The 123,219-nt window shown below is 41.7% G+C and overlaps 1 protein-coding gene across 1 annotated transcript; it reads left to right on the top strand.

Annotated features, from left to right (window-relative positions):
• The first annotated feature begins 9,918 nt into the window (after positions 1 to 9,918).
• akap1b (A kinase (PRKA) anchor protein 1b) lies at positions 9,919 to 75,542 on the top strand. Its single transcript, XM_038692388.1, has 11 exons — positions 9,919 to 10,073; positions 20,751 to 22,348; positions 38,204 to 38,328; positions 54,967 to 55,093; positions 55,251 to 55,378; positions 56,466 to 56,643; positions 57,516 to 57,666; positions 58,869 to 58,936; positions 59,454 to 59,527; positions 59,626 to 59,691; positions 71,131 to 75,542. Exons 2-11 carry the CDS (start codon positions 20,776 to 20,778, stop codon positions 71,191 to 71,193), a joined length of 2,553 nt encoding a protein of 850 aa, XP_038548316.1. The 5' UTR covers positions 9,919 to 10,073; positions 20,751 to 20,775; the 3' UTR covers positions 71,194 to 75,542.
• The last annotated feature ends 47,677 nt before the right edge of the window (positions 75,543 to 123,219 follow it).

Raw genomic sequence — 123,219 nt, 5'->3', positions numbered from 1 at the left:
TAAAAGTAATCAATAGAATTTTAAAGCCAATTCTAAAACATACTGGGAGCCAGTGTAATGAAGCTAAAATAGGAGTAATGTGGTCATATTTCTTTGTTCTGGTTAAAAGCCTGGCAGCTGAGTTCTGGACAGTCTGGAGTCAATCAATAGATTTTTGGGTTAAACAGGTGAAAAGGCTGTTGCAATAATCCAGGCGTGATGAGATGAAGGCGTGTAAAATGGTCTCGGTGTCCTTAAAAGTTAACATAGATTGAATTTTTGCTATATTTCTAAGTTGATAAAAACATGATTGAATAAGCTTTGTGGTGTGCTGCTCGAAATTTAAATTACTATCAAACCAAACACCAAGGTTCTTTGCCACAGGCTTAATGTGATTTACTAGCAAACCAGCAGATGGCAGTATTTCTGTTTTGTCTGAGTTCAGTTGGAGGAAATTATTTGACATCCATTTTTTTACTTCACAAAGGCAGTTGTTAAGTGAACTCAGCATTCCAGGGTCTGTGGATCTGACGGGCAATTACACTCACCTAAAGGATTATTAGGAACACCTGTTCAATATCTCATTAATGCAATTATCTAATCAACCAATCACATGGCAGTATTGAGTATTTCACAATCTGCTTAGTTACTGGATTTTCACGCACAACCATTTCTAAGGTTTACAAAGAATGGTGTGAAAAGGGAAAAACATCCAGTATGCGGCAGTCCTGTGGGTGAAAATGCCTTGTTGATGCTAGAGGTCAGAGGAGAATGGGCCTGACTGATTCAAGCTGATAGAAGATCAACTTTGACTGAAATAACCACTCGTTACAACCGAGGTATGCGGCAAAGCATTTGTGAAGCCACAACATGCACAGCCTTGAGGCGGATGGGCTACAACAACAGAAGACCCCATCGGGTACCACTCATCTCCACTACAAATAGGAAAAAGAGGCTACAATTTGCAAGAGCTCACCAAAATTGGACAGTTGAAGACTGGGAAAATGTTGCCTGGTCTGATGAGTCTCGATTTCTGTTGAGACATTCAGATGGTAGAGTCAGAATTTGGCCTAAACAGAATGAGAACATGGATTCATCATGCCTTGTTACCACTGTGCAGGCTGGTGGTGGTGGTGTAATGGTGTGGGGGATTTAAATGCCACGGCCTACCTGAGCATTGTTTCTGACCATGTCCATCCCTTTATGGCCACCATGTACCCATCCTCTGATGGCTACTTCCAGCAGGATAATGCACCATGTCACAAAGCTCGAATCATTTCAAATTGGTTTCTTGAACATGACAATGAGTTCCCTGTACTAAATGGATGTGGTGGAACGGGAGCTTCGTGCCCTGGATGTGCATCCCACAAATCTCCATCAACTGCAAGATGCTATCCTATCAATACGGGCCAACATTTCTAAAGAATGCTTTCAGCACCTTGTTGAATCAATGCCACGTAGAATTAAGGTAGTTCTGAAGGTGAAAGGGGGTCAAACACAGTATTAGTATGGTGTTCCTAATAATCCTTTAGGTGAGTGTATATTTGTGTGTCATCTGCATAAATATGAAAAGAAATGCCATGTTTATGGATAATATGTCTAAGGGGAAGCAGATACAAGGAAAACAAAATGGGTCTTAAGACCGACCCCTGAGGCACACCGTATTTAACTGGACAGAACGAAGAGACATAGTTGTTGAGATGATGTGTCGACCCTTCCACACATTGATTTAGGCCAAAAGATTTTAAAAGATTATTAAAATCATGAGCAAGTGGGTTTGAAGGACATACATGGATATTGAAGTCCACGCAAACCAAAAGCTTGTCATATTTAGGAACAACATCAGCTAAAAACTCTGAACATGACACGTATTTTGCCTCTCCTGCGGCTATTTCTCCGGAGTGGCAGGCAAGGTTGACGCCATAGATAGGCAGGTATGGACGTAAGGAAAGGCGGTGGCGTACCTGTCGACTGACCGACAGAGTTGTAGATCGGCACTTTCTCCACAGAATTACGTATACTTAACAAAGTCAGGCGGTCATACACCAGTAGCGGCGACACATTTCGAGTGACAAACAGTAGAAACAGGCAAGTCAACAATAATCCCAGCAAAGATAAGCGGCGAGCCAAACACAGAGGCGCCATCTTAATCTCTAATAATCTTTGAGTGAATATTGGCATATAGATGTGTTCAGGGCAAGACTCTTATTATATGTAAAATTTGGTTCAGATGTGAGCATGTATGCTGAAGTTATAACAACTTCCTGTCTCATGAAAATTTGAGGTCGATTAGATTAATTCCCTAGGAGGAGTTCGTGTGATTAAATCCAAAATGGCCGACTTCCTGTTGGGTTTAGGCAATGGCTCCAAGAAGCTTTTTTTGTGCATCTGGACATGATACACATACCACAGAAATTTCGTACGTGTGGGTGAAACTTAGTCCGGGGGCTGCTCTGTAGGGGGCGCTTGCGAGCCATTTGCCACACCCATGTGCAAAACCCATAAAATACGAAATTCTTCGCCACTCCTGAATTTTGTGGAAAGTTTGGTGAGTTTTCGAGTATGTTTAGGCCCCCAGAATTGAGGTTACTTTGCATAAGAAAGAAAGAAAGAGAGAGAAAGAAAATCCCTTCAGTTTCAATAGGGACCTCACATGTTACGTGCTCGGGCCCTAATAGTCCCTTCAGTTTCAATAGGGACCTCACACGTTACGTGCTCGGGCCCTAATAGTCCCTTCAGTTTCAATATGTTACGTGCTCGGGCCCTAAATAAAAAAATTCCTTCACTTTCAATGGACGGGTTTCTGTGCAACGTCATCAGATACGCGCACAACTAGAGGGCAGAAAGCAACACTCTGTCTTCGTGGCACATCAGTTTATATGGTACATCTAGCGGCAGTGTTGGGCAAATTTCTCAGAAATGACTTACTTTTTACTTATTACTCATTTAAAAAGTATTAATATTACTTTATTTATTACTAGGTATTAAAAGTAAATGGTCACGTTACTCGTTCTGTTACAATTACTTTCAACCACCGCACCCCATCCTTAAAAGTGACGGGAAACCTGTTCAGCAGCACATTTTAGAAATTAATACATTTTACTGGAACAATAATTAACCTGAGAAGTCAACAACCAGCCGAACTGAAAACACTGCAGCCTCTCAGACCAGAGGAAGCTGTATCCTACAGGCTATGGATATAGGCTATTTAAAAATAATAAAAAACAAAGCAGGTCCATCCCAAAATTTGTACTGATCGCGTATTCATAACAATAAAATTTTATTTATATAGCGCCAAATCACAACAACAGTTGCTTTTCATAAAAGAGCAGGTGTAGACTGTATTCTGTGATGATTTACAGAAACCCAACAGTTCCCACCAGGAGCAAGCACTAGGCGACAGAGGCAAGGAAAACTTCCTTTTAAGAGGCAGAAACCTCGAGCGGTGTCTGGTGGGGTAGTAAGGAACAATGAGCTCTTTATGATAAGATGGTGCCTGACCATTAAAGAGGTGGTATTATGGTTTTTGGCTTTTTCTCTCTCCTTTTATTGAGTTACATATCTTTTTTGTGCATGTACTAGTCCACCCCGAAGGGAGTTCAGCTCGTTTGTAGACCAGCCTTTACTTCCCTTTCTTGTGATGTCACAATGAAAATATGTGTCATAATGCTGGCTGAGCAGCTACTCCGACACTCCCTCAAAAACACCGGTGGAAAAACACTGAGCTGCAGCACACCTCTCCTCTCCCTTCCAAACACTAGCTACCCTCCAGGCAGTCAGTGGACATAAAGTTCCTGTGATGTAGAGACAGCGCTCAGTTAAAACTTTATGGATGAAAGATACTTTTGTTACAGATTAATAACTCACCACTCTGAAACTCTTGCTTCTGATTGGCTAGTAGTCCTTAACTAGAAACTGCGCATGTGCACCTCCCAACAAACATCATTTAGAGGCAAGATGTATCACTCCATAGCTAAAACGAAGCCTTCAACACAGGGTGAAAAGAAGAGCTGCAGCAATGTGCAGTATCACAAAAAAATATGGTGTTTTTTGAAAATTAAACCATGTAAACCTGTTCTGGTACAACCCCTAAATAGAATTTTGAACCTGAAAATACCACCTCTTTAAGAGCTTTGTATGTGAGAAGAAGGATTTTAGAAGAAGAAAGAAAGAAAGAAGAAAGAAGAATTCTATTCTGGATTTTACTGGAAGCCAATGCATAGAAGCTAAGACAGGAGAAATATGATCTCTTTTCCTGGTTCCTGTCAGAACACATCCTGCAGCATTCTGAATCAGCTGAAGAGTCTTAATAGACTTTATCGAGCATAATAATATAATAATAATAAGGAATTGCAGTAATCCAGCCTAGAAGTAACAAATGCATGGACTAGTTTTTCTGCATCATTTTTAGACAGGATGTTTCTGATTTTCGCAATATTACGTAGGTGAAAAAAGGCAGTCCTTGAAATTTGCTTAATGTGAGTCTTAAACGACATATCCTATATCCTCCACATTAGACAATTACAGGTCATCCAGGTTTTAACATCCTGAAGGCACATTTGAAGTTTAGCTAACTGATTAGTTTCATCTGGCTTGATCAATAGATATAACTGTGTATCATCTGCATAACAATGAAAGTTTATGGAATATTTCCTGATAATATTGCCTAAAGGAAGCATATATAAAGTGAACAGGATTGGTCCGAGCACAGATCCTTGTGGAACATGACTACCTTTGGCGTGCATGGAGGACTCATCGTTAACATGTACAAACTGAAATCGATCTGATAAATAGGACATAAACCAGCTTAGAGCGGTTCCTTTAATGCCAATGAAATGTTCCAGTCTCTGCAATAGGATCTGATGGTCAATGGTATCAAATGCAGCACTAAGATCTAATAAAACCAGTACAGAGACAAGTCCTTTGTCTGATGCAATTAGGAGGTCATTAGGAGGCGACCACTTTCTCCAGGACCTTAGAGAGAAATGGAAGGTTAGATATAGGTCTATAGTTAGCTAAAACATCTGGATCAAGTTTGGGCTTTTTCAGAAGAGGTTTAATTACAGCTACTTTAAAGTACTGTGGTACATAGCCTGTTGATAGAGAAAGATTGATCATATCTAGTATAGAAGTGCTGACTAAGTTAAAAACATCTTTAAGCAGCCTAGTTGGGATGGGGTCTAAGAGGCAGGTTGATGGTTTAGATGAAGAAATTATTGAAGTTAGTTAGTCGGTGCCAGTTGAGGGCAGGTCTTGGTGAATTTTGTTTCTAATAGTTAGAATTTTATCATTAAAGAAGCTCATGAAATCGTAACTACTGAGAGCTATGGGAATACTTGGCTCAATAGAGCTGTGACTCTCTGTCAGCCTGGCTACAGTGCTGAAAAGAAACCTGGGGTTGTTCCTATTTTCCTCTATTAATGATGAGTAGTACGCTGCTCTGGCATTACGGAGGGCCTTCCTATAAGTTTTAAGACTATCTTGCCAAATTGAGTATTTTCCTGTTTGGTGGAACGCCAATTCCTCTCAAGTTTCCACGATATTTGCTTTAATTTGCGAGTTTCAGTATTATACCATGGAGCTAACCGTCTTTGTTTTATTATTTTCTTTTTTAGAGGGGCTACAGAGTCGAGTGTCATTTGCAGCGAGCCTGCTACACTATCAACAAGATGATCGATTTGGGAGGGACTGAAATTAGCATAGGAGTCCTCCGTTACTTTGTGACTAGATAATGTATTTAGAGCTGATGGAATCGCATCCTTAAATTTAGCTACAGGACTATCAGACAGACATCTTGTATAGAAATGTTTGCCCAATGGCGTGTAGTTCAGCAATACAAACTCAAAAGTTATCAAACAGTGGTCAGATAAAGAGGGATTCTGTGGGAACACTATTAGAGATAAACGCAGTACTAAAGCTGTCATTCTCAACGTCCACATGAATATTAAAATCCCCTACAATAATAACTTTGTCCGTTTTAAGGACTAAAGTTGACAAAAACTCTGCAAATTCAAATAAGAATTCAGAGTACGGACCAGGTGCTCGGTACACTATAACAAAAAGAGTTGGTTGCAGTGATTTCCAACTTGTGTGTGAAAGACTAAGAACAAGGCTTTCTAATGAGTTATAGTTTAGTTTAGGTTTAGAGCTGATTAGTAGGCTAGAGTTGAAGATAGCTGCAACTCCACCTCCTCGGCCTGTGCCTCGAGGAATGTGAGTATTAATATGACTGGGAGGGGTGGATTCATTTAGGCTAACATTCTTTTTTTTTTTATGCACAGCTCCACTTCTCTTTGCCTTTGATTTAAATAATTTCGATGGTCGGGGGACAGACACCGTCACTATGGGGTTTTCACTAAGTAACTCCTGAAATGGAGGAGCAGAGAAGTGTGTTAGACTGCGACTCTGCGTAGGGTTTTGGGTGGGTAACTGCTGAAAAAGAAGGGCAGAGAAGTGTGTTAGACTGCGACTCTGCCTCCTGGTCTCAACTCTGGGTTGTCATGGATTTGGTCCACTAATAAACGTGGCCAGATTTCTAGAAATGAGAGCTGCTCCTTCCCAAGTGGGATGGATGCCGTCTCTCCAAATCAGACCAGGTCTTCCCCAGAAAGTCTGCCATTGATCTACAAAGCCCACATCGTTTGCTGGACACCACCTCGACAAAACTGTCATCACAAGACTCTACTGTTGGAATGACGTGCAGACTACATGGGCACTATTATTAAAACATAGATCAGTGCTGAATGCTCTGCTTGATATTACAGCCTAATAATTTGACTTCAGCAGCTGTTCTGTCACGATTATTGCAGCTGAATTGGTGTGACTCGAGTATCGGCTCAGACATTAACAGAATACTCATAGGCCTATACGCATAAATCATTCACCTGCCCCCCACCAACTAATTATTTTATCAGATTTAGAGACCAGCATCTGCATGGACGTTTTACCCCCACCTCCACCGGTCCCTGTAGCTTTCCAGGTGATTTCTTTCTTGTGTGTTATATTGATGTATGAGTGTTTTCTTTAATGATTTATTTGATGATTAAAACAGCCGCTGTCAGTCATTTAAACGTTTCCATCCGTGCAGTAATGTCACAGCAAATATCATAGGACAAAACAGAGAGAGGAAACAGAATTAAACTTCTATAATCCACATTTAGACTCTGATGGAGCTCAGGGTTGATCAGGAGGACGGCTGCTTTACTCCAAACACTTTTACTGTATGAACCTGGACTCTGTGTGAGACCTTTTGGATGTGTAGAAGAACACAGAACATGAATTAACATAAAGATCCTGACCTATCTAGTCGGCGTGTCAGGAGATTTATTATTATTAATTTGTGGCTAGTGCGTAAATGTGCACAGTGTCACTGAGGAGTCGCTTCATCCAGACGCTATTTAATGTTCATTTTTACAATCCTGCTGCCCATCCACACATCACATTGAACAATAACATCAGTGATATCAAAGTGAAATGACATTAAGGAACAAACGGTGAAGGGCAGAAAGTTTGATCGCGCATTTGATTCTTTTTAATAGGCTTAACTGATACAACTTATGAAAACAACAGGAACACTGCAGCGTCCTGCTCCGGCTATGGATTGGTCCAGCTGCTTGTCACGCCTCTTGTAAACATCACAGCGGCTGAAAAGACTTCCGCAAAGAATACACCGATGTATACATACATCGCTTATAGCTCCTCCAGCAAGCCTCCTCGATCCTCACTCCTCGATACGCATTTTAAGAATTGCGATGTCCTTTAAGATGGCGAGCTGAGATCGATTTCTGGGTCACACGCTTGAGGATCGAGGAGGCAAAAATTGGGGATATGAGAAAGGCCCATAGTGTCTGAAGGGGAGGGGTTGTCACAGATGAGGTCATCAGGTGAAAGGTCTGCGAAATTATTATTCATATCTTACTAATAGTTTCATTGTCTTTTCATTGACTTTTAACTTTCTTTTTCGGCGAGCACTGTGAGGGTCATGTTTTTTGACGTCTCCAGTGCCCTCAACACCATCCGGCCTGCCCTGCTGGGTGAGAAGCTGACAGTGATGCAGGTGGATACCCCCCTCGTGTCCTTGATCGTTGACTACCTGACAGGCAGACCACAGTATGTGCGACTGCAACACTGTGTGTCAGACAGCCTGGTCAGAAACACCGGGCCCTGCGGGGGACTGTCCTCTCTCTCTCTCTCTTCACCATCTACACCACAGACTTCAACTACCACACAGAGCAGAACCTCTGCTGTGGTTAGATGTATCAACAGGGTGACGAGGCTGAGTACAGAGCTATGATGGGGTACTGGTGCGAGCAGAACCATATACAGCTCAATGTGACAAAGACTAAGGAGCTGGTTGTGGATCTAAGGAGAGCCAAGGCACCAGTGAGCCCTGTTCCCATCCAGGGGGTCAGTGTGGACATTGTGGAGGATTACAAATACCTGGGAGTGCACTTGGACAATAAACTGGACTGGAGAACACTCAAGCCCTCTACAGGAAGGGCCAAAGCCGTCTCTATTTAATGAGGAGGCTGAGGTCCTTCAACATCTGCAGGACGATGCTGAGGATGTTTTATGAGTCTGTGGTGGCCAGTGCTATCCTGTTTGCTGTTGCATGCTGGGCCAGCAGGCTGAGGGTAGTGGACGCCAACAGGCTCAACAAACTGATCCGCAAGGCCAGTGACGTTGGAGCTGGACTCTCTGATGGTGGTGTCAGAGAGGAGGATGCTGTCTAAGCTACATGTCATCTTGGACAATGTCTCCCACCCACTTCATGACATGCTGCTCAAACACAGGAGCACTTTCAGTGCAAGACTCATTCCCCCAAAATGCACCACAGAGCGACACAGGAAGTCATCAAACTTTATAACTCCTCCCTCTAAGTGTCTGACACTTAGTCAGTTATCAAACTAGACCTTATTATCTTTTTTCTGTGCAATATTACCTGTCTAATAATTAATGTGCAATATTCTCTGCTGCTATTTATTCACTAGTACTTTTTGGTTCACCATAATAATTCTTAATAATGTAAATATTGTACATACCCACACACCTTTAGATTTGTCTTTATTTTTTATATTTATATACTCTTTAGCTATCTACCTTTGACAAGTGCAATTGTGACAAAAGAATTTCTCTCGGGGATCAATAAAGTATTTCTGATTCTGATTGTGCAGGCCTTCACAAATGGGCCTTTACAAATTAAAAAAAATTAAATAGTAATTAATCATTAAATACTGATCGTTGTATAGTTCTCTTGCTCCATGGGTTGCAGATTATCTGTACATTATGTCAACAGTCTTGTTATAGCCACAAAGTACCAATCGTGCTCTTTTCCCCTTTTTGTGGTTAGTGAAAGTTATAGTCGCGAGGATAGGGAAAGTGTAGCTTCAGGCAGCCATGGCGGAGAGATCTGACAGATGTGACAGACACCGCACTGATGAAATGAATAAAATAAAATAAAAATTAGGGAAAAGATCATGATCTACCTACTGTTGTGTTTTTCCTAATGACAGGCAGGTGACTTCAACAAAAATAATTAATAAATGGTCGTTGAGACGGAATGTGGTCACCCTCAGTCATACATGTTCAGTTTTATCACAACTTGAATGTTCAGATTTTTTACCTCAGTTTTACAGATCTGATCAGATCATCTCTTGTAATTATTTACAGCAAATATGACCTGATCTGTGCATATCAGGCATTCTGTGCACGTGTACATTTACCAATATGTAAATAAATACAAAAGAATGCCAATAATAGTTTTAGACACAAGTCGTTGTACACATTTGTAAATCTTATTTTTCATTTGGACATCATGTAATACACATTTGTTTGTGACCAGTTCCAGTCTAATTTCACTCCGTACTCGTGTGGAATAGGTGCTTTGACTGCATTCTCAGATGACGCGAGACTACACACGACTTGACCGTCTGAGTATCGCGAGATTTGACCAGCTGTTTAGTCTGTTTCTTTAGGCTGGTGTTACTCGGTCAACACGTGGGGAGGAGAGACTGACTTTCTACAAGGACACGTTTGAAAAACCTTACTTGTCATTATTGTTCTCATCGTGGCGGCACCGAGAACCCTACAGTACTGTAAGTAAACTAAAACGCTGGAGAGGAAAGAGAACATTTAGCAACTAAGGGGAAATACCATCTGCATCATGTTCACACAGCGTGACTTGGTTCACTTTCACTCATAGGGTTTCAACACACGCGGTGTATAAAAACCAATTCATTGACATTTCCATAGGTCTCTGCAAGCCGTCTACAGTTTATTGTGTCACCGACTGAGTGCAGTAATCCCTTGTCATTGAACAACTAGCGTTAGCCTGTTCATCTCTCTCTAACACAATCAGCACACTGCAGCTAGTCTCTTTCCCTTTTCTGTAATTTACATTACCCAAATTCCTTCTCTCGTGCGGTGCCTATGCACGTACTAATAACAGGGACATGTGTTTTAAATGGTAACAAATGCGGTTGTCAGCAGTAGAAGAATGCAGTCTATAATTTTCGACAGGCTGGCTAGCAAGCTAACGTAAAGGTCTGAGGCCCACGCAAGTCATAAGCACTCTTTGGCTTAAAATGTCCTTTAACCCTGCGTCAGTCTGGCACAAGCCCTCATTGGTGCATTTGGTAGCATTTAAAGCGGTGTGATGTGTTGCCTTATGTTTTGGTATAAAGCGACAATCAGTGGGTTTAATGAAATTCTAAAGTGACCTTAGACATGAGGCTTTAATGATGTAACCAAGCCGTGGTCTTGGGTCAAAGAGAACGCTGTAACGTTAGAGGGAATGTGCGATTAGCTGCCTTGACTTTTTAATTCGTGTTTATGTTCATATAGGTGTATGCATTATAACCAATGATCTGGGCTAGCCTGCTAACTTCATACTTTACATCCTGCACTGAGGCCTCCTAACCAGCCATGCTTTATTCCTAATAGAATAGTATAACGTTAGCGTTAGGTCACTACCACCTCTGATTCAATTCCAGACAATGTTTTTCCAAACTCCCCCTATCTGTCAGTTAACACTGAAGTCTTACTGGCTGCACTTTGTGCATTTTAGTAATGTTAGTTGACTTAAGTAATTTTGTGGATATTCAGTCTGATAAATTCAACATTCAAATAAGGCGCCTAGCGAATCCGTGTATGGTTATTTTTATTATTTAGTTTCAAAACCGATTGGCTTTTCTGTTTTAAAACCAAAACGAGAAAATATTGATTTTGATAGGCTATGTAATGAGTCGATTTGTGTAGCTTTGTGTAAACTTGATAAACCTGCAGCAGAGATACTTGGGTGATGGCGGTGCCTGATTAAATGTAATGAAGATGAGCCTGAACATCAACATGAGAGGGTTTTTAGAAAAACAGGACAATGTTATATAGCTGCAGTACTGGAGGCTGCAGCTATATAACATTGGCTCAACGTTCAGTTTGAAACTCACTAGCAACTGGAACAGGAATGTTTTCCTGAGAATCCTGTTTTTTAAGATTTCTTCAGTATCAAATCAATTCAGTGGTAGTTGCCAGTACATCCAATGGTACATCAAACATGAATTGTTATTAGTTAATTTGGCGAACTGTATATTAACGAATCGTACACGGATTAAAATGTTCAAGTAATTTCCCTTCAGCCTCTCTACACTGTTTCGACCTGACCTTTATTTTCTTTGTGAGATGGAAGAATTTAGATCACTCAGGTAACCAGCTGCTTCAGATCAGCCCAAAACAAAATGCGTCCTTGTTGCTGATGAACTTAATCTAGAAACTGGATAATTTTGAGTGTTTGACTGGCTCCTAGGCAAAGCAATGTGCCGCAACAAGGAGTTTTTTTTTGCTCTAGTGAGTTTGAACCCAGCTTGACCCAATCTTACAAAACAAGTAGCCTACATTTTCTTTAATTTCTTTTTTCATATATGACTGTAATATAGTGCGCACTTCTACAATCATATTCACCACAGCTGATGTGAGATGCGATGCGACCTGAAAAGAAATGGCCTTATATAAAATTAAATATAAAAATATGTAGCATAATATTGACTTTTTGTTTCACACGGGACGCAAACACAACTGTCTCCTGATTCAAAGGTTCTGGCCCTCCTTTCACCCCAACCATGGTCTTACTAAATTTTTTTTCTGTTAAAAACTGATGTCTGTTTTTTTTGTTTACTGTTTTATCATTTTTCCATTTTGGTTTTTAAACAGGAAAAAAACAAAACCTCCCACCAGTTTTGTTGTACTATGTTAGCTATTGGAGATATTGGTGTACTGAATGCATGGACAAATAAAAAGCCTCCAACCAGGTTCTACAGCATCTAGTCTTCCAGTCTGCCTTGCTCTTCCCCAGCTCAATCTTCAATCCTTTCCACTTCACAATAAATGTTCCTCTTTTATCTAACTCTTCCCTCTCTGTCCTGCACCTTGGTCTACTAGGTTAGCTGTAACAAATTTAAAAGTATTGGTAATAACAACTTGCTGATTTAGCTAGCCTACACTATGATAATAAAATAAGGGAGTGCTCTTTTTCTTTTTCCCCCACACACACAGACTTACACACCCATTCCTGCCGTTATTCCCCCCCCCACACATCTGATTCTCTCACTCATGTCATTGCCAGAACTTCATTAGCATTCCTCCGTCTTCTGCTGTTCCTCTACTATCTATTAAATACACAGCTGTAGCTCGTGAAATGACAGCCTGCTTATCAGACGTATAAACAATCAGTGTAACGCAACTGCGACCCCTCCCCTCTCACATGCACCGATGAGGCTTCGATTATTCGCTGTTAGTTACTATTTGAAGCTTAGAAGCTCAAAAAATGACATTCGGGCCAGCCCTAGTGATGACATGATTGGACACAGCGCTTATTGTAGTTGATACTTAACTTCACACAGCAAAAGACAAGCAGGATATTTTATTGTGAGCCACACAGATATGTTATGGTCTGGCATTAGCTACTAAGTCGTTGACTTACAGAGTACCTTCAAGCTGAATTGAATGATTAGCCCGTTGTTGTGACACTAGATAAGTTAAACTTGACTGCTGTAGTAACGTACGTTAGCCCCTGTACTTTACGTGTAGAGCCCAACTGATTTTTTTTGTTTTGCAGATATAAGCTACTTGCAGATAAATCTGCAACGGCATTTCTAACAGCCAATAAGACTATTTAAAAAAGAAACTGAGTCGGATCCTTCCCTGATGTCATTAGTGTTGCATAGTTTGCCCACCAGAGGGTCTGCTCTGCAGCTTCCCTTTTAACAACACTGCAGCACCACAGAGCAAAACATTAGCTGATCGGAGTCTACCAGAGCTATGGAGAGTAGTTCCTGGTAGCTGTTCACGGTGAGTTGGTTATTTAAAGAGATGTTCACAAGTCTTTGAGCTGGAGTCCAAGTCAAGTCTCTCGTGGTTATTACGAATGTTGTATCAGCTGCTGCGTTCAATCCAAGCTGCTTATAAAACTTCATAGCTATAAGGAATTAGCTATGGATTCTGTAACCTGCTTTTCATTTACAGAGCTCAACCATGTAATGTGCAATGCAATTGACAGCTTATTAAATACTGTAAGTCAACTTACTCCCCAGACTCATAAACCCAGTGTAACGTTAACTAAATAAAACTGTGACGTTGCATAATCAACAATAAACCTGTCTGTTTTTAACTTAACAGAGCACAACAATGCAGCCTAATGTACAAAGCGCATACAATTAATGGCAACTTATAAACTACTGTAAGTCAACAAACCTATCTAAAGTTAACTGATTAAAACTGTAAAGTCAAATGGTCAACAATAAAGCTGTAACTTTTTGTTTTTAACTTGCAGAGCACAATGTGCAATGCAATCACTGACAGCTTAAACTACTGTAAGTCAACACACCCTGCAGACTCTCAAACCAGTGTAATGTTATAACTAAATAAAAATGTAAGGCTACATGATCAACAATAAACCTGTAACCTCTTTCCAGCCAACGGCAATAATTAATTAACGTGATGGCAGCCAGCGGGACGTGAATGATTACGTCAATCGACTACCACAAGTTTGGCAAGCAAACAAACGCTCATTCATCTTTTCATAACGAACGACAGTCGGAGTTAACCTCCCGTAGGTCGTAGCTAAAACAAGAAGCAAGCTAACGTTAGATGGCCAATGCTGAGCTAAACATGTTTACTAACCACAGGTTACTAACCTGTTTTGGGCCTTGTTGTATGAAGTTTTAAAGCCAAAGTTTATGATGAATGGCTCAGCAGCTGCCGGTGTTTGTTGTCCTCTGGCACTTGTGGCCGCGCGCAGCTGATACTATGTGTTATGTAGGCAGGTTATAAGTAACAGAGTGAAGGAATAACAGCACACTCAGTTTCCTAAAAAATAAACATTGTTCATGAGTCCCGCACCTCGAGACAGAGTTGAGTCTGAAGTCTTTTGAGGACGAGTCTCAAGTCGAGTCTGAAGTCACTGTGTGTGCTTAAGTCGCACTCGAGTCCGAGTTTCTAACTCGAGTCCCCATCTCTGGTCATTTGTCATGTCAATTACATGACTTAAATAATAATAAAAACAGCCTAATCACTTCTCCTCCTAACATACCAGACTTCATAACCCTCCCGTTTTTTACTGCCCTCTCTCGGGTCACAGGTGTGTGTGTGTGTGTGTGTGTGTGTGCGCGCGCACGCATGCAGAGTTCGACAGCGTAACCTTCTGGTGCATTGTCGTCAGACGCAGACCGCATAAAGTCTCTAATGAAGGGCAGCTCTACAATTCGGCGTACACGTAATCCCCACCCACATAAAATCACCCTTAAATTGGGCTTCTGATGAATCGTGTGAATCAGTGACAACAAACTAGAATTTCCCATGTACAGTCAACTGGATTGTTTAGATCTCAAATGTAACTAACCAATTATTCCACTTATAGTTGGTGACGTTAAATCATATCTCTGTGTTTTGTATGATTTGACCAGCCATTGGGGGACGGAGTCGTTGTCAGCTCACATAGTGTGAACACCACAACAACTTCAAGACTCTCGTCACAAGACAGAAAGTTGTGTAGTCTGAACAGCACGGCAATCTGCTGAAACTGAAAGTCTTGTAGTCTGCACAAGCCTTAAGTGACTGTATCCTCTGTCACCTTAGTATAGAGTGAGTTAGTCAGTTTGACGAGTGTACTTGGGCTGCTCTGTACTTGGGCTGCTCTGTAGCCATTGTGCATGCTGATTAAGTTGCCTTTGCTCATTATATGGTCTGACCAGTCCCTTATCTGAACGCCAAGGTCAGTCCTAAATCTTGACTCTAAGGCCAGGAAAAGCACCGATCAACACTGTATGTCTGGCTGCTTCTAACCTCTACTGCAACCTTGTTCAAGGTGAATATAGTGTGGGCCACCATTTCATAGACCTGTGTACATACAGACTCATCAGTACCTTTTTTCTGTTTTAGTTTTGAGGTTTTAGCGAGCACCAAAGGAAAATCACCAGTGCCAAAATAAGGATTGAAATATTCTCTGAATGTGTTTTAATAGCACTGTTAGAACTGTTGAGCAGGCACAACATAAACTTAAATACGAGGTCTCTCCTAAATACGTCTCCTCCCGTTCAGTCACTGTATTTTACACATGCAGCTGACACTACATTTAGAAACCAACTGCTGCGTTGGTTTGACTACGCCTGAACGCTCCCCGGTGAAGCTAGCGCTAGTGGGAAAGAGGGCTTCCTGCGATTTCTCACAATATAAAAGCCTTGGGGAGGGGGGTCATTCATGCAACAATTGTGATTCTTCTAAGATTCTGAATTGATTATTAGGGCCCGAGTATGAAACATATGAGGTCCCTATTGAAACTGCAAAGTAATCTTGTTTTTGGGGGCCTAAACATGCTTAAAAACTCACCAAACCTTGTCAAGTGGCGAATAATTACATATTTTATGGGTCCTGCACATGGGCATGACAAAATGGCTCGCTAGCGCCACCCGCCACCTGCACCTCAAGGACCCATAACCCAAATTTAATTTTTCACCATTTACAAGGTGCGTACTTTAACAAACTCCTCCTAGAGAATTAATCTGATAGTGTTGTGTTGTTCAAAGAATGTTTCGTTCATTTGATTGACTTAATCTTGTATATGACTCAGGTGGAACGAGTAGTCTCAGTGAGTAATGCGTTCATTTTCACGCATGCAAACTCATCAAACTATTACATTAACTTTACGGTTTTTCACAGATGAGAAGGGCAGAACTATGGTAAAACAACAGATCTGGCATTTGATAAAACAAACTGCTGTACACAGCCTTGCAGAGGGCACACATCCAACTAATGACGGATGTTTTATTACCTGGAAAAATGCAGACGTATATTGTAGCTACTCATTCATTACCGACACTCACACAAAAGACATAGGCCTAGCCTACCAGTTTTTCTCCTTGAAGCACAAACGTCCCATTGTTCATGAAAATTGCCTTTCTTCTCGTCTTGGACATTTTGGGAATTTGTATACATTTCTCATTTCCACTTGTTAAAAAAACAGTAAAACGGAGGTGTGGAAACACAGCAGTCTAGTGGCGGGATGCCGTCACAAAATCGACATGCATTGTGGGAGATGTAGTTTATTGTTCATGTACGCTTTAAAGCAGCATAAACTTTTATTTTAGGACAATCATGAATCTTTTAAGCTTTTGCGGGCCACATAAAATGAAGTGGCAGGCCAGATTTGGCCTTGTTAGACACGTGTCCTAGAGAATTAGTCCGTGCAACTTGGAGTTTTTGCTGTACAGTCTGAGGTCTCCCCCGTCAGTAATTCTTTAACTTGCTACATTTTCCTCCTTGTTTGGAGTTTGGACACATGATGTATATGTTTGTACCGCTACTCAGGCACCAACGGCGGCGTCGGGTCATTTTTTTGACTGTAGCCCTCAATGTAACTCAACAACAGCAACAAAAATATTTTCCATGTTAATATGCAACGGATAAGAGCAACGGATAAGAGCTAAGGGAAAGGGCGGAGACTACTCGCAATAATATTGCTACATTTTCTTTGAAGTTCATGTAACATGACCCCCTGCCATTACTCAGCCTGCCTGCGGGTAAGCACCAGAGGAGAGAGAGAGAGAAAGGGAGAGCGCAATGCTCACAGCTTCAGGGCTTGTCCGCAACTTCTGAATTGTCTCTAGCAAAATTGTAATCAATACATTTAAATATAAATGTTGTCGTTCAGTGTCTAGTCAATGTATTAATACAAATGGTTGACAGTCGCTGCAAAGTAGTGAGACAGTATCATGACACCTGACCGTGACACAGACACCTGACTCTGTGTGCTGCTGTCTCTGTCCCCCTCGCTGTGATACACTAGTGTTTCACTGTCTCCAGGATGCTTCATTCCCTATAATGCGGCTGTGAGCTGCACTTTAAAAGTGAACATTTGTGTGGAATCGTAGTGATATTTCTGTCTGATCACAAGTGTTTTCAGTTTAAGATGGTGCTACCCACATTTGAAGTCAATCGGGTTAAAGCTCTAGGAGGAGTTAGTTGAAGTATGGAGCTTGTAAACGGGGAAAGGTCTTGTAAACATTTAAAAATGGCCGACTTCCTGTTGGGTTTAGGGTATGGCTCTTTTTTTTTTAGGTCTAGAGATGATACATCGGCCCCCCCACGTTTTATACAGCTAGGCATATGGCAGTTGAAATCTTGCAGGGGGCGCTATTGAGCAAAATTTCCACAACCACGCCCCCAAGCCGTATCAGACAATAAAAAACAATACTTTTGACATGCATGCCAAGTTTGAGGTTTTGAACATTCCTAGCCATGGTGAAGGGTAAAAAGCCTTTAGGGGGCGCTATACAGACAACGTGCAATCCAAAGTCCCACAAATGACATCAAATACAAATATTACCAATTCGAGTGTAAAGTTTTGTGGCTCTTTGAGCATCGTAAAGGCCTCAAACACCTGTTGTAAATATTGAAAATGATGCAGGAAGTGCAAAATGGCTGACTTCCTGTTAAGCAAAATCTCATAAAAAAAAAAAAAAAGCTGATATGCGGTCTTTGTAATAAGAGCAATAATCCCCACCGAATGTCATGACGATCAAAGAAACTTTTTCCAAAACACATTATTTGTTTAGGGGTGCTGTAGAGCCCCCTGGCCTCACCCCAACCCAGTCACTGCAGAACATTGGATCTCCCACCAGTCCTGAGGTGTGTGGAAATTTTCGTGAGGATTTTTTATTTATGGTGAAACATCAAAATTCAACGCCATGCTGTTTGAGCAATCAAAAAACCATATCAGCCAATATAAAACAACCGTTTTGATGAGCATGCAAGTCTTGTGAGGGTTTGACTATCCCTGGCCATGTGACTGCTAAAAAGGCTTTAGGGGTGCGCTATAGAGCAAATGTACAAACCTCAGCCTTAAAAATGACATCAAATCGAAATATTACCAGTTTGAGTCAGGCTGCAAAATTTTGTGTCTCTTTGAGCATTTTTAAAGGCCTCAAATATCTGTTTTTATCTGTTGAAACAAGGTAGTGTGATCCAAATCAAAGCCGCTTCAGACTGCGACCGTAATCTAGCAGATGGTATGAGTTACTCTCGAGTCCACAACATCATTGTTCCACATCTTACCATCAGGACTGAACGCTGAACTGTTGCCGGTGTTCTGACGATCTATGCTGCCTTGCCGAAAAATGCTACCATAGCGCAAATCGATAGACTGGACGCTACTCGGCCCTGCTCCGTTTTCCATTGCAGACAGTACCCAGAGATAGTACGTAGCTGGTCGTCATAGCGACGCCACACACAGGCTTCCCCCTCCGCGCTCTTCAACTCCGAAAATATTCAAGCACATTTTGTTCCGCCATCACTTCTCGTAAAACTGTCTATATTATAATAAACTGTACATATAATATAGAAATATTGAAATCTACACAGCTGATTTCTCACCTCAAAACTTCTCAGAAGTGGATTTAGTGATGAAATTCCATACGAAAACTGTAAAATATAAAACTTTCTGTTACTCGCCTCTGTCTGGTGCAGCAATGATGATGCAGTGAATAGTGAATATTCTCTCTGACCAATCAGCAGTCTGTCTGTTTTCACGTTACATTTTAGTTTCCCTCAGCTCGCTTGGAACCTCGACGGAGGTGAGGTGATATGAAAAAAAGTACCTGGAAGCAGGTACAGGTGCAACATTTCGCTCCCGTTTCAGCTCATGTTCAAAACTTTGCACATTTAGAATGTCTACAACATATCTGTTTTCTGAAATGTCGAGAAAAAAAGTCATTATCAGACTAATGTCGTCATTTAATGAGATGTCTAACTGCCCTTTACTCTGCTGTGCATTACATTATTGATCCGCTGGTCGGAACAAACAAATCCACACGTTAACTTCAGCAGCTCTGATAAAGTTCAGCTCATAGTTCCAAACAGAGCACAGTTGCCCTTCAGTTTTTAGATGTTTATGTTGCAAAACTCTACCAGCGACGTTACCATTCGTCACATCTGTCTGGACTCACAGCTTGAGCGGGTCCAGCTGATTACCACCACAGCGTACGCCGGTATGTCAATCAGCTTGGCGGAGCTTTGGAGTCAATCTTATCAGTTGGTATTTCACTGCGTGAGAAAATTAATGTGTGCCTTGACAGCGTGCGAGATCTCGTCACACCCCTACTGATCACTCATCACAAAAAACTTGGTGGTTGTGTAGTTTTTGAAGCAGGGACGGATTCATGGTACACTAGCACTCCAGCAGCCCCCACACAATCCACGCCACAAGTAATGTAAACAAGACTATTGAAAATTATTACAATAACTTTAGTAAAACAGAACACGTCACTGGCAGCGCTCCCTCCGCACCGCCACGGGTCTCCACGTCTTTGCATAGACACCGCGCCCAGTTCGCTTTTGGTCTAAAAGCACCTTTAGAGGAGTGTCCCTGCTGGGCATAGAATTCATGGAGGAGTTTTCAGAAATGTATTTCAGACCGCTAAGCAATGAAAGTAATAGGAGTCTTCTAAACAGAGTCACTTTATATGAATGTAGGTCAGTGTGAGCTCTTATTAACACATTAACTGTGTTATTGTTATAACTAACTCTTACTATAAGACCGCTCTTTCGGTTACTGTTTAAAGTGGATGCCAGGACTCTGCCGCTGATTATGTATAGCAGGTGGGAGTGCCAGCACTCATAGGTCAAAAGTCCCCCCCCCCCCCCCCCCCCAACACACACACACACACACACACACACACACACAGACCTAAGAGCAGCTGCCAATGAAAGACGTATCTGGAAGCATGGCAGGATGTGATTGAGTCAATCCAGCCCATGTGATGCATTCCTCTTGGTGGTCTGGCCAGTCTGTTAAGGAAAGGCATGTGCAAATGGCCTTTTATTAAACTTGGACAGGGAGCCACCTTGTGTTAGGCAGTAGACCAGGAATTGAGTATGCAGAGGGCTGTTCCAGTGTCTGTAACATTCTTTGAGGTGTATATTTGACTTTGAGATGAAAGGGGTTGTCTTACTGATTTTCAGCAATGAATTATGATTTTATAATTAATAGTATATAGTTTGTGGCGGTCAGTGCTGATATTGTGTTGTTGCCACAAATAAATCAATGAATGGGGAAAAACTGCAGTGGAGTGCAGATTCTAGAGACTGTTTTTACGTCATCTTAGTTCTTATAGTGAGTTAGTTAAAATCACCTTAATATCATCTAGATCAGTTTTACTATGAATTGTATTCAATGTGAAACATCCCTCAACTAATACAAATCTATGTGTGTCTCTTGTAATGTTCAGGTGTAGCTGTTAGTGTCCTGAGGAAATGCCACTGAGGTTTCGCTCTGTTGTGCCCTACACTCTGCCCGGAGTTCTCGCACTGATCGGCTGGTGGTGGTACATCTCACGGAAGAAAGAGCGACTCATCAGTCATGACGGCCCAGAAGGGGCTACAACCGCTATGGCCCTAAGAACATCTCCCGCAGAGGGTAGCAACGGTTTAGTTGAGAAAGGCACTGTTTCCCCCACAAATGACACAGAAAGCCCCACCCACAGACCTCCAAAGGTCACAAACCAGAGAACAGAACATGAAAATATTTCCCAGGTCCATGTCCAGGACACGGAGTGTCCAGCGGTACCTTCACTGGAACACAGTTCTGATGAAGCTGCCCATCATATTGGCAGAATAATACTAGAGGAAGTCCATAAGTCCTCAGTCTTGAGTCTAACATCCCCTGGCAAAGAAGACAGCCTGCAGGTATCCTCAAATGACCATAAAGACCCTGCAGTGGTGACAGAGCTGGAGAAATGCCAAGTCAAAGATCTATCCTCTGCTTTAGAAGCCATAGTAGAAGGGGTCGTCTTGCCCTGCCAGTCTGGCAAAGTCACCTGCTCCCCCACAACTACACACCTTGCTGAGGAAGAGAGGCCTGAACCAGAGGGCGAAGTTGCAAAGCACCACAGTGTTGTTAATACACAAGATGAGATGGTTATGTGTGCAGTCACCCCAGCCAAAGTGCAGAGGGTGATGCCACCAGAGGCTGATTCTCTAGAGACACCCCCTTCAGCACAGGATTTCCACCAAGACATTCTAACCAGCACACCTACCTCCCCGGCCTCCACAGCCCTGACAAAGATCCAAGACTCCACCAACAGATCAGTGAGTCCAGAGGTTATCCAGATACACGGTGGCAGTGGAGAGGAGCAGGATCTTGAGCTTCTGGCAGCTGGACTCATTACTGAGGTCATCTCGGCAGCCACCCAGGAGGTCCTTGGTGTCACCAGCTGGCAGGTCACAGACAGCAGCCGGCCTAGCTGTAGTAGCAGCACACCACTGGGTAGTGGCAGACTATGCTCCCAACAGAAGCCAATCCCAGCAGCACAGCAGCACCACCATCTACTGATAAGCCCCTCTCAGATAGGCTGTGATTCTAGAGAGGCAACAGAGAAAGAAGAACAAGGGATGCCTAATGGATGCTCGTCTGTTTCAGTATGGGAGCCTGTTGAAATCAGTCCCAGTGTTCATCAGGCAAACAATGCACAGAGAGGCCATTGGCCAACACCATCACACCAAGCAGCACAAAGTACTCCTTTGATAAACATGAAATTGAAAGGTGATGAAGCTACCATGCTGGCAGAGGACTCCGCTTGCAGCACATGCCACTCTGAGGATGACATCGGCAGCCATGACCTCCAGAACAGCGTGTTTGACAACCTGGATGTGATCCAGGTGACAGACTTGTCAGCAAGAGAAGACACACAGGCACTGGTTGAGACCCCCACAGAGGCAACGGTTTTGGCTGTAATCGAACCCATGTGTGAGATAAAGAGGCTCAACGGAATGGGTCTGAGGAATGGAGCTCATGGGACATGTGAGGTGGAGACGGACCAGTCTGGAGGTGAGGTCAATATGTTTAAAACCCTTTAGGAGTTTTAATTTTTTTTATTTGCTGTACCGATACATCTAACAAAGATAAACTGAAAACAGCAATACTACACACCATACACTATGTGTGTACCTTTGTGTTTTTAGCAATTGCTAATTTGCAACACCTTTCCCTAGAAGGGCTTTTAAAGAAATAAAACAAATGGGGGGAAAAAAAAGAAAATACAATATGATGACATTACAATATAACACAAGATAAAATGCATAAATCAAAATACAATAAAAACATATAATGCTAACTACAGTAAACTAGATGTGAGTACACATTTGTTGCTGAACTAACCAGGACTTGGCCTCTCTTTTAAGTGTTTAGGTAGCAAGTTCCAAGACTTTGCTCCTTTCACAGAAAAGGACGAGCAAAAGAAGTTTTGCAAAATGAAACTTTACAATTGCCATTTGTAGCTGCTCTGGTGGATCTGCTGCTACTCTGTAGTCTCTTAATGTACTTACATAGAGGCTGAGGAGCAAGTCCATTTATAGATTTAAATACAAGCTTTACATAATGAAAATCAATAAAGTTTGCAAAACTTAAAATCATGTATTTGCTTAAAATGCGACAGTGATGGTACCTGACTTGCTTTTTGACCAGAGTTTTCTTATCATCTTGAGCTATTTTAGCCTTTTTTAAAAATACTTTTGTTTTTGCCTTTTATATAGCCTATCACATTAAACCATGTTTTCTCAATCAAGCATATTAAAGGGTGCAAATGTAAACTTGCATATATGAATATAAAAAGGTAAATTTGAGATAAAACACTGTGATCTGATCAAACCGGTGTGCTCGGTGGCTCCTGGGGGTTAATCTGGTTATTAGTGGAAGTTGTAATTAGGAAGTGTTATTTAATATAGCCAGACTGATCTTTAAGGCCTATATTGATAATTAAGATTAAAATCTTCCAATAGTTATTTAGTAAACATTATCACCTCAGCAGGGCTTGCACTTTATCAGTACATCCAGTATTTCTTAGAAAACAGTATTGTGTTGGAAATGTTCATTAGGGTGCTTAACTTGAATTAGCTACCCCTGTATGTGGCCAATGTGTAATTCTTGGCCCAGGACAGCATTTCACCTCCTCCTGTCCTCCCCTAGGCTGGCTGTTCACACCAGAAGCGCCTTTCTCTGTCTGTTAACAAGCATTTGTGCTCCTCTGCTCTTTCTAATCACACAAAGCTGATCTTTATTATAACCCCATGTGACACAAGATCTTGTCACGCCCCTAGTTGGTAACGCAATGAAAAGGAGGTAAAAAGAGGATATACAGAGTAACTCGTCCGGCAGGCTAAATCTGTTTTCAGGAAAGAAAGTTGTCACAGTGTGGAAAACAAGAGTTCGTCTATTGGTCCAACCCTAAATCAAATGGACATCTTTTAATGAACTTTTCTGCTGCAGCAACAGGGTGTTTATTGAAATCAAGTCTTGTCAAGGACCAACCAGGTATATACAGGAAGAAATAACGCCGTTTCATTTTATTTATATAGTGCCAATTCATAAATAGCCGCAAGCGGCGATTTGCGGGTTCAAACCTTTTTTCGCAGTAGCGACTTCAAAATAATATCATACATGTGGTTTAACATTGTACTGAAACATATCCTGCAAGTTTTATAATGATTGGACAAGCATTTTCTGATCTATAGCTTCATTTGTGTAATTCCACATCCAGTTATTATGCATTTATAGCGCCTCCTAGTGGTCAATTTGAATGAGAGTGCAGTGTATGTGTGAGGTCCTTATGTAGACATATCCTTGAAGTTTTTTGTGTTGATTGGACAAACAATTTGTATTTTGTAGCCTGATTTGCGTTTTATCACCTGCAGTTTGTTTGCATTTATAGCGTCCCCAGGTGTTCAATTTAAATGGAACTTTCAGGGCATGTTTCATTTACTTATGAGGACACATCCTGAGAGATTTGTGTTGACTGGAGAATGAATATGGGATTTATAGTGTAATTTGTGTAATGCTAAGCACCTTTCTTGCGCTTATAGTGGCCCCTAGGGACATCAAACTGTCCAGGTATATCTGGGGCACCTATCTGAACATATCCTGTGAGTTTTGTGATGATCGGCCCTATGGTTGCTGATTTGTGTTCATTTATGTCCAGAGCCACGCCCCTTTGGACGTTTATTGGTCCATATCTTGAAAAGTAATTGAGATATCGACATGCTTTATACAACTTTTAATAGGCTTGATCCAGTGATGATCCACTGAAAATTTGGTGGCAATCAGAGCTACGGTCTAGGAGGAGATGTCATTGTAGCAAAGTGTCATTTCTTCAGTGTTGTAACATGAAAAGATATATACAATCAAATATTTACAAAAATATAAAGGATGTACTCACTTTTGATAGATACTGTAAGTGGCATCAATTTGAGAGAGGTCCAACAGCAGACATCCACTGTCAGGCTGGTCAGGACAGGAAATAACCATAAATAAACTGTTTTATTACGTCCCCCACAGGACATAACATGATGCATTCTCTCCGTCAAAATATCTACCGCTGTCAATATTGTACATCTAAATCACACAAATTACAGAATGTTACACGTGTGTAAGTTAGGTTATTTGTCGTTCTACATAGGTAACGTTAATAGTGGCTAGCGTTAGCTCCTGAAGTATTAGGGGCGGATATAGGGCCCGATTTACATCGGGCGGCTGTGGCTCAGGAGGTAGAGCGGGTTGGCCGTTAATCGGAAGGTCGGCGGTTCAATCCCTGGCTCCCCCTGGTTGCGTGTCGAAGTGTCCTTGGGCAAGATACTGAACCCCGATTTGCAGTGTATGAATGAATGTTAGTTTCCGTTTGAGCACTTAGGCTCAGTGTATGAATGTGTGTGACTGGTGAATGCAGATGTAGTGTAAAAGCGCTTAGAGTGGTCGAAAACACTAGAAAGGCGCTATACAAGTACGGAGCATTTCATTTTCATTACATACCGAATAAAGAGTACTAAATTGCATGTGCATTCTAAAATACTGCGAGCATTTACATTACATATTAGGATTTAGGATTTATTTCCTTTGGATTGCATAAACTGCTCATAGACTGTTATCTGTTATGGAAGATTTAATTGGACTTGGTCTTTTTATTTCACATACAAAGTGTTATTTACACATATTTGTGGATCCATTTCTACACACAAAAATGTTTTTACACATTTGCGGATCGCTTCCTGTCAATTTGCAGGTCACGTGACATTTGTAACTTGGTTTTTATACATTTGTGGAATTTTGTCCACTCTGTCCTGCTGAGATGTGTAAACAGAGATCTGTAAATTTGAGAGCAATTTACCAGCTACACCAGCAGGTGGGAACAGCAACATTCTCTCCCATGAATTGACAGGATATTCACGGCACTAGTTAGCATCATCCTCATCTGTAGAGACAACAAGGAAAAGGACTGTAGCCTTGTTTCAACCAACAGTGGAAAAATAAAGTGGAGAATCTTCTTTTAACTCAACACTCGTGATTCAGGATCGGGTTCATCCTTGTCACCTCCAAGGTAAGTCTGCTGTGCAGTTTCCTAACTTTGTGTCTCCTGTGGTGAGTTAGCTGTGTAACGTAAGCCTGCGTTACATAACAAGCTCATATTAAATCATTTAGTTCACCTGGAGAGATTTTATGATTTTCACAATAATTGGTTATTCCCACTACAACTGGAGCTAGCATACCAATCTCTTTATATAGCCTCCATTTACCGCTGTCTGATGGATCAGGTTACGTTTAGGTATATATGATAAAATCAGTAGGCTAGGACAGTTTGACTGATCAGTGCAGGATGATCATTATTTTAGTGACAAACACAGTGCAGCGACATCATGGTTTGCTGTCATATGATTATGGATTGGCGTGAAGAGGATTTCCTACAATAAATCGCTGAGCCTTTCTCTGTTTCCCCATTTTCTCAGCAGCACCTTGGCCTCCTCCTGTCTGAGCTGCTACTGGACTCCCAGCCTGCAGCACTGCTTTCTGAGCTACTTCTGCTGGCCCACTGGACTCTACTACATCTAAACCTTTCTGTACAAGTGTACATAGTTTACTATTGAATGCTTTTTCCCTGAAATAGTGTCTGTAGTATGCAGTCTTGTATTAGGCTACTACTGAAGTTTGAAGCAAAGAAAGCTTTGTAAAAGCATATGAAAAGCAGAAATATTCTGTGTTCTATAAAATCCCTTTTAGGAATACTACATTTCAATAAAGTTATAGCATATTTTGATGTGAAATGATAGCATACTTCGTTCTGAAATTATTAAAGCGTTGAATATTTATTGAGATTGTACTTTTTCACCACAAATAAAGGTGAAATGAAATCAGTACAACCAGTTTTTCTTTCTCCTCACTTTAATGTCCAAAACAATGGGAGATGAAACTTGGTGCAGCATATAGACATACTAACAGGACAAAGTATATTTATTCTGTTTCCTAAGTTGCATGGCAGTCAGTCTTTTTTTGTGGTTTACCCAGATCTTTAGTTGTTCACAGCAGTGGTTCTTTTTATCACATCAAGACCCCCTTAACTGACACAAATTAGACCACAGATCTCATTTGATAGGATTTTGTCCCAGACTTTTTGCTTTTTGATGTTTTGTGACAAATATATGAAACCCATGACCAAAACGGTCATACATTCTGTCATTGTGTTACTTATGGATGGAATTTTAGTGAAGCAAATGGCTATACAAAAGCTGCCGAGGCAGATGGCACCAAATTTTGCTTGCCCGCCGAGAGTGGCATTCCCCTACAAATAGTGCTTTTAAACGCTATAATATTCTTTGTGGGGTTAATCAATGGTGATAACTAGCATTTCTTGAGATTCAGCAAAAATATGTGGTGATGATTTGATTTGATCAGTGTTTGAAAAGGACCTTAAGAGGTGGATGTATTATTCGTCAGAACAGATGATGTAGGCTACCTGCCAAGATTTGCATCCATGTTTTTCACGTATTTTTTTCCTAACCCTCCCACGAAGCACTCAGATGTTATTTACAGAAACCCAACAGGATTTGTAACAATACAGTAATTGTAGCAGAGGGTGTTGAGCAGGAACATGAGAGCAGCAGGTGACCCGCAACCACAGATCCAGACTCCACAGCTCCAGAGCTAGAAACGCCTGCAGAAAGTCACCGAAGGAGAGAGAAGTGTACTGTCTAGACCAGCTCTATATGAAAAATGCAATGAGATAACTATGGCGTTTTTTGGTCATCCTCTGCTGGGCCTTCTTGATGATGGTGTCTGTGTTGGGCTCCCACTTCACGTCCTGGGATATAGTGGAACCCAGAAACCTGAAGGATTCCACAGCAGACACAGGACTGTTGAGTATGGTGATGGGGCTCCTCCTGAAGTCCACGATCATCTCCACAGTTTTAAGCTTGTTAAGCTCCAGGTTGTTCTGACCGCACCAGAGAGCCAGCTGATCAACCTCCCGTCTGTAGGCCGCCTCGTCACCGTCCCGGATGAGGCCGATGACCGTTGTGTCGTCAGCGAACTTCAGGAGTTTGACAGATGGGCCCCCTGAGGTGCAGTCGTTGGTGTAGAGGGAGAAGAGCAGTGGGGAGAGCACACACCCCTGGGGGCGCCAGTGCTGATAGTCTGGGTGCTGGATGTGATGTTCCCCAGCCTCACCTGCTGACTCCTGTCAGTCAGGAAGTTTGTGATCCACTGACAGGTGGAGGCTGGCACAGTGAGCTGGGTGAGTTTGGTGCTGAGGATGTCCAGGATGATGGTGTCAAACGCCGAGGTGAAGTCCACGAACAGGATCCTTGCATATGTCCCTGGAGAGTCGAGGTGTTGTAGGATGTGATGCAGACCCAAGTTCACAGCATCATCCACTGACCTGTTAGCCCTGTAGGCAAACTGCAGGGGGTCCAACAGGGGGCCTGTAACGTCCTTCAGGTGGGCCAACCAGTCTTTCAAAGGACTTCATGACTACAGATGTCAGGGCGACGGGCCTGTAGTCATTTAGTCCAGAGATGGAGGGTTTTTTTGGGACCGGGATGACTGTGGAGCGTTTGAAGCAGGAGGGAACTTAACACAACTACAGTGATCTGTTGAAGATCTGAGTGAAGATGGGGGCCAGCTGGTCTGCACAGATTTTCAGGCACGATGGTGAGACACCGTCGGGGCCAGGAGCCTTCCTGATCTTCTGCCTTTGGAAGAAGTGGCTCACGTCCTCTTCACAGATCTTGAGTGCAGGTGAGAAGTCAGAGGGGGAAGGTGACTGTTTGAAGATGGTGTTGGAGTGGGGGAGAGGTGTGACTCTGGGCTTTTCAAACCTACAGTAGAAACCATTCAGCTTGTCTGCCAGTTGTTGAGTACCAGCAGTGTTGGGGGATGGTCTCTTGTAGTTTGTGAGTGTCCGTAGGCTTCTCCACACTGACGCAGGGTCGTTGGCTGCAAAGCTGTTATTTAGCTTTAGTCGGCGTGTTCCTGGCCTGGTTGTACAAGACTCTGTCCCCACTTCTGAAGGCCTCCTCCTTGGTCTGACAAAGCTGCCTGAGTTTTGCTGTGAACCAGGGTTTTTGGTTGTTGTATGTGTGGAAGGCTTTAGTCTGCACACATGTCCTCACAAAAACTGATGTAAGATGTCACAGTGTCAGTTTGTCCAGGTCAGTGGCTGCAGCTTCAAAAACACTCCAGTCAGTGCAGTCAAAGCAGGCCTGTAACACCAGCTTTGACTCGTTGGTCCATCTTTTCACAGACTTTACAACAGGTGTGTCAGGATAACATGAACCAGACAGTGATCAGAGAGTCCTAAGGCAGCACGGGGAACTGAGCGATAGGCGTCCTTTAATGTTGTGCAGCAGTGGTCCAGTGTGTTTGTGTCCCTGGTGGGACACTTAATATGCTGTCTGTACTTTGGGAGTTCATGGCTGAGGTTTGCTTTGTTAAAGTCCCCAAGAACAATGAGCAGGGAGTCTGGATGTTTTTTCTCCACGTTGGTTATCTGGTCAGCCAGGTGTAGTAACGCCTCACTAACACAGGCCTGAGGTGGAATGTAAACAGCGACCAGAACAAACGAGGAAAACTCCTGCGGTGAATAAAACGGTTTACAGTTTATAAATAATGTCTCTAAGTGAGGCCTGCATGATTTCTTCAACACTGTGACATCTGTGCACCAACCTTCGTTTATATAGAAACAGAGTCCGTCTCCCGGTGTTTTTCCCCGTGAGCTCCCTTTCACGATCCGCGCGGATGAGATTAAATCCCGATAGGTGAAGTGCGCTGTCCGGGATGCGCTCGGTGAGCCAGGATTCAGTGAAACAGAGGGCAGCAGATCTGCAGAAGTCCGAGTTGGTTCTGTTGAGGCATCAGTTCGTCCATTTTGTTGGCCACAGAGCACACATTCGGCAGGTGGATTGAAGGGAGCGCAGTGCGAAATCCCCGCTGTCTCAGTTTAACCAGCGCGCGCTTTACCCTGCAACGTTTCCGAAGGATCCCAAACAGAGCTGCTGCTCCTCCTACTAATAACTCCAGGAAAGTTCCAGGGTCAATGAAGAGCGGTGGAATAGTATGAGCAGTAGAAAGTCCAATGTTTATGAGCTCTTCTCTGGTAAAAGTTACCAGAGAGGGACGGCAGCAAACAGCGTTAATTAACAAAAACACAAAAAACACTACAGAGCGTAATCCCGAGGCGGCCGTCTGCGGCGCCATCTTGGATGATAAGATGTACAAATATTGATAGTGGTAGATATTTTGTTGGAACGTGCCAAGACCCATGCATTCAGACTTTTAAAAATTGTTTTGCATAATGCAAATCAGTCACTGCTGCCGACTCCTTTTCTGTGTAATTTGTGTGTGAAAGTATTATTACAGTAGGCTACTAACTTTTGTCTCCATTAATTTGTAAAAAGTGGATATTTACAAAATTATCGATACAGGTATAGGCTACATGTTGTATTACATATGTGTTAATTTTTACAGATTTTACAGTTTGATATTCCACAAGCTGTAGTCCATATAGTCCTGCAGGTTTCTAGTTACAGAGGGTTAAGAGGGGTCTGCGTTCCTATGGAAGCAGTAAAATCATGCATCTGTGGGGGTCACTAATACATTTACCTACAACCATTATTTTTAATCATATATGTATTTTCATTGAAATTATTTACATTAATAAGATGAACAGGCTAAAATAAAAGCATTTTCCAAATGAACTATGCTGTGCACCCATGAATGTCATTATGACATGATTAATAATTAATATAATACCATAAAGGGCAGGATTGCGGTCTCTCCTTGAGCAGTAGTCTGCTAGTTTCCAGTTACAATGTTGTAATTAAATCTAAACCAATGACAAAATCCCTTCCCCTATAAGTGTCTACATGATTAAACTTTATAATTTTTAAATGCGTTTCCTGTCAGGTCGCACGCTTTTATTTTGTATTTTTTGCATGTATTTCCTGGCCCGACAGGAGGTCTGCCGCAGAAGTGGCCTGAAAGTGGAGGTCTGTAGTTGAATCCTCTTGGTCAATTTTGATTATAGGCAGTGCTTGGGGTGGGCCAGCAGTACTTCTACAGTTTTAGTCTTTAGCGTACCGGGACTTTTCTTGAGTACTGGGACTTCTCAGAATCTGCTGGTACTCTTCGTTGCCCTCTCCATATCAGGGTTTATGGCACTCTGTGCCGCTCACCTGTTCTCGCCTGCCTGCTAATCGCTATCGGGGGAGGCAGAGCAGGGAGAAGATTATAATAATAGAACAAATATTTCATAAATGTTCTCAATAAAAGTTTGACTGAATACCTTTGAATCACGAACAAATTAGCACTTTATTTAAAAAACACATTTATATTGTTGAGAAAAGAAAATAGATTTTACTTAATTTTATGTTAATTAATATTTGTTGGAATCTTTTTTTATCATAATAGTTTTGAATATTCAACCTCAGATTTGGGAAGTTATCCACTGTTTGGCATGAAGTGTTTGTTTTGACCATAAAGAAAAGTTTAAAACCACAATTAACCATCTGACCAACTTTCACACAGGAGCAAAAATCAGCGTTTAAACTTGAAAGAAATAATGGTTTGACTTTTATCCTGATAATTGATATCCATGATGGGAATTTTTTAGCCCTAAGTTCCAGCACCTCTTTTTACACTTCAAGCACTGATTATAGGTGGTGGCAGAAAATTTCATCAGAATACTTGAAATGTGTTTAATAGGGTACTCAAAATTTTCTGGGGGAAGGCCAAAAGACAGACCCTCCCATCATTCCACATTGAATGTTTCTTCAACAGTGTACAGCGCACAATCATCTTCTGTTTTTTTTCTTATGAAACCAGTATCGTGTTTCTTTATGTCTCGTGAGCTAAGTGTATATCGCACCCCTTATCTCAGTCCCTGTGTCCCCACCACTTTTCAACACAAAGTTACACGCTTATCCTCCATCTTTGTTAACCCCCGAACACAATTATCTTGCTTTAAACCCTGAACAGTAGTCCCACAGAGCTCTGGGTGCCCACTGATGCTAACAACAACAGTGGAACTGGAAATACACGGAAACTTGGTGCTGAGAAGCACCAGTGAAGATAAATCAACGTTATTCATTATATTTTATAAAAGCAGTTCATTCTGAGCTCCTCCTGCGGGTAAACGGCGTAGTTATGAGAGACCTAGACGTAATCCAGACAGACTACAGGTCTTTATATGTCCAAAAGCTGCTGTGCTGCTTCCGGCTCAGCTGTCTGTTGGCCGGCAGACATTCGTTCCCTCTGCTCTGCCTGTTCCTCTCCAAACAATGCTCTGAAGCTGCTGGTTCACGTCACCTAAGGACACATTCATACAAATTAGGGTTATAGTCACTGCGCCATCTACTGGCAACAGGAAATAAGCCTTGTGTGACAATCACCATTTGATATACATTTTCATGATGTGGTCCACGCTTGATATACTGGATTGCAGGGGCGTTGCCAGGCTCTTGAAACATTGAGGACTTCTTTAATGTTTTCAAACCCCCCTCGCCTCCTGTTGATAAACTTTTCTCATTTAATTTCATCCCTGCTGAATCAACACACATGTAGGCATGACTGAAGTAAAGTCTTTAAATGTGCATGTGGCACCTTTTCACCTCAATGATTAATTTCAATTCAATTATAAACCCTGCACTTTATTAGCTCCTGTTTCAGCAGGTCTTCTGCTCATGTTGAAAACTTTCTGCACATTCAAAATCCCTCTCACATATCTGTGTTCTCTGACATTTGCAGAATAACTTGGTAAGTCGTAATATTACGAGAATAAATTTGAAATATAGACACAGAGCCCGTCTGGGACTGTACTCGATGAGACAAGTGTTCTTCATCAGAGGTAGAAAACTGAAAAAACGCTCCACAAATTCACACAAATGTTAACAGTAGCACCTCTGATAGTGCAGCTCACAGCCACTTCAGAGGGAAGCATCCTGTAGCAGAGAGACAGAGCAAAGCTGTCTCTAAGGCCCCATCCACACTACTGTGTTTTCAAATTAATGCGTTGCCGTTTACTTTGCAACAACTCCCAGTCTGTTTTCTGACACCACACTCCCGTGTTACAGTCAGTAACAGTCCCAGCTCGTTATTGATCTATGCAACAAAAAAAACCTGGTCTGATGCTTAGTCTGTATTTATTTATTCTTTTGCCAAATCTTCTGTAACTACGGAATAGACCATCTGGTTCATGTTTACACTGGCACGCGCATGCCCAGTGCACCTGAACGGGTCCTAGCTGTGTGTTTTCAGTCGTTTTAATGTAGACGGAGATCAACTCGGAAATGCTGGTGTGGAGCGACAGGAGTTGCCCCAAGTTGCCGTGAGGTGTCATGTCATTATCTCCCCAATTTGTGGCAGACTGTTAAACGTTTGAATAGCAAATGCATTGACTAGACACTGATGACAATATTTATATTTAAATGTTTACATTAATATTTTGCTAGGGGCAATTCAGTAGTCACTGACAAGCTCTGAATTTCTAACCAATGGGCCCTCTCACTCGCACGCTCTTTGTAAAGTTGCTTTACACTGAAACAAAAGATCAGGGGCAGGGGAGAAACAGTAGCTGAGAGTCCAGAGTGTGGGAGGCTGAGCCGAACAGGAGCAAGAGCAGAATCCAGGAATAGTTTAGCCGGGCTGGGCCTGGGAGAGCGGACGGGATTAGTACTATTTTCAGGAGCGTAACTAAAATTCCCTTTTAGTTTACTTTTAGGATATCCTACTGCAATCTTCTACAGTAGGCCTAATCATTATTTAAATGCATTCATTGTTTGATCTAGCCTACAGTTTACTGATTAACTTTAAAATGTAGGCTATTTGATTGTTTAGATCTGTAATGAAATAAAGCAATTGACTGTGCTGGCCCTCACACGTGAAGCGCTTTGGACACTGCACGGAGGACATTTACATTTACTCATTTGGCAGATGCTTTTATCCAAAGCGACTTACATTTGAGGAACAACATACAAGCATCAACAGAGAATCAACTACAGATCTACAACTGACAATACATACTAGTAAGAGCAGCAATGAATACTAGAAAGAGCTCACAGTACATATCACATCAATGTGGTAGATACCTAGGGAAGGAACTAAGAGTTAACAGAAAGTGCAATCAAAACAAAAAGTGCAATCACTACAAGATCATTGTAGGGGATAGAAGAAGAAGAGCACAGGAAGTGCATGTTAGAGGTGAGGAGTTAGAGGTGTTATAAGAGGAAGTGTTCTCGGAAGAGATGAGTTTTCAAGAGCTTCTTGAAGTTAGAGAGGGACGCGTAGTGGCCGAGAAGGAACGTAAGTTTGTATTATGGATATTAGGTAGATGGGTACAGACCCAGTAGTCACTCTGTATTCAAGCATTAGTGACTTGAATTTGATTCTGGAGGCCACGGGGAGCCAGTGGAGGTCACTGAGTAATGGAGTGACATGAGTCCTTTTGGGCTGATCAAAAACCAGACGCGCTGCTGCGTTCTGAACCATTTGTAGGGGTTTCACCGCACAAGCTGGAAGACCTGCTAGGAGGGCATTGCAATAGTCGAGGCGAGAGATAACCATGGCCTGTGCCAGAAGCTGGGTGGCGTACTGAGTGAGGTAGGGCCTGATTTTCATTATGTTGTATAGAGCAAAGCGGCACGACCGAGATACACCAGCAACATGGTCTGAAAAGGACAGCTGGTCATCAATCATGACACCCGAGTTTCTCACCACCTTGGTTGGAGTGATGGTTGAGGAGTCAATTTGTAGTTTGATGTTATGGTGGACAGATTGCTTGGCTGGAATGACCAAGAGTTCAGTCTTAGAGAGGTTTAGTTGAAGTTGGCAAGCCTTCATCCATGCAGATATGTCTGATAGACAGTCCGTGATCCGCGCCGAGACAGTGGGATCGCCTGGCGTCACTTCCTGTGTCCCCTAAGTGGCGCTAGACATCACCTGCTAATATGTTGTGTAGCAGTAGGTGAAGTGTCAACCACACTATGAGAATACCATGTAAATCAAATGATTTTTGTCACACAGGGCTTACTTCCTGCTGCCAGCAGGTGGCGCTATGAGTGATGCTATGCCATGAGTGAATTTTGGCCTATAGGTGTCACAACAACTTCCTGTTTGATGGTGAAGTATAGAGCTTTGACCTCACGGACACTGCGTCACCTGAAAACTTACAACCTTCATAACATGGCATCATCAATGTCATCAAGGTTGTTCTGAGACGGTATTGAGTTAATAATAAATGCTCTGAATTGTCTTACTTGAAAGTCACTTCCTGTATCCTCTATGTGATGCAAAGGAGCACCCAGTAACTGTTATGTCCCAGTACAACAAGTGTGGAACAAACTGAGAAAATTTCTTTTCATTTCATGAGTGTCACACAGGGCTAATTTCCTGTTGCCAGTCGGTGGCACTATCACTATAACTGAATTTTGGCATGTAGATGTGTTGGGGATGGGACCATTATCAATCACATAAAGTTTGGTACAGATGTGAGCATGTACACTTAATGATTTGCAACAAAACAGGAAGTTGTTATAACTTGATACTCCATGCCACGGGCACCCCCGGTGGACCAAAACTCACCGTTTGTACAATGTGTAATCATCGATAGGATAAGACTGCACAGCAAAAAAAAAAATTTTGAAGTCAATCCGACTAAATCTCTAGAAGGAGTTCATTAAAGTGTGGAGTTTGTAAATCGCCAAATATGATAAATCCAAAATGGCCGACTTCCTATTGGTTGTTGACCCGCCTGGCGTGTGTGCAAAATTTTGTAAGGTTTCGAGAACATTTAGGCCATCAAAAACTAGATGCATTTGAAGAAATAATTTGTCAGTTCTGTTTTGGATCAACATGCCATGACCACGATTTGAACCACCAATCTTGGGATCTGCAGGACAAGCACTTAACCACTGCACTGCTGAGATACACTACTTAAGTACTGATGTTAACTTTCTCAATAGCTTTCGTTTCATGGACATAAAAAGCCTCCAAAGCACCAACAGAGGGTGCTGAATGACCAAACATTCCTTGCACACCACTGTTTAGCTTATATGTTTTTTAAGCCAGTGTCAGTATGAACCCCAGCATCTATGAAATGATGACTGTGAATTGTTTTTATCTTATTTTACCAATAAGGTGGTGTCAATCAGAGCCTCTATTACCCCCGTGGCCTCTTACTCAGAGGTTCCTCACCAGCAACAACAGAGTTTTAACCAGTTTTATCCCATCAACTTGTCTGAGCTTTTAAAAACAATATCACAAATGAGAGTGTCCTCCAGCCCACTTGATATAATACCTACAAAATTTTTACTAAAAGTAATAGATTCTGTTGGGCCCCATTTGATCTCTGTTTTCAACAGCTCCCTATCTACTGGTTGTGTCCCTGATTATTTTAAAACAGCTTGCGTGAACCCACTTTTAAAGAAACCTGGTTTAGATCCCTCCCTCCCACAAAATTTTAGACCAATTTCAAAACTGCCTTTTATTGCAAAGATTCTAGAAAGAATTGTGTCCAAACAGCTGCTCACTGTGCTGGAAAATAACAAAATATTTGAAAAGTTTCAGTCTGGTTTTAGGAAGTACCACAGCACTGAGACTGCCCTGCTTAAAGTCACCAATGACCTTTTAATGTCTGCTGATGAAGGTATGTGCTCAGTCCTTGTACTCCTGGACCTTAGCGCTGCTTTTGACACCATTGATCACAACATCATGTTAGACAGACTGAGGCACTGGGTGGGGATCTCTGGTACTGCTCTAGAATGGTTTTCATCCTACCTGTCAAATAGGAAGTTTTGCGTGTCTGTAAACAACTATGTCTCTTCATTCTGTCCAGTTAAATATGGTGTGCCTCAGGGGTCGGTCTTAGGACCCATTTTGTTTTCCTTGTATCTGCTTCCCCTTGGACATATTATCCATAAACATGGCATTTCTTTTCATATTTATGCTGATGACACACAAATATACTTGCCCGTCAGATCCACAGATCCTGGAATGCTGAGTTCACTTAACAACTGCCTTTGTGAAGTTAAAAAATGGATGTCAAATAATTTCCTCCAGCTGAACTCAGACAAAACAGAAATCCTGGTCATCGGGTCCCAGCAGATGGCAAATCAAATACTGCCATCTGCTGGTTCCCTAGTAAATCACATTAAGCCTGTGGCAAAGAACCTTGGTGTTTGGTTTGATAGTAATTTAAATTTCGAGCAGCACACCACAAAGCTTGTTCAATCATGTTTTTATCAACTTAGAAATATAGCTAAAATTCGATCTATGTTAACTTTTAAGGACACCGAGACCATTTTACACGCCTTCATCTCATCACGCCTGGATTATTGCAACAGCCTTTTCACCTGTTTAACCCAAAAATCTATTGATCGACTCCAGACTGTCCAGAACTCAGCTGCCAGGCTTTTAACCAGAACAAAGAAATATGACCACATTACTCTTATTTTAGCTTCATTACACTGGCTCCCAGTATGTTTTAGAATTGACTTTAAAATTCTATTGATCACTTTTAAAGCTCTTCATGGCCTCTCGCCTTGTTATATTTCTGACCTTTTAGTCCCATACGCACCAGCACGTACCTTGAGATCCTCGGGCAGAGGTCTGTTGTCTGTTCCAGAATCTCGACTGAAAACTAAAGGGGACAGAGCGTTTGCTGTCAGGGCCCCGAGGCTCTGGAACAGCCTGCCCGAGGAAATCAGGTCGGCTGAGTCAGTGAACTCTTTTAAGTCCCTTCTTAAAACATACTTTTATAGGAGAGCTTTTCCCGATCTTATTTGACTTTATTTTATCCCTTTTATTTTATTGTATTTTACTAATTTTATATTAAATTTTCATGCTCTTATCTTTTTTTGTATTATTCTTTACACTTGTTAAAGCACTTTGTAACTTGTTTTTGAAAAGTGCTCTACAAATAAGGATTATTATTATTATTATGAAACGAACCTCTTTTTATTATAGAATGTAATAGGTTTAAATTCTGAATGTCCAAGTCATTTAAGTAATTGTTTACTAAGTGAAAAGCTTTTGTTGTGAAGCAGATAAAACGGGTGCTTGTTTGTATTAACTAAAACTTAACTGTAACTCAGACTGGAGTGTGTATTATCAGTAATTTGAAATACTTGAAATTGGAATGTAAATGAGTAAATTTTAAAGATTTTCTGCCACTGTAACTCACTGCATGTGATGTAAAATACAGTGTAGATGCTGTTCGTCGTCGTGTTGATGTCTCACAACTAAAATGATTTCGGGTATGTGTCAACAAATTGCTCAGAATGAGCAGTGGACCTCAAAACATCTGTTTTGCTGTAAATGTTGCTGGTAAAAGTGATGATGATTTTGTGTGTGCGTGCGTGTGTTTTTGTCCAGGCTCTGATGTGAACAGTATGGACTCAGTGGACAGCGGCTGTACTATGGGTGCTGGGGAAAGCCAGAGCAACCACACTGCCTCCCCGAGCTCTGAGCTCATCATCTGGGAAATTGAGGTGCCAAAGGTGAGTCAGGACAACTAATAAAAGAAAGAAAACCATATCAGTGTGACTTGATATATGACTGATGATGTGTGCCTTACATGAGGGTATGTGTGTGCCAAAAATGGCATCATGTCTCTTGTATCAAGCGCAAAGTTGCGGTGTGTGATCATGCACTTCTGAATATCTGTCACTAGGTGCCCGCTGTGAGCCCTGCCCTTTTCATTTTATCATTTACAACGAGGACACTTGGTGTGGAGCAGTAGTTGCGGATATTCTGGCTCAAGTAAACCCGGAGCAAACGGAGGTTCAATTTAAAATACACCAGGTGCTATTAAGAAATAAGACACAGCTGCTCTGTTGTACATAGTTTTATGTATTGTTTTAGATTTACAACCTGTGCATCAACAATATTCAAAATAATGTAAATCAGTGGTTCTCAACCTTTTTCTGTCATGCCCCCTAATCAGAAGCCAACCGCATGTAAACGGATTCAATTCTTATCAGTCAATAACAATATTTAGGGAATAACAAATTAAAAAAGGAGCCAAGTTGAATTTGATAGAAATAAATGATTCAGGTCAGCACAATAGCATCTGAACTCATTATTTATTTCGCCATATAAATGATGTTCATTCAACTTAGTTCCACTTGATACTGCATCAGACAAAGGCCAGCAACAGAAAGTTCAAACACAGAATTGTGACTAGTTGCAGTCCAAAAATGTCAATAGTGGTATTAGTTTTTAATTTCAGGATAGGAATGCACATGTAGGGTTTTGGCTTCTTTTTTCTTATACTGTGTTGATCCCCAAGGGGAAATTTGTTGTTCTCTGCATGTAACCCATCCTAATTAGCCATTGTGTGCAGCGCCTGGGGAGCAGTTAGGGGTTCAGGTGCACTTTCAGGAATTGTCTTAGCTGGACTCAAACTAGTGACCCGGAGGTTTCCCAGCAAAGTCTGACTGAGCTAATGTCACTCCAGTTTCTGACATTGGCTACTCCTGGTGGTAGTATCAGAGTACACACTGGCAGACAGCAGTGCACACTGCCTAGGGTAATTTTGTCAGGTTTTCCCTCTTTTTAATGGTCATACAGTCAACCGGTTAATAATTTACATAATATGGTTTAACAGGTCTAAGTTCAAGGGCTGAGAGCTAAGATTGACACCTTGACAAAGTTCAGACTCCATGTTCAGTTTATTAGTTGTGATTATTAGTATGTAATGTTGCATTATTGATTTTTATTTACTGTGCCTGATGTGCAATCACCAGTGGCAAAGTGGTTTGTGTATGTTTTGATTAGTTTGTTTTTTCGTAAAAAAACCCCGAAGAAACGGGGGAAAAAAAGAGCCGTTTTTCCGTTTTTGGTTTCTGAATCAGAAAACGAAAAACAACTAAACCAAATTCAAATTAAAGCTGTAAGCAGCGTTGGGCGGGGCCTTGCACTTGAAGCACTGCGGGGTGTGAGGCAGCCGCATTGCAGATGAATTGGCTACACGCTTCGGATGCTGCATGAAGGTGTTATACGTCGCTACCTGTGTCCCCTTTGTGGCGCTCTAGAGCACACGACTATAAATACATGATGGCGTGTAGATGTGTTCGGGGCGGGACAGTTATGAAGCATGTAAAGTTTTGTGCAGATGTGAGCATGTACACTGAAGTTACATCAACTTCCTGTGTCATGGCGAAGAGTTTAAAGAGGTGGTATGCTTTTTGGCTTTTTCCCTCTCCTTTGTTGAGTTATTTCTCTTTTTTGTGCATGTAACAGGTTTGCAAAGTGAAAAAGCCCAAAGTCCAGCCCAAAGGGAGTTCCCATCTCCCACAGAAAGCTCTGCTCTGAACCGCTTGAAAACAGCTCGTTTGTAGTCCAGCCCTTCACTTCCTTAACACAATGAAAACGCGTCATAAAGCTTGCCAAGCGGCTAGCGGGGTCAGGCACGCCCTCAAACCAAGCTAGTCTGAGCGGAGGCCCTTTGGCTCGACTCGCCTTTGTTTGGTTTTCCATTGTAGAAATGTTGCACCTGTACCCCTGCTTCCAGGTACTTTTTTTCGTATCACCTCACCTCCGTCGAGGTTCCAAGCGAGCTGAGGGATACTAAAATGTAACGTGAAAACAGACAGACTGCTGATTGGTCAGAGAGAATATTCACTATTCACTGCATCATCATTGCTGCACCAGACAGAGGCGAGTAACAGAAAGTTTTATATTTTACAGTTTTCGTATGGAATTTCATCACTAAATCCACTTCTGAGAAGTTTTGAGGTGAGAAATCAGCTGTGTAGATTTCAATATTTCTATATTATATGTACAGTTTATTATAATATAGACAGTTTTACGAGAAGTGATGGCGGAACAAAATGTGCTTGAATATTTTCGGAGTTGAAGAGCGCGGAGGGGGAAGCCTGTGTGTGGCGTCGCTATGACGACCAGCTACGTACTATCTCTGGGTACTGTCTGCAATGGAAAACGGAGCAGGGCGGAGTAGCGTCCAGTCTATCGATTTGCGCTATGGTAGCATTTTTCGGCAAGGCAGCATAGATCGTCAGAACACCGGCAACAGTTCAGCGTTCAGTCCTGATGGTAAGATGTGGAACAATGATGTTGTGGACTCGAGAGTAACTCATACCATCTGCTAGGTTACGGTCGCAGTCTGAAGCGGCTTTGATTTGGATCACACTACCTTGTTTCTTACGACCCGCCCTTCTCTGCTTCTGATTGGCTAGTAGTCCTTACCTGGGAACTGCACATGTGCAACTCCCAACAAAGATTTTGTACTGCAGCAATGTGCTTTTGGTGTTTTTTGAAAATTAAATTAAAATTAAATTAATTACATGCAGCGGAGGTGGCGCTATGACTGTGGGTGAATGTCAGCATGTACATGTGTTCAGGGCGCGACTCTCATCCTACATGTACAGTTGGGTGCAGATCTGAGCATGCACACTAAAATTATAACAACTTCATGTTTCACGGCGAATCATCAATTTTCGATGCCACGGACACGCCGATTGACGAAAACTCATATACATAGCACAACTTTTCATCATGAATGATGGCACAGCAGAAATTTGAAGTCGATCGGACTAAAGTCGTAGGACGAGTTTGTTAAAGTACGGAGTGTGTAAATCCAAAAATTGCCGTAAAATTCAAACTGGTCGACTTCCTGTTGGATTTAGGACATCGCTCCAAGAGGCTTTTTGGTACGTCTGGACATGATACATGTGCCACAGAAATTTTAAAAAAGTTTACGTAGGTGAAACTTTATCTGGGGGCTGCTCTATAGGGGGCGCTAGCGAGCAATTTTGCCACGACCATGAGCGAAACCCATAAAATAAGAAATTTTTCGCTGCGTCTGAATTATGTGCAAAGTTTTGGTGAGTTTGAATATGTTTAGGCACCCAAAATTGAGGTTACTTTGCAGAAAAATTTAAAATTAAAGCTGCAAGAACGCTGCTTGCAGACCAGAGCTTGAAGATCACGTCCTGTTGTCAGCAAATTTGGTGACATGTACACTAAAGTTACAATGCTTTCCTGTTTGATGGCAAATCACCAATTTTGCACGCCACGGGCAAGCCGTTCCACGAAAACTGACTGTTTGCACGACTTTTAATTGTTAGTCAATTTAGTCAGTGGGTTTAGACTGCACAGCACAAATCTGAAGTCAGTCGGACTAAATCCCTAGGAGGAGTTCGTTACGGAGTGTGTAAATCGCAAAAAATGACCATTAAATCCAAAATGGCCGACTTCCTGTTAGGTTTAAGCAATGGTGAAACATGGGCTGTATTCAAAACCGCCTACTATATATATATATATTACTATACTACTATATATTACTTTTTAAGGAGTATATGCTGAGTAACTAGTAAGTAGCTGTATTATTTCTTGCCCAACACTGAGTTGACAATAAGGATTGGATAAATTGGGTATGTTTTGATTATTGCTTGTTAGAGACTATGTCTAATGTTTACTTTGACGTTGTTGTGGATTGATCACTCATGTAGCCTATATAGGCTACACTTTGCTGTATAAATGGTTGCTTTTTAAGTTGTCCTTATGTTAAAGTTTTTGTCACGTTATAAATTAATTTCTTGTGAATGGTTGTGACAGGGTTTATATGAGGCCTTTTAATAAAGCTTTGATCCGCGGGGGTTGCTCTGCGCCCCTCATCAACGGGCAGGCAAACAGCCCTTCGCGAGGTAACCATGGCAACGGCCTCTCCCGTGAAACTGTCATGGTGGTTCTCGTCTCACGCACACGCCCGCTGCCAGAGTTGAAATGTCAAACTTTTTCCTACAGTTTATCAACAGACAGAGACTGATCAGCTGTTTGTTTCCTGACTAATATAACTGTATCTTTAGGCCGCCAGGTTTTAAACAGGCGACAACCTTTGCTGCTGTCAAAGTGAAAGTTATTAGTTATATTATTTAGTTATAGAATCAATTATGTTGCATGTTGCACACTTAGCTGTTGAAGTTTGGCAAAAATGGATACAAAATAATAATTATTAGAGAGAGGTTGCAATGGCGCAGTGGATTAGACACTTATCTAGAGCTGCCACCAGCTTGATCGGGGTGGTGATGCCCTTTGCCAGTCACATGCCTGTGTACTACTCCTAGCAGGTTGGACATATCAACACATTGATGAGGCTATGTTGTAAAACTGGTAAGTTTATAATTAACGGTGTGCCGGTGGCGTGACTGCGAAGTTCCACGTTTCGCCATGATACAGGAAGTTATTGTAACTTGACTGTACATGCTCAGGGATCTCATTTATAAATGGTGTGTACGTACAAAACAGGGCTGGAAACGTGCGTGTACACGCCACTTCCCAAACGAAGGTTGTGATCTATAAAAAACAGACTTGACAAGAGACTGTGCGATCCTGTAAGTAAACTCTGAACCATGCGTACGCACATAAGAGAAATGATAAACGGCGACTCACATGGCAGAAGGATGAAACTGTTTGAAATTAATATTCCTACTATTGTGGAAAATAAATTTAAATGTTACCTCTGAGTATTGTAGGCTTAAAACCTTTCTGAATAAACACCCGTTTTATTGACTTTCCCTGAAGTGCGCAAAAAAACATCATTAGATTATTTGCAGCACACAAAAAGAACCAGATTCAGGATAAAAAACACAAACAGAGATATGGGTACAGTTCAATTGGGAATCATATTAATTAATACTTGCATGCAGTGCAATTTATTCTGATTAATAATGTGAACAGGAGGACAAATTACATTTAAATTGATGGCGTTTTCAGTTCGTCAGTAGGAGTGCATAGTTTCATATATTATCACATGTTCATTGCCTTATTGAGCTAAATGCTGTGTGCCAGCATGTGGATGTGATGCGCTGTAAAAATGCGTTATGGAAAATATAACACTATTTTATTAAAGAAGTATGAGTGTGTGTCACATAAAACAAGTCATATTTCTTTTAACTCATTAGCAGCCTTGTTAAGTCAGTGGATTGTTTGTGTAGCCTAAATAAATGTTTAAACACAAGCGGAATGCATTTGGTTTAATCTCTTTTCAAACAGGGGAATCCAAATTAGTACCTGGGTCATCCCGTCTTGCGTGTGTGTCACCCTCCGGTCAGTGACGTCACTACTCAGGAGGGATGCCCCCTCCTGCAGATCGGTATTAAAGGGGTGGAGCTCTGGTTCCCCCTTTCCTTACAAGTGTTGCATGAAACTGTGTTATTTACCCACCAAACAACATGCTTCAGCTTCACCAAAAGGAACGTCAGTGTCACACTGAGTTAAATATCCTTTTGTAGCTTTTCTGTCAGAATTTGCCTCCTTTTCTTCCTGCAGTCAGGACGTATTAACATTAATGAGGGGCGTTTCTTTCTCTTGTTCTCCTGTGCATTTTTTCCACACTGCTCGGCCACGCTCACTCACGCACTGATTGAACGCTGTGTTGATGTGTGTGTGCATGCAAACAGTTGCGTGTGATGACAGATCATACCATCAGGTTAAAAGCAGGCGGGAAGCTGACGCTCTACATGTCTAATGGACTGTGGCTGCCTGTGGCAGATTCAACTTTTGTATTCTCATTTGACAAAAGTCTGGATGGCACATTTGGCGCACGCCCCCTCGCGCGGCGGCACTGCAGGAGAGAGTATGACGTGCCTGTTGTTTGAATTCTCCTGCTATTAAAAAAGCTTGCTATGTCATGTTGATGATTAACAGCAGGATAAAACCGCCCTCAGTCAGTCTGCTAGTTTCTCCACAGCGTCTTCTTGTTTACAGTGTTGTCGGTCGAGACAGTAGGCTTCACGAATGGACCAATGAACAAAAACTATGTGCAGGTATTACTCATGGGAGTTGTAGTGTCAAATTGCAGTTCTTTATTTCAGATGCCTTTTGAAAAGACTACAATTTTTCAACAAGCCAAAGTGGCTAGTGGGAGTGACAGTGTTACCCACCACTTTATCTCTTTATTTATTTATTTATAGAGCACTTTTAAAACCAACGTTACAAAGTGCTTTACATAAAGCAGTTATGACATAAAAACATATATAAAACAATACAAGAAACTAAAGTCACTTCAAAATATACTTCAAATAACATCAGGTAAAATCAGGGAATGCTCTACGATAAAAGTATGTTTTAACAAGGGAACAAGAGTTTACTGATTCAGCCAACCTAATTTCTTCGGGTAGATTGTTCCAGAGCCTCGGTGCCCTAACTGCAAAGGCTCTGTCCCCTCTCAGTTTCTCTGGGACCACTAAAAGCCCCTTACTTGAGGATCTCAAGTTACGAGCTGGTATATAAGGTACTAGTAGGTCAGCAATATAGCAAGGGGTGAGACCATGTAAAGCCTTAAATGTAATCAGTAAAATCTTAAAATCAATTCTAAAACCTACTGGGAGCCAGTGTAACGAAGCCAAAACAGTAGTGATATGATCACGTTTCTTGGTTCTAGATAAAAGTCTGGCAGCTGAATTCTGGACATACTGTAGCCGAACAATAGGTTTTTGATTCAGGCAGGAAAAGAGGCTGTTACAATAGTCCAAACATGAAGAAATAAGAGTGTAAAATGGTCTCAGTATCTTTAAAAGTTAAAAAAGGTAGGATTTTAGAAATGTTTCCTGTGTGAAATGTTGTGCCCTAAAGGCAGCATATATAATGAAAATAAAATTGGTCCCAAGACTGACCCCTGCGGCACCCCATACTTAACAGGTAGTGTATGAGGACGTGTAATTATTCAAAGACACACAGAAACTCCTATCCGAGAAGTAAGATATAAACCAGTCTAAAACAGTGCCAGATATCCCCATCCAGCACCTCATTCTCTCCAAGAGGATACTATGGTCAACTGTCAAACGCAGCACTAAGATCTAAGAGTACAAGCACAGAGCACATTCCAGCCTGCAGCCATCAAAAGATCATTTGAGCAATGTCGTTTCAGTGCTATGGTATTTCCTGAAGCCCGATTGAAACAAAAAAGATGTTATTTGTTTCTAATGTATGTAGAAGCTGCTGCTGACACAATTTTTTTCTAAAATTTTAGCAATGAAGGGCAACTTGGAGATTGGTCTATGATTTTCGGGCAGGGAGATGTCCAGTCCATTTTTTTTTTTTTTAACAGTGGGTTCACACATGCAGTTTTAAAATAATCTGGGACACGGCCGCTGGATAAGGAACTATTAAAAATTGAGAGCAAGCAAGGCCCTACAGAATCCATGACTCTCGGAATCACATCAAGAGGCCTGGAAAATACTCTCATATGTGATACCGTTTCTACAAGTTCCGTAAATGTAATTGGATAAAACCTGTTAAAACTGTCATGCTGTGGGTGAGGAAAATCTGAGGAAGTGGCACTGGGTGTGATAGAGGCTCGAATTAACTCCACCTTTTCAATAAAATACAATAAAAACACCTCACAGTCAGCGTTACTTTCAGTAGGGGCACAAGGTGGGGCTGGATTTAACAGCAGATCAGCAGTCCTAAATAAAAACCTTGGGTTATGGTGATGCAAAGAGATGAGTTCTGAAAGATATTTTGTTCTAGCCTCCTTAACCATTCTATTATACTGTGACAGCAGCTCCTTCATGCTAGCGTAGTGTATTTGGAGTCCAGATTTCTTCCACCTACGTTCTGCTTTCCTATGTTCTCTTTTTAAGCTGCGGATACTGTCATTGAGCCAAGGCTGCTTTTTTTTCTCTAGCCTTTGACTTATATAGTTTGACTTATAGTATTTAATAAGGACAAGCAGATTCTCACAGCCTTGAGTTAACTGGGTGTCGGGGGCTGCACCTTTTTACTCCCCTCCAGCTCTCTCTGTAGCTCAGATAATCCCTGCTACCTGCGTGTGCTAAGCTGCCGCCGCAAAGTAAAAGTGCTTCTTAAATGACGCATCAATGAATCGTTGAAATAATCTATAGAAGCTTCAAATACTAAAATCGTTATCTGCATCCCTAAAACTAATCGTTATGTACAACCCTAGCACATGCCTTTAGTACTCTTCCTGAGGCCCCATCCACACTACTCCATTTTAGTTTACAAACAGAGAATTAATACGAATACAATCTCCGTCCACACCAGCATTTCAGAGTTGATCTCCGTCTACATTTAAACGACTGAAAACGCACAGCTAGGACCCGTACAGGTGCACTGGGCATGCGCGTGCCAGTGTAAACATGAACCAGATGGTCTATTCCGCAAAAGAATAAATAAATACAGACTAAGCATCAGACCATTTTTTCTTTTTTTTTTCTTTGTTGCATAGATCAATAATGAGTGTTATTTGCACAGAATATTTTAATAAAAATATGATGTCAAAAACCCAGTCAGCAGCATCGTGTTTCTGCTTTGCAAGACCCAATCGGAGAGCCGAGCGTGAGCAGCTGCATCATCGTTTCTGAAGTCCTCCATTTTGGCCCGTCTTCACTAAAATGCCCTCCGGAGTTTTGAAACGCAAAATGGGGTCGGTAGCGTTTCTAAACTTCTCCGTTTCAGGTCTTCGTTTTCATTGTTGTAGTCTGGACGGGAGGTGCAAACGTAGCAAAAGGTTGTTTTAATTTGAAAACACAGTAGTGTGGACGGGGCCTAAGACTCCATCTGGCCCAGTTGCCTTATTACAGTTGAGAGTGAGTGGCTGGTCGCTTTCTGGAAAGCTGGTGTCTGGGCCTGGATCTGGTCCCCTACTAGGGACGGAGCTGTCCTCAAAGCAGACGAAGAATGTATTTAGCTGATCAGGGAGGGAGGGATCTGTGGAGGTGGGCTGACTGTTGAATGCGTTGCTTGTAATCCCGCTTTGCTGAGGTGATGCCTCTGTCTAGATTGGCCCTAGCCCTCCTGTACTCCTCCCTGTCTCCTGATCTCAGCGCAGTGTCCCGAGCTGTGAGCAGCCCCTACACTCTGTTGGTGATAATGATTAGTTTTTTCAGGCTTACAATATCTGTGCAGAAGTTGACTGTGGTGGTGTAGAGCTCTTTTTCTAACTGTTCAAACAACTCCAACTTGGTGTCCTCGAGGTGCAGGGCTGGGGAATCCTCCTCAGTCCAGATCTGCACACCTCCTGATTTGTGGTTTTGTTCTACCGATGAGGGGTGTGTAGGCTGGACAGTCTTTCCGCTAGGATTTTTTTCAGCTGCGGGGGGGAGGACAAACAGCAGAAAATTGTATGTTTTCCAATGACAAATATGTAATTTCACATCATATTGGGCCATTATTTTCACAATATCTCTGAACAAATAGTTGGAACAACAACCTTTAGATCTGGAGAAAGTACTTTTGGTTGGTTCGATCGTGATGCATATAGAGGAAACACTGCTGGAGTCAGGAACAGGGTCAGGTGATCTGACTGTCCAAGATGAGGTGAGCAGTGAAATCTACCCTGCTCAAAAAATAAAGGGAACACTAAAATAACATATCCTAGATCTGAATGAATGAAATAATCTCATTAAATACTCCTTTCTTTACATAGTTGAATGTGCTGACAACAAAATCACACAAAAATGATCAATGGAAATCAAATTTATCAACCCATGGAGGTCTGGATTTGGAGTCACACTCAAAATCAAAGTGGCAAACTACACTACAGGCCCATCCAACTTTGATGTAATGTCCTTAAAACAAGTCAAAATGAGGCTCAGTAGTGTGTGTGGCCTCCACGTGCCTGTATGACCTCCCTACAACACCTGGGCATGCTCCTGATGAGGTGGCGGATGGTCTCCTGAGGGATCTCCTCCCAGACCTAGACTAAAGCATCCAACTTGGATGTTGGTGGATGGAGCGAGACATGATGTCCCGGATGTCCTCAGTTGGATTCAGGTCTGGGGAACGGGCGGGTCAGTCCATAGCATCAATGCCTTCCTCTTGCTGACACACTCCAGCCACATGAGGTCTAGCATTGTCTCGCATTAGGAGGAACCCAGGGCCAACCGCACCAGCATATGGTCTCACAAGGGGTCTGAGGATCTCATCTCGGTACCTAATGGCAGTCAGGCTACCTCTGGCTGGCACATGGAGGGCTGTGCGGCCCCCCAAAGAAATGCCACCCCACACCATTACTGACCCACCGCCAAACCGGTCATGCTGGAGGATGTTGCAGGCAGCAGAACGTTCTCCACGGCGTCTCCAGACTGTCATGTCTGTCACATGTGCTCAGTGTGAACCTGCTTTCATCTGTGAAGAGCACAGGGTGCCAGTGGCGAATTTGCCAATCTTGGTGTTCTCTGGCAAATGCCAAACGTCCTGCACGGTGTTGGGCTGTAAGCACAACCCCCACCTGTGGACGTCGGGCCCTCATACCACCCTCATGGAGTCTGTTTCTGACCGTTTGAGCAGACACATGCACGTTTGTGGCCTGCTGGAGGTCATTTTGCAGGGCTCTGGCAGTGCTCCTCCTGCTCCTCCTTGCACAAAGGCGGAGGTAGCGGTCCTGCTGCTGGGTTGTTGCCCTCCTACGGCCTCCTCCACGTCTCCTGATGTACTGGCCTGTCTCCTGGTAGCGCCTCCGTGCTCTGGACACTACGCTGACAGACACAGCAAACCTTCTTGCCACAGCTGGCATTGATGTGCCATCCTGGATGAGCTGCACTACCTGAGCCACTTGTGTGGGTTGTAGACTCTGTCTCATGCTACCACTAGAGTGAAAGCACCGCCAGCAGAGAATGAATTTCGCAACATGTATGTGTATGTGACAATAAAAGTATCTTCTTCTTATAAAGGTTAATAATACAGGATGAGAGCAGGTGAGAACAGAAAAATATGGGAGAAACCCGGGGAAACTGGGAGGGTTGACATGAGAGGAGTAATGTTAGAGAGAGGAATGGGGTAATGTGAGGCTACACACTACTATGGATATTGTAAATCGTTTAACGAATACGATCTTCTTCGTCCACAGCAGCGTTTTAGCTGTGTATCAGAGTTGATATCCGTCTATATTAAAATGAATGAAAATGCACACATAGTAGCCGTTCACGTACACTGAGCGTGCACTTGGTGGTGTAATCATGAAGCAGATGGTCTACTCCGCAGTTGCAGAAGATTTGGTGAATGAAGAAAGTAATACAGACGTATAACCACACCAGGTATCTTTTTGCATGGACTGACAACGGGCTGGAAATGTTACTGAAAGTAACACGGGAGTACAGAGAGATGTGCCGGTGGAAAACAGAGTCGTCACCTAAATATGGCATCATACACAGTACATTTACAGTTATTTATAGGCCAAAATATTTTAACAAAACACCAACACAGTCACCATCACCATCTGACAGTAGCGTTGTGTTTTTGCTTTGCATGACTGAAAAGACTGAATCAGAAAGCCAAATGTGCGTCTTCGTAGCGCAGTGGTTAAGTGCTTACCATTCAGATCCCGGTCGTGGTATGTTGACTCCAATACTGAAATGAAGAAATATTTCTGCAAATTCATCTCATTTTTGATGACCTAAATGTTCTCAAAAACTTACAAAACTTTGCATACATTCCAGGCGGGTCAACAACCAACAGGAAGTCGGCAGTTTAGATTTAATTGTCATATTTGGCGATTTACACACTCCACCTTGAATACCTCCATATGCCATTATTCACCCAAAGTCATAGCGCCATGCTTCATGCTGTGATGTGTTGGCAATAAAAAACTGTCCCAGAAAAGCCTTAACACAGTGATGATGCTGTGTTTTGAAGCTTATTAATAACTACATGACATGCATATTGTTGTGTCCAAGTGAATTCTTTTCTGTTGAAGTAATTTTAATCAATGCATGACACATCACTTTATTCTACAAAACCCATTCTGGTTTAATACATTTACATTGTAATGATGTATATTATTTATTACAAACTCCCAAAATGTCAGGTGGTACAACCATCTGTGCAAATAAACAGTTTTAAGAAAAGATTTTTTTGGGATAGTAATTGTATTTTAAGGATAGTAATCCAAAATAAAATACTGTGGTATGATGTTATGTTTTAAACTTTTAATATAAACCAAATTGTACAAAGTTGCTGAGATAATTGAAAAAATTCTGTTCAGCAGTTTGCATGTTTTCAGTTGTCAGGGTAGTACAACCGTTATTCCGAAGTAAAAATTTATTAACAGGTTATTATATCATCCAGAGGGCCCCACGTGACCTTTATGTCTGAGTGAAAATCCCTTTCAAATAATGATAAAAATACCTATGTTCAACTTATAGACTGGTTCACTTTCCATGTCAGTGGTACAACCAATGTAATACTTGGAAATTATTAATTAGGGCCTGAGCACAAACTGTGCAAGGTCCTTATTGAAACTGAAGGTATTCTTTTTTTTCTTTCTGGAAAGTAACCTCAATTTTGGGGGCCTAAACATACTTGAAAACTCACCGAACTTTGCACAAAATTCAGGAGTGGCGGAAATTTCGTATTTGATGGGTTTTGTGCTTGGGCGTGGCAAAATGGCTCGGTTGTGCCCCCCTACAGAGCAGCCCCCGGACTAAGTTTTACCTATGTGTATGAAATGTCTGTGGTAGGTGTATCATGTCCAGACGTACAAAAAAGCCTCTTGGAGCCATTGCCTAAACCCAACAGGAAGTCGGCCATTTTGGATTTAATGGTTATTTTTGGTGATTTACACACTTTGTACTTAATAATATTTCTCAGGATGTATTGACAGAAATGCAATATAAGATCCATAACTATGTTTTCAGTGGTGTACGAAGACCTTACATAATGAACCATTATGTTTTTATTACCTTAGAATGAGCCATTTTTATCTACATAACCACGGGCACCCCTTCTATGGAGGTCTCAGTATTGTGTCGTCATGTTTCTACAATAGCCGACAACGGACAAACAGTGCTACAGAGCGCGTTTCGTCATCACAGTGTTCTTTTGCTTGTATAATTTCGGCAGTGTAGATGCCCGTCACTACATTAAGGGCCAGATTTACTAAAGGTTTGCGCAAGTAAAAACATGTGCAAACTTGATATCACCAGCAAATTAGCATGTAAGCTGATCTACTGACGGTGTGCACACTGAGTGACGTCTTTCAAAAGCACAAGATAGCACCTGTTGTTCATTTAGTACTTTTACCTTAATGAATATGCAATTTGGGGCGTAACATGCAAATACATTTATTTACTACACGCAATGTGATCTACCAAGCCTAAACACAATTTCATGTGAGTGCAACAGCCTCTGTATTTAATACGTTTGAAAGGAAGGTGCAAACCGTTGAGCAGAGATGGCTGCTGTTATTGTTACCAGAAGGAGACACAGCCGTAATGAAAGAAAATGTAGAGAAATTAACATTAGATAATGTTATTCTATAACCAATGTATTGAAATACAATTATTTTATTTATTCGATTAACTATATGAATAGAATTTTTTTTGTATTTTCATTTAGCAAAAATTTAGCAAAATTGCTTTGGCAATACTGTTGTATTAACATTCATGCCAATAAAGCAAATTTCGTTTCAACCTGATTTATTTTCTCCGTGTAAGGGAAGAATTTAGAAAGTTGTGTGGCGTTGCGGAGAGCCCCCAGCTGCAGTGCATGGATCATGCATAAAATTCATCCAGCCAGAGGGAACAATCACCAACTGTTCACAGCGCGCCGGTCGTAATAGCAACACAACTCATTGTAGGAATCGAAGAGGGAATGAGGCGTACAGGGACAGATCGCGGCGCGACCGAGCACGGTGCAGACGGTCAGTGATTGTTCCCTCTGGCTGGATGAAGCACGATCTGCTGGCATTTCCTTGCGTCTGGGTCATTCCAGCATACTGTATCTATTTTTGCTGGGGTTTTCCAAAGCAGTTTTTCCAGGTGTGCTGTCCCAAGTACTTAACGCAATCTTAGGCAGGATGGGCGGGTACGATTTCCACATAATTGGGATGCACTGAATGAAACGAACCAAAGGCTTTCATGCAGTAGCTGCTTTCTCTCCCGACTCTCCATGGCGGAAACCATAAAAACACGCAAAACCCTCATTTAAATACTCCCACCTCCATTGTGTTTGCTGCTGTTGTCATCTACGCAATAATTCTTAGTAAATCACCCATAACGTCACCATGGGCTGGTGATGGCGCAATGGATAAAACACATGCGTTTAACGGCCAACCCGCTCTACCTCCTGAGCCACAGCCGCCCGATGTAAATCCACGGAGAAACCTATATGCGTCCGTAGAAGAAGAGGAAATGATAATAATATACAGTCTCTGAGTAGTCTTCTGGTTTATTAGAAGTAAGAGGAGAAGTGATATTTGGACAAATGAACGAGCACATGCGTTATTTAGCACGAGAGCCAACAGCCTGTGGATCTTTATACCATTAAGCCAGATGGAGTAGGGACAGATGCAGACAGCTGACAACAGAAATCACGGATGTTGTGGATTTTCCCAGATTGAAGGCTATAATGTGGGACAGATGTTTTCAAAGCGCTGCTGAATTAAGTTTGTCAGACTTTAGCAATGAAAATGAAAGCTGTTGTTTGATAGCTTTAGCTTGAAGCCGGCCATAATCACGAGAGACGTGAGGTGTTTCCCCTGTCAGTGGTGTGAAATATGTAGTTGCATTAATTTCATGTCGCCTACTTATTCTCCAGCCTGTAGGTTGGCTTTGCTGGTTATGTTAGTGAGACAATCAGCTGATCAGTAACGTTAATTGGCAATAAAGCCGTAACCTTAGCTTAGAGCATGGAAGCATCAGCCAGCTAAACTTTTACTGCCCTGGTAGAAAAATCATGTAAGGTTAGTTGGATTGGTTTATTCTCCAGCGCTGGCTTTGGCTTGTGGTGTAAAATATGTAGTTGGGATTAATTTCATGTAGTTACTCTCTCTCCAGAGCTCTGTTTTGGCTTTGTAGGTTAAGTTAGTGAGACAATCAGCTGATCAGTAATTGGCAATAAAACGGTAGCTAACAGCTGGAAGCTCAGATCAGCCAGCTAAACATTTACTGTCCTGGTAGAAAAAATATGTAGTTGGTTGATTGTAATTTCATGTAGTTATTCTCCAGCGCTCTGTTATGGCTTTGCAACGTGGACAGAAATGTGCCCTTACTTTGAGTGAATGAGTTAAACATTATTATTGGCAATAAAACAGCAGGGAAGCTCAGATCAGCAGCTAAACTTCACATTTTACTGCCCTGGTGGAAAACATGTATTTCTTTTTACTGCTAATGGTGATATAAAACAAGACCGTGTGTCTATCAAGTTACCAATAATGAATACTTTCAGAATTTGCATTAAAAAAATATGTTGTTTATGATATTGTTCTGCCACTGTGCACACAATGTGTAATTTGTACTTTCACATGCTAAATGCCCATTAAAAACGTCTGCCCATCCAAAATCGATGATGCGCCATGACACAGGAAGTTGTTATAACTTCAATATACATGCTCACATCTGCACCAAATTTTACATGTTTAATAAGAGTTGTGCCCTGAACACATCCATATGCCAATAATCACTCAGTCATACCGCCACCTGCTGGCAACAGGAAATTACATATTTTACGCTGTAATGTACTACTCCTAGCAGTTGGACATTTCAACTTCAGAACTGTCCCAGAAAGCCCTTAACACATTGATGAAGCCATGTTGTAAAAGTTGTTGTGAGTTTGCAGTTAATGACATGGCGGCAAAGGTCCACGCTTCGCCTTGACGCAGGAAATTGTTGTAACTTGACTGTACATGCTCAGATCTTTACCAAATTTTACACGTTTATTAAGAGTCCCGCCCTGAACACATGTACATGCCGACACCCACAGTCATAGCGCCACCTGCTGACAACAGGAAATGATCTTTAACGAAGCAGCCCTCGCGGCACAAAAAACTGAAAAAAAACGCTTGTATTTAGGCCGTCATGTTTTATGATTTTCTAAAACGGGGTGAGCTTGTGGCTGTCTTTAAACCCAAGATTTGGATTTCAGTCGTAATATTAATGATATACAGTATCCTTTCACACGATACCCACAATGACAAACTTCACTGACAAGATGAGGCTAGGGAAATATTTAATATTTAAAGAACACTTATTTGTAAGACACAACTTCCTAGATGCTACGATTTATAGGGAATTGGTGAGAATTCAGGGATTCTTTTTCTCATTAGAAAAGTCTGAATTGGTATTAGGCTCTTAAGGTTTGGTTCACATTCTTATAAAATGTTAAAAACTACAGTTTAGTGTACATTGTTTCTTCTGCCTGTCTTCCTGTACCAGCATCTTGTAGGACGGTTAATAGGGAAACAAGGGAGATACGTGAGTTTCCTGAAGCAGAACTCGGGCGCAAAGATCTACATCTCCACCCTGCCTTATACACAGGAGTTCCAGATCTGTCACATAGAGGGTGAGTCAGGGGAACCAGATCCCTGTGTCTTCTGAAGGTGCTGGTGGGAGGGAATTCATTCACATTAAGAGTTTTTCAAATGAAATGTTGAACATTTTACATCAGTGTCGTTTTGGACCACACCTAAAACTTTGACTTGTATTTGATATTTTTCCAGGTACAAAGCAGCAGGTTGATAAAGCCCTGTCCTTGATTGGGAAGAAATTCAAAGATCTGGACTTAACCAACCTATATGCACCTCCACCGCCCCCCCTCACGTTGCCATCACTTCCTATGACCTCCTGGGTAAGGATGTGCTCTTGGGCTGCGCTGTGCAAATATTTATTTTGAGAGTTGCTTTTTAGCTGCTACAGTATATTGGTAGACTACCAAGGCCAGGATACCTTGAAAATGCCTACATTTTTATACTTTCCAGCATATGTCAACCCAAAGGCGAGGGTCAGGCTTCATGATAAGAGATTATAGCTGCATTTTTGCTTTATGGTTAGTTGTTATTTTGCAATTTATTGCTACCCTTATCAGATCATTCATTCACATTTCTGCTCTACCTCCTGGATGCAGTCTCTATAAGGCGCCCCTGCCCGAAAAGCCCATTTTCTTCTGATTGGCTAACTTCCAGGAAGCCTGCCGAGGAGCTTGTGAGCTGCTGTGTCTGAGTCTAAGTTCTGTTTATAGACGCAGTTGCTAGTCACCATTGTTAGTCTAACACACAGAGCTCCGTTGGCAGCTCATCCTTCCACCCAACAGTCAACACTATGTTGATGTTATCCTCTTACACTAGTAAGATACTATTTAAAGTTAATAATGTTGGATTAGTCTTCATTTCATGGGGCTATTTGGAATTTCTGGGGTAATGCATACTGTGGGGGGACAAGTCCTTAAATACCTATCTACCAACTTCAAGCTTTAGTAAGAACTTGCTGCATTTTTGATAACTTGAAGGATTGGTAGTCCATCTAAGCCTGCTGCTAGTGTTAGACTATATTCTGTGACCCATCAGATTCTGTGACCTGTAGCAGTGCAGTTGACAGTTGAGGGAAACATGCTGTTTAAGCCCATCTCTAGTCACAGCAGAAGTATGGAAAACACACCTCATAGGTTTGTTCTTATTTTAGGCAGCACTGTACCTAGAAAATATATACAGCAGCAGTAATGTTCATCTACCTCAACAGTAAAATTACAGTAAAATGACCATAATACAAGCTACAAGGTGTTCTACCTTGTTTGTTTTATTGGCCAGTGCATTACATCATGAGTTACAAGGGAGGATGCTGCTTTTTTTGTGAATAAAGTGTGGTTTTAGCTATATGGAAGACTGTACCATGGAAGCCATTTACCAGAAGAGTAACTCATGTGTCATTTGTCTTCTCAGCTTCTGCTCCCCAGTGGAGTGACAGTTGAAGTGATAGTGGTAAACATCGTGTCAGCCGGTCACGTCTTTGTCCAGCAGCACACCCATCCCACCTATCACGCTCTGCGAAGCCTTGACCAGCAGATGTTCCTCTGCTACTCCCAGCCAGGCACCCCTGCCCTTCCCTCACCTGCTGAAGGTAACCTCTGTCATACAGTGGGGTTTAACTCAGTGCATACTGATAAATGTGTGTACAGTTTTACTCATTCTTTGTCTTATGAACCTATGACTCCATAGGCAGCCAGAGGTGCATCTTCAAAGTTAATTGTTCAAAGTTGATTCAGTTCTAAGTTGGTAAAATATCAGGATTTGTTATACTCCAAGCTCCCAGAAGCTATGCTACCCTGTCCAAAAAATCACCAATACCATATCCATTTTTATTTGTTGATGTTGGCACCAGGGCCTATTCAGAAACATAATTGATAGATCTGTGTTAAAGCTAGGGAATGTAATGTTTGAGAAACAGTTAGATTTTGAAAGTATCGAGCCAGAAAAATCCCACTGCCTCTGTTCAGGCCTCTGTACCATTTGCACTCCCACAAAATACACCAGGTAAACTTAGCTGATGTTTAAATACTTCACTTTCCCCAATTCAATATGAATCAATGATGCACACCTCAGGCTGATAAAACAAATCTCACAAAATGGGAAAAATGAAAGAAACAAAAATAGGTGACACTCTTCCAGTCAGGCAGTTAACAAATCACTGAGCTCAAAGCTGGGGAGAAGCTGACAATAACGGCTGGTGTGCCTCAACCTCACTAGTCTCCAGGATGGCAACACCAACATGAAACGTGTGTGGGTGTGCAGGAGAGTTAGACATTCAAATCAGTTGTGTGTCAGCAGTTGTCACCATGACAAACGTATTGTTGTCTTGGCATACACATGAATTGCTGTTAAGTTTTACTTTTTTAGAATTTAGATAATGTATACCTATATTAATGTCGGCTGCACTTGTTCCTTGCCAAGTCAAGACTGTACTGACACTTAAAGATCCGTCTCTGTCTTCAGTTGGTGTGATCTGTGCAGCTCCAGCGGTGGAAGGAGCCTGGTGGAGAGCTCAGGTCATCACCTTCTATAAAGAAACAAATGAAGTGGAGATTAGATACGTTGATTATGGAGGCTATGACAGAGTTAAGATCGACTCACTACGGCAAATAAGGTAGGTGTCAGAGGTCTCACTGTATTAGAACTGTGTAATCCAAAAATGTAAATACATAAGGACTTCTAAACAAACATAATGTAAGATCTTCTCTGAATATAGTTTCCTTCCAATCCTGGTCAACATCGGCTTTGTAGCAGTCGCTGTGGAAATGATATGCCAGGGAACTAGGATTAAGTCTAATCCTAGACGCATGCATATGTTTATTCAGTTTTGTTGCAGTGCAGGACCAAGTGTAATCCCCCTCCAGTTTAACCAGTTGTGTATATAGTCATAGTCATAGCACCACCTGCTGGCAACAGGAAATGTAAATGCTCTGTATTTGTATAGTGTCTTTCTAGTCTTTTGCACTATATCTGCATTCACCATTCACACACATTCATGCAATTCGGGGTTCAGTATCTTGCCCAAAGACACTTCAACATGCAGCCTGGAGGAGCTGGGGATTGGGCCTCCAACTGTCCGATTAACGGGCAACCCGCTCTACCTCCTGATCCAGTCGCTTTACCTACATGTATGAAATTTCTGTGGCACATGTATCATGTCCAGACGTACCAAAAAGGAGCAATGCCCAAATCCAAACAGGAAGTCAGCCATTTTGAATTTTATGGTCATTTGTGGATGGTTTACAGGCCTCCATACTTTAACAAACTTCTCCTAGAGAATTAGTCTGACGGACTTCAGATTTTCGCTGTCTACTCTAAACCCATTGACGATTAAATGTTATACAAACGCTGATGATTCGCCATGAAACAGGAAGCTGTTGTAACTTCAGTCTACATGCCCACATCTGCACCAAACTTTACATGTTTGATATGAGTCCCGCCCTGAACATATCTACAAGCCAAAATTCACCTGTAGTCCCATCGCCACCTGCTGGCAACATGAAGTGATCTACTTCAAAACTATTTCAGAAAACTCTTAACACATTGATTATGTCATGTTAGTTTTCCTTCAACGGTGTATCCTTGGCAGGGCGGCGAAGTTCCATGCTTTACCATGAAACAGGAAGTCGTCGTAACATAACTGTACATGCTCAAATCTGTACCAAACCTTGCGTGCAATTCATAGACAAATAATGACTGAATCAAGAAAATAATAAACATATTTATCAACAATGAAAATAAAAATTTGTTCCAGCCCTATTGTGAGGTATATTTCCATAAATTGTCTTTAACAGATTGATCCTTTTTATTTTCTAGGTCTGATTTTGTAACACTACCGTTTCAAGGTGCTGAAGTATTGCTTGACAACATTGCCCCACTTCCAGGTACAAAATTGTTTGTTTTAAGACATCATTTTTGAAGGTTTTTTAAGGTTAATTTTACTATATATATTCCCCAATCCCAAACTTACCTCATGACTGAGATTATTTTAAGAGAGTAAGAAATAAAATTATTTCATTCTAACCCAAGATGTGCAACAGATACTATCCCACCCTAGCCCATCCCACTGCTTATCTTTGTTTGTTTGTTTTTTTGGTTTGGATGAGTTCGTGTCTCTTGTGTTATTTTCAGTTATTTTATGAATTTAACTTGAGTAAGTTGTATAGTCATGTGCAATCGATCTGAAGTAAACAATTGTATGGAAGATGAAGGAAACTAGCATTAAAATATATATTTTTAAAGAGAATGTGAATTGTATCCAGCAAATTTAGTGTCATTTTATTAAGTGGTGACTTAATTTTAAATGATCTATTGTGTGGGGAGTGGCTTCATTATTTTTTCATTTGAAAAAAATAAAAATAAATTTCACCTTTCCGTGTTCTGGCATATGTCCTTGATCAGGAGAGGATCGTTTTTCACCGGAGGCCACAGCAGCATTAGAGGAGATGACCAGAGGAGTGGCATTGCTGGCACAGGTAAGACCACTCCCACTACACTGCTACAGGTTGTCAAAGTCAACTGTAACAAACAATAACAAACGAGCAATCTCTACCCCCCCCCCCCCCCCCCCCAGGTCTCAAACTACGATAACAACACGGGCCTCCCACTGGTCCACCTGTGGAACATGGTTGGAGATGAGGTACGATACTTGTATATACCATGGGCCTCACTTCTAAAAATGTTCTTCTGATTATGTGCTTCCGTTTGATTCAGAAAGATACTAAGCATAAAAACCTTCCTTATGCAGGTTCTGAGAAGCCCATTTGTAACTTACACACCTATGATCTATAAATCTCAAATTCACATAAATTTGACGGCATCTGCGTTACAATCAGCGACTTCCACTTAATCCAGGGCTCCAGACTGTGGCCAAAATGGACTATTTTTTTGAGTGTGCGCTTTTGTGAAATTTTATTTAGATTTTTAGTTAGAATTTTGAATTTGTTTCCATTAACTGTTTTTACGTTATTTTGTTCTCAACGACATATAGGATGTACAGTAAGGATTTTTAAATTTGAACTATTTTGTTCATTGAGTTCTGATGTGTGTGTTCCCTTCACTTTTTGGAGCAGTGTGGAGTTTATTATGCAACAACAATTACAGTTGCTGTAGTTTCAAAATCATACCACCATACTTTGGTATGCAGATATGCCACTAGCATCTTCTGAAAAGGTGAGTCCTGCTGTTTATTTTGATATGTTTCCCTTCAAGGCTACAAGCACTTCGCTACTTATTCACCTATGACTCAGCTGTGAGTTTTAAAAAAAAGATTACTCCGACCTACTTGTGCCCCTCCACACACACGCGCACACAATATTTATATTACAACAATAACTTTAGTAACAGCAAAAACTGTGAAATAGAGAAAGGGGAACATGTTACACTCAGGAGGAGGCATCAAGAAGGAGCACTGCTGATGCACTATCCACAACCTGTAACTAGTGTAAATTTGTGTATGAGTATAATATAACATTAAATAAAAAGTAGTATTTATAGATTACATTTTCTTTGGATAATCTGCTTACAGATAGTTTATAGAGTAATGGTAACATTTCAACAGCTTATTAGTTCAGATTCAGTTCAATTGTTTCACAAATAAAACTATGTTCTGATATTACACCACTGTAGTTAAGGTTTGATTACGACTAATGTTAGTATATTCATTATATTTCAGATAATAAGTCTATACTATATAGCTGACCACTAGTATATCCAGTTTCATTTTTGTGGGTTAAATCCTTGTGCAAGAAAAATGCTTTACATTGTGGTCAGGCTTTCATTTGTTAATGTTAAATACTAACTTGTCAATAATCATAAACAATCATGCATAACGAGTTCAGCAATTTCGAAAGTTAGCAGGTCAACCTTTTTTGATGTCCCGCCCCATCCAGGCTGTGATTGGGCGGTTCACAAAGTGACATTGAAAATTTGCAGTAATGATGTTGTAATGTTTAAATGATGTAATACGTTCATGAAGAAGGTAGAATTCTTTTGTTTTTCCTTGTATGAAATGTTCTGTTAAACTAAAGTGACGGGATTTTTTATTCTTTGGCTAAATGGTTAGTGTAGCTTAAGGCTTATGTCTGTGACAAAGCTACAACTTACAAAAGGTTAACATGTTGAAATATCTAGAGATTAGGCTTAAACAAATCAAACTAGAATTTGGTATTACCGGTTTGTGAAAAATCTGGCTTGGGCCTGTTGACTAGTAGACTACATTACATATTGAATATATGTGGAGTAGATTTTAAATTTTACACATCTAGTTGGATCTTGACTGTAGTGGCAAGACAAAAAAACAAAGTCAGTGAAATGCTGATAAAACATGGTCAGACTGTTGGCAGCCTATTTGACAAACTCACTTTCTAACTAAATTCTGCAGCTGCACCATGATATATCTTCTGTAATTAATGTGCTTGAATAACCGCTGTAATATGGACTGAAGACATGAAACAGCTTGTCTGACTCTGTAAGAGGGAAGAGACAAAGAAACTGAGCCGCAAGTTAGGTTCACATATTTTAAATTACTAGTCTTTATGGAATGGAAACCTTAGGGTTAAGGTTGTAAAGTGAAATTAAGTTTAACTCCATTCTGCTACTTAGCAGACAATATACAGTAATACAAAATCAATTGCAACCTTGTTTTATATTTTTGGATGTCTAGTCTTAAAATTGACCATTAGTACCTCCTGAAGGTCAAATCATATTTTTAAAAGACACATAAGCAAAATTTGACACCATTAAAACTTAAACAAATTATATTACTTTTTAAAAAAGATTAAAACATTTTGTTTATACAATCATTTGTATAAACCTACTTGGTATAAAAGTTATGAATAATAATATTTGGGGATATTATTATTTAGCGCTCGTATTGGGGGCACCACCTGAAATTCCATTCGCCTAAGGCCTTCAGGACGCCTTAGGTATGGTTTTAATAGTTACACAATTATTCACTAGTGATCAGTTAGTTAATAATTGCTAATCATTTTGAATCAGTTTAATCAATCAGTCAGTCTCATATCAAAGTTGTTAATCCTCTGTCCATTGACCTGGATTTAAACAGTACACAAACACAGTTCCTGTGATTAAGGTGAAATTTATTAACTAACTAAAGTGAATAAAAAGTGAAGTTAAATATATCAAAGACATACAACAATAATGATTAAACAATCAGAATGCAATCAATGAGTGTGAGAGAATTCAATGTGAGTCTAGTTGGTCTATTGTGGGAAAGGATTTGATTCTATGGGTTCTAAGTTATATAATCACGAAGTTAAATTTGGCTTGGAGTTTTAGGCTAAAATGACTATGGATTAAAGGCTAAATGATTAAAGATAAAGGACATCACCTCGACCACAGAATGTAGTTTGTTTGTGTTACTGCTTGTTGGTTTCTCAGCCGGTTGGTTTTCAGATGGCCCCATGACTAGTTAAAGCTTAGGTCCTTAGCGTCCACAGTTTCAGCAGCTTGGCACGCCAGGACCGGCTTTTTACTAGCAGGTTTGTCCTGGAGGTCCGTCCTAGCTGGCTTGTGGTTGAAGAAAAATTGCAGTGATAGGCCATTAGCCTGGCTTGGTTCATCGGTGTCAGCTAGTGTAACTAACCCACGTGGCTGGGTCCGAACTTGAGTGGGAGCGGCAGACGTTAATTCGACTGAAATAAAGCTTAAAAAGGAACTTGGTTGTTTCTGAATTCAAAGTTGCGTGGCTCAAATGGTCTCATAACTCTTAACAAACAAAAGAAAGTAAATTCAGCGAAGGTTCACGTGAATATGGCTAAGTAAGTTGCAGGAAGACGAAGAAAATTTCACGGACAATGCCGGGCCGTTGCTTGGACACGGAGCACGCTCCGATGCTGAGCGTAAGCGTGCCAAGAGACGAGCGAAGAGAAGAGCGCATGGCGCTGTGTTTTTGTTGCCTGGGGCGTGTTCCCAGGGGGAGGGCTTTGTTTCCCCCGAGACTTCTGTGTCTTAAATTAAACAAATTCCACAATCAACTCTTGTGAAGTTCTTAATTTTTCGAATTCAATTTCAATTCAATTTTATTTATATAGCGCCAAACAGTTATCTCACAGCGCTTTTCATAAAAGAGAAGGTCTAGACCGTACTCTATGATGTTATTTACAGAAGCCCAACAATTCCCACCAAGAGCAGCTCTAGGCGACAGAGGCAAGGAAAAACTTCCTTTTAAGAGGCAGAAACTTCGAGCAGAACCATGGCTCAGGGTGGGCGGCCATCTGCCTCGACCGGTTGGGGGTGAAGGAAGTAGCGGGAGAGAGAGGGACAGAGAAAGAGAGAGGGATGGAAGGAGAGAGAGAGGGGAGGGAGGCAGCCTACACAATATACACACAGAGGTACAGACAGTAAAGGTGATGTTGCTATAGACTAAATGAAAAATGGTAAAGATATTTATAGTAGTGTTTATGATAATAATCGTAATGTTAGTTATTATTGTTATTATAATCATTATCTCAGAACAGCCTGAAGACATTGATCATAGCATGATCATTAAGGCATTTTCAGGCATTGGCTATGTGTTGGTTATTGTCTGTGCTGCTGTGCGCATAATATTGAAACACTGTGCAGCGCAGTTACATATCTGACCAGCAGAGGATCAGAGATGTGACCCTCATTGCTTCCCTATAAGGTGCAGACAGAGACACTGTCACCTTGTGTAAAGGCGTTTGTTTTTGACCAACCACTGATTAGTTTCCTCACATTCACAGCCTCATTATTGATGGCAGCACATCTCGAAGATGGCAACGCGTCTGTCTGTGTGATTGTCATTACTGTCATTGTCCCTGAAAAGTTGCACTTGTTTCGGGTAAAGAAGGCTTCTGTCCTCGATACGTAAATCTGATTGGCATTGGCTGTTCTTTGTTGTACCGTGTTTACTAACTTTGAGCAGCATGTCTGGAAGCCTCCACAGGGCCGTGTACTCCCGTGCAGGACTTTCAAATGTAATTGCTACAGGCTGGCGGACGTGTGCATCTGTCTGTGCACCGGACATGAAATCATTGCCCCTGCCGCTGTTCTTCCCCTCTGATGATGTGGACTTGGCCCCTCTGATCATGGCCCCTCTGATCATGGCTTTAGAATAAAATGTTACTATATATGAAAGCTGAGGTGTCTGATTGATTTCAGGGAATGTGCAACCCAACCCAGGCCCAGACTCTGTTATAAGTTCAGAAGAATCAGAAGGAGCTTTATTGCCAAGTAGTGTTTTACGCATAAAACACTACTTGGCAATAAAGCCAATTTGCTCTGGTGTTAAGGTGCTACACGTAGACAGACATACAGCTGACATAAATAGATGTAGAAATAAACAAATGCAACTAATATAAGAATAGAGAAAAATAATACAACTGACAATATAAAAAAATAAAAATAACAATGGAACAACAACAATTTACAATTAACAACAAATATGTACAATGTGCCAGGTTTGTGCATGATATGAGATGAAGTGATATTTACATGTGCAGAGACGATTGTATTATTTGAAAGGGGGGGCCCGGGCCTTGTTGATAAGGCTAGCTGCAGACGGGAAGAAGCTGCCAGATGGGAGAGTCTGGAACGGTTTGTGACCGGGATGGGAGGCGTCAGCTGCAATCTTTCCTGCCTCCAGGACTCTGAGGCGTACAGGTCCTGAAGTGATGGAAGATTGCAGCCAATCACCTTCTCTGCAGAGCGAATGATACGCTGCAGCCTGCCCTTGTCCCTGGCACTGGCAGCAGTGTACCAGATGGTGATGGAGGAGGTGAGGATGGACTCAGTGAAGAAGTGCACCATCATTGTCTTTGGCAGGCTGAACTTCTTCAGCTGCCGCAGGAAGTACATCCTGTGCTGGGCCTTCTTGGTGAGGGAGGTGATGTTCAGCTCCCACTTGAGGTCCTGGGAGATGATGGTGCCCAGGAAGCGGAAGGAGTCCACAGTGGAGTCACTCAGGATGATGGGGGAGAGTGGGGCTGGGCTCTTCCTGAAGTCCACGACCATCTCCACTGTCTTCAGAGCATTGAGCTTCAGACTGTTCTGGCCGCACCAGGTCACCAGATGGTCAATATCCCACCTATAGGCAGACTCATCCCCACCAGAGATGAGCCCAAAGAGGGTGGTGTCGTCCGCAAACTTCAGGAGCTTGACAGACTGGTGACTGGAGGTGCAGCTGTTGGTGTACAGGGAGAAGAGCAGAGGGGAAAGAACGCAGCCTTGAGGGGAACCGGTGCTGATGGTCCTGGAATCAGAGACATGTTTTCCCAGCTTCATGTGCTGTCAGGAAGTCTGTGATCCACCTGCAGGTGGAGTCAGGCACGTTCAGCTGGGAGAGCTTGTCCTGCAGCAGGGCCGGGATGATGGTGTTGAAAGCAGAGCTGAAGTCCACAAACAGGATCCTGGCGTAGGTTCCTGGGGAGTCCAGGTGCTGGAGCATGTAGTGAAGTGCCATGTTTACTGCATCATCTACAGACCTGTTGGCTCTGTAGGCGAACTGCAGGGGGTCCAGGGATGATGGTGGAGGCTTTGAAGCAGGCTGGCACATGGCATGACTCCAGTGTTAAAAATGTCTGAACACCTGAGACAGCTGATCAGCACAGTGCTTCAGGGTGGATAGGGAGACAGAGTCCGGCCCCGCTGCTTTGTGAGGTTTCTGCCTCCTGAACAGTCTGTTGACATCCCTCTCTAGGATGGTAAAAGAGGGGGAGGAGATGGTGGACTGTGGCTGGGCAGTGGTGTGACGGGGGATGGTGTCAGGTCTGTCCCATTGTCTTTCAAAGCGACAGTAAAACTTGTTCAACTCGTTGGCAAGGCGTGAGTCTTTCTTTGTAGCTGGTGATCTATCTGAATCCTCTCCAGACAGAAGCAGAGTCATTTCTTGAGAACTGGTGTTGTAGTCTCTCTGCATACAGCTGTTTAGCATCTTGCACTTCCTTGCTAAACCTGTACTTAATGGGGTGGTGGTGGTGCATAGATAAGATGCCTGCCTTTGGTGTGGGAGACCTGGGTTCAATTCCCACTGTGAGACATCCACCATTGTGTCCCCGAGCAAGACTTAACCCCTAGTTGCTCCAGAGTCGTGCAAGTCGCTTTGGATAAAAGCGTCAGCTAAATGAATAAATGTAAATGAATGTACTTTGACTCCTTAAACCTGGCCCTGTCACCCTAAACACCTCTTCCTTTTCCAAACTCAGCTGTCTGAGCTTAGCTGTGAACCAGGGTTTGTCACTCACCCTGGTGCGTGTTGGGGTGCAGCTGTCCTCAGAGAAGCTGATGTAGCATGTCATAGCCTCTGTAATCTCATCACCACCAAGAACCATAAAAAGGGGGTTTGTCTGCTCCACACACAGTATCTGGTCAGCCAGCTTGCGCTGTGCATTGTGCACGTTGCCGTGCAGCAGAATGTAAACACCGATCAGAATGAATGAAGCAAACTCACGGGGGGAGTAAAACGGTTTACACTTTATGATTAAATATTCCAGATTAGGAGAACAGTGCTGCTGAATCACTGCTGAATCACCATTGTTAATATAAAAACAGATACCTCCACCTTTTGTTTTGCCAGAGAGTTCTGTGTCGCAGTCCGCTCTAACAGTTAGAAGCCTGCCAGCTGCAGTGCTGAGCCCGGTATAAGTTCAGACAGCCAGGTTTCTGTGAAGCACAGAACAGAAGCTGTATAAAAGTCTGTTTTTCCGCACCAGAAGCTGAGGTTCGTTCAGTTTGTTCCCCACCGGAAGCTGAAGTTCGTCCAGTTTGTTGCACAGTGAGCGCACGTTGGAGAGAAATATTGCCGGTAGCAGTATGCGGAATCCCCGCCGGCAAAGATGCACGAGCGACCTGGCTCTTTTCCCTCTCCTGTGGCTCACAGCGCGAGCAACAGCGATAGAACCCTTCACCAAAATGTCCAATAATTCCCTGATGACTCGAGAAAAGTGGGAATTAAATCCGTTGGAGTGGTTCCCCTGATGTTCATGAGCTCCTCCCTGGTGAAAGAGCACTGGGAATCACAGCCAAAAACTGAATTACCACACAAAGACAAAACAAAGCGCAGCTATACTCAGCGCCATCTTGGAGACACATTTTTCATCTCAATGAGTTTTTTTCCAGTTAAATTAAGGTATAATTAGATAATAGCTATAATATTGATAATTCTTGTACATGATAGCATGAATAGCACAAACACAGTGAATAGATTTGAGCGGCATAAGATAATACAGTATTGTATTAAACAGCAAGAGGGCCGGCTTGGCATCTGTCCTACATCCTTTCAGCTTTTTAAGCTCATGCCAACGAGTAAAAGCAAGTCCCATATGTACTGTTATCTTTTTCTCTGTCACTGTTTTTCTCCTTCACTTCCTCCAACTGCATCTTCGGGCTCTTCGCAGTCTCTGCCATGATATTCTTACTAACAAAACCGAGCTAGCTTCCTCTCATTGCTAGCTTGCTGAAAAGTCGTGTTGGTGTGTGTTGTCATGAAGTATTACACTTTTGTTGCAAAAAGGTTCCCTGTCTGGAATTCCAGTGTTACATAGGAACTGCAGTTTCGCTGTGGCAATGACAGAGATGCCATTCTCCCTATTACACGTCAGTATACCATGATTTTGAAGATGTTATTTTAAGATTAACTGAGTGTTGGCTTACTGTTTTCTTACTTCTGCTTCAATTAGTCTTATACCATGGTTGCAGACATCCATGACGACACTTTGTAATTTTGATTTATCTCAATCCTAAAATTGTTGAATCGCTGCATAATGTCATGTCTGAAGTTAAATTTCTGCTTAAGTTCAGTTGTCAGCTCTTGCCCAGGGTTTGGATTGGTGGTAAAGGTCCCTCTACTCGATGCCAGATTCCATCGTCTCCACGGTTTTCTTTCCCCTCGTCGTAGTTTTTAGATTTCCCCAAAACTTTCTTGCCTCTAGAAAAATGTCTAGGCCAGGGCGATGCCATCAAGGGAAACTATAATGCGTCACGGAGGTGCTTGGGCCCCAGAACAATAACTTCAGTTTTATCTGAGTTTAACATTAGAAAATTACAGGTCATCCAGGTTTTAACATCCTGAAGGCACATTTGAAGTTTAGCTAACTGATGAGTTTCATCTGGCTTGATCGATAGATATAACTGAGTATCATCTGCATAACAATGAAAATTTATGGAATATTTCCTGATAATATTGCCTAAAGGAAGCATATATAAAGTGAAGAGGATTGGTCCGAGCACAGATCCTTGTGGAACTCCGTGACTAACTTTGGTGTGCATGGAGGACTCATCGTTAACATGTACAAACTGAGATCGATTTGATAAATAGGACTTAAACCAGCTTAGAACGATTCCTTTAGTGCCAATGAAATGTTCCAGTCTCAGAACAGTACAGTCCTTTGTCTGATGCAGTTCAGAGGTCATTAGTAATTTTCACCAGTGCTGTCTCTGTGCTATGATGAACTCTAAATCCTGACTGAAAATCCTCAAACTATTGCTATGTAGAAAGTCACACAGCTGTTTGGCAACAGCTTTTCTTGGAGAGAAATGGAAGGTTAGATATAGGTCTATAGTTGGCTAAAACATCTGGATCATGGTTGGGCTTTTTCAGAAGAGGTTTAATTACAGCTACTTTAAAGTACTGTGGTACATAGCCTGTTGATAAAGATAGATTGATCATAGTAAAGAAGTGCTGACTAAGGGTAAAACTTTGTTAAGCAGCCTAGTCAGGATGGGGTCTAAGAGGCAGGTTGATGGTTTAGATGAAGAAATTATTGAAGTTAGTTGGTAAAGATTGAGGGAAGCAAAGCAGTCTAAACATATCTGGTTTTACAGCCGTTTCTAAGGTTCCTGAGTTTAGAGATAAGTTGGTGCCATTTGAGGGCAGGTCTTGGTGAATTTTGTTTCTAATAGTTAGAATTTTATCATTAAAGAAGCCCATGAAGTTGTAACTATTGGGAGCTATGGGAATACATGGCTCAATAGAGCTGTGACTCTCTATTAGCCTGGTTACAGTGCTGAAAAGAAACCGCAGGGTTGTTCCTATTTTCCTCTGTTAATGACAAGTAGTACGCTGCTCTGGGATTACAATGAGCAGCAGAAAGTAGGAGAGCGAGAGGGAGAAAGAGAAGCCATCACTAGCTGCTGAGCTAAAGTCGCGAACACCTAAGCTAAAGTACGGTAGCGCTAGCTACCTAAACTTTTTGAAAACAACTATGAGATTAAACGAGTAGTTAGGCAAAACTACTGTAAGAATAAGTGTTTAGTGGACAGTTAGCCGCTGTAATGACAAATCTAACTAATTTAACTGGATTTAGTCAGAGCAGCAAAACACGCTATCAACACACAAGCACCGGAAATGGAAATTCGCTTACCGCAGCACGTTGGCACGTAAACCAGCAATTTCCGACGTCAAGAGCCCTCCTCAATTCATTCAAACAAAGAACTGATTCATTTATTTATTTTTTTTGGTAACATTTTAAAACCACTTCTCAGAAGTGGAATTAGTGATATTATAATATTGATTTAGTGATGGCTGTAGATTGCACAGCACAAATCTGAATTCTGTCGGAGTGTGTAAATCATCCAAAAATAAAATTCAAAATGGCTGACTTCCTGTTGGGTTTAGAGCATCGCTCCATGAGGCTTTTTAGTACGACTGGACATTATACATCTGCAACAGAAATTTCATACATGTAGGTGAAACGTGCAGCGGGGGGCTGCTTCGTTGAAGGTCACTTCCTGTTGCCAGCAGGTGGTGCTATGACTATGGGTGAATTTCGGCATTTACATGTGTTCAGGGTAGGATTCTTAATAAACGTGTAAATTTTGGTATAGATCTGAGCATTTACAGTTAAGTTACAACAGCTTCCTGTTGTACCCCCACGCCATTAACTGCAAACTCAACATGGCTTCATCAATGTGTTAGGGCTTTCTGGGACAGTTCTGAATTTATGTCCAACCTGCTAGGAGTAGTACATTACAGCGTAAAACAAGTCATTTCCTGTTGCCAGCAGGTGGCGCTATGACTTTGAGTGAATATTGGCATATGGAGCAGAATCAGAATCAGCTTTATTGCCAAGTATGTGCACACATGAGGAATTTGACTCTGGATTGTACATTGCTCATAATGTGCTTACTCATACAAAAATCACTATAATAAAAATAAAATAAAATCAGACAGACTTCAGTGTAGATAACACAAATATACACACGTATGTGTTCAAGGCGCGACTCTTATTATACATGTAAAATGGCCACGGTTCGAGCTCGGGCCCTAATAAATTCATCATCGAGGTAAAAAGGTGCCATATGCACATTTAAAGAGGTTACTTCCCCCAACAAAACACTAAAGAGGATGAAAGACTAAGTCATGCCTGCATGTGTGTTGACTCAGCACGGAGGATATTACATGCGAAAAGTCATCCTGTTGCTAAAAGAGAAACATATCTAAAAGCAACACCAAATACCTGAGAGCCTTACTGCATTATATTCGGGCGGGTTGCCCGTTAATCGGAAGGTCGGCGGTTCAATCCCCGGCTCCTCCAGGCTGCATGTTGAAGTATCCTTGGGCAAGATACTGAACCCCGAATTGCCCTTGGTGGCAGTTCCGCCAGTGTATGAATGTGTGTGACAAATGAATGCAGATGTAGTGTAAAAGCACTTTGAGTGGTCGAAAAGACTAGAAAGGTGCTATACAAGTACGGAGCATTTACATTTATTCTTTGTATAGATTTTGAATTGTCACCTGCTGCCTCACTTTTGTTTCCCTTTACCTAAATAAAAACACCATAAATTGATTCAGAAACATTAACCAGAATGCAGGAAATGAAGTGTTTTAACACTCCAAATTTTCATATAATTTGTGAGCTAAGTGTCTCATCACACCCCTACTGGTGAATTCCGTCAGTTTTTAGATAAGGCTACAACACATTCATATTTTGGCAATAAAAATGTAATATAATTTCCTTGTAAAATTACACAGTGTACCTTTTTAAAGATGTGTAGCTGACTTAACCGATTACAGCTCAAATGGGCATGGCGGTAATTCACCTGTAGCCCACCTTAATTCACCTCCATTATTAATATGAATGTTTTCTTCTTCTTTCAGGTGATTTCAGTGAACCGTACGCTGGCAGAGAGGGGCCTAGGTGTATGGGTGGATGGATTTTGAACTCCTAACACACCATTTTCACCCCATTCTCTTGTGATCAGCAGTCTGTGACATGAGTCATCCTAGGGTCCCAGGCATCTCTGGATCTAAGAAGATTGTTTTTCTTTTTTCTTGTTTTTTTGACCCCCTTGAAAATAAATTAAAAATTGTTTGCAGGTATAATCTAACAGAACACAGCACTGCTTCAAAATAAGACAACATTCCTCTGTTGTTCTTGTTCACAAAAAAACTTAAAGATGTAAAGGAAGAGGTACTAGTGCATTTTAAAAAAACAAAAACAAATCTATATTGTAACTAAATAAAGGTTCAACCAGTATTTTTTTTCCTGCCCCATCATAACTTAATGTTTAATCTTAGCATTTGCTGACTGATATGCATCATAATGCTGTGTGGACAAACACCTCCATCAGTCTATGTAAACACTTTTTTGAGTTTAATTGACACCTCAGCAATACAGGTGATTTTTGGGGGTTCTTGTCTGGGTAGAATGTGGCAGCAGAAAGGCTATAGAGACTCAACGGGTCCATGCACAGCAAAGAGCAGAAGAGGTTAGAGGGGTGGTACCTGGTGGAGCACCCAGCTAGTCTGCCAGGTCTTTTTTATTTCTCACTTTGTACATCCTCAATTTCTTTCCTCAACACCTCTTCTTGCATCTTAGTCTCTTCAACCCGAGATGCATGCGGAAGATGAGGGGAAGAGATGCAAGGAGAGAGGAGTCGAGGCAACAGGCTTTTAACATAGGAGACATCCTTGCTTTGAAGCAATGCCAATTAAATATGACGTGTACATCATTTGTCCATTGTTTTGTTATAGCCTGAAGCTTTATTTTCTGATCTGTCAAAAGAGCATACCGATTATCGGCACCAATAGTCTACATAATGACTCCATATCATAGCTTCCAGAAAAATGTCTGTCAGCATTATGACATGTAGAAACATCTCGATGTTGCAATTATGAGTAATAGAAAATTTGACCAACAGATTACAGTAGGCCATCATGTATGCCTACATAGAAATTTAGTAGCTAATTCCGAGGCTTTTTTGGCTGTGCTTTTTACCTGTAAACAGGTGATCCTTTTCAGCCCTCAGCCTGATGAGGGTGAGAGTTTCATCATCAGTCCCTGTGCATCTTCACTCATATAGGAGCCTTTTAGGAATTGAGATGCCCTTCAAGATGACACACTGATCAAGTTCCAGGTCACAGGCAGGAGGAGAAAAGAGACAATGAGGCACAAATGAGGGGAAATGAGAAGAGTCCACAGACTTCTCTGGGGTCTCCATCCAGAGCTGCTGCTGCACCTCCAGCTAGGACAGAGGAGCGAGGTGGTTGCCGTTGCTCTGCTATTCTCCACCAACTTGCACTGCGTTACAGGAGCCTGGAATTTCAACTTACCATACAAAATGCTGTTGAACAGCTTTTCAAATTGGTGCTCAAAAGTTGGCAAGATTACTGCAACTGCAATTTCTGACAGCATGTTAGCAAGCCAAAGTATGGCTGATGATGTACAACATTACGTAAGGACTGTTTGTAATCTGTTTTTAAAGACTGGCATAACTGTAAAGATGCACTCTGAAGATTTTTTTATCCCCAAAGTCCTGAAAGATGATTTTAAATAATTTGCACACAAAGAATTATTATACAAGATGAAAATTTTTAAAAAAGTACATTTGTTAAGTCTTATCAAAACACAGGTGGGAAAAAAAAGCTGCTGGAGGTCGTTGACTTGTGTTGACTGATAAACCATTAAAGACTAAATAATGGTAATAAGTCAGACTGATGTGGGAAAGAAACACTGTACAATTTCGTTTGCAGTGCTGCTCTTCGGTGTTGACCTAATTGTGTTAATCAAACCAGTTTTTCATTAGTATGCATGGTAAACCAGCCCAGGAGCACCTCTGTTTTCTGCTCTTTGCTGTGCAGACGTGTGTCTCGGGGTCTCTGTCATCTGTCAGCCTGTGTGTAAACGGGCATTGTGATGCAGTACATAGCAGGACCTTGTTCTTCACATGTGGATAACAGAGTTGACTTTGATTATCTAATTGACACAAGCCTGGATTTTTTAAATCTGTTCTGATTTCATGGGCCTGTATATCAAAGCAAGTTCAACTTGGTCTGGTCCTTTTGGGAATCCCTGGTTTCATAACTGGTATCACAAAGCTGGTTATATCAACTGCCTTGTAAACTCTGGGCTTTCTTGTCTGGCTGTGAGCACTTTCAGGTGAAAGAGGTGTTAATTACAAACATTATCAGAACTCTGTGACTGTACTTACTATGACATGAGATGAAACTGTGATATCCATTGGGAGATTGTGTTACTGAGGCAGGAAAAATATTTGACTAGGGGAAATGTGTTTAATATAAAAACACAACTTGAGCAGTATACCAAACTGTAGAAAATTATATTTAAATATTAAAAGTAAGGCTTTAAGTGTAGTAATGATCATACCCATTTAAATGTTTGGCTTTTTTTCTCTCAAGATAAGCAAAATGTATTATTTTTCATCACAAAGTTGCTCTAATGTTCTCATCATTCAGATGTAAATCACCATTCACGATGGCCTGTTTAGTGTAAGATTGCTTTAAAACCCAGAGTGCCAACTGGAAAGCCAACAAAGTGATTTTACTGATCTATGAAAGTATTTGTTGCTCTTATTGTCACTTTACCATAATTTTTCTGTGATCTGATTTGTCAGAATGCAGGCTGTTGACAGGTTTTGATCTGATCCTCTGAAGTAGCATATGTCATCATGGTAATCTTACCTGAAGTGAGCCAGCTTTGTGATACAGAAAAGTGTGAGTCAAGCTAAAAAATAGCTGGCTAATCTGCTCCTCTCACTTCATGATACAGGCCCCCAAATGGGAACAGTTTTGCTATTGAAATTCATTAAGATTTCATAGTGTAATTATGCTGCCTTTTCTACAAAATAATTCCAGTGTCACTCGAGATCTTCTGTGTTTGAAAAAAGACATACGTCTCCAGGATGAGAATTAACAAAATAATTTTAGATGGCTAATGTCAGGTAGAGAGGTGTTGTATAAAGTAGAATCAGAAAAGCAGAGCTCATTGTGAAAAGCTTGGCTTGAGTAAGCCGAACAAACCAGGATTACACTTGTATAAACCCAACTCAAAGCAAATATGAACAGTTAAATAAAGTAAGTAAGACAGGTTTTTATGATGAGTTATTTAAACCTACTTCATTAAACTGAAAACAAGCTCTGTTACCCAGTTATCTTGCTCAATGAAACACCTGTCTGTAGGTAAACCACATCACTGGTACCTGCTAAGCAAGAAGAACCACAGTCCCTCGACATATTACAATATTTTACTGCTTTTCAGTTAAATCTGAAGGTGTCGTAGTATAGACCTGTTTTTTCAGACATGGAATCAGAACGTTTATCAAATGTTATGAAGTCAGACCCATCCCTGTGTTTGCACACCTTATATGGCAATGTTGGATTCAGCCTGAAAGTGCTAAAAGAACCATCTAAGGGATTAATTTCCACCATGAATGTAATTTTAAATATAAACTCCATGTATGTCATACTTTTATTGGGTCTCTCTTCAGTGGGAATGAAATCACTGTTGTTCCAGCAATAATGCAGATTCATTTTGACAAAGTACTGAATGGGGAAATAGGTGTGCTTTAAGTGTTACATTTCAAACACTATGAACTAGGAAAGTTGCAAAGCTGTGTAACTGTCAAGACTTAATTCATAAATTCAATAATGTATCTCAGGAATGGTTAATTCCCTGGTTGATTAGTGAAAGGGGGATGAATTTGCTTGAAAAGATGAAATTCTTATGTTTTGACTGACTTGCATACAAGTATGAGTGCTTGAAGGTGTCCACATGTTGGTGCTGGAATTGGAGCAGTAGCCATATTGTCTGTTGTTGGCTTGCGTGCATCCTCCTTCTGTTTCACATTCATGGTCTGTCCCTTCTTTTTTACATCCACATTAAATATGCCATACTACTAGATTTACCCCCTTTACACAAACACAAAATCCCTTGCTACACCTCAAAATCTGTTTGATCAAACTAGAGTTTTGTTAATTCCGCTGTAAATAAGATATTTGACTGTACTTTTCTATAACACTGGAGAGAAAGATATAAAGGGAACATTATTATTTGTTTTTTTTTTGGTCCTGCCTCTTTCAGTCACTCAATGTTCTCAAACTCTGGGACTGATTTTTAAGTGTTTGCATCATTTGATTATTTAAATGGTTGTTAAGCTCTTGTGCCCAAAAGCATTTATCATGTACAGACCAGTTTTTGCTAGGCTCATCTTAAGTTTGATTTGTTGAGTGTACAGATCTATTAGGGGGGAAAATAAAAGTTATTGAAAGTGTTTATGGTACTTTCTTTTTTCACATCTTTAATGGTGAAGGGGCTTTTTGGAAACTCTGTCTCTGTCAACCTGTGCTGGTCCCTTGCTCACCACATCAATTTATAACTGGAGAGGCAGGTGTGCTGGTAAGCATAATGAGACTGCTCTCCACTTCAATAGGCACAGGTAGACCTATGGGGAAGATTAACATAAAAAATAATTAATTTTAGTAAGCTGACATTCATACGTTGGTTTCTAGCAGTGAAAAATTAGTTGGAGGCCTAAACTTACCAGCATAGTCAGATTCTTTGATATCTAAGATGAAGGTAGAGGTGAATAATGATGGACCTGCTATGAAATAATAAAGGTATAAAATAAATTGACTCAATTGAAATGACTTGTGTTCTTAGCAACAACAGTAGGAGCTGTGTTACTGACACCTGTGACCATCTTCCAGCCATGTTCTTTAAAGTGATTCTGGAGATGGTAGGAGTAAGAGGCCAAAATGGGCATATGTTGTATTGTTCTGTTTTGCTTGATGAACAGAACAATACAATACATTCCTTTATAGTATGTTATTTAGTATGTTGTTCATTTCCCTGGATGTTGAGTATTGGACAAACATTGAAAGAGCAGGATAAGTCAGTCTAGATATACCTTCAGACTTTGTATGTAGAACTCCAGAAATGGACGGTTGAAGCCACATTCATAATATTTTTAGTTAGCAAATCTTTAGTTGCGTCAATACCTAACTATTTAACAGTCTTTTTCACCAAAATACTGCATATACTATCATTATCTATATCAAATAGACTTAAGATTTCACATTTCCCTATGTTAAGCAGTAATCCCGAAGCCTTTGAAAATTTATGACTTAATTCTAAAGTTGTATCAATTAAATAAAGTATCATCTGCTAGTTTGAATTTCTTTTAGAAATATAGATAAACCATTTATATTGGGGCTGTTTAAAATCTTTAACTCAGTTTTATTTATTTAGTACCAATACACAACAAAAGTTTTCTCATTGCGCTTTTCATATAGCGCAGGTCTAGACCGTACTGTGATATTAGAGAGACCAAACAAATCCCTCCATGGGCGAGCACTTGGCAAAACAGGCAAGGAAAAACCTTTTAAGAAGCAGAAATCTCAAACGGGACCACGGCTCAGGGTGGGCGACCATCTGCCTCGACTGGATGGGGTTGAGGGAGAGAACTTGGGGGTTGGGGAGCAGCAGCGAACACAAAATCCACAAAGAAATATTACTGATAATTAGTGTGAGAGCTATAGTTCTGCAAGTCTTTGGCATATGATGGATTGTTTTTCCTGTTGGTGGCACTACAGGATTTGAAAAATTGCTGATGGAGCAGCACTTTGAAGCGGAAGCGGTAGCAGTCACAGCTGACAGCTCTCATACATATTTTTTTTTCCAAAATGCCCTTTCTAGTTCTTTATTTTTAGTTTGGCACCTATCTTTTCCTGTGCGGTTTGTCCCACACACTTTGTTTCAACTTCAAATTGTACGTCTTCATCATGAGATGTGCCCTCTTACTTTGTTGCTGATATCTGTAATGGTTGATTTTTATATTAATATTTGTATGCATTTTAGTTTAGGAGATATTTACTTCCTAAGTGAAGGGTTTTAGAGCTTTTTGGAGATTTCATCACTGTGTCACATGACCAGCTACAGTGCGGTAGAGAGAATTTGGCAGACCAGAATTATTTTTCTAAACTGCTGCCAGTCACATGTATTCATCTCCATAAGCACATAAAAGGCATTTAAATGTAGCCACATGCCTTTTCTCTCTCAAAATGCCAGTTTTTTAGGTTTAAGCCTTAATTGATAGGTAACCCAAAGTCAAGTTGTCATTGACTACAATTGATACTTCAAACTGACTTCTCCCCCTCTCACCCAACTCTTAAACTCTTCTGTTCTTCTTCCCTCCTGTTTGGAGTATGGACACATGCTATATCTTGTCATGTTCAGCTGCTCAAGCTCTAACTGAAAATGCCAAATTGACAGTAGAAATGTTTTATGTAAAGCAAATGCACTTTTCTAATAACCAAACATCAAATTGTGATCCTTGTAAGAAGTCTTGCTTAATAGCTCATATGGTAGACTGTCTGACTTCCAAGTAGCACTTCTTTATTTTTTATTTTTTTTAAACCTGTCCTGCCCAGCAGCCTGGTATAGAGTATAATGACCTGGATACTATATTGTGCCAGACAGATTTTACTTTAACAAGAGAGTATTAAAATACTCCTTTGTCTGTTTTATTATTTATTTAATTATGTATTGACCAAGCAGCACTTCTTATTCCAGATTTGATTTCAACCTCAGCTGACAGTGTTAATAGATTGGCTTTCAACTTCACACAGCTGTGTGGTGTTGATCAATCAATAAATCAAAATGTATTTATAGAGCACTTTAACAGCAATCACGAAGTTGCACAAAATGCTGTACAGAGATTAAAAGAAAACATCAATTTACAGGTTATCACATACATATAATGTATACCGTTAAAACACTAACAAATGAGTTCCTCTAAGTGTCATCCTCAAAGGTCAAAAACCAAATGGAAGAGATGGGTTTTAAGACCAGTTTTAAAATCAGACAGTCAGGAAGCCTGTCTAATGGTAAGAGGAAGGGTATTCCACAATTTCGGAGCTGCCACCACAAAAGCACGGTCCCCTTTAAGTTTGCGACGGGTTTTAGGCACTCTCAGGAAAAGTTTGTCAACTGACCTGAGCGAACAGGTGGGTGTATAAGGATGAAGCAGCTCAGATAAATAAGGGGGGGGGGGGCATTCAAGGATTTAAAAGTCAGTAAAAGAAGTTTAAAATCTATCCTAAATTGAATGGGTAGCCAATGGAGTGAGCGTAGAACTGGGGAGATGTGTTCATATTTACGTGTTCCTGTTAGAAGACGAGCTGCAGCATTTTGCACCATCTGGAGACGGGTGAGAGACGATCCATTCATCCCCACAAAAAGTGCATTGCAGTAATCTAGTCACCTCCGTTTTGTTTTCATTAAAACTTAAGAAGTTGAGAGCCATCCAAGCCTTTATGTCCCCTAGACATGCAAACAATGGTCTGAGAGTGTCATTACTCAAAGGTACATAGATCTGGCTGTCATCTGCATAAAAATGGAGAGAGATGCCATGTTTCCTAAGTATTGAGCCAAGTGGGTGGAGATAAAGGGAAAAGAGGGCCTAGAATTGAGCCTTGCGGGATGCCACAGAAGCAGTGAGCCGTGGGTAGACACAGAGTCACCACAGATGACACTGAATGTCCTACCTTTCAAGTAGGATTGAAACCATTTTAGGGCTATGCCTGTAATTCCCACCCATCGCTCTAAACGAGAGACGAGAATTTCATGGTCCACAGTATCAAAGGCAGCTGTCAAATCCAGAAGCACAAGGACCACACAGCATCTGTTGCTAAAAATATATCGTTAAAGACTTTTACGAGAGCAGTTTCGGTGCTGTGCATAGTTTTAAAACCAGATTGGAATGTTTCAATAATGTTGTTTACTGGTTTTAAACTACCTTTTCAAGGAGTTTCAATAAAAAAGGGAGCTTGGAAATAGGTCTAAAATGTACTGGATCTGCATGATCCAGTCCAGGTTTTTTTTTTTTTTTTTAATCATCTTTTATTGAAAAAGCATGTAGAATTTCACAATTGTTCGACATATTAAGTACATTACGACGTTGCTTTACCATTTTTAACTTTCTATTACAGTAACATCAGAACTCAGGTGTGGGTGGGGGGGGTAACCAAATTACTTCCATAATATTTATGTTATTCATTTTACCTTTCGAATCTGTGCACACTTAGTAAGAAGCAGCAGTGTTTACAAAAAAATCCCTCTAACATTTTTTTCAGATTACCTTCTTTTTCCCATTTCGCTTTAACATAGTGTGTGCTGTCTTTTTTACACCGCAGGATGCTGTTGTTTAACCTGGATATAATTTTGTTTTGTGCCCCTAATTTTGTAGTTAATGATATAAATGTTTCCACGAATCCTAGGTTGTTTAAATGCACTTTCAGGTCCTGGTTAAAATGGTGTCTGATCTGAAGATACCTGAAAAAGTCAGCAGAGCCTAATCCATGTTTTCTTTGCAAGGATTGAAAAGATTGGAGTGCCCCCTTGTGGATAAATGAATAATAATCCGTCAATCCTTTTAAAATCCAATTTTTAAATCTATCGTCATGCTGGTTCGGGGTAAAATCTGAAATGTACGCATACCATTTTAGGATTTTTGAAGTGTCCTCCAAACCACAAATCTTAATTGCTTCATTCCAAGCAGCTATCATTACATGTGAAATGGGTTCGTCTGTTAAAAGAATCTTATTCTGCAATTTGAAGTTTTAACTGGTATTGCTTCAACAGTTGTCCCCTCCACATCTTTCCATCCTGCAGTGTAATATGAAGAACACAAACATATTAATGGTCTGTGCAGCACAATAGTATTCTCGTAAACAAGGAAGACCACAACCTCCTTTATCTTTCTTCAATTGTAAGGATTTATACTTAACTCCTGGATTTTTTCCCTTTCCAAATATATTTTGACAGCATCCTATCCCACTCTACAAATTGTTTTTGAGGTATGAATATTGGTAAGAACTGGAATAAGTAGAGCATTCGGGGGAGAATATTTAATCATAATTAGCTTCAAACATTTTAGCGAAGTCTGTGCAATACCACCCCTAGATATCTGATACTGTCTGCCTCCCATATCCATTTGTAACTTTCCTTGATTTCTTCTGGTGGGTCATAGTTCAGAGTTAATACCTGTGTTTTATTTACATTAACCTTGTACCCTGAAAAAGAGCCATGTTCTAGTAGTAGTTTAATGATTTTAGGAACAACCTGTGTGGGGTAAGATATAGTCAATAGTAAATCATCAGCAAAAAGTGCCAATTTTTGTTCCCCACCTACTGTTCTTACTCCAGTTATATCCTCTCTCTGCCTGATCCACTGGCTTAGAGGTTCGATAAACAAGGTGAAGAGGAGAGGCGAGATGCAACACCCTTGTCGAGTCCCGCACTCCAATCTGAATGATTCAGTGAGGTCTCTGTTAATTTTGATTCTAGCAGTTGGGTTATTGTATAACCCTGAAATAACATCAATTCCAGATTTATCAAAACCAAATTTTTCAAGCACATTATATAAAAAGGACCACCTCACCGAATCAAATGCCTTTTCAGCGTCTAAACTCAATACTAAGGTCTCTAATTTTTGCTTTTCAACCTGCCTCATTATGTGTAAAACCCTCCTAATGTTGTCTTGATTCTGTCTTTCTTTGATGACACCCGTCTGATCTTTATGATCTTTACCCTGGTAAAATTGTTTCTAATCTTCTTGACATGATAGAGGTGAACAACTTATAGTCTATATTCAGAACACTAATAGGACGATAGTTACTACATTGCAATCTATCCTTTCCTTCCTTCGGGATGATAGAAATTATTGCTTCACTCCATGAGGGTGGGACTATCTTATTGTCCATCACCCAATTAAATGTTTTCAGCAACGTTGGGGCCAAAAAAATCCTGCATTATTTTGTACCATTCCGGACCAAATCCATCTGCCCCTGCCATCTTCCCTCCCTTTAATCTTTTAATTGCTAAATTAATTTCTTCTTTAGTTATTGTGGATAATAACTTTTTATTTTGTTCCTTTGTCACTGTTGGTAACTCAAGTTCAGACAGGAAGGTATTAATATCCTGGTCATTGTCTATATGAGGTTGAGAATATAGTGTCTTATAATACTCCAGAAAGCATTGTTGAATTTTTTCCTGTTCAGTTTCTATTTGATCATTTAGGGGATTCTTAATTTTGTGAATAGTTCTCTCCGCTTGCTGTTTCCTAAGCTTATAAGAAAGAAGTTTCAATGATTTCCCCCCTACCTCATAGTACTGTTGCTTTATAAGAATGAGTTTATTTTGTATGTCCATGGTGTTCAAATCATCTATTTCTTTTTTAAATTTTATTATATCCAATTTAATATTACCATTATGAGACCTGGAGTGTTGCAGATCTAACAACTTGTCTTCTAAGTGCCGGAGTTTTTGCAGAACTACTTTTTTCAGGTGAGCGGAAATACCAATTATTTTCCCCCTAATCACTGCCTTAAATGCATCCCATAGTGTTCCCAGTGACACCTCGTCCTTATCGTTATATTCTAAGTACTCCTCTATGTCTTTCTTCAAGCGCTCTTTAATATTTGGGTAATTAAGAATGTTTTTGTTCAACCTCCATAAGGTGGATCTCTTCTTCCTGTTCAGGCAGATATCAGCGTAAACCGGGTTAATATTGATTGATACCATTTTCACTGATCTGCTACTCATCTAAATTATAGAACAAATACACCCATTCTAATAGGCTCCCCACACACCCTTGTAAACACTGAACATGGAACACATGAACAAATAACATCAAAAAAACAAACTGAGGTAGTTCTAACTTCCAAGGTAGGGGTCCTAGGGGTGGACCCTGCTTCGCCTTTAAGGGCAACGTCTTCATCAGTCGGTGGAGGAGGCCCTTAAAAGCTAAGGCCTCCAAAAACCTTAATAATCTGCTTATTGCTCACCATTAAACTGAATAACAGTTTTTTAAGTTGTAAGAAAAAAGAAACAGCAAAGTGGGTAAACCTCAATTTCCCGAAAGCGTAGGTGAGGTCCTCCTGAAGGCTCTGAGCTTTTCTTTGTAACCGGGGTCCCGCCTCTTGTTCGCTGCGCTGCTCCCCGCTCCTCTGCCAACTCTGCTCCAGGTCAGCTGCTTCAGTTGCTCCAACGCTGTTTCTGGTGATGTGATGACCTTCACCGCATAGCCTCTACTGGACATATCTGCAGTAGCTTCCACAACTGTGTTGTAGATTTTGGTTTCTTCAGTGTATTTCACAATTAGCCTAGCTGGAAAGAGAGTCTGAAAGGGGATCTGCTGCTTTTTCAGAATCTTGCGCACCTCTGGTATTCTCTTTGTTTCTTTAGGATGAGAGGTGGGTAATCATGGTCTAAATTTACTTGTTTGCCATTCCAGGTAAATCCTTTTCTTCCATGCCTTACGGAGCACAAGTTCTTTGGTCTTAAAGCTGAGGAATTTCACAATAATAGAGCGTGGGGGTGCATCGTCTGGCAATGGTGGGCCTAGAGAGCGATGCGCCCGTTCGATGCACATGTCAAGCTCATCTTGAGACAGTTCCAACCCGTCGTGCAGCAGCTTCTCCACAAAATCACTCATTGTTGGAGAGTCCCGCTATGCTATTTCGGGTACACTGTAGATGCGGACGTTTTCCCATCTCGTGCGGCTCTCCTCGTGCGGCTCTCCAAGTCCATTAATTTATCCTCCAATCTTATTTGTAACTTTATTATTTCCGTCATGGCGTCCTCTGTGTTCTGAATCCTCTCCTCCACCTTCTCAATCCGTCCTTCAGCCTTGTTCATTCTCGCGCTCATCTTGTATATTTCTTCCTTAATTTCCCCAAACTCACATTGTTTTCTTGGCGAAAGTCCCTCAATTCCTGAAGTACCACGTCTATGTTGGCCATATCGTCTCACCGTGCAGTAGCAGTCCACCTGTGTGCATCCTCGTGTCAAGCAGTGAATCCCTTTAGTGTTAGCAGGGAAACTAGCGCTATTTTCCCAGGTTTAAGCACCCACTATGTTGCTCCGTCGAAGCGTTAGTTTTGGTGTATTTTGCTTACCCCCTCACTTATCTACCTCTAAACACAAATCTGCATTGTCTTAACAGGGTAAAGTTTTAAATTTCGTAGGTTTCCTTGGGAGCCCGTTCACAGTGCTGCGGTCACGGTGACATTCGAACCGGAAGGGGCCAGTCCAGGTTTTTTAATTTGTGGTTGCACTACTGCGTGCTTAAGATTTTCAGGAACCATTCCTGAGGTAAAAAAACCTATACCAAAGGAGCAAAAGCATCTCATGCTAAAGCAATCAATTCTTGCATAACTCTTCAAACACTTTTATAACTTGTGTTTTTGCATCAATACAGCATACACACATGTGCATGAAGCACATGAAGCAGCAACCACGCACTAATAGTATAAATGAAAAACACTTGTGGCTTTTGCTTTTTCTTTGTGTAGGACATAGCCATTTGCAATAAGGTTTTATCATGCATTTAGTCCAGTATCTCAGACACACAGGTATTCACCAGTTGTTTTAAGAGTTTATTTTGAAAGGGACACAGTACAGTCCCTTTATTTGATGCAGAAACACTCACTCTGTTGTTTTGAAACATTGTGTTATCTGCCAATATGTGGTTCTGTCGTTCTTTGAGCATGATGCAGTTATTTGCAATAACCATACAATGTAGGTCTTCTACTCTGGGATGAACAGTCGACCTGTTCCTCCAGATACTAAAGCATTTGTGGTCATAGTGCTCTCTATTGATACTTTGGAAGCATTACATGTGAAGTTAACATACAACATCAAAGGAGAAAGTTGAATGCATTACTCTAACAATATGTCTTATTACTCCAGTGGTTAAGGTCTTGCTCTTCAGATCCAGAGACTGCTCAGGGCATATTAACCACATGCAGCAAAACTGAACAGATAATTGTGCAGCATATGATAGATTCTTTTACCTGTTGGTGGCACTACAGGATTTGAAAAATTGCTGATGGAGCAGCACTTCGCAGCAGTAGCAGTCACAGTTGGCAGCTCTCACATGCATTTCCTTTAAGAAAGAAATTCTTTGTTTTGCCATTTTTTGGCATCTATCTTCTACGGGTCAGCGCCACAGGTCGGCCCTGGTGCTTCTGCAGCTGGGGACTCTCCTCAGAAAGCTGAGTCACAGTCAGTCCTGTCTTTGAGCCACCCGCAAATGTGAAATTGTTTTTTACTCCGTAACGGCTGTGATTTAAAATGTAGCGAAGTACAGTACAGAGAAAACATTACTTAAATAAAAGTAAAATTACAGATTATAAAATTGGCTTTAAAAAGTACATTTACACAAAAAAACTTATAGTAGCCTAAATGTAAGTCCGCTCGGCCTGTTAGGCCCACCCCTTAACCAATCACAATTTTAGAAAGGTGACAGGCATCTACATAAACGAATCGGAGGCCTCTAAAAAAAACCCATTATAGTTGGTTACCCTCTTAAAGTGACAGAGCCTTATATGACAACACCTATATGCTGCTAAGCACATTTTAACTCAAACCCAAGAGTGACATAATATCAGAATCAGCTTTATTTGCCAGGTATGTGTGCACATACGAGGAATTTGACTCTGGATTGTACATTGATGAAGCATAGTGCAAAGGATGCTGGATTGAATAAGTATTATGTGCAGGTGTTATGTACTTGAGGTAGGTGAGTTTGGTAAACAGTATATACAATATGACAATATAACAGTATGAACAGTGTGACCAGCACTGAGATAGAGAATGATGAATAAATAATAATTGGTAACCAGTAAACAGGTGGCTGATTAGAGACAGAGGGGGCAGAGTGGGGGGGCTCTTCCTGAAGGCCTCGATCATCTCCACAGTTTTAAGCTTGTTAAGCTCTAGGTTGTTCTGACCGCACTAGAGAGCCAGCTGATCAACCTCCCGTCTGTAGGCCGACTCATCACCGTCCCGGATGAGGCCGATGACCGTTGTGTCGTCAGCGAACTTCAGGAGTTTGACAGAGGGGTCTCCTGAGGTGCAGTCATTGGTGTAGAGGGAGAAGAGCAGTGGGGAGAGCACACACCCCTGGGGGCGCCAGTGCTGATAGTCCGGGAGCTGGATGTGCTGCCTCACCTGCTGACTCCTGTCAGTCAGGAAGTTTGGGATCCACTGACAGGTGGAGGCTGGCACAGTGAGCTGGGTGAGTTTGGTGCTGAGGATTTCTGGGATGATGGTGTTGACTGAACTGAGCTGAAATCCACGAACAGAATCCTTTCATATATCCCTGGAGAGTCGAGGTGTTGCAGGATGTAATGCAGTCCCAAGTTGACTGCATCATCCACTGACCTGTTAGCCCTGTAGGCAAACTGCAGGGGGTCCAACAAGGGGCCTGTAATGTCGTTCAGGTGAGCCAACACCAGTCTTTCAAATGTAAATGCTCCGTATTTGTATAGCGCCTTTCTAGTCTTTTCCACCACTCAAAGCGCTTTTACACTACATTTTCACTCACATTTATACACTGAGCCTAAGTGCTCAAAAAGAAACTAACATTCACACATTGGCGGAACAGCCACCAGGGGCAATTCGGGGTTCAGTATCTTGCCCAAGGACACTTTGATCCCCTTCAATCCCCAGGGTAGCCAGGGATTGAACTGCCGACCTTCCGATTAACGGCCAACCCGCTCTATCGCCTGAGCCACAGCCGTAAAGGACTTCATGACTACAGATGTGAGGTCTGTAATGCCAGGCCTGTAATCAACTAATCCAGAAATGGAGGGTTTTTTGGGGACCGGGATGATTGTGGAGCGTTTGAAGCAGGAGGGAACTTCACACAGCTCCAGTGATCTGTTGAAAGATCTGTGTATAGATGGGGGCCAGCTGGTCTGCATAGATTTTCAGGCAGAATGGAGACACACCGTCTGGCCCTTATGTACAGTATAAAGCATTTTATTCATATGCTCCTCACCAGGGGGGCCACTGGGGTAGCCACCAATTTTATTAGGGTGGTACTACATCTGTTCCTTTGCACTCCCAGGTCTATGGCACTTCACTCTCCGTAGCTCCTACTGTGGTCCCGGCAATCAATCATGTGCCTCAGCTGGAAGTAATGATGACTATGAATTGTTTTTATCTTATTTTACCAATACGGTGGTGTCAATCAGAGCCTCTATTACCCCCACTGCCTCTTACTCAGAGGTCCCTCACCAGCAACAAGAGAGTTTTAACCACTGATACTTTTAAAAACAGTATCACAAATGAGAGTGTCCTCCAGCCCACTTGATGTAATACCTACAAAGTTTTTACTGAAAGTAATGGATTCTACCCCATTTGATATCTGTTTTTAACAGCTCCCTATCTACTGGTTGTGTCCCTGATTATTTTAAAACGGCTTGCATGAACCCACTTTTAAAGAAACCTGGTTTAGATCCCTCCCTCTCACAAAATTTTATACCAATTTCAAAACTGCCTTTTATTGCAAAAGATTTTAGAAAGAATTGTGTCCAAACAATTGCTCACTGTACTGGAAAATAACATCCTTGAAAAGTTTCAATCTGCTCAGTCCTGGTACTCCTGGACCTTAGCGCTGCTTTTGACACCATTGATCACAACACCATTTTAGACAGAATGAGGCACTGCGTGGGGATCTCTGGTACTGCCTTAGAATGGTTTTCATCCTACCTGTCAAATAGGAAGTTTTGCACGTCTGTAAACAACTATGTCTCTTAGGACCCATTTTGTTTTCTCTGTATCCGTTTCCACTTGGACATAATATCCATAAACATGGTATTTCTTTTCACATGTATGCTGATGACACACAAATGTACTTGCCCTTCAGATCCACAGATCCTGGAATGCTGAGTTCACTTAACAACTGCCTTTGTGAAGTAAAAACAATGGAAGTCAAATAATTTCCTCCTGCAGATGTCATACTGCCATCATACTGCCATCTGCTGGTTCCTTAGTAAATCACATTAAGCCTGTTGCAAAGAACCTTGGTGTTTGGTTTGATAGTAATTTAAATTTTGAGCAGCACACCACAAAGCTTGTTCAATCATGTTTTTATCAACTTAGAAATACAGCAAAAATTTGATCGATGTTAACTTTTACACACCTTCATCTCATCACGCCTGGTATATTGCAACAGCCTTTTCACTCACATGGTACCTGGCACCCATTTCTAGGAAAAATGTCTAAAATAACATACCCAAAATAAATCAGTAATATATCCTCAACCATTAGGCCTAGGTCTCCTTTGAAAGGTCAGAAGCTAAGGAATATAAATCCATTGTAGATTAACATATTTATTTTATCATTACAGATTACATGGATATGAAATACAGAAAAAATATGATATTTTCATCCTCGCGCCTGGTAAATAAAGTTTTATTTTGATGCAATAATGCCACGCTAAGGTAGATTATAATTCACCTGAATATCTTCTAATACACCTAGAATACAACTGTAAATGTAAATTTGATGAAAACAAACTGATATACAACAGTTATTACACAATCTTTCAAAAATATAACAGGCGAATGTCCATGTTTTGGCCATATTTACGGTTTACATGTTCACTTTTATTGGTAGTTATCTTCAAAACATTATTTCTCTCCATACAACCACATTCCAAATAACATAACGCTTCCAAAACATTGAAATATTGATAAAAACAGTCAATATATATGACCAAAAGCACTCCCATGCTTTATAGGCCCACAGCAACAGAACATCCTACAGGGCTTTGGGTGGGCTCATTTTGTTCGTCTCGGCGAGACGATTTGTCTGTGTAGCAAACAAAACTTAAGACCGCAGCCGACCTTACCAAGATGGTGGCCCGCCAGACGATCTCTGTTGATACAAAGCGCCGCTGTTTTTGGACGGAAAACAGCTAGAACAGCGAAAATCGATTATGTCCCGTACTGGGACAGTCTGTTCCCATAGCGTTAACCCAAAAATCTACTGACTGTCCAGAACTCAGGCTTTTAACCAGAACAAAGAAATATGACCAAATTACCCCTATTTTAGCTTCATTACACTGGCTCCCAGTATGTTTTAGAATTGACTTTAAAATTTTATTGATTCACCTTTTAGTCCCATACACACCAGCACGTACGTTGAGATCCTCGGGCAGAGATATGTTGTCTGTTCAAGAGTCTCGACTGAAAACTAAAGGGGACAAAGCGTTTGCTGTCAGGGCCCAGAGGCTCTGGAACAGCCTGCCCGAGGAAATCAGGTCGGGCTTTTGGGTATTATTGTCTTTACACTTGTTAAAGAACTTTGTAACTTGTTTTTGAAAAGTGCACTCTTGGCAATGGGCATCTCGGGTAAAGCACTCCTGTGATTTGAATCCTACCTCTCGGGGCGTTCCTACAATGTTTTGTGGCAAGGACAATTATCCTCCTCCCACTGCCTCTCCACAGGGGTACCCCAAGGCTCAGTGCTAGGGCCCCTTCTCTTCTCAATTTACACCACCTCACTGGGGCCGATCATTCACCCGCACAGCCTCTCTTACCACTGCTACACAGATGATACACAACTCTACCTATCCTTCCCGCCAGACGACCCCACTGTCTCGGCGCGGATCACAGACTGTCTCTTGGACATTTCTGCATGGATGAAGGCTTGCCACCTTCAACTAAACCTCTCTATGACTGAACTCTTGGTCATTCCAGCCAAGCAATCTGTCCACCATAACATCAAACTACAAATTGGCTCCTCAACCATCACTCCAACCAGGGTGTTGAGAAACTTGGGTGTCATGATTGATGACCAGTTGTCCTTTTTTCAGACCCTGTTGCTGCTGTCCCTCGGTTGTGCTGCTTTACTCTATACACCATAAGAAAAATCAGGCCCTACCTCACTCAATATGCCACCCAGCTTCTGGTACAGGCCATGGTTACCTCTCGCCTCAACTATTGCAATGCCCTCCTAGCGGGTCTTCCTGCTTGCGTGGTGAAACCCCTACAAATGGTTCACCAATACAGAGCAACAGCAACAGGAAAACAAAAAAACCCCAACAACAACAACAAAAAAAATAAATAAATAAAACAAAAACAATAATAATTACAGAAATATAAACTGGCCTTACATACATATGAAATTGTATGTATGTGGATCAAAAAATAATAATACAATTAATTTTAGTATAGGTAGTACACAATGTGTCAGCATCATTCATTACATGAGCAGTCAATTGCAAGATAAGAAGACAGGGTATGCCTAAACATCCCAAATGAAGCAACGGATCTAATATCAGAAGGTAAGTTATTCCAATCCAATGGGGCTTCCAAAAGCTCTTTTGCCAACTGAATTCTTAACTCGAGGGACAGAAAAATAAAGCTGAGCAGAATGCCTCAATTGACAATTTGAAGTAACAGGAACAACATACTGTTGTAAATAAGAAGGGTAATTTAAATGAAAACGCTTGAATATAAGCTGAAGCCAGTGAATTTGTCTTATGTTTAGAGATGGCCATTTAAGAGCATCATACATTGTGAAGTGATGCGTGAGAAAGGGACCTCCAAGGACAAATCTGCATAGACTGTTATTTGCTGTTTTAAGACGGCAAAGGTCTGATTTTACAGAGTTTTGATAAACATCACCACCAATAGTCAAAAATCGGAAGTATAAGTTGAGAGACAAGTTTCTTACGCACACTATGCGTAAAGCAGTTACGAGATCGATGTAGAACTTTAATTCCATAGTTGACTTTACGTAAGACATGATCAATATGCGGTTTGAAAGAGAGCTCAGAATCATGCCATACACCAAGATATTGAAATTTTTCAACTAAGCAGAGGAGTACAGTCAGAAGAAGTTATCATACAAGAATTGGGTTTGGATTTGAGTTTCTGTCTGGTACCAAAAATCATAAGATATGATTTTGTTTTGTTGAGCAATAGTTTATTATGAAAAACCAATCTTGTAAGATTTTGAAATACTGAAGACACGCTTGGATTTGTGGAAAATCAGGTTTAGATGTATATAAGACAGTGTCATCGGCATAAAGTTGAGCACAACAGTTACTGAAATAAGAAATGGGCAGAAGTTAAGCCCTGGGGCACATCTCTTGTTGAATCAACAAATTAGATTTATTCCCATGTAGTATGACATATTGTTTTCTATTGTGGAGATATAAACTAAACCACAGGACTACATTTTCAGAAAGGCCAGTAGCATGAAGTTTATCTAAAAGTAAATAGTGATCAACAAAGTCAAAAGCTTTAGTCAACTTCATTGGTGAATTTAAGAAGGGCAGTAGATGTAGAGTGGTTAGACCTACAGCCAGATTGAAATGGTGATAAGATATTGTTGGCACTAAGATAATGTGAGATCGTTGATTATAAATTAATTTTTCAAACACTTTGGCAATAGAACATATAATAGATATGGGTCTATAATTGTTAAGATCTAATTCATGTCCTTTATGTATTGGAGCGATGCGTGCACATTTCCAGATGGCTGGTAATTCACATGTAGACAGAGAGAGATTGAATAAATCAGTAAGTGGATACATAAGTATGTGGGACGCTAGTTTGATAAATTTATTTTCTAAACCATCAAGTCCAGCACCACTGTTCACTTTTAATTAATTAATGGCATTCTGAACTTCATCTGGTTGAATTTTCCTAAAAGAAAAAGAACTGTGACTGGGCGAAGTATTATTAAAAAAGCCAGTACTCGGATCAGATTCGGGTAGTAAGGTAGAACAAACAGAGGAGAATTGGTGATTGAATGCTTGAGCAATAGATGGGGATAGGGAGTCTTGTAGTATTGTAATAACAACTCGTATTTGATTAATAGGATGTTTATCTGATGTATTGATAATAGTTTTAATTTTCTTCCAGAATTGTTTTGGATTCTTAAAATCACTACTGAGGCTATTTTTATAGTAGTTAGATTTTGCATTACAGGTTTTAGCCTTGCTCATATTTCTCAGCTGCCTGTATACTTCCCAATCAGCATTAGCCCTTGTACGGCGGAATATTGACCATGCTTTGTCCCTCTGCCTAAAGAGACTAATAAGTTCAGGGTCACTCCAAGGGAGATGTTTACCCTTGACCATAACAGTTTTCCAAGGAGCATGTTTGTCCAAAACATCCATAAACTCAGTTTAGAAGAAATCCCAGGCGGTATAATTAGGTATAATAATATTAGGTATAAGTTGGTATCTGTCCCAGTTAATAGCAATCAGATCACTGTTAAATAAATCTGAATTCAGTTTCCTGTATTGTCTGATTTTTGACATGGTGATTTAGCTAGTGATTTTCCATACACAATAGACTATCGAGTGATCACTAAAGCAGTCATATATAACACCTACCCTTAGGAATCTAACTGGGTGTAAAACGAGTATCCAGTCAAGCAGGGATTGAGTTGTAGGGGTGATTAGAGTAGACTCCTTAATTAGCTGTGTGAGATTTAGTAACTTTTTTACTTTATCAGATGATTTATCTAACCAGTTTTTATTGAAATCCCCAAGCATGATAATTTCATTTTCTGGCTCACCTATCAGATCTATATAAGGTATAATTTGGAAGATTAATTTTAGTATCTGATATATTACTGTTAACTCTTTCTGAAACATGGCTTATGATGTTAGGTTTATGTAATATAACCCATGCATGAAATAAATCAATTTTAGGGATAAGACGCCTAATATTTAAATATGGAGGGATTATTTGGTCAGAACTAAAACTAAAAGTCAAAATCAAAAACTAAAAGTCGAAGTCGAAAATGAATTTGGTATTTAGAATTGGGCATTTAGTCATTTAGGATTGGGGATTTGTGTATTTAGGATAGGGCATTTTGTATTTAGGATTGGGAATTTAGTCATTTAGGATTGGGGATTTGGGGATTGAGGATTTGGGGATTGAGGATTGAGTCGTGCATGCAAATGAGGAGGCGTGGCCCATAGGCTGCAGGGAGGGTTTGGAAGGGCTGAGGCACACAGGCACTTTATGGACTGCAGGGGGAGCTCTGACTGCCAGCACACTGCCATGAAAGCAAGCAGAGGAAGTGAGCAGGACTGGAGAGAGGACTATCATTTACACTCACTTAAAGTATTATTAGGAACACCAGTTAAATTTCTCATTAATGCAATTATCTAATTAACCAATCACATGGCAGTTGCTTCAATGCATTTAGGTGATTTAAGCAATTTTGAGCGTGGCCTGGTTGTTGGTGCCAGGCGGGCCGGTCTGAGTATTTCACAATCTGCTCAGTTACTGGGATTTTCACGCACAACCATTTCTAGGGTTTACAAAGAATGGTGTGAAGAGGGAAAAACATCCAGTATGCGGCAGTCCTGTGGGCAAAAATGCCTTGTTGATGCTAGAGGTCACAGGAGAATGGGCCGACTGATTCAAGCTGATAGAAGAGCAACTTTGACTGAAATAACCACTCGTTACAACTGAGGTATGCAGCAAAGCATTTGTGAAGCCACAACACGCACAACCTTGAGGCGGATGGGCTACAACAGCAGAAGACCCCACCGGGTACCACTCATCTCCACTACAAATAGGAAAAAGAGGCTACAATTTGCAAGAATTCAACAAAATTGGACAGTTGAAGACTGGAAAAATGTTGCCTGGTCTGATGAGTCTCGATTTCTGTTGAGACATTCAGATGGTAGAGTCAGAATTTGGCCTAAACAGAATGAGAACATGGATGGATTCATCATGCCTTGTTACCACTGTGCAGGCTGGTGGTGGTGGTGTAATGGTGTGGGGGATTTAAATGCCACGGCCTACCTGAGCATTGTTTCTGACCATGTCCATCCCTTTATGGCCACCATGTACCCATCCTCTGATGGCTACTTCCAGCAGGATAATGCACCATGTCACAAAGCTCGAATCATTTCAAATTGGTTTCTTGAACATGACAATGAGTTCCCTGTACTAAATGGATGTGGTGGAACGGGAGCTTTGTGCCCTGGATGTGCATCCCACAAATCTCCATCAACTGCAAGATGCTATCCTATCAATATGGGCCAACATTTCTAAAGAATGCTTTCAGCACCTTGTTGAATCAATGCCACGTAGAATTAAGGCAGTTCTGAAGGCGAAAGGGGGTCAAACACAGTATTAGTATGGTGTTCCTAATAATCCTTTAGGTGAGTGTATGATACTGTTATGACCTGGCTCAAAAGGCCACAACAAAAGGGAGACACACCATGGTAAACAGTTAGCAAATGTTTATTTAATGAAAATAAGGCAAATCAATAGTTACTTCAAATTAACATAATTAAAGTATGAGGTATGTAGTCTGTGGTTTCAGTAGTGTCTGTGCAGGATGATGGTTGCATGAATGCATGTGTGAAGGTGTTGTAATATGCAAAAACAAGATAAATACCACAAAGTAATAGTCCAACCAAAGAAACCCAAACTAAAGAGGAAACCAGGGAGCCGGCCCGCAGGGAGGTCTGACCTGGCCTCGACGGCAGCTACCTGCAGAAAGAGAGCAAGGTTACAAATAGCCTACCCTTAAGACACAGGGACCAGGTGCTTTCAGTTAACACAATCAGCTCTTGAGCTACAAGAGAGAGAGGGGGGGGGAGACCACACCCACTCATGACCCCACAGGGCATCACAATACCATAACTAAAAGTGTACAGCATTTCTGTCCATGTGGCCTCACACACAAAGTCAACAGTGAAAGGAATGCTATCCATCTGACGAGAAAGCAGCGGACAGTACAGCAGGTAAGATATGATAACATTACCAAGTTAGCTATATTACGCTAACTGTTGCTGATATGCATGAGTTACATTACTGTCGGTACATGCAGGTTTTAAATGCGGCTATTAACCCCGCTGAGGGCTGTGTGTATAAACTCTAAAGATAAGGTGTAGAAGCTGTGTTTCTAGGTAATAGCACCATGCTGGGCAGGTGACAAGTGTGTGTTTACAGTGTTTGTGTGCTCTGAAAAACATAACAGCGAAGCTATAAAGTCTCAGCCGGCAGACCTAGTATGGTATTATTACTACACATGTATGGATGTAACATTGAGGCCTGATAGACATCCGCTAATCAGAAACAGAGAACACTACCTGCATCACTGCCGATGTCATTTGACCAGGGAGTGAATGGTGATTAATGCGACTGTCATCAGTGTTTTCCTAGTGTTTGTTTTTGCCCCATGCTCAGCTACATCTAAACACCTGCACTGGGTTGCACTAGCTCTGTATTATGTGAGGTTAATGGGTTCTTAGGTTCATAACACAGGCACCCCCTTACATATTGTTTAGAGTGTCAGTGTGTTTCTTCATGTATTGATACTTTTGCTTTTTGGTATTGTTTAATTAGGGCCCGAGCACGACCGTGCGAGGTCCCTATTGAATCTGCTCGGATTATATATTTTTTTTTTTTTTTTTTTTTTTTTTTTTTTTTTTTCTGCAAAGTAGGCCCAAATGACATGGCCTAAACATACTCGAAAACTCACCAAAATTTGCAAACATGTCAGAACCGGTGAAAAATTTCGTATTCTACAAGTTTCGCACATGGGCGTGGCAAAATGACTCGCTAGCGCCACCTTGAAAATTGGAAATGATTAGCCCCTCGTTCACGTTCAACCTACATGTACGAAATTTTCTGGGGACATGTATCGTATCAAGACGCACAAAAAAGCCTCAAGAACCCATAGCCTAAAGTCAACAGGAAGTCGGCCATTTTGAATTTTATGGCCATTTTTGGATGATTTACACACTTCGTACTTTAACGAACTCCTCCTAGGGATTTAGTCGGATCAACGTCAAATTTCTGCTGTGCCTTCTAAAGGCATTGACGATGAAAAGTTGTGCTATTTGCGAGTTTTCGTCAATGGGCGTGTCCGTGGCGTCGATGATTCGCAATGAAACAGGAAGTTGTTGTAACTTCAGTGTACATGCTCACATCTGGACCAAACTGTACATGTAGGATGAGAGTCCCGCCCTGAACACATGTACATGCCGACATTCACCCACAGTCATAGCGCCACCTGCTGGCAACAGAAAGTGACCTTTAACGAAGCAGCCCCCGCCGCACGTTTCACCTACGTGCACGAATTTTCTGTGGTACGTGTATCTTGTCCAGACGCACAAAAAAGCCTCTTGGAGCCATAGCCTAAAATCAACAGGAAGTCGGCCATTTTGAATTTTACGTCAAATTTTGGATGATTTACACACTTCGTACTTTAACGAACTCCTCCTAGGGATTTAGTCCGACCGACCTCAAATTTGTGCTGTGCCTTCTAAAGGCATTGAAGATGAAAAGTTGTGCTATTTGCAAGTTTTCGTCAATGGGCGTGTCCGTGGCGTGGCGTCAAAGATCAGCTCTTCGCCATGACACGGAAGTTGTCGTAACTTCAGTGTACATGCTCACATCTGGACCAAACTGTACATGTAGGATGAGAGTCCCGCCCTGAACACATGTACATGCTGACATTCACAGACAGTCATAGCGCCACCTGCTGGCAACAGGAAGTGACTTTTAACGAAGCAGCCCCCGCCGCACGTTTTACCTACGTGCACGAATTTTCTGTGGTACGTGTATCTTGTCCAGACGCACAAAAAAGCCTCTTGGAGCGATGCCCTAAAATCAACAGGAAGTCGGCCATTTTGAATTTTACGTCAAATTTTGGATGATTTACACACTTCGTACTTTAACGAACTCCTCCTAGGGATTTAGTCCGACCGACCTCAAATTTGTGCTGTGCCTTCTAAAGGCATTGAAGATGAAAAGTTGTGCTATTTGCAAGTTTTCGTCAATGGGCGTGTCCGTGGCGTGGCGTCAAAGATCAGCTCTTCGCCATGACACGGAAGTTGTCGTAACTTCAGTGTACATGCTCACATCTGGACCAAACTGTACATGTAGGATGAGAGTCCCGCCCTGAACACATGTACATGCTCACATTCACAGACAGTCATAGCGCCACCTGCTGGCAACAGGAAGTGACTTTTAACGAAGCAGCCCCCGCCGCACGTTTCACCTACGTGCACGAATTTTCTGTGGTACGTGTATCTTGTCCAGACGCACAAAAAAGCCTCTTGGAGCGATGCCCTAAAATCAACAGGAAGTAGGCCATTTTGAATTTTACGTCAAATTTTGGATGATTTACACACTTCGTACTTTAACGAACTCCTCCTAGGGATTTAGTCCGACCGACTTCAAATTTGTGCTGTGCCTTCTAAAGGCATTGAAGATGAAAAGTTGTGCTATTTGCGAGTTTTCGTCAATGGGTGTGTCCGTGGCGTGGCGTCAGAGATCAAGTCTTCGCCATGACACAGGAAGTTGTTGTAACTTCAGTGTACATGCTCACATCTGAACCAAACTTTACGTGCTTGATAACTCTCCCACCCCACTATGGAGGACCGATCCTGACACAGTCAGAAATAAATACAGAAATAAATAAATGCTCAATAAATAAATAAGCATCCAATTAAATACACAAAAAAATTAAGTAAATAAATAAATGTAGGTAGTAATTAAATTATACAAGGAGACATAAATGTATATATTTTAATTAGTGCCTTTACTTATTCACCTTTGTTATAATTACCTTATTTGTTTATTCAACTTTATTTATTACTAATTTTTTTAATGTATTTATTTATGTGTGTGTTTTAATATTTTTGTCTGTTTTATTCTTCCTTTGTATTTATTTACCTTATTTATTTTCACCCATGGTATTTATTTCTGCCTGTCTTTTTTAAATTTTTGTATGCATTTCTGCCTCATTATGCAAATGAGGAGGGGCTGTGTCTCAAGGGGTCATCTTCTCTGCTATTGGTGGACCAGTCAGACAGGAGAGCTCCTACTCTGCCTGCAGACATCAACGATCTTGCCCCTCACACAGTCAGATGGCTTCCTTCAGTGCACTGAGGTGTTTAACAACTCTGAAGACAATACTACCAGCAATGTCTTCCTTCTCTTTTCATGTAGACGCTCCAACAGACAGTGCTATCAGTTTGCTGCATGCATGGACACAGAACTGCGGTATAGAGAGAAGCACACGGTCAGCTGGCTGCAGCTAAATCTGGAGTGCACTCGTATTCAATTCTGTATGGTAAATTCAGTTTTAACGGAGCAGAGCGAGTTGACAGGCAGAGTTAGAGACTTTTTCTGTCCGTTTCTCTCTTTACAAAGACGCATGTTGCAGTCAGAGTCTTCTCTGAGATGCGAGCACGACATACAACACAATTTATCAAATTACACATCGGATATACAGTATGAAAATAAGATTGATTGGATTATACTCACAGGAAGTATAAAACCTGTTACATGTGTCTATTAAAAGTAAAGTAACACAAAAATGTCAGGGAAATTACTTTACTTAGATTTAAGTACTGCAGTTGTACATTTGAAATACCTTCCTACCTTTCTGATAGGAAGCCTTCTTGAGGTGGTATAAAACATTTCTTCTTATATTCTGATTTGAGTTGTGGACAACTATGACCACATGAATTAAAAAATTAAACATTTCACTGCCCAAGTCAGCTATAACACAAGTCTTGTTCATCAGACTACGTGCTGTACAGTATTTGTGGACAGATTTTTCCCAGGATTTATTATGCATTTCTTCTTCTTCGTTGCATGATTTAGAATAATAAGGTGAGAAATGGGTCTGTTCTGAGTTCATCCTGCACTGCAGCAGCTAATAAAGTCCATTTAATCCCAAAAACGCTTTTCTTTTAGGCAGGCTGGAGCAGAAAACAACTCACCTTTCTCAAGTTGTACAGTAATGTCACATGTGTATGAAGGTGGATCAAACAAGGTAATCTTAAATGTCAAAGTAGAGAGGAGCCTAGTAGGCCTATTTATTTTCATTCATTACACAATATGAATAAGCTATGCAGACAGTTGTAAAGAAAGAACATCTTTTTCTTCTGTTCTCTACTTGTTATAGTTACACAGTATTAGGGGTGTGGGCTGTATTAAAAGTATCCACTGTTCTCCCATGCTCTAACACACAGTAAAGATGAAATGTGTGCTGTTCTCACATTCTTCCTCTGTATGTACACATAAACAACAAGGCAGGGAAATATAAAAGGAATTTATTTTATTGTTTGGGTACATTATTGTTCAGTGTACATGCTCACATCTGAAACAAACTTTACGTGCTTGTTAACTCTCCCACCCCGCAGACATCTACACGTCAATACCGATTTATATTCATAGCGGCAAGTGCTATGTAGCTCCACATAGGGGACACAGGAAGTGACATATAACACCTTCATGCGGCGTCGGAACCGCGTAGGAAATTCACAGCCGCACCGGCAGAGCTCGAGAACATGCAACTCGGCCGGCTCACGCGCGGACGCGCTTACAAGTGCGAGGGCCCGCCCAACGCTGCTTGCAGCTTTAATTATGTATTGTGCTCCAATGTCCTGTACACAAGCAGGGCATTGTTAAAAAGTACATGATCCCACTTTTACCACAAGAGGGAGTATACTGTTAGTGAGTTATGTTAGGAGCAGCCTCAACAAGGCAGTGCAGACCATGCTCATAACAATGTACCGATCTGTTTGTGTATGTTGCAGGTATGTTGCAAGCAGACATAATATATGAACGGAACGTACACAAGTAAGTAGACGTAAATAGTCCATGTATCATCCGCTTAAGACCTTGTGGTGGTACATATAAGAAATTGTGTCTGTAAAGCCTGTAACATGACTGTACATGCAGCTGTAATAAACAGTAGGGTGCCTTCAGCTCTTCGCCATGACACGGAAGTTGTCGTAACTTCAGTGTACATGCTCACATCGGAACCAAACTTTACGTGCTTGATAACTCTCCCACCCCGCTATGGAGGACCGATCCTGACACAGTCAGAAATAAATACAGAAATAAATAAATGCTCAATAAATAAATAAGCATCCAATTAAATACAAAAAAAAATAAAGTAAATAAATAAATGTAGGTAGTAATTAAATTATACAAGGAGACATAAATGTATATATTTTAATTAGTGCCTTTACTTATTCACCTTTGTTATAATTACCTTATTTGTTTATTCAACTTTATTTATTAGTAATTTTTTTAATGTATTTATTTATGTGTGTGTTTTAATATTTTGTCTGTTTTATTCTTCCTTTGTATTTATTTACCTTATTTATTTTCACCCATGGTATTTATTTCTGCCTGTCTTTTTTAAATTTTTGTATGCATTTCTGCCTCATTATGCAAATGAGGAGGGGCTGTGTCTCAAGGGGTCATCTTCTCTGCTATTGGTGGACCAGTCAGACAGGAGAGCTCCTACTCTGCCTGCAGACATCAACGATCTTGCCCCTCACACAGTCAGATGGCTTCCTTCAGTGCGCTGAGGTGTTTAACAACTCTGAAGACACTACCAGCCATGTCTTCCTTCTCTTTTCACGTAGACGCTCCGACAGACAGTGCTTTCAGTTTGCTGCATGCATGGACACAGAACTGCGGTATAGGGAGAAGCACACGGTCAGCTGGCTGCAGCTAAATCTGGAGTGCACTCGTATTCAATTCTGTATGGTAAATTCAGTTTTAACGGAGCAGAGCGAGCTGACAGGCAGAGTTAGAGACTTTTTCTGTCCGTTTCTCTCTTTACAAAGACACATGTTGCAGTCAGAGTCTTCTCTGAGATGCGAGCACGACATACAACACAATTTATCAAATTACACAACGGATATACAGTATGAAAATAAGATTGATTGGATTATACTCACAGGAAGTATAAAACCTGTTACATGTCTATTAAAAGTAAAGTAACACAAAAATGTCAGGGAAATTACTTTACTTAGATTTAAGTACTGCAGTTGTACATTTGAAATACCTTCCTACCTTTCTGATAGGAAGCCTTCTTGAGGTGGTATAAAACATTTCTTCTTATATTCTGATTTGAGTTGTGGACAACTATGACCACATGAATTAAAAAAACATTTCACTGCCCAAGTCAGCTATAACACAGGTCTTGTTCATCAGACTACATGCTGTACAGTATTTGACTACAGATTTTGTCCCAGGATTTATTATGCATTTCTTCTTCTTCGTTGCATGATTAAGAATAATAAGGTGAGAAATGGGTCTATTCTGAGTTCATCCTGCACTGCAGCAGCTAATAAAGTCCATTTAATCCCAAAAACGCTTTTCTTTTAGGCAGGCTGGAGCAGAAAACAACTCACCTTTCTCAAGTTGTACAGTAATGTCACATGTGTATGAAGGTGGATCAAACCAGCTAATCTTAAATGTCAAAGTAGAGAGGAGCCTAGTAGGCCTATTTATTTTCATTCATTACACAATATGAATAAGCTATGCAGACAGTTGTAAAGAAAGAACATCTTTTTCTTCTGTTCTCTACTTGTTATAGTTACACAGTATTAGGGGTGTGGGCTGTATTAAAAGTATCCACTGTTCTCCCATGCTCTAACACACAGTAACGATGAAATGTGTGCTGTTCTCACATTCTTCCTCTGTATGTACACATAAACAACAAGGCAGGGAAATATAAAAGGAATTTATTTTATTGTTTGTGTACATTATTGTTCAGTGTACATGGTCACATCTGAAACAAACTTTACATGCTTGATAACTGTCCCACCCCGCAGACATCTACACGCCAATACCGATTTATATTCATAGCGGCAAGTGCTATGTAGCTCCACGTAGGGGACACAGGAAGTGACATATAACACCTTCATGCAGCATCATAACCGCGTAGCAAATTCACAGCCGCACCGGCAGAGCTCCAGAATATGCAACTCGGCCGGCTCACACGCGGATGCGCTTACAAGTGCGAGGGCCCGCCCAACGCTGCTTGCAGCTTTAATTTAAAATAGTTTTTATTAATAAAATCTTAAATTGTACAACTTTGGTTTGCTCTTCAGTCTTTTCTAGTTTAAAATGTTGTTTGATTTTGACCATACCCATTTGGTACATCAACACATTTTAAAAAGTTCCCATCTTGTGTTTGTGTTTTATAAATATTAGAATACATTAATAGTTTTCTATAAAACATGTTTAACCATTAATGCACTATGCGTCTGTTCTATGGAAGATTTAATTGGACTTTAATATTTGTAACCCACAGAAGACAATCCACAAATGTATACTATAAATTTACAAATATTTCACTATTCACAAATGTGTTTTTACATTTGTGTAAAAATCATATCCACAAAAATACAGAGTGATGTGAACACTCAAAACAGTTTTTACACATTTGCGGATTACTTCCTGTCAATTTGTGGGTCATGTTACATTTGTAAGTTGCTTTTTACACATTTGTGGAAATTTGTCCAATGTGTACTGCAGAGATCTGTAAAAAAGTATATACACAAATACAGGTGCTGGTCATATAATTAGAATATCATCAAAAAGTTGATTTATTTCAGTAATTCCATTCAAAAAGTGAAACTTGGATATTCATTCATTACACACAGACTGAGATATTTCAAATGTTTATTTCATTTAATTGTGATGATTAAAACTGACAACTAATGAAAATCCCAAATTCAGTATCTCTGAAAATTAGAATATTACTTAAGAGCAATACAAATAAAGGATTTTTAGAAATGTTGGCCAACTGAAAAGTATGAGCATGTACAGCACTCAATACTTAGTTGGGGCTCCTTTTGCCTGAATTACTGCAGCAATGCGGCGTGGCATGGAGTCCATCAGTCTGTGGCACTGCTCAGGCGTTATGAGGGCCCAGGTTGCTCTGATAGTGGCCTTCAGCTCTTCTGCATTGTTGGGTCTGGCATATCGCATCTTCCTCTTCACAATACCCCATAGATTTTCTATAGGGTTAAGGTCAGGCGAGTTTGCTGGCCAATTAAGAACAGGGATACCATGGTCCTTAAACCAGGTAGTGGTAGCTTTGGCACTTTGTGCAGGTGCCAAGTCCTGTTGGAAAATGAAATCTGCATCTCCGTAAAGTTGGTCAGCAGCAGGAAGCATGAAGTACTCTAAAACTTCCTGGTAGACGGCTGCATTGACCTTGGACCTCAGAAAACACAGTGGACCAACACCAGCAGATGACATGGCACCCCAAACCATCACTGACTGTGGAAACTTTACACTGGACTTCAAGCAACGTGGATTCTGTGCCTCTCCTCTCTTCCTCCAGACTCTGGGACCTTGATTTCCAAAGGAAATGCAAAATTTACTTTCATCAGAGAACATAACTTTGGACCACTCGGCAGCAGTCCAGTCCTTTTTGTCTTTAGCCCTGGCGAGACGCTTCTGACGCAGTGTTTTGTTCAAGAGTGGCTTGACACAAGGAATGCGACAGCTGAAACCCATGTCTTTGCGTGGTGGTTCTTGAAGCACTGACTCCAGCTGCAGTCCACTCTTTGTGAATCTCCCCCACATTTTTGAATGGGTTTTGTTCATCATCATCTCCAGGGTGCGGTTATGCCTATTGCTTGTACACTTTATTCTACCACATCTTTTCCTTCCCTTTGCCTCTCTATTAATGTGTGGACACAGAGCTCTGTGAACAGCCAGCCTCTTTAGCAATGACCTTTTGTGTCTTGCCCTCCTTGTGCAAGGTGTCAGTGGTCGTCTTTTGGACGCCTGTCAAGTCAGCAGTCTTCCCCATGATTGTGTAGTCTATAGAACTAGACTGAGAGACCATTTAAAGGCCTTTGCAGATGTTTTGAGTTAATTAGCTGATTAGAGTGTTGCACCAGGTGTCTTCAATATTTAACCTTTTCAGGCGGCTGTGGCTCAGGAGATAGAGCGGGTTGGCTGTTAATCGGAAGGTCGGCGGTTCAATCCCTGGCTCCCCCTGGTTGCGTGTCGAAGTGTCCTTGGGCAAGATACTGAACCCCGATTTGCCCCTGGCGGCTATTCCGCCAGTGTATGAGTGAGTGTGAATGTTAGTTTCTGTTTGAGCACTTAGGCTCAGTGTATGAATGTGTGTGACTGGTGAATGCAGATGTAGTGTAAAAGCGCTTTGAGTAGTCGAAAAGACTAGAAAGGCGCTATACAAGTACGGAGCACTTACATCACAATATTCTAATTTTCTGAGATACTGATTTTGGGGTTTTCATTAGTTGTCAGTTATAATCATCAAAAATAAAAGGAATGAACACTTGAAATATATCAGTCTGTGTGGAATTAATGTACATTATACAAGTTTCACTTTGTGAATGGAATTACTGAAATAAATCCTTCAACTTTTTGATGATATTCTAATTATATGACCAGCACCTGTATGTCACTACCGAAAACGAGAGTTATGTATATAACTACGGTTCTATGAATTCTGGATGACTGCCAGAGGCAGTACTTAACATTCGATGTTATCCGTCTTGCGCACGCGCAGGTCAAGTATTTAATATCAACAAAGTCACCTGTGACCTGGGATGATGCGAGGCATAGCTTATATAAGCCCACGTCATCAGGAAAAATGTCACTACAAAATCTTCTCACCAAGATTCTGAGTGACAGAGAACTCTGCCAGTCATTCAGAATTTATAGAACCGTAGTTACATACATAACTCTCGTTCTGTTTCATTCTTCCTGACCGCCAGAGGCAGTGCTTAACACTGGATGACTACTACCAATGTTGTCACGAGGAATCCCACCTTATCAGGAACGGTCAGAGGGTTCCCACAAGACAGCTGCTGCTACTGCATGGGGGGCAGCGACATTGACCCAATAAAAACGGGCAAAGGTGCATGGTGTAGCCCAGGTGGCTGCAGTGTAAATCTCACTCAGAGGCACCCCCCACAGCACTGCCCATGAAGTGGAGACACTCCTGGTAGAGTGGCCCCGAATGTTAAGAGGCAAAGGTTGGTTGGCCCTTTGACAGGTATGCTCCCTTGATAACCTCAACAACCCACCTGGAAAGCCTTTGTTTAGACAGGGCGTGCCCTTTCCTACGGCCCCCATAGCAGACAAACAGGCTATCAGAGTGGCGAAAGCCAGTAGTTACCAGTAGCAAAACGCAACCTTCATTGACAATTCGGGCTCAGGAGGTAGAGCGGGTTGGCCGTTAATCCGAAGGTCGGCGGTTCAATCCCTGGCTCCCCCAGGCTGCATGTCGAAGTGTCCTTGGACGAGATACTGAACCCTGAATTGCCCCTTGCGGCTGTTCTGCCAGTGTATGAATGTGTTTGAATGTTAGTTTCTGTTTGAGCACTTAGGCTCAGTGTATGAATGTGTTTGACTGGTGAATGCAGATGTAGTGTAAAAGCGCTTTGAGTGGTGGAAAAGGCTATAAAGGTGCTATACAAATGCGGAGCATTTACATAGACAACCACTTTAGTTCTGACTGCTCCAGAGGCTCAAAAGGAGGGAGACAAAGGGATTCCAGTACCAAAGGCAGGTCGCAGGGCTCTTTTAAGGAACTGGGTCACCAGGGTGTGAGACCCCACCGTCTAGTTATCCACTCTAATATGACTGGCGGAAATTGCAGCCACATAGACCCTAAATGTTGAAGTGGAGGCCTCTTCTCTAGCAAAGACTGCAAAAAACGCAATATAATTGGCATAAAGGAGTTTTCAGGAGCTACTTTTTGAGCTCTATACCACTCCGGAAAAAAATCTTCCACCTTTTGGCATGAAGTGCCCTTTTGGAAGGTGCTCTGGAGTCCCTAATGGTTTGGATCACGGCCTGGTCACACGACTCAAGAAGCGGGTCAGACCCATTGCTGTAGGCATTCAGGGCTCGGACAAGACCTGCGATAGCGAAAACCAAAGGGAGCGGTGGGTTGTGGACTCTGACGTAAACAGGTCCACTTCTGCTGTGCCATATTTGCCCCATATTTCCTCTACCACCCCGGGTGGAGTCTCCACTCCCCAGCGGGAGGCGTCTGGCAGGAAAGGTAATCTGCCACCACGTTCTGTGGCCCTGGCAAGTACATGGCCTTGAGACTGGCCAAGTGGGGGAAAGCCCATACCAGGAGTCGCCGTGCCACCTGCAGCGACGTGGCCGACCTGGTGCCCCCTTGCCGATTTACATGGTAGAAAGCCGATGAGTTGTCGGATCGAACAAGAACATGCCTGTCTCTCAAATACGGCAGGAAGTCGTGCAGCGCCAAACTGATAGCCCGGAGCTCGAGCACATTTATGTGCTCCATCCTTTCCTGGCTCGTCCAGAGGCCACTCACTGCCCTCCACCCTGTGGCCGATGCATCGGTTACCACTACCTCCCGACGCGATGGGATCAAACACAGTGAGATGCCCTTGGACAGATATGCCCCACCTCTCCATAGCCATAACACTAGTAGGCATCGGGTGGACACCCTGAATCTCTTGGATCTGTGTAACTGCTGATCTAAATGGAGGCCACTGATCCAAATTTGGAAGGGTTGTAAATACAGGAGGCCCAGTGGCAACACTGACGTGACAGAAGTCAACATACCCATCAACCTGAGAAAAAGGCTGTACCTCATCCTCCTGTCTCTCCGGGAATGACGGAGAAGCTGGAGTATGGCCTCTACCCGCCGTGGAGTTAGGAAGGCCAGCATCTGACAAGAGTCCAGGGTTAATCCAATGAACACCACCCTTTGGCTGGGTATCAGACAACTTTTGGCGTAATTGACGGTAAGGACCAACCTTGTCACATGAAGGGAGGCAGTGTTCTGCTCCACCTGTTCCTGGCTTGGAGCACAAATAAGCCAGTCGTCCAAATATGATAGGATCTGCATACCACTGGCTTGCATCAGGGCCTGTGCTGCCCGCATGCACCTCGTGACCCTTGGGGATAGGGAAAGTCCGAATGGGAGCACCTTCAACTGATAGGCCATGCCTTCGAATGCAAAGTGCAGATACTGCCTGTGATGTATCGCTATCGGGACGTGAAAATATGCGTCCTTCAGATCAATGGACGTGAACCAACTTTGCGCCGCCACGGCGTGGAGCAGCATGTGGAAAGGCAACTCTTTCAGAAATTTATTTAGCCCCCGTAAGTCCAGTATACGGTGAAAACCACCCTCTTTTTTTGGAATCAGAAAATAAACCCACCACCTTGCGGTATCTGAAGATCTATTCTTCCGATGTCCTCCTTTTCCAGGAGGGTTGATATTTCTTGTCTCAGTGCCTGAGACTTCGTGGAATTGGTGACGGTGGTCAGCCTGATCTCACTGAAAACCGGGGTCCGGCGTCGGAACTGAAGATTGTACCCTCGGGAAAGTGTGGCCACCACCCAAGGGTCTGTAGTGCAGCCTTCCCAGCAACTGAGGTGCTGCTCGGAGAAGTGTCCGACAGCCGGCCAACGGGCCCTCAGGGTCTGCTCCCCCGACCCTTCAGATCCCTGGGGGGCCGATAGCCCGAGCCCCGACCCCTCTGCGTCTGAGGCGCAAACCGTGTTGGCGCCTGACAGCGGTGATCTGACCACTCGAAGGATCGTGAAAGCCCGTGGGTAGCCACCAGGATGAGCTGGCATCCGAGGGCGACTGTTGCCATAACCCTGTGAAGGCCGCTGTCTCAGTAGGGGTGCAGGCCCCTGAAGGCTAGCAAACTGCTCCCTAGTTTGGTTAGTCTGGATTCCCCGCTCCAAAGCCTGCTGCGCTGCTGGGCCGAACAGCTCCTCTGGTACTACAGGGAGAGTGCGCAGGGCCCTCCTGCCTGGCTCCAAAAGCGGGGATTGGGCCAGCCAGACCTGGCGACGAGCCAAGGTAAGTGTTGCCATTAGCCTACCAAGCTCTCTAGTCATAAGGGCAAACGCCTGCAAAGCTGCATCACTGAGGCTCTTGAGGGAAGCATCCACACCAGAGGATTGCAGAGACTGGGACAGAGCTAATATCAGGTGGGAAAAAGAGTTTCCAATACGGCCAATGCGCGCCGCTATATCATAACCTCTCACCAGAAAGTCATCTGTAATGCGACACTGCGGCCTAGGATAGTGAGCATCCAGTCTCAACACTTAGCATCTGGCACAGCCCGTAACTGCTGGCATTCTGCATGGCAGCCAAGACCCTGCGGTCAGTTGTGTGGTGAGAAAAAGCCTTGGGGTATGGCCAGCATTTGTGGAGCTCCTCAATGTATGGCTGGGAAGGTGGCATAGAAAAACCCGCCTCAGGTGGGAGATGCCTAAAGAATGTACTAGCTGTGGTACCTGCAGTTGGTGCTTCATCAAAGCCCAAGCATGGCAGTGCCATACGGACCACTGGCTTAATTGTGGCATGGGCAGCCTCTGAGCCTGCTCTGGACCCGCTCCCCGTCTGCTGGGAACCGGTGTCAGAAGCACAGGTGGAAGCCTCTACTTCTCCCTGCCCAGGTCTGTCCTCGCAGAACTGGCTGCAGGAAGCCCTCGTAGACAGATCAGTGGACGATGGGGGTGGGCCTCCCGGCTGGCCAGTCCACACTGGTTGTCTCCCCCCCGCCAGGCTGAAGGTTAAGGAGCAACCCCTTAATCTCAGCGAATTCTGAGGCTAGTGTGTCTACCTTGGCTGCCAAACCATCCACCTTCTTGGCTTTCTTTCTAGGGGGGGCAACTGAAAGTGGGGGGCGACTATGTCTACTCCGCACCTGTGAGGCCACACCAGATGAAGGCAACTGGCCTTCAAGCTGCAGTCCTTCCACCTACGTTGGCCGAGCTAGCTTCAGTTCCTGTGGTATAAAACTGTTATTCATTCACTGACTGTCAGACAGCCCCTCTCTCAAGTGAGTAACACCGAGGCACGTGGGGCATTCATCATGGTCATCTGCAGCCAGCAGTGGAGCCATGCAGGAGCGACAAACATGTCCCTAACATGGTGGGACCCTGCACATTTATGCAGCTTTTATATATTGTTTTGTCACAACAATAACTGTTATCTAGGAGCGAAAACACCCCAAATAACAGATCAAAGTGAGTTCCTATGTCCTTGCCTTGTTATTGAAGACAAATGAAAATAACTCCTCCTTTTAACAAAAATATTCACCCATATGTAGCTGTTAAGTCTACCGAGGAGCCAACGCTCTTTACCAAAGGATAAATTAAAGTTTACTTGACCTGCCTTAAGGAGCGAAAACAACAACTTGACTCCAAAGCTTGAGAGACACGCGCTAGCTTGTCCTCAACCCATGCTGATTGCTGGCGAAAACACCTATCTAACAGCAACAGCAAGAAACCGTAGCTCCAACCACGCGGTTGCAGGGCTTCTAGCGACAATATGATGGTTATTCTCTCTTCCTTCCTTCCTTCCTTCAATTCAACCTGCATTCGCGGATCTGCTAGAAGAATCAAGGGACATTTTTCCTGATGGCGTGGGCTTATATAAGCTACGTCCCGCATCATCCCAGGTCACAGGTGACTTTGTTGACATTAAATACTCGACCTGCGTGTGCACGAGACGGATAACATTCAGTGTTAAGCACTGCCTCTGGCGGTCAGGAAGAATGAAATAGAACATGTAATTTCACATTTGTGTTGTGTAAAATCCATCCACCAAAATACAGTGTGATTTGTAAATATGTACAATTTAATCTGTACACACAAATTGAAATTTCACATACAGAGTGATATTTACACATTTGTGGATCCATTTCTACACACAAAACAGTTTTGCACATTTGCAAATTACTTCCTGTCAATTTCTGGGTCATGTTACATTTGTGAGTTCCTTTTTACACATTTGTGTAATTTTGTCCAATGTGTACTGCGGAGATCTGTAAATAAATATATACACAAATATCTCACTACCCTGTGTTGTGTAAAATCATATCCACAAAAATACAGTGTGATTTGCAAATACACACAATTTATTCTGTACAAAGATCACGTGACCACCAGCAACAGCAACATTCTCTCCCGTGAATTGACAGGATATTCACGGCACTAGCTAGCATCATCCTCATCTGTAGAGACAACAAGGAAAAGGACTGTAGCCTTGTTTCAACAAGCAGTGGAAAAATAAAGTGGAGAATCTTCTTTTAACTCAATGCTCGTGATTCAGGATCGGGTTCATCCTTGTCACCTCCAAGGTAAGTCTGCTGTGCAGTTTGCTAACTTTGTGTCTCCTGTGGTAAGTTAGCTATGTAACGTTAGCCCACGTTACATAACAAGCTCGTATTAAATCATTTAGTTCACCTGGAGATTTTATGATTTTCACAATAATTGGTTATTGCCATTACAACTGGAGTTAGCATACCACTCTCTTGCCTCCATTTACCGCTGTCCGGTGATCAGTTAGCAATTAGGTATATAGTGATAAACTCAGTAGGCTAGGCTAGTTTGACTGATCAATGCAGGATGATCATTATCTTAGTGACAGTAAACCATGATGTAACTGCAACTGTGTTTCTGTTGTATGATTACGGGATTGGCGTGAAGAGGATTTCCTACAATAAATTACTGAGCCTTTCTGTTTCCCCATTTTCTCAGCAGCACCTTGGCCTCCTCCTGTCTGAGCTGCTACTGGACTCCCAGCTTGCAGCACTGCTTTCTGAGCTACTTCTGCTGGCCCACTGGACTCTACTACATCTAAACCTTTCTGTACAAGTGTACATATTTTACTATTGAATACTTTATCACTGTATGTGTTTTACATTTATGTTTAAATTAATATATAATACTAATTAACAATAGCAATATTTAAAAGTACTGTAGTAACTTGTGTTTGTAAGAGCTGTTGAGGAATCATGTAAAACATATGTATAAGGTGACATTGCAGGAGTTTGTGTTGGCTGTGGGAGAATGTTTGAGAGCTGTTATAAATCACCTTCCATTCAAAGTCCTAAAAATTACAGTCCATGTACATTTTCCGTTTAGTTTTTGCATGAGGGGCAATGTTCACTTTATCAGACTAGCCCTACTTCAGCAAATAAATTCAATTCACTTCAGTTTTAATTATATAGCACTGGTTCACATCAAACGTTATCTCATTGCATTTTTCATATAGAGCAGAAAGAGACTATACACTTTTCCTCTCTCCTACTGTCACTTCCTGCAGGTGTTTCTGGCTCTGGAGCTGTGGAGTTGGATCTGTGGTTGCGGGTCACCTGCTGACCAGAGTTCCTGCTCGACACCTTCTGCAACAATTACTATATTATTACTAGTTTTATTGTTCTTATTATTATTAACATTACTATAAATCTGTACCATTATTCATTCAGTCTTTAGCAACATCACCTTTACTGTCTGTAACCGCTGTGTATATATTGTGTAGGCTGCCCCCCATCCCTCTCTCCCTCTTTATGGCTATCTCTTTCTCTCTCTCTCTCTCTCTCCCTCCCTCACCCCCAACCAGTTGAGGCAGATGGCCACCTGAGCCATGGTTCTGCTCGAGGTTTCTGCTTCTTAAAAGGAAGTTTTTCCTTGCCTCTGTCGCCTAGTGCTTGCTCTTGGTGGGAACTGTTGGGTTTCTGTAAATATCATCACAGAGTATTGTCTAGACCTGCTCTTTTATGAAAAGCGTTCTGAGATAATAGCGTTCGATAATAGCGATAGCGTTCTGTTGTGATTTGGCGCTATATAAATAAAATTGAACTGAATATTATTTGACCAAACAATTCCCACCAAGAGCAGCACTAGGCGACAGAGGAAAAACTCCATTTTAAGAAGCAGAAACCTCAAGCAGAACCATGGCTCAGGGAGGGCGGTGTTGTGCCGAATTCTGCATGCTTGCCAAGAATTGTATGCACCTCGTGGGAGGTAACATCATCTATTCTACCGAATAATACATCCACCTCTTAAGGTCTGAAGATCTGGGCAAACCACAAAAAAGAATGACTGCCATGCAACTTAGGCAAGAGAATAAATATACTTTGTACTACATGCTTTGTCCTGTTAGTATGTCTATATCCTGCACAAAGTTTCATTTCCCATTGTTTTGGACATTAAAGTGAGGAGAAAGAGAAACTGGTTGTGCTGATTTCATTTCACCATTTTTTGTGGCGAAAAAAACCAATCTCATTATATACGCTTTAATAATTTCAGCACGAAGTATGTTATCTTTTCATATCAAAACATGCGTTAACTTCATTGAAATGTAGTATTCCTAAGTGGGATTTATAGAATACAGAACATTTCTGCTTATCATGTGCTTTTACAAAGCTTTCTTTGCTCTGACAGGAAGGTGTAACATAATTTAAGCATAAATAAATGCATACTGCACAACTTCAGTAGTAGCCTAATACAAGACTGTATACTACAAACACAATTTCAGGGAAAAAGTATTCAATAGTAAACTATGTACACTTCAATTCAATTCAATTTTATTTATAAATCACAACAACAGTTATCTCACAGCGCTTTTTATAAAAGAGCAGGTCTAGACCATACTCTATGATGTTATTTATAGAAGCCCAACAGTTCCCACCAAGAGCAAGCACTAGGCGACAGAGGCAAGGAAAAACTTCCTTTAAGAGGCAGAAACCTCGAGTAGAACCATGGCTCAGGGTGGGCAGACTGAAAACACGACTAATACTGACTTCTTCATCCACCACAGAACAAATGACATCATCATAACACCACTGACGTACAAACACATCCAAGCTGTTCATTAGCTTATGGAATTTAAAGTCCACCAACACTCTGGCCTTAACCAGAGAGGTGAACACATGGACTACGTCTCCACACAGCTGTCCTTCTACCTGCTTCTTTCTACTCATGTATATGGACAATTTGGCTTCCCCTACAATAAAATTTAACAGTTGCCACTTTGTTGCATTAGACTTCCTGTAACCTGCTCCAAAAACAAAAGCAGTGTTAGACCACACTTCATTAAAAGAAGAAAACAACCACGCCAACACATTAAACAGTTCCCCCAGTCTGCTGCACTCTAAAAAACAATAGCAACAACAACAACAGTTTCCAGCCGCCCACAGAAAGGACAGCCATCAGAGACAGAGGGATTAATCACAGAGACAAAAGAGTTCACCGCAACAGCCCCATTTAATATTCTCCACTGTGTCACCTGTGCGCTTCTTTAAAGGAAGTTTGTAAAAGACTCTCCAGACAGGCTTCACAGCGTTACTAATCCCCAGTTTCTCCCTCCACACCGTGTCACTTCTACCATTTAACTTGTAAATCATTTTACCCGTCACCGTGTGGAGATCTGGGTCTTTCTGATGCCTGACATCCAACAATAAACTAGTCAAATAAACAGTCAAGATTGGGTACCAGTCCCAACTCCGGAAAAAGGTCCTCTTTGTCCGGAGCTTCCTCACCTTTCCAGTATATCCTCAACAGCTCATTATCCGCTGCTGTTAGTTTGTTAGTTTTTTAGTCCAGCTATTCAGAATGTTCCTCACGTGACGCACAGATTTTAGTCCAATTAGTTCAGCCACAGCCTCGGTGTTCATAAAACCAGGTCCAGCTACATCCATTATCCGTCTGAGAGTTATAGTGCCAGCAGAACGGAGTATGTGATGTGAAGGCCTGGTGTACCACTGTCCTGTATGTCCATTGTGGATCCACCGATCAGAGGCTCGTTCAGTAACCAGTACAGGGAAACTGATGACTCCAACCGTCTCTTTTTAAAAAGGTGCCAGGCCTTAAAAACTCCCTTATAAAAATCAGGCAATACAGACAGATTTAAATAACCTATATCCATTAAAAACAAAGCAGTGTCAAGTCCTAACCTGTCTGCTCTCCTTAAAATGCTGCTTGCAAACTCTTTCCACACTGGGTATTTAAAACCAGTCAGATATCTCTGTGCAAATTGAAATCGAAAAGTTGCCACTCTGCCCGCTAGGTGTACTCTGAGGTACCCAGTGTAACCTGTCCCAAAAAAAGTCCACTAAAACTGCTTGTAGTTTTGAGAATAAGCCAGCAGGTGGCTCCATACAAGCTAAACGATGCCATAGTGCTGAAGCTACAAGGTTGTTGATTACTAGAGTCCTTCCTCTAAAAGACATCTGAGCAAGCAGCCATTTCCACTTTTTTAACCTTCATTTCATCGTCTCTATCATGTCCTCCCAGTTTCTTTTAACAATTTCTTCTTTGCCAAGATAAACACCTAGATACTTTATACCATCATTTCTCCATCCCAACCCTCTCGGCAAGATTGGAAGATCACCAAACCAGTTTCCAACTGCTAGAGCTTCACTTTTTGTCCAATTTACTTTTGCAGCAGAGATAAGACCAAACTCAGACACAATATTTCCAACAATTCCAATTTCAGCTTGATTTCTGACCAGGAGCATGACATCATCAGCATAAGCAGATAAAACATGTGGTGTGTTAAAACCTGGTAAAACAAAACCATGAATACAGGACCGGATTCTGTGTAGCAAGGGCTCAATGGACAATGCATACAGCATCCCAGACTGAGGACAGCCCTGTCTGACACCCCTGCCTACTGTGAAGGGAGCACTCAGACCCCCGTTAACCTTCAGCACACTCTGAATGTCTCGGTACAAATCTTTTATCATAGCAATGAGACTCGGGCTGAGACCAAAACGCTCCAGAACTTCCCAAAGATAAAGGTGCTCAACCCTGCCAAATGCTTTTTCTTGGTCTAATGAAATGAGACCAAGGTCAGTGCCCAAAGAACTAGAGACATCCAAAACATCCCTGATTAAAGACACGTTGTCTGTGATGGACCTACCAGGCACACAGTACGACTGATCCTGGTGAATGATTTCCTCCATCACCTGCTTCAACCGGTTAGCCAGAGCCTTGGACAAGATCTTATGGTCCGAACAGAGGAGGGAGACTGGGTGCCAGTTTCTGATGTCCTGAAGGTCTCCTTTCTTCGGCAGCAGGGTTATCACAGCTCTCCTGCAGCTCAGAGGCAGGGTCTGATTTTCAAAACTTTCATTGAATACATCCAACAAGTCCTGACCAAGCTCTTTCCAGAAAGTCTTGTAGAACTCGACAGGAAGACTGTCAATACCTCCCTCCGTCCATCCCCTGCAGGGTAGTATGCAGCTCTTCCAAAACTAGAGGCTCCTCTAGCTCAGGATAGTCATCTCTAGAGACTCTGGGCAGTCCTTCGCTGAAACACTCAAACAATTCCACATTCGCTCCACATGTTCTGTTTTATACAGCTCAGAGTAAAACTGCACCACCCGTCTCCGGATCTCATGAGGCTCCGTGAGTTCTTTCCCATCAGCTGACTGTAATGTGTGGATGTACCTGCTCTGCCCATTTGTCTTTTCTAATCCAAAGAAAAACTTGGACAGAGCGTCCATCTGGTTGATGCTCTGGAAACGTGAACGAACCAGTGCTCCCTGGGCTTTGGTGCCCAGCAGGTCTGCTAACAAAGCTTTTTTAGATTTGAGGGCTTCAAAATGCTCTCGATTCCCTGTGGACTCAATCAAGCCTAAAAGTTCCACTATCTCAGTCTCTAGAGTTGTCATTGATCTAGTAATGTCCCTCATGACATTCAGAGTGTACTGCAGACAGAGCTGTTTGATTTTAACCTTCCCACAGTCCCACCATTGTCTTAAAGAAACAAAACTGTTCTTTTCAGACCTATGCACCTTCCAGAAATAAACCACAACATCTTTAAAATGCGCATCACTGAGTAAATTGGTGTAAAACTGCCAGTATGCAACAGTAGTGCATACTGGCAGTTTTTGCAATAAAAGCACTGCAGACCACAAAAAAATGATCACTAAAATGTACAGGTAAAATGCTACAAGTCTGAAAAACACTAAAATGATGTTTAAAACAATAATACCTGTCCAGTCGAGCCAAAGAAATAAAATTTTCTCTTGTATGCACCCAGGTGTACTGTCGGTCTTAAGTGTGCAACCTCCTCCAAACGTCCACCAAATCATGTGTTTTTATTACTTCATTAATTGCCTTTTTTGAAGCAGCATGAGGTTCAACATGATTCCTGTCCAAAGAGTACAATTAAAATCTCCCCCTAAAAACAAAAAATCATCTGAACCACAACTAGTCAGAGTGTCACTGAGAGTATTAATAAAACGGACTCTGTCTGAGCTGACATTTGGAACATACACATTAATGAATGTGAGAGTGAAACACTCAAACTTGGCTCTGACCATCATCAGCCTTCCTTTTATCACTTCTTTAAGTTCATAAGAAGTCGGCAGAAACTTTTTAGAAAAAAGGACGGCTCACTGAGGTCAAGGAGCTTAACACGACCTCCATTCTGATCTCCAGTCAGTTTCACTGAACCTGTCGCTGTGTGTTTCCTGGAGAAACATCACGTCAACACTTTTCAGCTTCATCAGCTCATATAGCTGCATCCTTTTCCTGGTTCTCTCCTGATCATCAAGTTCTCTCTCCAGCACTTCATCTCTGATGAACGGGGGACGTTAGACAAAACCACCTTTCTGGCCGGTGAGGCCAGAGGCAGCATTGGTACGAACGTGTCATTCACGACAATAAATTGTGATGGCGGCGTTAGTTTTCGCCACTTCGTCTACAAAGATCACCACCCGTTCATCCTGGCCGCAGATCTGACACTGCCGGCCCCGACAACCTCCGTCACCGCTAATGCACACTCCTCTACAGAGCAGCGTGTCATGAGTTGTAGTTTTTGCCATTTGTTTCTGGTATCCTTCTGTTTACCTGTTCCTCTTGTTTCCTTGTCCTTAGTGTTTATGTCTTGTCTGGTGTTCTAGCTCGTAGTCCTGTGTTGTTTTGATATTGCTTTGGTTTGGTACTCTACTTGTTATATTGTTTCTTAGTCACTGCCTTAACTCTTGTTCCTGCGTTTTAGTTCTTTGTCCTTGTTCCCAGTCCTGTACCTTAGTTCATGTTAAGTGTTCACTCTGGTCTGTTTTGTGTTCATTAACCTGTGTTCCGTCTGTTCCCCCTGTTGTCACTCTGCCTGCATGTCAGTCTCTCTATTTCCCTCTGCTCACTGTCTCTCTCTGCCTGCCTCGTTAATCTCATGTCCTTCACCTGTGTTGCTCCCGCCCTGCTCGTTAGTCCCTGTGTGTGTATATATATGCCTGGTGTCTCTGTCTCTGTCTTGTCTTTGTCGGGTCATTGTATGCTGTCTCCCGGAGTTGCTGTGAGGTCTCCTGTTGTCTGCCTGCTTGTCGTGTCTCCCTGTCGTGTCTCCCTGTTACCCTGCTCCCTTTGGATCTCTGTTTGGACTACCTTAGTTTTTGGACTCTGTATTCAGCCACTCACCTATAAGTGTACTCGCTTTTGGTTCGTTCATTAAAACCCCTTTGTACTATACCTCTTCCTGCCTTGCGTCCTGCGTTTGGATCCTCCAACCTGCCTCACCCACACCAAACCGTGACACAGCGGAAACCCAGACAGATCTTAAGTCTGTGTTTCCTCGTCAGCCTGGAGAACTCCAGGCTGACGAGCAGTGAAACGCTGCCCGACACAAAATACACGACAACAAACAAACACACACACCTGACAAAACCAATTAACCTTAGAAATACACACAGTAACACATTAACGTGACATGAAACACAGAAAAGTTTAGAAAACACTCACTCTGCGAACTCACACTCACTCCACACTCACGCATCTACTCGGAGAGAGGGAGAGGGTGAGAGAGAGAGGGCGAGAGAGAGAGGGCGAGAGAGAGAGGGAGAGAGAGAGAGGGCGAGAGAGAGGGCGAGAGAGAGAGAGGGCAAGAGAGAGAGGGCAAGAGAGAGAGAGAGGGCGAGAGAGGGCAGGAGAGGAACAGAGAAAAAGAGAGGGATGGAAGGAGAGAGAGGGGAGGGAGGCAGCCTACACAATATACACACACCTGAACAGACAGTAAAGGTGATGTTGCTATAGACTAAATGAAAAAATGGTACAGATATTTATAGTAGTGTTAATGATAATCGTAATGTTAATGATTATAATAACAATAGGACTAGTAACAATAGTTGTTGTAGCAGAGGATGTCGAGCAGGAACACGGGGGCAGCAGGTGACCCGCAGCCACAGATCCAGACTCCACAGCTCCAGAGCCAGAAACATCTGCAGGAAGTGATAGGAGAAGAGAGGAGAGGGACGAGAAAGCACAAGACTACCGGAAAGGGGAGAAGTTGAGTTAGTAACATGCTTTAATGGGATGAGGTTGCATACAGAGGGAGAGAAAGTAGAGGAGAGGAGCTCAGTGCATCATAGGAAATCCCCCGGCAGTCTAGGCCTATAGCAGCATAACTAAGGGATGGTTCAGGACTCACCTGAGCCAGCCCTAACTTAAGCTTTATCAAAGAAGAAAGTCTTAAGCCTACTCTTAAATGTGGAGATGGTGTCTGCCTCCTGAACCCAAACTGGAACCTGGTTCCACAGGAGAGGAGCTTGATAGCTGAACGCTCTGGCTCCTAGTCTACTTTTGGAGACTCTAGGAACCACAAGTAACCCTGCATTCTGGGAGCGCAGTGCTCTGGTGGGGTAGTAAGGTACTATGAGCTCTTTAAGATAAGATAGTGCCTGACCATTAAGAGCTTTGTAGGTGAGAAGAATGATTTTAAATTCTATTCTGGATTTTACTGGAAGCCAATGCAGAGAAGCTAAGACAGGAGAAATATGATCTCTTTTCTTGGTTCCTGTCAGAACACATGCTGCAGCATTCTGAATCAGCTGAAGAGTCTTAATGGACTTTTTCGAGCAGCCTGATAATAAGGAACTGCAGTAATCCAGCCTAGAAGTAACAAATGCATGGACTAGTTTTTCTGCATCATTTTTAGACAGGATGTTCCTGATTTTCGCAATATTACGTAGGTGAAAAAAGGCGGTCCTCGATATTTGCTTAATGTGAAACTTAAAGGACATGTCCTGATCATAGATAACTCCAAGATTCCTCACAGTGGTGCTGGAGGCCAGGGCGATGCCATCAAGGCAAACTATATCTTTAGATAATGCGTCACGGAGGTGCTTAGGCCCCAGAACAATAACTTGAGTGTAACATTAGAAAATTTCAGGTCATCCAGGTTTTAACATCCTGAAGGCACATTTGAAGTTTAGCTAACTGATGAGTTTCATCTGGCTTGATCGATAGATATAATTGAGTATCATCTGCATAACAATGAAAGTTTATGGAATATTTCCTGATAATATTCCCTAAAGGAAGTATATATAAAGTGAAGAGGATTGGTCCGAGGACAGATCCTTGTGGAACTCCATGAGTAACTTTGGCATGCATGGAGGACTCATCGTTAATATGTACAAACTGAAATCGATCTGATAAATAGGACTTAAACCAGGTTAGAGAGCTAAAACATCCGGATCAAGTTTGGGCTTTTTCAGAAGAGGTTTAATTACAGCTACTTTAAAGTACTGTGGTTGGTGCCAGTTGAGGGCAGGTCTTGGTGAATTTTGTTTCTAATAGCTAGCATTTTATCATTAAAGAAGCTCATGAAATCGTAACTACTGAGAGCTATGGGAATACTTGGCTCAATAGAGCTGTGACTCTCTGTCAGCCTGGCTACAGTGCTGAAAAGAAACCTGGGGTTGTTCTTATTTTCCTCTATTAATAACGAGTAGTACGCTGCTCTGGCATTACGGAGGGCCTTCCTATAATTTTTAAGACTATCTTGCCAAATTAAACGAGAATTTTCCTGTTTGGTGGAACGCCAATTCCTCTCAAGTGTCCGCGATATTTGCTTTATTTTGCGAGTTTCAGTATTATACCACGGAGCTAACTGTCTGTTTTATTATTACCTTTTTTAGAGGGGCTACAGAGTCGAGTGTCATTCGCAGCGAGCCTGCAGCACTATCAACAAGATGATCGATTTGGGAGGGACTGAAATTAGCATAGGAGTCCTCTGTTACTTTGTGACTTGTTAATGAATTTAGAGCTGATTGAATCGCATCCTTAAATTTAGCTACAGACATTTTGTATAGAAATTTTTGCCCAATGGCGTGTAGTTCAACAATAAAAACTCAAAAGTTATCAAACAGTGGTCGGATAAAGAGGGATTCTGTAGGAACACTATTAAATGTTCAATTTCAATACCATATACCAAAACAAGGTCGAGGGTGTGGTTAAAACAGTGAGTCGGTTCATGAACACTCTGAGAGAAGCCAATGGAATCTAACAGAGAGATAAACGCAGTACTGAAGCTGTCCACATGAATATTAAAATCCCCTACAATAATAACTTTGTCAGTTTTACGGACTAAAGTTGACAAAAACTCTGCAAATTCAGATAAGAATTCAGAGTACGGGCCAGGTTCTCGGTACACTATAACAAAAAGAATTGGTTGCAGTGATTTCCAACTTGGGTGCGAAAGACTAAGAACAAGACTTTCAAATGAGTTATAGTTTAGTTTAGGTTTAGAGCTGATTAGTAGGCTAGAGTCGAAGATAGCTGCAACTCCACCTCCTCGGCCTGTGCCTCAAGGAATGTGAGTATTAATATGACTGGGAGGGGTGGATTCATTTAGGCTTATACATATTCTCCATCACCCAGCCAGGTTTCAGTAAGACAAAATAAATCAATATCATAATCTGATATTAGTTCATTTACTAGTACACCTTTAGAAGAGAGAGATCTGATGTTTAAGAGTCCACATTTAACTCTCCTATTCGTTTGCACTATTGCTCTTGTGGTTTTAATTTTTATGAAGTTTTTATGCACAGCTCCTCTTCTGTTTACCTTTTTAAATAATTTCGATGGTCGGGGGGCAGACACCGTCACTATAGGGTTTTCACTAAGTAACTCCTGAAATGGAGGAGCAGAGAAGTGTGTTAGACTGCGACTCTGCGTAGGGTTTTGGGTGGGTAACTGCTGAAAAAGAAGGGCAGAGAAGTGTGTTAGACTGCGACTCTGCCTCCTGGTCTCAACTCTGGGTTGTCATGGATTTGGTCCACTAATAAACTTGGCCAGATTTCTAGAAATGAGAGCTGCTCCTTCCCAAGTGGGATGGATGCTGTCTCTCCGAATCAGACCAGATCTTCCCCAGAAAGTCTGCCAATGATCTACAAATCGTTTGCTGGACACCACCTCGACAACCAGCGGCAGAATGACAACATGCGGCTATACATGTCATCACTTGTCAGATTTGGCAGGGGTCCAGAGAAAACTACGGTGTCCGACATTGTTTTTGCATATGTACACACCGACTCAACATTAATCTTAGTGACCTCCGATTGGCGTAACCGCTGACGTGAATAACAATCTTATTGTATTTACGTTTATGCTTAGCCAGCAGTTTCAAATAAGACTCAATGTTGCCCGCTCTGGCCCCAAGGATGCACTTAACTATGGCCGCTGGCTTCGCTAACTTCACGTTTCTCAAAATGGAGCTGCCAATGATCAGAGTTGGTTTCTCAGCAGGTGTGTCGCTGAGTGGGGAAAATCTGTTAGAAACGTGAACAGGTCGGTGGTGACCCGTGGGCTTTGAATGCTTACGACTATTCTTCCTTATTGATCACAAGAGTGCGACCTCTGTAGGACATTTTAGGTAAGAGCCATTTCCATTTCATGAGCCGACCTTTAACCTTTTCCAAGGCATTGTCCCAGTTTTTCTGCACAAACATTTCAGTGCCCAGAAAAACTCCCAGATATCTCAGTCCTCCTTTTTCCACACCAAACCTCCAGGTAACCTGAGCCGATCCCTCAGCCTTTCCCTCACTATGACAGCCTCACTCTTCCCCCAGTTCACTTTAGCAGAGGATATGCAGCCAAACAGATTTACAGAATTCACTAACATACCATTGTTTTTCTGTGTGTTAACCAGCACAATGACTGTCACGCTCTGCCGGTCGGCCATTCTTTGTGTTGCACTTTTGAGTTTAGTATCTACCTTATAGTATGTTGAGTTTTGGGTTCTGTCCTGTCTAGTGTCCAGTATCTGCTTTATAGTCTGTTGTGTTTTGAGTTCCTCTGAGTTATTGTTTGGTCAGTTCATTATCTGTTATTAGTTGGTCTTTGATTCCATGTCATGTTCTTTGTCTTGTACTTTAGTTCATGTCTTTAGTGTTTACTCCTGGTCTTGTGTTCTCTGTTAAGCTCTGTACTGTGTTCTAGTTCTGTGTTCTGATATTTTGTAACATATGTGCGTTTCTGTGTTGTCGCTTATTCACTCTGCCCCAGGTCTGCTTGTCATGTCAAGTCTCTCTGTTTTCCTCTGCTCTCTCTCTCTCTCTCTCTGCCTCGTTAGTCTCATGTCTGTCACCTGTGTTGCTCCCGCCCTGTGTATATATACCTGGTGTTTCTGTCTTGTCTTGGTCTGGTCATTGTTCATGTTACCCCCCAGTCTGTTGAGCGTATACTCGCTGCCTTCCTGTAGCCAGCCTTGCTCGTCTTGTCACCCTGTACCTCTGGATTTTGGATTTCTGTTAGGATCACCTTGTTTTTGGACTCTGTTAACCGGCCACTCTGTCAGTAAGTGTGCTCGCCTTTTGTTTGTTTTTTGCCTCAATAAATCTTCTTCTTGTTTCACTGCACCACCTCTGCCTTGCGTCCTGCATTTGGGTCCTCCAACCTGCCTCCACAACACCCATCGTGACAATGACATCCTCAGCATACGCTGACAGTTTGAAAGAGACATCACAAGTTGGAAAACAGACACCACTCAGATCGTTTCTTAGTTTATGGAGCAGAGGCTCAATAGCCAGAGAATAGAGCATGCCAGACAGAGGGCAGCCTTGTCAAACCCCCCTCTGAATATTGAAAGGCGCACTCAGACCCCCATTAATTTTTAGAACACTTGCAATGTCACTATACAGAACCTGGATCTTGGCTATAAAACCTGGGCTGAACCCAAAGGCAGCTAGAGTTTGCCATAGATACTGGTGTTCAACCTGGTCAAAAGCCTTTTCCTGATCTATGGAAATCAGACCAGTGTCTACAGCCAATGAGCTAGAGACCTGCAAAACATCACAAATTAAAGTGACATTGTCATTTATGAGCCTGCCGGGTTTGTGTGTTTTAGTTATTATTATTATTAGGGTTCATACCGTAGAATGTGCGGTAGAACCCTTCTATATTTGTGTGTTTTAATTATTATTTGTTGTCTGCCATGCCGGCTCAAATTCCCGTGAGCTGGAATGAGCTAGAAACATGAAACTTGCGGGAATAACTGGAAATGGTGTGCATCAGCTTCCATAGAAATATGAACCTAATCGGCCACATGGTGGCGCTATAATTAAGGCTTAAAAATGCAAACTTTGAAAGGCCACGCCCCTTACACCGTAAGTCCAATTGACTTGAAATTTCTCACACAGGTGCAGCTCAATGTGATCTACTAAAAAAGCCTCAAGGACTATTAAGGTCCGCCTATAAAATTTTCCCGCCATTTAGAATTTTTTGAAAATCACATTTTTGACATCTCCTCCTAGACCGTAGCTCCGATTGCCACCAAATTTTCAGTGAATCATGATTGTATCAAGCCTATTAAAAGCTGTATAAAGCATATCGATATCTCAATTACTTTTCAAGATATGGACCAATGAACTTTGTAAGGGGCGTGGCTCTGGACATAAATGCCCACAAATCAGCAACCGTAGGGCCGATCATCACAAATTTCACAGGATATGTTCAGATAGGTGCCCCGGATATACCTTGACAGTTTGATGTACATACGTCTCTAGGGGGTGCTACAAGAACAAGAAAGGTGCTTAGCATTACACAAATTACACTATAAATCCCATATTCATTCTCCAATCATCACAAATCTCTCCGGATGTGTCCTCATAAGTTTTTTTTTTTTAAACCTGTCCTGCCCAGCAGCCTGGTATAGAGTATAATGACCTGGATACCATATTGTGCCAGACAGATTTTACTTTAACAAGAGAGTATTAAAATACTCCTTTGTCTGTTTTATTATTTATTTAATTATGTATTGATTTGTCACCGGGCCGGACAGGGGGGCAGACACGGGGATGGGGGGGCACAAACAGACAGCACAGAGAAAGGACAACACCTGTAAGAGAGGGGGGAAAGGGGGATGGAGGGTGGGGACAACAGGGAAAAGCTGTGGGAAACCCCAATTGCATAAAGCAACGAAACCTGCAATAGAACAGAGAGGGGGGCTTGGGGAGGAGAAAACAACAAACAAACAAACAAACAAAAAAACAATAAAAATAATAATAGTAAAAGACAACCAGCCGAACAGCAGCAATAAACAGCTGACATATTAAGACAACTAAGAGAACAATGAAAACAAGAAACAGTCACACACACTAAATAAGCAACACAACACAGCCACGAGAGCTGGAATAATAATTAATTCAAATAAGTAACTGAAAGAAAAGCATCAGGAATAATTCTACCAGGGACAACCTAAATTTGTTTGTGTCTATGTGTGAAACTGTGTGTGTGTACATATATGTGCGCATAAGCCTGTTAAAGAATGTGT

This window comes from Micropterus salmoides, unplaced genomic scaffold (genome assembly GCF_014851395.1).
Source record: "Micropterus salmoides isolate LMB-PRFRI ecotype aquatic unplaced genomic scaffold, ASM1485139v1 Ms_hic_scaffold_3, whole genome shotgun sequence".
Classification (NCBI taxonomy): Eukaryota; Metazoa; Chordata; class Actinopteri; order Centrarchiformes; family Centrarchidae; genus Micropterus; species Micropterus salmoides.
The sequence above is the reverse complement of the archived record's forward strand: the minus strand, read 5'-3'. Positions and strand labels throughout refer to the sequence as shown.

What these genes read in the sequence shown, in the direction of transcription:
- akap1b (XM_038692388.1), top strand. Translation starts at nt 20,776, where the DNA reads ATGCCACTGAGGTTTCGCTCTGTTGTGCCCTACACTCTGCCCGGAGTT. An exon ending in GGAGACGGACCAGTCTGGAG is followed by an intron (nt 22,349 to 38,203) that starts GTGAGGTCAATA and finishes GTTTTTGTCCAG; the next exon opens with GCTCTGATGTGAACAGTATG. An exon ending in CAACATTGCCCCACTTCCAG is followed by an intron (nt 58,937 to 59,453) that starts GTACAAAATTGT and finishes GTCCTTGATCAG; the next exon opens with GAGAGGATCGTTTTTCACCG.